This window comes from Danio rerio, chromosome 16 (genome assembly GCF_052040795.2).
Source record: "Danio rerio strain M-AB ecotype USA chromosome 16, GRCz13ab, whole genome shotgun sequence".
Lineage (NCBI taxonomy): Eukaryota > Metazoa > Chordata > Actinopteri > Cypriniformes > Danionidae > Danio > Danio rerio.
The window spans coordinates 25,789,950-25,934,128 of record NC_141036.1 but is presented as its reverse complement, the minus strand read 5'-3'; the positions used below and the strand labels follow the sequence as shown (position 1 = coordinate 25,934,128).

The window sequence follows — 144,179 nt, the reverse complement described above, 5'->3', positions numbered from 1 at the left end:
GACTGTTGAAAAGTGTAAAACTGAAATTAAAAGCACATGTTGTGATATACCCATATCAAAAATCATTTATCATTCATATGGCATGAATGTGGACTTTCAGGAAGTCTTACATGGCTGCGACATTTGTGAAGTGAATAAAATGAAAGTAAAAGAATGTTTTTGTAAAAAGAGCTGCTTGTCAGTCCTGTTTTTGTGTTTAGTCAGTGGAGGTGAACTGAAGTTACACACCTGACTCGCCCACTTGCACGTCAATTTTAATGTTTTGATTTATACATCAATGTTGATTTATGCATTAATGTTGCAAAAAGCCACCTTTGCTAAATGTGCCACTGGCATCAAAACTGAAAAAAAGCAGCTAATTTCTCTGTTATTTTCAAAATGTTCCATGATGTTCTTCAGGAACAAGGAAGAAAAAAACAGCAAATCAGTAACTCGCACGTCCAAAACGTTTCTTGTTTATCCCTCCCATCTCATTGTATTTGTTGTGAAAATAGGCGGTGATCTGTAAATCACACATGCAAAGATTTTCTCCTCTCCTCGATCAGAGCAGCTGTCAGTTTCTCTTCAGACTTCAAACAGGTAAGAACAGCTACACACATCCACTTTTTTCCAATCCACTTTAATCATGATGTTATTGCATATTTGATTTATATCATTTTTTATTAATCTAATATATAAGTTTGCAAATATGGAATGATGGTGTATTTATTACGGTTTAATAAAGTGTACGGTATGGCATAGGGCTGTGAGATATTTTTATTTTTAAATTTCAAAATTGTTTTGCTGCAATATACAGTTGAAGTCAAAATTATTAGCCCACCTGAATTATTCGTCCCCCTGTTTATTTTTTCCCCAATTTCTATTTAACGAAGAGCAGATTTTTTTTCAGCACATTTCAAAACATTGATTAAAAAAATAGTTTTTATAACAATTTTCTAATAACTGATTTATTTTATCTTTGCCATGATGAAAGTAAATAATATTTTACTAGATATATTTCAAGACACTTCTATACAGCTTAAAGTGCCATTTAAAGGCTTAACTAATTTAATTAGGTTAACTAGGCAGGTTAGGGTAATTAGGCAAGTTATTGTATAACGATAGTTTAATCTGTACAGAGTCGGAATAAAAAATAGCCTGAAGGGGCTAATAATTTTGACCTTAAAATAGTTCAGAAAAAATTAAAAACGGCTTTTATTCTAGCCGAAATAAAAATAATAATAAAATAATACTTTCTCCAAAAGAAAAAATATTATCAGACATACTCTGAAAATGTCTGTGCTCTGTTAAACATCATTTGGGAAATATTTAAAAAATAAATAAAAAAATCAAAGGGGGGCTAATAATTCTGACTAACTGTATATTGCAATATGAATTTAATTTCACCAGATGATTTGAATAGGTCTATTTGGAAAGAATTCATCAATTTAGATCGACTCGAGATGATCAAGTCTTTTTCTACGAAGTTCATCTGCCTTACAATAAATTACAATGTAAATATGACATAGCAAAAATAAAAGTAAAAATAAACAGTGCCTTGTGGTTTTCTGGGGAGTGTAACAGTATCCAAGAACAGAAATCGAGCAATCAATCAAATGTAAAAAATCATGGCCATTATTATATTGTATTCTTTAAAAAATAATATTTAATAATCTTTTAATCTTTAATAAATATTCTAATCCAGCGATATTGCAGATACACACATTGCGATATTGATGCTTAAACGGTATATTGTTCAGCCCAAATATGGCACTTTTTTTATATTTGCTATAATTCAGTGGCTGCAGTGCTGCTTTAAAAGATGTCATTCCAGACTACTTTAAGATTTAATGTGACTTTATTTCATCTTATACATTTGGCACAATTATTATAAAACACAAGGCATATGCAAGGCAAAATTCTAAGCCTTAATTTATAATTATTTTTATATTTGCCAATTGCTTTTTAATAGAGACAGAGCATTTTTCTATAGAACAACTAGTTTTAATTTAACTTATGACAGCACATAATATTTTAATCATTATTTGGTTGACTATACGCTAAGTTAGGCAAGTAACTGGATAAGAGTTGTTTGTGCTGTAGTCAAAAAAAAAGAAATCTAACAATAATCATAATACTGACCTTAAAATACTTTACTTTTTTACTATATACATAGTATATAGTCGAGCCCCGCTTGGGTCAGGTGGCATTTCTGTGTGGAGTTTGCATGTTCTCCCCATGTTTGCCTGGGTTTCCTCCAGGTGCTCCGGTTTCCCCCACAGTCCAAAGACATGTGCTACAGGTCAAATAAATAAACTTAGAGTGTGTGGGTGTTTCCCAGTGTTGGGTTGTGGCTGGAAAGGCATCCGCTGCGTAAAACATGCTGGATAATTTGTTGGTTTATTCCTCTGTAGCAACCCCTGATTAATAAAAGAACTAAGCTGAAAAGAAAATGAATGAATAAATATTATATATTACTGGTCAAAAGTTCGGGGTTAGAAGGATTTTTAAATGTTGCTCACCAAAGCTGCATTTATTAATCAAATATACAGTACAAATAGTAAAACTGTGATATTTATAATTGTAAATATTAATAACAAATTGTAATATTAATAATAATTATGATTACTACTATCATTAATATTTTTATTATTATTAATATAATAGTAATAAAAGCAAATGACTGGAGTAATATTTAAATTTGAAACTACACACCATAAGCAGTTATTTAGCAATTAAAATAAAAATGTAGCAGTTATTTTAACAAATATCTAACAATTTAACTTTTTTTTTTTTTTTTACATCTTATAAATGCCGTCTTGATAACACAATAATTTTCTTAAAAAAAAAAAAAAAAACTGACCCCAAACCTCTGACCAGTAGTGTTTATATTCCAGCCAAACTAAAAGAAAAAGCACTTTATCTGGTAGAAAAAAAAAAATATATATATATATATATATATATATATATATACTAGAAAATACAGTGAAAATTGTCTTTGCTGTGTTAAAGATCAATAATAAATATTGGATAAAGAATTACTGTTTCACATGACTGCTAATAATTTTGCATTCATGCAGGGGCGGACTTAACCAATTACAGATATGGCATTAAGATTCACAAATATGGCTAATTAACTTCACATTGGTGCAATTGAATGTATTTAATTTTACATCAAAAAGATAAAGGTTCCACTGAAAATACATGGTTTAACAAGCAGTTTATTTCAAACTAAAGATCTACAGAGAAAAATCTACAGAGAAAAAAAAAACAGCTATAGAGAAAGAGTGTTTTGAATTTCAATGCTAGGGCTCCATAATTGGTTAAACTGCTTCTGCCTTCAAGTGTATATGAACAACTTAATATCAACATACTGATATATGATACAGTTTTGATATATGATGAAAAATGTAGCCCCTCATATTAAATTTGTCAGTTTGCAACATGCATAATATTGAGAAAGAGAATCGGTCTTCATTCACTTTATTGCATCTCTTTCCAAATGCATTACAAACATAGTCTTTTCCACACAAAAATGCAAGCAAGCAAGAAAAAAACATTAGCAGAAAGAGCTTTTAAATTGTTGACTGCTTTTTACAGTAACATTGTGCACTGGATGTGTAATGTCATTGCAACTGGCCTTTGCTTTGAACAAAAGCTTGTAGAACTGGCCCGACTGCTTAATCCACATCAGTGAACATTGAAAAGAAATCACACCTCCACATTCTTTGCTAAATGATTGTATTACATTGATGGGAAGAAATATTGAGGAAGTAAACAAGTGTAAGTTGACATGTACTAGCAAAGTTTCTTACAGTCAATTAAATGTCTATTGAAGGAGAAGTATCAACAGATATTAAGAAGATACTGATACTCACATGGACCATCAAAATAAAGTGTTACCATACATTTTTATTAAGTTTATCTCTGTACTAGTAAACTGATTATTTTTTATGAAGTGCTTTTCTTGATAAATATTCCAAAACTATTCTTCTATGTAAATAGGGGACATCTGACGTTGTGTTTTTTATTTTTTTATTACAGAGGTAATATCAAATATTCCACATAGAACAAGGCTTATTTCTTTCATTTACTTCCTTAGTATTTGTGTTATTTGTGAAGAGTTTTCTCAGGCCTATAGCCAGGGAGATTCGGGTGGTTTGGAAGACTCACCCCTCACTAACAATGGTTCAGAATTTGTCTCAAACATGAGCTCATTTGTCCTATTTTGACTGCTATGCCATCATGGTGAAAATAACCCATCAAAAAAGCCTTAAGACCAAGCAGAATCCTCTGTTGGCTGTTGTGACTTCAGCTAATCAGTTCTGGCTAATGCTAAAATATTTTTCATGAGTCCAACGAAAAGCTGTGCAAGAAAACTACTGTATTGTTGAGAAAATATTTCAAAAGTAACTTTTATTCTGTATATATTTTTATATATTATTCTATTTATTTATATATATATATGTGTGTTTATTTACGTGTACATTTATATAATTTGCATTTTTTTTATTTTGTTTTATATTGTTTTCAACCATGCTATACTATACACACCTAACCAAGTCAATGTTGAAGAATTCTGTAATTACCCTTGTCGATTACCATGTTTACTAAAAACACAATGAAGTTTAATGCAAAAAAATACAGTATTTAAATCTCATAACTATATAGAAAATGAGGCGTATAAATGTAAAAAGGTCCACTTTTTGAGAAAAAAGAACCACCCCTTTCACCAGGCTAGCTACGGGCCTGATTCTCAATTATATCACAGAGCACTGTACTTTAATACGAGGACATTTAAAACAAACGTCTAATGACAACCACTGCTTTTAGATTTCTTTTTGAGTAAGTTCCTTTTGTTTGTTGTTTTTCTCCAGCTATTCGTCTAGCAGTTTCGTTTTTGTAAAATCTCTGCAACAATGGCGCAGTTTGTCCAGCTGGCGGCAGTGTTGAGTTTGTGTCTCCTAGCAGCGGTGGTGAACGCTCAGGGTGAGTGATCAATCACAGCTCACAGGTCACAGTTTTTTTTTGTTTTTTTTTTTTTGTGTCTTTTTCCTATTTGCTTTAATTTGATTCCCTTTCTTTACATAATAGATAATGGGCCTGTTCAGAATACTTATGGAGAGCAGGTCTGCACTCACTACACTGATTCTGGCAACATACTTCTGGACGGAACAAGGTTCTTTGACTTGATGAGGTTTGAGTTCGGAGGAGATATCCAGGTGTGATATATTCATTAAACAAATTCAAAAATCAGCAAAGAACTACTAGCCCCCCTTTAAATTTTTGTTTCTTTTATATATATATATATATATATATATATATATATATATATATATATATATATATATATATATATATATATATATATATATATATATATATATATATATATATATATATAAAAGAAAAAATATATATATATATATTTTTTTTTTCTCAAATGATCATAAGCAAGGAAATTTTGATAGTATGTCTGTTAATATTTTTTCTTTTGGACAAAGTCTTAATTGTTTTATTTTAGCTAGAATAAAAGCAGTTTAAAAAAAAGATTTTAAGGTCAAAATTATTAGCACCTTAAAGCTATATTTTTATTTCATAGTCAGAACAAACCATTATTATACAATGATTTGTCAAATTTCCCTAACCATTACCCTAACCTGCCTAGTTAACACAATTAAGTCTTTAAATTTAACTTTAAGCTGTATAGAAGTGTCTTGAAGAATATCTAGTAAATATTATTTACTGTCATCATGGCTAAGATAAAAATAAACTAGTTATTAGAAATGAGTTAATACCAACACATTTTTAAACATAATAGTTTGTTTACAAATGTGTTGAAAAAATGTGCTCTCTTTAAAACTTTGGGAAAAAAATAAACAGGGGCGCTAATAATTCTGACTTCAACTGCATGTGTAATAAATAATTAGCTTTTCTTGCACTTAAAAAAAATATCCCATGATTTGCTTCTTTTTTTACATAAGTGATTGCAAACAATTAAACGATAAAATGAGAATTGATATCAAATCACAATAAAATTTATGTCAATAACAATGATAAGCTCTGGACTTATTTACTCTATATTATAAGAACCAATTACACAGCAGAAATGTGCAACAATGGGAATCTAGAAGTGTGTTGATATTAGAAATACAATGAATTTCCGGCCGAGATATATTTATTAAAATAATATTTTAGTCACCAAGCTTATTTAGAAATTGAAAGATAATAAAATTAAATTCTAGCAAACTATTGCACAAATAAATTACAACCTACAAGATTTCAACTAAATTTTTATAATTTTTGCTTCTCTTGATTTTCCTCTTTTTTTTTTAATTTGTATTTAATATTTTTCTAGAATATATAAATTTGAGTGTTCTAGTTTTTAGACCATTATCGTGAGCTATTTTGTTAGATAAGCTCCAGATATGGCTTCAGTACTGACTAATCTGATGTATATGCACAAATATAATATTGTCTAGCTTCCTATTAAAAATATGAATTTAAAAGAGAGTTTTTGTGAGGGGTGGACTTATATATGCTGACCGCTGTATATTCAGAAGTTTATTGATGTTAATTTTCTGTTATATGTGTTCACATGTATAAATTACTCATGTAGCATTCTAGTGGGTTGTACATTCTATTGTTTTCATTAATGTTGGGGCACTGCATCTGGTAGACTGGTGCACTGAGCGAGTACTGTCACTCATGTCCATTAATTATATTGGCTCAAGCAATACATTACTACAACTAGGCATGAGAAATACAGACTTAAGACTTTAGGGCCTTGAAATAAACAAACAAACAAACAAACAAACAAATAAATAAATAAATAAATAAATAAATAAATAAATGAATGGAGGAATGGAGGAATGGATGGATGGTTGGATAGACAGATAAATAAAAAAATAAAAAAATATATAATTAAATAAAAATTATTAAAAGAAGTGTGTCATTATATTAATGATTAGTTCTACATTAGTTCTAACTCTCTCTCTTTCTACATTAGACTCTGACCCCAATGGTGACCCAGCAATGGATGCAAGATGCCGATACTGATCATGACAATCGCCTCAACTTTGTGGAGTGCTCCCTTGTCGTCCAGAGAGTGCATGAATCTGTCCACAGGCCTCCTCAGATATAAAGAAGTCATACCGACTGGCTAAAGTAGCTTGCACATGAAAAAACTCACACACACTTATATTGAATGCAAGCCCAGTGGCTTAACCTCATATAATCTCTTATACATATCCTATACATATATCACACTGTGATCTATAACTCAGAATAAAATTAAAGCAATGATCTGTATGAGAAATTACTGTCAAATAAACGATTTAAAATAACTTGATGTGGAATTATTATTTAATTTCTTACAACAAAGGTTTCGAAGTGATGCCATGTTTCAAAGAACATTTTTTTCACAGTTGAAAAAACCTTTTAATAATCTAAAGAACATTTTCAGCATGAAGAGTCACCTTTGCAGTTTTAACCTGCAATATAAACAGCTTCTCTACAGATTTGCACAGATCTTGCACTTACTTTTAGTACTACATTTCCTGCACTATTTCTATACTGTACTATACATTCTTTCATACTAACCTCCCTCATGTAAAATACAATAGTAATTTACAGAATACTATAGTATTTTGAACCATACCAAAGAGAATCACCAAGAGGCGACACTCTGTTGCTACTTGGGAAACAGCCACTAGATGCCGCAAGTGTCATGCGGTGGCCATTTTGGAATGAATATTCCAATGTGTTGTTTTCATGTGGTTCTAATGACTCATGAAATCAAGATGGAGGGCAGGAAGTAAAACAAAATACTGAATGGGAGACATTAATGAAAGTCCGTATTCATAGGATTTATACCATATTTCAAAGGAATATACAAATAAAAAATAACCACATATGCTGGACATGTGCTGTCTTATATCATGAAGAGGGACGATTTTTCTGCTGAAATAAAATATATTTGCCTGTCATCGAGGTAGATACTGTATAGTTATGTTGCATGAAAAAATGTAAATACCGTGTTTGGATGCATACTATAGCTAATTACTTGAATTAAACTGGTGTATATTTATTGTTGCTGTGGTACAATACAATGCTTCAGTTTTCTACACTATAATCACAATGCATCACAGTTTACACTAATGTTAAAGTATTTATTACAGTTGATCAGTTTACTAGTTACTAGTATTCTGTTGCATTCATTAACAAAGAGTTGTACACACAATTTTATGGGTATTGTAATACATAATCTAAACTATATGATAACAATAATATTAATTCCTCACATCTATATAGCGCTTTTCTGGGCACTCAAAGCGCACATTGAGGGGAATCTCCTCATCCTCCACCAGTATGCAGCATCCACTTGGATTAGGCGACAGCAGCCATACTGCACCAGACTGCAAACCAGCTGATTGGTGGAGAGGAGACAGAGTGATGAAGACAGTGATGATATGGGGATGGTCAGGAGGCCATGATGGACAGAGGCCATTGGGCAGATTTGGCCAGGATGCCAGGGTTAAACCCCTACTTGTTTTCCAAGGATATCCTGGGATTTTTAACGAGCACAGAGATTTGGGACCTCGGTTTAATGTCTCATCCGAAAGATAGAATGGTTCACTTGTATCGCTTGTTGCAAAAATGTTTTCAATTATTTTAGTAAATTCATGAATGAAAATATACAATTACAATCAGGAGATCAATATAGGAGAGATACAAGAGAGGGAAAATACAAGTGACATTAACAGCAGGTAATGTCACCTGTAAATAAACAGGGGAAAAATAAACAGGGGGGCTAATAATTCTGACTTCAACTGTAATAACAAAAATCGGACACATTTTTTGTTGTTGCACATACAAAAGGATTTAAGCAGTCAACTTCAATCAGAAAATGTGGAAAACAAAAATTCCTAACAAAATAAAAAAGATAAAGTCTTCAGATTCATGTGCAAAATCTATGTAATAATAAATAATTTATTTTAAACTTAAAGATAGGAGGAGTGTTTAAATAATAATGCAAGTCAAACCAAAACTTCACACATTCACACATACAAAATAAAAGTTTTACAGTTTCATCATCCTTACCACAAACTGGAGAACGACTCGGAATATCAACATATTTGTAAATAAATGAGATTTTTATTGCAGTATTTTAAAATGCCTTTATTTTTATTAGGAAGAAAGTATTTATAAGGCAACAACCAAGCTTTTCTCCAGTCTACATTATTAACTAATGCAACCCAACAGAATCTGCCTCACAGAACAATACGATGACTTTGCTGAGGAATTAAATGGATCTGTTCATTCATTCATTTCCTTTTCGATTTATTCCCTTTATTAATCAGGGGTCGCCACAGTGGAATGAACCGCCAACTTATCCAGAATGTTTTACTCAGCGGATGCCCTTCCAGCTGCAACCCATTACTGGGAAACATGCATACATTCTCATTTACACACACACACTCGTACACTACGGCCAGTTTAGTTGATCAATTCCCCTAAAGCGCATGTGATTGGACTGTGACCCAGCCGGGACTTGAATCAGTGACCTTCTTGCTGTGAGGTGATTGTGCTACCCACTGTGCCACCGTGATGCATAAATGATTATGTTTATTATTTTAATGTATTGTATATGACTATTGCCCAGATGCATTACACCAGTGGGGATATCTCTACGAACAGTATTATAATCTCTGAAGTGAGTAGGAAAGTCACGAACAGTCATAAAGCGTTCATAACACAGTAAGTTCCCCAAATCATCAAGTACAGAAAATAATCACTTGTAACAACAACTGCTGGCTGCTGGGATTGACGTCATTTTTGGAAGGCGCGTGCTGCTGGCTCTGACGTCACTCTCGGAACACGCGCGGGTTCTTTTAAACCGTCATTTCTCTGTCGGATTATCAAACTTACATTCCACTTTACTGCTGTTTACACTGTTTCCCAGCGCACGATGGCGAAGACGATTGCGAGAACTGTGAGGTCCATCGCGGCCCAGATAAACGAGTGCTGCTCCTACATCCACAGCAAATACCAGCAGCTGCAGGCCTTCCGCCGACAAGTCAAACGAAGGACCAGACCCAAGCACTGGGACTGGATAGAAGACTTCGAGCTCAAGCACGAGCTGCGCTTCCCCACCCGCGGTCCCCGGAGCCTGCTGAAGCTGCGGAACCTGCAGCACTTCCTGCGGGAAACCGAGCAGAACTGGTGGGACTTTCGGCCTCCGCGGGTGCCCGGGAGACTGCACCGCGTGTTGCGGATAAACCTCCGGGACCGGCCGATCAAAGCCCTGCTGAGCACCGAGCTTTTCCCTCCGAAGCCCGTAGACCGCACCGAGAGACACTACTGCCGGAAACTGCTGCTGATGGAGCGGCCGCTGGAGATCAGCTTACCGGCAGACATACTGGAGGAGATCCGTGCGCTGGAGCATCTGGAGGAGGAGCAGGGGCTACCGCCACACCTGCACTGCTTATCCGGTCAGGAGGACTATTATTCCGCGGATGAAGAGTGAACTTTAATAAAGCACACTGTAAAAAGTTCTTCAAGGGTGTTGTCCATAGGAATTAATTTTAAAAAGTATATTTCTTGCAATAAATTGATTACCTTTCCATTTTGAATTAATTTGTTTTACATAAGTAAAAATTGCGATTGTTTTTGTAACTTATTATTACCCATCAAAAAATTGTGTTTTACTGACCTTCAAAATAAATTGCTTCTACAAAACTCTATTTAAGTGTTTTTATCCAAAGTAAAACTTCACGACCCGCCCACATGACGCAGCACGCATGCAGAGCAACGACACCGTTGTTCATACCTGTACCGGACCAGTTTCGACGTTCTGTGGAGTTTTTGAGGGCTTTATACAACGTGCAACCAATGACTGTAAAAAATATGGACGACGCGACAGCCCCTTTTCCCATTGAACGCCTTGAGGGCAAAACACCTGCTTGACGGGCACAAACTGTCGCAAAAGACTGCTGAAATTGGAGCCGTGACATGCGCAGAAGGACTGTCTGATGGAGCCAGAGGAGGAGCCGCGAAAATGAGCGGAGTCGAGCTTCCAACCAAATGCTTTATGTAAAATCAACCACGCCCCCCGAACTTCTCAGCATGCGTTTGCTGTCATATCAACAAAAATGAATGTAATAACGTTAACAAATATGAGGGTTTTATATATTCAATCGCGCCAGCTCCGTACCGCAGCGCATAACCTACTCGCCGCGTCGCGGGTTGATTCCGGCTCGCATGCGGCAGCGCCGGCTCGCTCGGCCGCCGCATCTGGCTCGATTGACTCGGGCTGGAATCGGACAGTGAGTCCAGGCATCCGGAGTAGGTCCAGCAGATCAGTCAGTCTGAGCTCTGAGGGGTAAGTCTCCGGCAGGCGAAAATCTAGCCGGAACTACTGGCCCGAGTGTATTTTGCTATCGGGGTGGTTAGGCGTGTATCAGCAAACTAATAAAGCCCGAAAAAAGCCCTGATCTTAGCGAATAAACAGTGTTCCACCAGGATCATGTGTCAGAAACTATAGTTTACTGCTGAACTCATTTTGTCATGGTGAAATAACACAGAAATCGAATAATAACACTTCAGTCTTCTGCCGAAGCTCAGACGCGCTGCTTTGAGAAACTGTCAATCACAGCTGTCAATCACGATGACACACCCAGCATTTAATTACTGCTAAAAACAAACTTTTTACAAAAATGAAGATCTGCACCTATTTCAGCACAATAACCAGTGCCTTAATCGACCAGAACCATCTTTCGGGACATTTTATTGCAAGTGTAATAAATTTTGTTATTTGGGCTCAAGTCTCCTTCATTAACACGGAGGAGGCGGGCTTTATGACTTGTACTGCAGCCAGCCTCCAGGGGGCGATCTAACGGCCGAGACCTTCACTCAAACGCAGGCTTGCGGCACACTTGCGTGCAACACATGTAAGTAACTATTTACATTGCATAAAGTTAGGTTTTAGCCGACTGAACACGCATTTATTGCACTGTAAAATGTAAACAAGTCGCCTTTCATGACAGTAACGGTTGTTTGTCAGTTTTGCAAGCGCCATGCGGCCGAAAGTACGGAATTTAACATTAATCTTAAAACTACTATCGCAAACGTAGGATCGAAATATGTTAGATATATTGCCAGATTATGTTTCTACTTTGTTTTGTGTACTTTTACAAAAAACATTGTCATTTTGTTTGTCTAGTATAGCTTTGGTGAATGTGAATTATTCTGTCTCAAATCATTCGTCTTAAATGTTATGCCTCTTTCCGAATTAGCTAGCAGAACACCACTAGCATGGGCTATCTTACTCGTACATGTGTCAGTTATAAGTTAAGGCTAAGTTTGTAGTCACAAATGTATTTCCTGCTTGATTGAAAAAGATGAGGACATTATATTTTTACCACCTATCTCTGCAATGTATCATAAAAATTGTTAAAGGTTTAACTTTATCTTTTGATAATTTGTTTGAAATATTTTAATTTGCCTTAAATCATTTGTTCAATTTAAAAGATTAATTGTTTATTTGCATTGCAATATTATCAATGATCCTGATGTTTACCTAAGCTCTTCTTTTAATTTGTGTCGCTTTTTTAGAGAGATGTCACAAGCATAAATGACATGATGGCTAGGACATATAGCTGGGGGAGAATGGAAGTGGTTGTCCAGAGCTTAGATGTGCAAAAATTAAAGAAAGATGGCCTGCCCAGGTAAATGATTTATCAATGACATGCTGCTTGGCAAATAATGGTGAACAAAGATGTTTATGTGATGCTAGACACACTTTTTGCTGAACACATACTGAAAATTTTACCTCACATGTTTTATGGAGGATTTCATTACATAGGAATAAAAGGTTGCCAATTCTTTACACATTTGGTTCCAAATAACAGACAATTGATGTATTACAGATAAATGAAGAATTCCAATGGTGTACTGGTGTTCCACAAGAATCGGTTTTTATGTCCCAGCTGGACAAATACACTCCAAAACTTCTTGACCTGTTTAGTGCGAAGGGTGCAGCGACTGATGAAAACATCAATTGGAGTTATTGGAACTGATACAGGTAAGGCAAACATGGTAACAATGTGGCTGATGCATGTTTATGCAACAAGTACTTTATTTACTCATCTTGCCTAATAGGTAAATAGTGCAAAACAAAGTCATTCATTTTAAGGGTAAATATAAAAAAGGCGTGTGTGTGTGTCTCTGAGTCTGTGTATATGTATGTGCGTATGTGTGTATATATATATATATATATATATATATATATATATATATATATATATATATATATATATATATATATATATATATATATATATATATATATATATGTGTTATTTGTGTATATATGTATATGTGCGTGTCTGTGTGTGTGTATATATGTATGTATGTATGTATATGTATATATATATATATATATATATATATATATATAGATAGATAGATAGATAGATAGATAGATAGATAGATAGATAGATAGATAGATAGATAGATAGATAGATAGATAGATAGATAGATAGATAGATAGAGTTGAACTCTGTTGAATAGGTTGTACAGAACCACACTGATAATGACATTTTACGTTTGTAGTTATATTGCCTGCAATATTCAGTTTTTTCATTATTCACTTACCAACTATAGGATTCAAGTACCTCTGAGGTGAGGAAGAGAGATGTGGCTCTGAGATGCCTCATTGAATACACGGGAGAGAGTGGGCAAAAGCTGATCTCTGACTACTATGTAAGTATTGTTTAAAAAGCATAGTTTGACTTTTTTGGGAAAGGCACACATTCCTCAGATATCAATCTTATGTCTGACTGAATTATAGTACAAAGATGGAGCTCTGTCAAACATTCGAAACACGCCTACAAACACCTAAATGAATATGCAGGAACCAGGGTCCCAAGTTAACCTTTTGGACTTTTAGTTGCTTGTAGACTTGATTTAAAAAATAATGTCATTTTTAACTGCAGTTTCACAAAAGTAAAATCCTTGTTTTACATTATGCAAAAATCATAATCATCTGACAATATAACTGTCAGAATGGCTTTTTCAGTTTTGCCACTTATTGTTCTGTTTATTCTCATACAGGGAAAAACAGAGAGCAGTGTCTATGAAGACTTGAAAATGCGCAATATGCAGATATATGTCTGCCGTGTTCCAGATGTGGTGGGCATCATCATTGAGGGCATCCCTGTGCTTACTCGTCTTGGAAACCACGCCATGGCTATGAACTTGCAGTATCCACTACAACTTAGCAAAACATTTCAGGTGTTTCAAAGACATTTTGTGGGACTTGACACACTGCGTCCAAAGTCTTCCTCCTGATTCATGACACAAAAACTTCTGAGTTAGTTAATTAGTTGCCGCTCAGAGGTTCTGTTTCTTTGCTTCATCACTTTTGTTCAATGGACAGTTTGACTTGGAACAATGTGGTAGTCACGCACCGACTTCTTCAGTTTCTGGATAAGTCTGCAGCAAATATGGGCATTTGATTTGCTTTTGTATATATGGGGCAAAGTTTGTTTTGTTATGTCAAATGCTGAGATCAGATGCACTTTATTTTTTTATTTCAATGTTGTAGTACATCTGAAAATGTACTGTACTGTGCACTTAAGCTAGTCTGTTTATGTATATTGCTCAGGTCAAGATTCACTGTATTTTATTGTTAGTGTACAGATTGCATTTAAAGGTCTTCTATGCTGCGCTTAAAGATGAGGTTAGAAGTTTCTGTAATTTGTAATGTTAATGTTTACAACATTAACAATAAAATTGATTATAGAAACTTTTGATTATAAATTTATAATAAGTGCACCCAGTTGTTTATGTATGGCAAATGTTAGAGTAATAAACATTTGACAAATACCTCTCTTTCCTTATTAAAGTTGAATTAAAAAATAATTTGTATAAACTAAGAGTAATAGAGAAAATGATTTAATTAAAATCAAATAAATTCATTTTTTTATTTTAAATGTTACTTATTTTAATTAAGTATTATTTGATCAATATACTGATCTTTAACACTTTGGTTAAACTAAAAAATTTTGCTTTATATTGTAGACTCTACTTAATTTTTTTGCAAACGGTAAAATAATAATATTGATTTTTACCAAATCAAAATAACAAGTTCACTAAACTTACAAAAAGTAATTGGAAAATGTTGCCTTAATTTTTTTAAGTTTTATTTAAGTAACACTTTTTACAGTGCATTATACACTTTACTATGTGGTTCAAAAACAAGTTTATTATAAATTACTATATTTGTTCCCCCACACAGATATTTTACAGACATCACAAAATAACAGATGAAAGCATACAAAAGCGTGGACGCATAGTCTACAGTATTATTTATTTATTTTTGTAATGGGGAAAAACACACAATGATAACCGTCTAGTTTTGTCACAAGGGTTAAACTTAATTTTTGTTCAGTCGATGAACTTGCCATCAACAAACATTCACCACTGCTGCACATCTCGATGTTCACGATACAGTTGTTTATTCCACTAAAATGGCAGTCAAGACATGGATTATTGCAAAACAAAATAGATATTTCATAACAGCGGTTACATGGCAGGGTACGTTATTAACTCCTGGATTTTATATAAGTGTGTTGGTGTTTGTATCTGATTTTTATATAACACATCAACATATTTAAACACATGGCTAAACTTGTATATAATCGTTATTAGTGCTGTCAAATTATTGTCGCATTTAAAAAAGTTTGTACACATGGATGTATTGAAAAAATGTTGATCACATGCTGCCTTTTCTTCCATTTTCTTTAGCCAGATTCTTGAACTTCCCAGGTTTATGGACAAAAGCTTTTGGAGTTCTATAAAAGCTGTTCAGCATTTGTTATTTTGGCACATTTAAACAATTCTAAACAACATAAAACAAACATTTTGATGTTCTGATAGTGATTCCTATGTAGAGGAATCACTTCCTGCCTTCCACCTGAATATCATGCATCATCAATGACGTCATGTGATTATGAAAACAACCTATTGGACAACAGCACAGATAACTAACTTCAGACTAATGAGACTAAATGAATTAAAATATTTAGGTAAATATGAGTTAAATACTATGCTATAATGCCCTCAGCATAAATTAGTGCACACCCTTTGAAATATAACATTTTAAACTATATATATATATATATATATATATATATATATATATATATATATATATATATATATATATATATATACATATATATATATATATATATATATATATATATATATATATATATATATATATATATATATATATATATATACATATATATATATATATATATATATATATATATATATATATACATACATATATATATATATATATATACATACATATATATATATATATATATATATATATATATATATATATATATATATATATATATATATATATATATATATATATATATATGAAAACAAAGATAATTTCAAAATGTTGACAAGACTAAGTTTGATATATCTGATATCTAAAATATCTTTTTAACTTATAACATGAAAGTAAGGTTAACAAATTAACTTAGATTACTATTTTTTTGTTTTATTTAAATTAGTGAGATGTCATAATGAGTATACCCTACAAGAAAAAAACTATCTCTAGTAGTTTGTATGGCCTCCAAGATTTTTAATGACAGCAGTAAGACTTTTAGTCATGAAATGAACAAGCTGGCCATATTTTGTAACATCTATCTTTTCCATTTAACATACAGCCAATACTACAGCAAAAAATGTATGGTCAGTCATGTCAGTGTATGTTATCAATGTCCCACTATGAAAGTCATGTTAATTTAATTTAATATGTAAATATTTATTTGTATTATGCCAGTGCATAAATTATTAAATTAAAGTAAGTTAAAGTAATTTCACCTAAAAGTGACGGTTTCAAGAATAAAAGTATGGTAGGTTATATTAAACAAATCTGTAAGAAAAACTATTAAAAGTGCTGATGACCACCAGTCTTGTGATTGTAAGTGTTGTATTGTCATCCCTCAGGCTGTATTTCAGATTCAATGCAAGTAAATAAATAAAAAACAAAATAGCTGCTTGCCATCGTGACAGCAATAAGATCCAATAAACAGCCGATCGCTTTCACTCCAAGATGGCGGAATCGCTGTGCTGTTGCTGGGTGCTGCTGTTCCAATGCAGCGTTATTAAGTGTCACCTCTTGATAATTCTAAGCTCTTTGACCATACTAAAGTAAATGTTTGAATTAATCTGTTGTGGTAATTTTATAGTTGCTATGGTAGCACAATATGAACTATAGCAATATAAAGTTACCCTGCCATTTTCAACAACATAATATTGTAGTGATATCACTGTAAACTAAATAATTTTGACTAAGTATGTCTTTAAAAGCTAAAAAAGGGTACTGACGACAACTTTGGCATCTGAATAAACATAAACAACTAACATTCATCAAATCCGTGGCAAATCCATGTTTCATTATAAATTCGAAAAGCTCTCAGGTAAAAAATGTTTCTTACCAACATAATTTTGTCACGAGCTGTTCTCTCATTATGGGGAAATGGAAACAAAACCTTTGTTGTGTAACATTTAAAAGCGCAACACTGATGACCAAACAATTCTTCTCCTACTTGTTTGAATTATGGTTGGCAACACAACGTGACGTCTCTCTGAACACTGTAACAGCTAAGGAGTCTTCAAAGCTATATCATGCATGTTAATAGAGTTGCATCTCGTTCACAATAGAGCGCACTGATTGGTTCGAACCAAGTCTTTCTCATCAATTGATTTTTTGTGAATTTTTGTGAATTTACACAAGGATCTTATGGCTGTGACAGAGCTTCAAAAAATTTTTTCAAACCGGAAGAACGAATTTGCTCAAAACAACGCAAAAACAACATTTTTTTGTGTGTTAAATAAATGTTTCCTATTAGTGTTTTTAGCAATGTGGGACGCATATATGACTGTCAACATCTCAAAAAAATGCGTTTTGGTGTTTTGTGACCCTTTATAAGGACCTGTTGTGTAGGGCATTTTATACAACAATTCACCCCAGTTTGTCCAGTATAGTTTATCAGTTCATCACAGTCAATAAAAAGTGTTGATGATACCACAATACATAGCTACAGTATAATACAAAATATTGTAGTATGGTTCAACAACACTTTTGTAGGCCTATTTACTATAAATTCATATTGTCTTTTTCATGTGCACTATTTTGATTTGGAAAACAAAATTCAAAGCGGAAACCAAAGTAATAACAATAAAGAGTGATTTTGTAATGAAATGGACATCAAAGGTTCTTCGTGAAAGCATTGATGCAAATAAAAACCTTTACTTTTAGGAGTGCAGGTTTAGAGACATGTTTCGGCTACTGTATCTGTACAACTCTGTTAAAATATTACAGTATCTTCTCATTTAATACCTCTCACATCATACCAGACTAGGTTTAAAGCACAGGTACATCTTAAACTTGAATATACATTTCTGACCTGTGTGTGAAATTCCATCTGTTGATTGATATGGGCTTAAAGTAGAATTTAATCACTCACTGGTCAGATACAAACGACATCATAGAACTTTCTTCCTCCTTCATCGAGGCTTTTCAGCTTACGTAGGCTATTTTGATCTTAGCATTTATTTATCTTCCTGTCTTTAGACATTCTCTCTTCTTCAGCTCTGCTGTCACAAATATCTCACCCTACAAAGCGCATTAAACAGAATACGATGGCGACACCTGCTGGTCAGAACACTGTCAGTGCTACCAAATATCATGTCAAAACTTTTACAGATTTTACAAACCCATTGCATATGTTTACTTGAGAGTACACATATATGTCAATATTCAATAATTCAGTTTATCGTGATAATGAACATGCACAGTAATGATATTATGGACTTTTGGAGCTGTGTATCGATGGATTTGCTCTTCAGTGTTTAAACTTTCAGCTGTGACATTTAAACCACACTGAACTGAACTAAACTGAACTTCAACTCTGACAGTTTCAGTTTACTAAAACTTCTATGTTTAGCTGCTTTGGTATAATATACATTGTAAAAGCGCTATAGAAATAAACATAAATTATTTATTTAATACATTTTTTTCAGTGGTTTTTATCACAGATCCAAATGCTTGAAGACTTTCAAGCATTTGAAGTGAAGATCAAGCAGATCAAGAAGTGATTTTCAAACACTATTTAAAGGCCGTTTATTCCCCAACTGTACATTAAGAATACACAGGTTAACATGAGTTAATTCAACTAAAGTCAATCAAATTACAAAACATTTAGTAATCTTAGGTAATGTTAATGTTCATTAACAGCAACATTAATCACTTATTAAATTAGGTTAATATTTGTATTTGTATTTTTTTTATTAGCTTTAATTAAAATATAAATTATATAATATGGCTTTTACTAATATTTAATAATAAGACTTCACTGTAGAGTGTTACCTATCACCAATAACAATCCATGAGCCTATAATTGTCCTATAACCTATAATGTTTGTATGCTTTATTTCTATTCTATTTGTCAGGTGCCATTAAAGTACACTACCTGACAAAAATCTTGTCGTCAATGCCGGTTGCAAAAGATTAAATAATTACTTGATTTCTACACTCTCAGAAATAAAGGTCCACGAGCTGTCACTGGCATGATACCTTTGCAAAAGTTACAAATTTGTACAAGGTCCATATAAATACCTCAAGTGTGCATATTAGTACCTAAAAATTACAAAAGTGTTCCTCTTAAATTTTTTAATGCTCAGTTGGCGTTTCTGTGTGGAGTTTGCATGTTCTCCCTGCATTCGCGTGGGTTTCCTCCGGGTGCTCCGGTTTCCCCCGTAGTCCAAAGATATGTGGTACAGTTGAATTGGGTAGGCTAAATTGTCCGTAGCGTATGAGTGTGTGTCTGTGAATGTATGTGTGGATCTCCCCCAGAAATGGGTTGTGGCTGGAAGGGCATCCGCTGCGTAAAAATGTGCTGGATAAGTTGGCGGTTCATTCCGCTGTGATGACCCCGGATTAATAAAGAGACTAAACCGACAAGAAAATGAATGAATGATATATACTTTTAAGGTACCAATATGGAACCTTCAAGTACAATTGTGTACCTTTTGAAAAGGTACCACCCCAGTGACAGCTCATCTACCTTTATTTCTGAGAGTGTAGTTGATCATTTGGAAAAGTGGCAGAAAGTAGATTTTTTTCCCTAATGAATCATCAGTTGAACTGCATCCCAATCATCACAAATACTGCAGAAGACCTATTGGAACCCGCATGGACCCAAGATTTTCACAGAAATCAGTCAAGTTTGGTAAAGGAAAAATCATGGTTTGGGGTTAGATTCAGTATGGGGGCGTGTGTGAGAGATCTGCAGAGTGGATGGCAACATCAACAGCTTGAGGTATCAAGACATTTGTGCTGCCCATTACATTACAAACCACAGGAGAGGGCAAATTCTTCAGCAGAATAGCGCTCCTTCTCATACTTCAACCTCTACATCAAAGTTCCTCAAAGCAAAGAAGGTCAAGGTGCTCCAGGATTGGCCTGCCCAGTCACCAGACATGAAAATTATTGAGAATGTCTGGGGTAAAATGGAAGAGAAAGCATTGAAGATGAATCCAAAGAATCTTGATGAGGTCCTAAGGAACGCTTTTTTGCCATTCCAGATGACTTTATTAATAAGTTATTTGAGTCATTGCAGAGATGTATGGATGCAGTCCTCCAAGCTCATAGGAGTCATACGCAATATTATTTGTTTTTCCACTGCACCATGACTTTATATTGTACATTATTTCTGTTAAGTGCCAGACTTTTGTCTAAGCAAAGTCAAACTTTACTGTCCTAATTAAAAAATTAAAACTCAAGCCATGATCATATTTTATTTTGGTAAAATAAGTGTAATCTAGAGGCCTTTGCCTTTCATATAAACCACTTCTGATACCAAATGATCAAGTAGAAGTCAAATTATTATTTGTCGTTCCGAAAACTTGAATAGGCGACAAGACTTTTGTCAGGTAGTGTATAAAGTGAAATGCAAAGTTAAAGTATAAACAGAAGTAAACAAATGATTTTACCTAACATCAAATAATAATCTAAGCAAAACAGACTAACAGCAAATATAAAAGCAGATATTTTCATGACATAACACAGTCACCAATGACTAAATAGCTGAGAAATATCCACAAGATAGATGTAAACATTACCAAAATAGATTTCTGACAGGACCATAACCATTTGAACTGAAAAACGGCTGTGGATGCAATATATATGGGATCACAAATGTGCAGAAATTACTGTATGTTATCACATCTTTTTTTGTTCTGTTGATATGTGACCCAGATATTTGTAAAGGTAGCTTATTGCACATGGAACTATATTTTGAAACTATTTTGTGCTGTGTTTCTATGGTGTCCCAGTGTTGCTGTCATTACAGTCAACTGTTTTGTTATGCTTTATCTATCAATAAAGCAATACATTGAGCATTTTTGGGTTATTATATCAGTTAAAGTAACCTTTTTACCAGCAGGTCAATACCATGATTATAGCGTATACTCTGATAAAAACTTAATTATAATTAATATATAGTATTAGTATATGCAAATATATAGAAAATACATATACGCAGCTAGGGAAGGGCAGGATGAACAGATGTTACTGAAATGAAAGGGAATGCTAACCGGTATTAGGTATTACAAATCAAAAAACAGCTGTAGCATTGGGAGAAACACCTCAAAAGTCATGCTCAATGATCAGGAGCTGAGTGGTTTTTAAAGGGAAAGTCAAGGGAAAGTCAAAGGGAAAGTGGTGGAGTGTAGTACAGAAAAAAAAACTTTAACATCGAGAGAAGCTTCAATTAAAAGATTCTTTAGATTTTAAAAATGTTCTTCGCACCAAGAAATGTTTCTTAAAGACCTGCTCAATAAAAAAAAGAAGAGTTAAAAAAAAAAAAAAAAAAAAGGTTCTTGTATGACATCACTGCAAATAACAAAACAAATTAACAAACAGAAAACCTTTACATTTTATATGTACAGTGTATATTGTAAATTTGGTCATCGGGGTTGATGGAAGATGGTAGATTTTTGAAAGGTTCGCTCCACTGGAACTAGGAACATTTATAGTTATAGGAACTTAAATTACCTTCTACTTCAATGAAGGGTCTAATTTAGCACAACAGGAACTACAATGATGTACGTATACAATGACTCAATGAATGTATTACCATATGAAATAGACAGTATATTAATTGATTCAAGGCGCTACACAAAAAAAACAATAAATGTTATATTGTTGTAACCCAGCATTAGATCAAATATAGACAATTCGAACTGTTAGGCTAAAAATAAATTTATTTTTAAAAAAATGATTAAAAAAAGTATTAATTAATTAACCAAACTGACTAATTGATTAAAATTATAACAACCCAGCATTTTTTAAAGCATGAAGAAGGCTAAGATTAGCAGCATTTACCTGTTGCATTTGTTAGCTGCACTGTGTTTTTCCTCTGCCTCTATGACATGTAGCACTACAAGCTGCACTACAGACTTAGTCTTCCTTTTTGCCGTTTTCATTGTAAAATCTATTTTTATGATCTGTATCTATTCTCACAATACACACAGCACACTGTGAAAACACAGGTTTGATCACGTTGTTCACTATCCTTCAGGTTGTTGATTTTGTTGAATGCAGCATCTAATGTTGTCGCTGTCTGCTGCTTTACATCACCTTAGAATTTTTTGTTGCAGGGCGATGGAAAGCAGTAAAATTCCCTGGGGTGGAAAATAGTTCTTGGGAAATTACACCTGGTGGCTAGTTCCTGTAGTGGTGCGAAAGCCCATGCGGTCATTCCAAACCAAAACATTTAAAGCTGGCCACTTTAAATGGTCTTTTCAGAATGAAATATTTTGAAAGGTGCAACTTGTTTTCTACCATGATTCGTTGTTTTTTTTTATTTATTTTTTTTTAGTAAAATGACACAGAAGTACATTTCAAGGAATAGATTTTTTTAGCTCCATAATCCCTTCAAAGCTCTCGCTCTGGAGGGAAAACTCTTCGAAAGGATTAGGGTTCATGGAGTACAGCTAGTGCATACAAAGCTCATGCAAGTGCTTGGAATTGTTTTTTACTACTTAGGTTACATTCATTCATTCATTCATATTCTTTTTGGCTTAGTCTCTTTATTAATCCGGGGTCCCCACAGTGGAATGAACCGCCAATTTATCCAGCACATGTTTTACGCAGCGGATGCCACATACACTATGGACAGTTTAGACTACCCAATTCACCTGTACTGCATGTCTTTGGACTGTGAGGGGGAAACCAGAGCACCTAGAATGTGCCACCGCATCATCAAAAACTGCTTTTATTGTAGCCAAAGTAAAACAAATAAGGCTTTCTTCAGAAGAAAAATATTATTGGAAATACTGTGAAAATTCATCGCTGTTAAAAATAATTTGGGAAATATTTGGAAAAGAAAAATGACAGGAGGGCGAATAATTTTGACTTCAACTGTATATTGAATGTCACCAGTCTGCATAATGTTACTGGTAATTGCCTGCCTAAAGCAACTGCAGATGAAACGGAGAAGGACAGAAGAGGGTAAAGACAGTTGGACAGGAGAAAAAAAAGGTCACCATTATAGTATGTGACCTCTGGCCTAACCTGTTTAACTAGCAGAAGCTGAACCCACTGAAATGGGTGACGGAGGTCAGCAGGTGCCGGGGGGGGGGTGTTGCCTGTCACTGCCTGCGTCTCCTGCTTTCTGTCTCACGTTTATTACCACCTTCTCCACATTTAAAGAATGGAGTCTGTCTATTAAAAACATGTCGCTACAACTTGCGGTGCTTTTGGCATCTTTGTTAACATCTACAGAGCTGGCGTTAAGACAGAAGCAGGCGAATGCAAACAAGCACCAGGAGACAGAGATAATTAAAGAGGTTTGGGGAGGGGGGAGAGACCTGGATGAGATGAAAGTAAACAGAACAAACGTGATACAGAAGAAAAGAGAAGGGCTGAAGGAAAAAAGGGGAGAGCAGCACATTCCTCCTACCCTGTCTCTGCTTCTCTTGTTCGGGCTCTTCAAAACAACAGCTGGAGCTCTCACAGGTGTGTTTTACTTGCTGAAAGCTGAAACATATGAGCTGACAGCGTGCACGCACACACACTCCAGTGTGCTGATGCAGCAAACACACACTACTGTTTTTCAGAGTTCAGCAAACAGAAGTTTAAAGTGCTTCTTCGGCACATTTATCTCACTATTCGGTCTGAAGTACAACGACGACAAGAAGAGTTTTCAAAAGACAGACCATGAAATTGTGTGTTTTTACAGAATATCAAACTAAATCAGTGGCTTCTACAAACACACAAGACTGGAACTGGATGTTCACTTTTCTTTAGAGGTGGTTAGAGTATCCAAAATCTATACTTAAGTAAAAGTACAAGTACTTGCAGAAATTTTTACTCAAGTATAGACTAAAAGTAAAAGTAACAATCTTACAGCAAGTCATCTCACAGCAAGGAGATCGCTGGTTTGAGCCTCGGCTGGGTCAGTTGGTGTTTCTGCGTGGAGTTTGCATGTTTTCCCCGAGTTTGTGTGGGTTTCCTCCGGGTGCTTCGGTTTCCTCCACAAGTCCAAAGACAAGTGGTACAGGTAAATTGGGTAAGCTAAAATTGTCCATAGTGTATGTTTGAGAATGAGAGTGTATGAGTGTTATGAGTCCCAGTGATGGGTTGCAGCTGGAAGGGCATCCGCTGTGTAAAATGGCTAAGTTGGCAATTCATTCTACTGTGGCGACCCCGGATTGATAAAGTGACTGAGCCAACAAGAAAATGAATGAATGAATGAATATTATATTATATTATATTATATTATATTATATTATATTATATTATATTATATTATATATGGATATATTATATATGTGGGGAAGAGCATATGAAGAAAACCCACATGAACCCATGGGAAAACATGCAAACTCCACACAGAAATGCCAACTGACCCAGCCGAGGCTCAAACCAGCAACCTTTTTGCTGTGAGGTGACAGTGCTAACCACTGAGCCACCCATGATAAATAATGTCACTGAGAATGTACACATGCTAGTTAGTAACAGCATCAAGGTGCTTATTGTTGTTGTGTATGTATGTGTGTTTCTGTTTGTGTTTGTATACCAGAGACAGTCTCTGTTGCAGGAAACAGTGGTATCCTGTTTTGCAGCAGACTCCCATTGTTGCGCTGATTAAACACACACACACACGCACACACAAGCATACATACTACAACTACTGCTGATGAGAACACAGCAAAGTGTCCGAGATCAATCAGAGTCGATTCAAAATAAACACATTTACCCGGATGCCTTCACACAAGAGCTCCCATCTTACTCAACAAAGCTTGAATCACTGGACATCAAACACACACACACACACACACACACACACACACACACACACACAGACACAGTTTGGAGCAGCGTGAGTGTAGATTGTGTTGTCTAGTCTCTCTGTCTCCAAATGGTCATCCATCACTCCTGACTGTCCAGTCCCTGTCTTGAGTTTATTGTCTGTTCTCCAGAGACACTTTACACTGTAATTACACTAAATTGTTTCCTAGTTTCAGCATGATGAGCTTGTCACCAAGTGGGCACATTTCATTTGTACGGGGTATTAATGACTCTGGGCAAACCATTGTAAAAAATCTTCATCTTGCAACAGAGAAATACATAATTTTGGTGAGTTCATGCATGAAAGTTGCTTTCTGTTTCCATCTCAACTAAATTTATTTTTAGTTTAAGTCAGCATAAAACTGAATAGTAACCAGCTTATCTTGTGAGGTATATCTATGTCCATCATCATGTAAAAGGGTTGTCTTTCCTTTTCTTTTTTTTTTTTGAGTTTTTTTTTTTTTTTTGAGTTTTACAAAAACTATGGTTGGTGAAAAAAAAAAATATATACATATATATATATATATATATATATATATATATATATATATATATATATATATATATATATATATATATATATATAAAATTATTATTTAATCACATTTTATTTTAAGACAAGAATTTGAATGAATAAATAAGTAAATGTTTCCTTTGATTATTAATAATAATGTATGAAATGATGACACACCACTTTCTATAGTTTGATATTTATAACCCCAACATTCAGTCAAGGATAACAAGGATTGCCCCAAATAACAAAAAATCACAATGTCAGTGGTGGGTGTTCCCACCATTTGCCACAATGACAGCTTGACAGCGACATCTCATGCTACTCACTAGTCTTTATGGTATTGTTCTGAGGTAATGTGTTCCACTCTTCCACAAGTGCTACACGCAGTTCTGCCAGGTCATGTGGGGGTGGGGTACGATCATCCAGTCACTGATTCAACCGGTCCCAGACGTGCTATGGGGTTCAGGTTAGGGGACATTGATGGCCTTACCATTATGAGGCACTGCAACTTCCTGAAGTTGAGCTGTGACAATTCTGCCATGATGTGGTGGGGCATTATCATCCATGAACAGAAAGTTGGGGGTGTGCTGGCAGAATTGTGGGATGATGATTGGTTCTATGATGTCTCTGAGGTAAGAACGTGCAGTGACTGAGCCATCTACAATAACCAGGCCCACATGGACTCTGCGCGTGCAGAATTCAGCAGATTTTTAGCTCATCAGTGAGTCTATTTATTCACTTGTGTAAATTTATATTATTCAGTTTTTAAATTATTTTCAAGATAATTATCGACTGATGTACATATTAATATGATTTATTTACAATACAGTTTATAAAGTAATGTTTTCTGTCTTTTAGTAGATATATTATGAGAGACTTGTTTTGTTTACAGAATAAAGTGGATCTAATTGGATTTGCATTGTAAACATTAAATAAAGTTAAAAGGGTATTATTGTTTATTTTATATGTTAAGGTTTTAGTTATGATACTCCCAAAATTATTGAGCATAAATCTGCAGATTTAAAACTAAATTCTCCATATAAATTGCAAAAAAATGTCTGCAGATTCTGTCTGGCCCTAACAATAACCAAATCTGTTTTGTGTTGACTGGTGATGCCTGCCCAGACTATTGCATCTCCTCGACCAAAGCAAACCCTCGGGGACCATGTTGACTTCAGCGTATCACTCACCTCGTCTTTTCCAGCAATGCTGATGGCCATCATTTCCGTGCAAGGTGACCCAACACCAGTGAACAGGACGGTAGACCACTGCTCCATCGCCCAGGTCACTTGGTTTTCAAATGTTTTCGGTGTCTTGGTGTCAGTGGAATCACCTGCACCTGAAGTCATCTGGCATTCAAGCGGTGGAGTGAGTTGCGAATAGTTTGTCTGGAAACCCTATAGTACCCTTTACATCTTGTAAATGTGCCTGCAACTGTGTGGCAGTTGCATAACGATGTCTGAGTGCATAGGTCTTTAGGTACTGGTCATCAATGGGGTCAGTCACTCGTGGGGCTCCACTCCTGGGTCTGTCATGAACTTTGCCAGTAGTTCTCCATCCCAAAAAATGTCTGAAGTGAAACAAACACTGTATGCATGACATCCACCGAGTCTCTCACAATACCTTTAACTTATTGTGAGTAGTGTGTGTGTGTGTTTAAATATTTTAGACACCATTTTAAAAAGAAAATTAGTAGCCCCTTTAAGCAAATTTTTTTCGATAGTCTACAGAACAAACCATCGTTATTCAATAACTTGCCTAATTACCCTAACCTGCCTAATTAACCTAGTTAAGTCTTTAAATGTCGTTTTAAGCTGTATAGAAGTGTCTTGAAAAATATCTAGTGAACTATTGACTATTGTGTCTAGTCATCATGGCAAAGATAAAATAAATCAGTTATTAGAAATGAGTTATTAAAACTATTATGTTTAGAAATGTGTTGAAAACAATCTTTTTTAGGGAAATTAGGGAAAAAATAAACATGGAGGCTAATAATTCTGATTTCAACTATATATATATATATATATATATATATATATATATATATATATATATATATATATATATATATATATATATATATATATTCTTAAAGGTTACCCAAGATTTGGATTGTTATGAATATTTAGAGTTCTAAATGGCATCTAAAATTTTTTCCAAAAATTGAGATTTTTCTGCCTCCAATATATATATTAACTTATTTCACTTTAAAGTTAATGCAAAGAACTTATTTGTCACTATATTAGTAAAATTATTAAGGCTACACACAGGTGTCTAATTTTAGAAGAAAAGATTAAACGGCATTTACAGGTATTTGCATCTAAACTCTTTATATTACAAAAATAATGGAGGAGGGGACATTAAGATTAGGAGTATACCTGACATCAGGGGCGCTGCTGGCTTCCATGGGGGGGTCGTGGGCTCCTGACAATATTTCAAGGGGGCCCCAATGCGTGGGCCCTTAGAATAAAGATTTTTATTATGTTTGTAATAAAATAATATATATTCAGGTTTAAAATGCTTTTTTGCTGTTGAAAAATGTACTATAAAAAGCTGCTTCATGTCAAGCTACCAATTGGCCCGCCATTAATCTGTGATAACAACCTCCGGGATGTACTTTATCCCTTACATAAAACATATGCAATGTAATTAATTTTGGCTATAATGATTGCATAGTTAAAAATCAGTCATCGTGACAGCAATGAAGAGCAAAGACATGCAGAACATAATTTAAAACACTGGATCAATTGCCACTTAATTCATGTTATTGACAGGTTGTCATCTTCTCCTGTGAATATGTTCGATGCAACAAATGTAGTCACATTGCAAGAATGACGGGACATTATAATGATAATGGGGGAGGGACATTAAAATTACAAGCATACATGAGGTAATAAATAATAATATGTCTGTTTTAAAAAATAATGGTGTAATTTAAACAATATGAAAACAGCAATTAAAATGTCAAATCTCATTGTTTGATGGGGATTTTAGGAAGACGTTATGATTTTTATACTGTACAAATTGTATATTCCATACAAAAAAAAGAGTATTACTATGCCTCAACATAAAGAAAACCTGAAAAACACATGCAAGCACACACCCACACCCACCTTATATGAGGTTAAAGGGCTGAGGAGTGGTTACATTAATGACCCCAAAGTTACACCTGTTTCTGTCTCCATTTAAAACACTACATTCTTCTCAATCTTGCACTTTAACACACAAATATTACAGAGCACTAATAAGAAGAAAACAAAAATGACCCTTAAATCAACAGTTAAGTGATGTGTTAAGGCTTAACAATGCCCAATATCGGTACAAAAAAAATCCTTTAAAGGCTTGATGCTTTCCAACGTTTGTTAAAAAACTACAGTAATAATTTTTCTATTTCAATACATTTTAAAATATAATTTATTATAAATTATAAAGGAAACTTCAAGCATCAAGTGCATTTTATTTAGCTAGAAATAATGATTATAATAAATATGTTTACACTGGTGAAGCAAACCTACACCTGAGCTGCCAGTTTAGGAAAAGAAAATTTCCATACGAGTGATTATTTGCTGCTCTACTTATATACAAAAAAAAAAAAAAAAAGATTCAAATATGATTCCTTGGATTTACTACATTTTAAGTGGAGTGGTTGTAAACAATTTATTTGTTTGATTAAAGTCAACACATTTTAATTGTTTGCAAATATTTTTTTCAGTGTAGTTCTCCATTTTCTCAATTTTTGCTCCATGATTTACAGAAGAAAAAATATAATTCAGTGTAGAAAAAGGTTTTTTTTTTTTTTTTTTTTTTTAGAAAAACAGTATTATATTTCAACACATTTCTAAACATAATCATTTTAATAACTCATTATTAATAACTGATTTTTTTTATCTTTGCCATGATGACAGTAAATAATATTTGACTAGGTGTTTTTCAAGACACTTCTATACAGCTTAAGGTGTCATTTTTAAGCTTAACTAGGTTAAGTAGGCAGGATAGGTTACTTACGCAAGTTATTGTATAACGATGGTTTGTTATAAACTATTGAAAAATTTGTAGCTAAAGGGCCTAATAATTTTGTCCTTCAAATGGCTTTTAAAAAAAACTGATAACTACTTTTATTCTAGCTGAAATAAAAAATATAAGACTTTCTCCAGAAGAAAAAATATTTTCAGACATACTGTGAAAAATGTTCTGTTAAACATCATTTGGAAAATGTATAAAAATGATAATAAATTAAAAGGGGGACTAATAACTCTTCAACATTTAGAGCAGAAATCACAATACTGTGAAACAGTGATATATTTATCCAAGGCTATCATATTAGAGTCTTATTCTGGTCCATGCCTAGTCAGACTAACTGTGTTGCATCTTTTTTTGTTCATATAAAAATATCTGTTAAGTTGAATGACAAATAAACATGTTGTCACCCAATATTGACATTTCACTTTTAGATTTAAATGAAATGTTTTAAGTAACTTCTTATATAAAAGTTACTTGAAACATTAACATTTACTTGCATGTATGCTTAAAAGACAATATGAAATTTCTGACTCTATTTAATGTCCAACATACTATATAAAATAATACTTTATATTTATAATATAAAATTAAAATTTCCTTCTGCCTTTGTTACTTTATCATTTTTGTGCACAATCCACCAGCTAAGAAGCTCTGATCTGAGAACCCTTTTGTTGATCAGTGTCATTTCAGATTAAAGCATTTAGACAAACATGACTAAACAACATCCACAAAGTGCTTTTGTCTTCATCCACGACTCGGCAGCCATAATCACCATTGTTTCTCTCACTAATTTTCTTGTTCGCTCAGAAAGCCTCTCTGATAAACAATCACCGCCTACAATCCCTTTTCCTCTTTCATGTCTTTCTCTGAAAAGCAGACAGGAAAAGCATGTAAAGACTCCATAGGCAATGAGAAAAAGCAAACACACGGTTCCCACTCACACGCGTTAACGAAAACTAAACACAAACAAGCAAACGGTAAACAAACACACACACACATAATGTTTGACAGAGTTCTGCAAAACCAAACACCTAATAGCGGGAGATAAAGGTGTTGTTACTTCCCACAGAAATTAAAACGTCTGACAGTATGCGTTACGCCTCGGCTTTTCAGCGCATTTGAGTTTTCATTGCTCACAATCAGCGCTGATCCTCTTTGAGACCAGAACAAAATCCTCTCACATTCCCCTGCTAAGCCCTCATAACTTCTTCCCTCAGTCTCGGCCAGACATCGAAGTGTATATCTTACATAAAATTTTTATTTCAGCCTTCTTTTCCAGGAAAGAAGATAATCCGTTTAAATCCCCTCAGATGTAATATACACTGTTGCATAGAAAATACACTTGTATATATATATAATAAACACATTTAGACCTAATATAAAAATCACAATTTTACAACACAGAAGCCATAAACATTTCTTAATAAATCAAAGTAGATTTACAATAAAGTTTATACATTAAAACCATTTTTTTAATCCACAACACCCAGTCTTGAAGACTTAAAGTGAATAAAGTACCTAATATTGTAAAGCCCAAAAAGCGATTTGCAATTTTACAGATTAAAGCGGCTTAGCTTCACAACAAGAACAGCTAATGACTGCTTATGATTTTTATCTTGACATCTCCGGTTATGATGTGCATTTCTCCTCCCCATATCCCGCCAGCCAGCTCGACTATAGTGAATAAAGATTTCTGATTTTGTTTAGATCAGGGGTTCCCAAACTTGATCCTGTAGGAACGGTGTTCTGCATATTTTAGTTCCAATCCCAATTAAACACACCTAACCCAGCCAATCAAGCTCTTTCTAGATATACTAAAACTTCCAGGCTAGTGTTGAAGGAAGTTGGAGCTAAACTATGCAGGACATCGGCCCTTCAGGACCGAGTTTAGACACTCCTGATTTGGACTATGACATTCTATGAGAAAAGTAAAGTTTATGAAGTTCTTTTTCATTTAAGATGTTTTCCAAGTACACTACCTGACTAAAGTCTTGTCGTCAATCCCAGCTGTAAGAGCAACAAATAATAACTTGACTTCTAGTCGATCATTTAGAAAAGATTTTCAGATGAATCATCTCAATCATAACAAATACTACAGAAGACCTACTGGAACCCGCATGGACCCAAGATTCTCAGAGAAATCAGTCAAATTTAGTAAAGGAAAAATCATGGTTTCAGGTTACATTCAGTATGGGGGTGTGCGAGAGATCTGCAGAGTGCATGGCAATATCAACAGCCTGAGGTATCTAGACATTTGTGCTATTAAATTGCAAACCACAGAAAAGGGACATTCTTTTAGCAGGATAGCGCTGCATCTTATACTTCAGCCTCCACATCAAAGTTCCTAAAAGCAAAGAAGGTCAATGTGCTCCAGGGTTTTCCAGCCCAGTCACCAGAAATGAACAATATTAAGCATGTGTAGGGAAAGATGATGGAAGACTCCTCTGGGAGTCCTGGAAGAATGCTTTCTTTGCCATTCCAGATGACTTTAGATGCATTGATACAGTTGTCCAAGCTAATGGGTCATACACGATATTACATAATTTCTACTGCACCATGACTTTATATTCTGTACTGTACATTATTTTTGTTACGTGACAATACTTTTGTGTCAGCAAAGTCAGACCTTACTGTCTAGAAGCCATTGCCTTTCATATTAGTCAGGGGGCCAAAACTGATATTGTAACTCACAGGTTTCAAACTCAGTTCCAAAAGGGCCGCAGCTCTGCACAGTTTAGTTCCAACCCTAATTAAACATTCCTGATCAAACTAATTGAGTCCTTCAGGCTTGTTTGAAACCTACAGGTAAGTGTGTTGGAGCAGGGTTGGAACTAAACTGTGCAGGGCTTCGGCCCTCCAGGAATTGAGTTTGACACCCCTGTAGTAACTTATGTGGACACCTCAGGGTACAAGTTGACAACCTATACAGTGTTATTATTTGACCCCTTTAAATGTATTCTAGACAGGTTGTTAGAAAGTTATTTTTGTCCAGTTCATGACTATTCTTAAACGTGGTAAAATCAGATTTGTATAATTTTGAAATGATTTGCAATAAATTCCACTAATGTATATTTATGTATATTTAATAATAATTATATAATGTAGATTTAAAAAATTAAAAAATCAGTATACCAAAGGAGTAATGCCCCACAAGGGGCGCTGCTTTTTGCTAGAAAGCTTTAGCATAAGCCCTGAAAAAATTTATAAAGTGAAGGTGTTTTCATAGCAGATGTTTTCACAGAATTTCAAAGAATAGAATCACTTTTTTCTATTTATCTACAAACAAAAAAGTCAGATACTACTGTTCCATCTTGGAGAGGCTTCGACCACCTTATGTCACAATCAGATCACCCAAAAGCAGTAGCTGGAATGATGCCTACCATAAATTCTCCAGCATATGACTATGACACACTTTGGACAGTTTTATAGAATTGTGACAAAATGACTACAAAACTAGGCCAAATCTATACAGTTATAGCCACTTCTGATACCAAACGATAAACTAGAAGTCAAGTTATTATTTGTTGTTCCTAAAACTTGGATAGGTTACAAGACTTTTTCAGGCAGCGTATGATTTCTGAAAGTTACAATAATCATAAAAAGACCATTTTGTTCCAACGATTGTAAACAGATGTGTGCGAAATATCACAAAGATGTTAGTAACGGTATAGTTCACCCATAAAAATGAAAACCAAACCAAACTGCTACAAGGAAAATCACAGCATTAGAAAGACTATATGAAGAAATGGAAAATTACATTACTAAATAAAAGGAACGAACTACACAATTTATCTTTTAAAGCAACTGTAACTGATAGTAGACCTCATAAACTACACTATATACTTTAAAGAAAATTCCACCAATCAGAGTTGCAAAGAGCACCAAGATATATTCAGCCCAGCCACTACCATGAAGCATCGCAAATGGCATTCTTACGTGCATATTTATAACAATAAACTTGACAGTTCTAAACATTTCTTTAAAATTTGCATCATTTGCAACGCTTCGCAGTCTTGAACATTTCTTTTCTTGTCCAATTTTCTTAATACAAATAAAAGCTCATAGCTGACTGATATGGTTTAAACTTTGGGCAGTCCCTAAAGCTTTGTTTGCACAAATTTATCTGTCAAATTAATGAATTTAAGATTTTATACTTCATTACAGAGCTGCAAAATGAGCCGTTAGAACTGGATAGATCCTGAACCTGACCTAGTGGAGTACAGTGATTGCATCTAAACCTTGGCTAATATCGGTGTATCTGTAAGTGATTGAAACCATATCTGTTCATAGAGACATAACAACAAAATCTCACAAAAATTAATAACTTGTTGATTTAGTACCTAATTTGTATAATCTCAATTAGCAAAATACATTTTAGCACGATTTGCTCATCCCCACATGGTTTTAAGGGTACACCCCCTTTTAAAATTATGTTTTCGCATTTAAAATAATATATAGATATATTTTTTTGACAATTTACGTAAAATAGTTACGTTTCCTGGTGTCATTGAGATGAACATAACTGAGATTAGATGTCTAGGTCTGTTCTGATCACACAGGATACTAACAAAATACGATTACAACAAGTAGTCCCATAAATAACCAAACTATGCACGAACCCACAATAATGGCTAAAGCACATCATGAAAACCATATTCTGATGATGCCTTATCAAACACGCACGCACGCACGCGCACACACACGCACACACACACATTTTATCAAATGTAGTTTTGGATATAGTAATTACCATTGGAATTACCACACAGTTTTACTACAAAGCTTATGGGTAAAATGTGGTTAGTGTAAGCAAAAGCATGGTTAATTTGTGGTTACCATGGTTTAAATATAAAAACCTGTTTGTTTGTTTGATCTATAGTAAAACCATGGTAAAGTTCCATAAGGATATGAAAGTCATGTGTTTTACTCATGTAAAGCATCATTTGGGAGTTTATCGCTGATTAAATAGCTGCCAAACTGAGATATTCAGAGACAATTAAGGATGATATTGTAATAAATTAGCCAACAGTATGATTAATGAGGGATCTGAAACAGTACATTCAAGAACGTTACACTTTCCTAAAGGCCACTTAAAGTATTTACCCAATTATAAAAAAAAAAGAAAAAGAAAAGGTAGACATCTCTGTAATAACAAAACGTCATTTCAAAAGAAAAGACTGTAACAGGAAACAGGTTTGAGCTCTCGGTTTGGGGTGTGTCATATTTGCAGACTTTGACACTTATTAACTCAGAAATACCTGACAAACAAACTGAGAGCATCTCCATCATAACAAGGTTTAAAAAAATGAACAATTGTCTGTCACCACTGAAATTCACCAGAAATTAGTACACAACTATTGTTTACTCATCCGCATGTGGCTCCAAACCCGTATGACTAACAGGAAACAGACAAAAGGAAACTCAGAGGATTTTCCCCATCCAGTAACAAAGAATTGGTAGAGTAGATTGAAAAAAAAAAAGTTTTGTAAGGCGTAAGATCAAAAAATCTTCAGAACAAAATCAACAGGGCGATTAAAAATATCACTCTTAAAGAACAGGTTTCAGTTTCAGATAAAGAGTTATTAATGGCCCCTTCAATATGACCGTGCTTTTGTGTCTTTTTTTTAAACACAGAAAAACCTCAGTTCTCTGTAACTGAAGGAAGAAAAAAAAACAATAAAAAAAGACTTCATAATTTTTCGTGAATAGACAGAAAAGCATAAAGGTTTGGAATGAGCATAGATGAATTCCAAATTTTGAAATGAATGTTCTTATCATTAGCATTATTTATCCAAACCTGACTTCGTTTTCCTATTCAACACAAAATAATATATTTTATAGAATGCTTGTAGCCAGACTTCCATGGTACAGGTAGAAGAACCAACTCATTCAGAATTGGGAAAAACATGAGGATGAGTAAATGGTGACAGAATAAGATTTTTGTGCTACCCCCTTGACTAAAGTAACTGTGAAAATTGAGCATTTAAAGTGCCAGTTTCACTAGAGGTTTGAGCTCAGATAGCATTTCAAGAAAACCAAAAGCTCTTGTGGCTTGGGTAAAGGAAAGTGGAGAAGGCACTTATTCAGATTCAATCCAAATCCTCTTCAGATCTGGATGAGTTTATAGGATGGGATTTGGGGAATGACTGCTCCGAACCACCAGAAGAGGAAGAAGCGAATGAGGCTCGTAAAGATGCCAGGGGTGTTGGGCACCTGAGAACCAAAACATCAAGAAAAAAAAAAAAAAAACATGAAACTTCCATAATAATCTCAAACTACACTCTGAGAACAGTCTCTTCATCATCTTACCATGATATAATAGTCCCCCAGCTGAAGGCCATACAGAGTCCATGATGTAGAGGTAAAAAATGTAGCAACGGTCAAGGAAAAAGACAAGCGCTCTACAGACTTGGTCCGCATGATGTCCAACTGATGAAAATAAAGAAAGCAGAAATATTTTTGAGAGAAGAAATGTGATTTTGATAATTTTTTTTTTTTTTTTTTTTTTAGATCCAAACACGGCTCAAACCTGCACCATCTAATTCAGCATCCAACGAGTTAACCCTCGTTATTTACACTTAAATTGCATTTTTTTAATTTGATGTTTGACGTAATCTCAACTGAAACATGGCATATAGAGTAGCTCCTCCCTCTTTTCAAAACAGCCAATAGCTTTTCATTTTTATCACAGCTCTGCCAGTGAGAGTGGTCGAGCTCAAGTGCATAGAATTAAAAGCAAATGAGAAGCGTCTTGAAGAAGGCGGAGCATGTCAGATACTAGAGAGCATTTGATTGGTCAAGATTTGCTGAGAAACCGAAGTATGAGATGACAAGAAAAAAAAAAAACATTGAATCATTTAGGCAGAAGTGACAGAGCAAGATTTGGATGTTCATATCAGCTTAATATCTTTTAAATGTGAATCTTGTAGCACAATACCTAACAAACTACTAACATATTGGAACTAACATCTAAAAAAAAAACTTTATTTTAACTTCACAGGACCTTTAAGCCCTGATTCTACTATAACAAGTAGGTATTGACATTTGCAGAGAGTGATGGAGGGGAAAAACAGGAAGAAACAAAAGGAGGTATGAGAATGGCAGGAAATACACCACAGGGCGCAGGACAGATAGACGGAGCTGGACTGATAAATATGGAAGAAGGAGAGATGGAAAACAGGAAGATGGAGATAGCGAGAGGGCACAGAAACGAAGGATGAAGCGAGTGGTAAACAAAAGATGGAATGTTGGAATGTCACTATAAGATTTTACGTCAGGATTTTTACTTTGGAAAGGATCAGAGGATATATACTCGTTCATTTATTCATTTTTTTCACTACAGCAATTACAATCAACTACATGCAACTAAGACTAAACCTAACCCAAATTGTAGCCCTAACCATATAGAAAGAACATGTAATTAATTAATATTACTCAGTAGTTAAAAATGGTAACACTGTAACAAGCACCCTTTAAAAAAAGTGAAACCAAATACATTTTGATTAGCGTTTATATGATTTTTAATTTTACTGTAGGCATTTTTATATTCATCCCTATTATTTTATAATATTTTATGTTATTTCATTACACGTTTTATCAATGATATTTTGTCTATTGCACAGCATTCTATACAGCAAATGTGTTCTTTTAAAAGTGCCATCTACATAAGCACTTTTAAATAGCACATCAGTGCTTACAGTTAAACAGGCAAATGTTCTATTGTGTGAGATTCAGAGTCATTAGCTATGTTTCTATCTAAACCTTCAAATTTAACTTAATAAACTTTAACATCACATAAATATTAGCACTTTTACCATCCCATGTTTTTTATGAAACAAAATCACCTCTTCCTCAGAAACTGGTGTAATGACCTACAATTATAATACACTCACACAGTTTAAAAGTGTCCTTGTTACAGTGTAACCATTCATGAAACTACAGAGAAAAATGTATTAATTAGATGAACTTACTGTTTGGTAAGGTTACATGTAATTATGCATAAATATTTGCAATAACTATAGTATGTACAGCTTACAATATGCAATATGGATACCTTAAAGTAAAGTTTTTACAAATTAAATGCGAAAGAAAATGTTCATGCATTTATTTTCAATATGACAGGTTAAGGAAGGAGAATAAGGTGTGAAGAAATTCTAAATCTTAAAGTCCCCATGAACTGGAAGCTGCGACCGTAATTTTTATTTATTTGTTTCGTATTGTGACGCAGTTCCTAGAGAAATGGCAATATTTAATAATACAATAGTGGGCATGGCTTGTTTTTCTGGACTCATGAGATCGTCATCTTTCAAAGCATACCACGTCATCCGGGATGACGTCATCAGGATCGGAAGAAAATTCAGCGGAAGTTTATCTAAGTGCATAAAAATAAGCTAAAAGCCTCTCCACTTAACGCAAGTCTTGCTCATTCACCATGTTTGTAGTTTGTTTGACAGAAGAAACTCTTAAAAGGTTTGAAACACCTTGAAGGGGAGTAAAATAAAGAGTAAATTTTAGGGTGAACTATCCCTTTAAGCAGTGCTGTGTCCCGATTTACATTATTTCCATCCAAAATAGTATTTAAAAATAGTCATAGAATTAGTATGTCCCCAAACATAGCATGTTGAAATGATTGTTCTAAAATTACCCAAGTCGTATACTATTTGAGGTGGAAATTTGTAGTGCAGATCCATGCATGCTTTAAAGCAGTGGTCTCAAAGTCTATTCCTGAAGGGACACAGCTCTGCAGATTTTAGCTCCAACCACCTCCAAATCACACCTGCTTAAGTTGGATCAGCTGTGTTTGATTAGGGTGAGCAAAACTGTGCAGAGCTGCGGCCATCCAGGATTTGAGTTGAGAATTGAGACCCATGTTCTAAAGGCTAATATTACCCATACTGCACTGCACAATGGACCCAAATTCAATGAAAACTACAAACACGATTAAAAAGTGTCAACAAACTACAAATATGGTGGATGAGCAAGACTTGCGTTAAGTGGAGAGGCTTTGGTTAAGATATTTCAATGCACCTTAACTATAATCTAACCTTTTGGGATATATTTATTTCACGTATTTTATGTTGGATTTCACCTGTGAACCTTTATAAACTTCCGAATGCACATTTATGCAAAAACCTGAAAAGATTTCTCCAGCTTGAAAGACTTATGGATGACAGATTAACCTGCTGCTGCTTCTTCAATATGGTAGGAAATTAAATATGAATGTAACATGGATGATGTGACAAGATTGACAAGGCATATAACTAAGAAACATAACAGTCTGTAAATGTGGAAGTAGCATGTCTCAAAGCTAACATACTCAAAAACATGTACTTTTTCTTCACAAAACAAGCACATATGTTTAGGATGTGGTTCTAGTAGGCAAATTGGAATGCAGCACATAATTAATGTTGGTTGTGTGTGTGTGTGTGTGTGTATAGGAGTGAACTCACGAGGTCAGCGAGTGGAGAGAGGTACATGCTGATGGTGAACACACTGCACGTCAGGCCCAGCTGAGAGAGTTGAGCTTCACCAGGAGAAATCACCAGCGAGAAGTAAACCCAGGCCACACACAACACACTCACCATCAGTAGGGTCTGAGTATATACTCGCCTCTGAAACACACACACATAGACACACACAGGGCATTGTTATGGATCAGCAGCTGCTTTGTCTATGCTTTAGTAACATGATCAGATTTATTTTACACATCTGGGCTGAATACATTATTTCTTGAATCTGAGCCTTCCCATTTGTTATGTATACAGTGGGGTCATGTAAAAGAGTCAAACCTAGGACTCAAATTCAACTTTAAACTAGAGAATAAAACTAGATATTCTAAGAAATTATTAAGAGTATTTTATAAACAAATATGTCAAACTGTTAAAGGGGTGGTCCAGCATGTATTTTTAAGGCTTGGTTGTGTTTATGGGGTGCAAAGCAATGTGTGATCATGCTTTATTTGTAGAAAACCACGTTAGTTTTTCATATATCCTACTTTGGTTATATACAGCTACTCAGCTAACATGAAAAAGACATATTTCTTAGTTCCTCTGAAGACCTATCTTCAAGTAGCTCTGATTGGTTAGCTAACAATGTTCTGTGATTCGCAGATCATCTCCACATCACCAAGTCTCTGTTATAACATTACAGCGCCTCTGGCCACATCCATTCACTGTGCAGGATGTATGCGTGTAACCTGAAGGGTTTATGACATCATTAACCTACATTGCCTTTGTAGTCCCTAAACTTCGTCTGCTGTAGGCTTTGCTAAGCTAACTTTGTAAAAGCCAATGTCTCCCTTTACATTGAACTTTGAGCGTATTACATTCAGGGATGTTGTTTATGTTCAAACAGCTACATTACACATCGACTAAAGTTTATAATATTATATTATAGTGGACCACCCCTTTAAGTGAATAAAGCTTTTTTTCTAATTAAAATAGCCTCTTGACTTTAAATGTTTAAATAAATTTAAATTGCACTTTTTACTTGGATTGGTACTTTGATTATATATGCTGTGTTTACATAATATATGTTGTACTTAATTAAATGTAATAATTTCCTCATAAAATTTCATGTTCATAATGTAACTGAAAAACGGAACTGAAAAATATTTTCTTTTTCATAAACGACACTTATCTCTCATGCTGCGTCCGAAATCACATACTTCCATATAATATAGTAATTTAAAAACAGTTTACGATTCGAGTAGTATGTCCTAATTCGAAAAACAGTATGCTTGAAGTACCCAGATGACCTACTACTTCCGGCGAGATACTTAAGTTTGTATCTGATGGACACTACGCTATCCCATGATGCCACACAAGAGAACTCATGAATGGGATTGAAGTGATGCAACTGACACACGTAGGTCAGGTGATAATGACAAATTGCGGATGTAGTACCTCCAAGTTCTATTCATACTACTCACATTCATATTACATAGAACTAAATTAATATCATCTATATAGAATCAATTCATTCATTTGCTTAGTCCTTTTATTAATCTGTAATTGCGGAATGAACCACCAACTTATCCAGCTTATGTTTTACTTCCAGCGCAAACCCATCACTGAGAAACACACACACACACACACACACACACACACACACACACACACACACACACACACACACACACACACACACACACACACACACACACACACACACACACACACACACACACACACACACACACACACACACACACACACACACACACACACACACACACACACACACACACACACACACACACACTAAGGACAATTTAGCTTACCCAATTCACCTAAACCACTTCTTTGGACTTGTGGAGGAAACTGAAGCACCCGGAGGAAACCCACAGGAACACGGGGAGAACATACAAACTCCACACAGAAAATGCCCACTGACCCGCCGAGGTTTGAACCAGCGACCTTCTTGCTGTGAGGCAATCAAGCTACCCACTGCGCCACCATAAGGCCCCTATATAAAATTACATTTACTTTTAATTTAAATGTGTTAATAAAATTGAATTAAACTTTTCACTCGAACTGTGAGTTATGCCAACAATAAAACTTGACATTAATACCATTTTATTAACTTTTCTCTTAGATCAGAAATCCGATAATATAACCTTTTAAATTACATTTCTAAATTACCTTTTCAATAAATCATTTTATTAAATGCTTATGCTATATTAACTTTGAAATACAATATTAACTGTTAAGCTGACCATTTAATTTGTAACAAAAAAAAATAACATTCAAACTGTTCTTGATTACCACTAATTTGTAGGGATGTGACAAGATATTGTATGATGAGATCTCAGGAGATTAAATCATCACAAGATTTCTCATCGCGTTGAAAACTTGTCTCGTGAGTTGTGACGTTATGATGGAACATGAGGGTGAATTTAGCACTAAATATTGGAGGCAGGATTTAATTTTAATTGCAAATTAAGTGCTTTGCACACACCTGGCAACACAAGCTGGGCTCGGGAGTTGTGCGTGTAAATTGGGTCAGTGTGACGTTAATGCTTTTGTTTTTGTTTTTTACTGGAATTTACTGGCTACCGCGTCAAACAGAGGCTACAACTGCAGCCACACACAATAACTATGCTTCATATCCAAACAATTGAATAGCACTTCAGAAATGCTTAAAGTCATAATTATCATAAACACAAATAGAGTATAAAGAAGTGTTCCTATTTAAGTCCCATTATTGAAGAGCTAAGTGCAGAGTAAAGATCGTAATCAAACTATTACCTTCGTGTAGGTCTTTTAGCCACATATTGCAACAGGACAAGACACTAGTGATAGATCGTTCTTGAACGATTCGTTCATTTTGAACGAATCTTCAACATGACTCTGGAACTACAAGTCCTCTCAGGGAGTTCAAATGCACGTGCGCACATTTTTGCAGGTGGTATCGTTCATTTTAAGTCTTTTAAATCGTTCATGGTGGAAAAACAGAAGAAAATCATTTACGTTTAGAGCCGGAAAAAAGAATTGATCCATTCATCCTTTGAGTCCTCTATCGGGTTTGAGCTATTAGTTCATTACAGGCCAATCATATGCGTTTAGAGCCGGAAAAAGTATTGATCCGTTCACCTCTTGAGTCCTCTATCGAGTCTGAGTCATTCATCACGTGAAAGACAAAAGCCAATCGTATGCATTTAAAGCCGGAAAGAGATTTGATCCGTTCAACTCTCGAGCCCTCGGGTTTGAGTCATTCTGTCACGTGATAAACGAATGACTCAAGAAAAAACCAGAAGACTCGAAAGGTGAACTAATTATCATGACTCCTATCGGCTCAGACTGTACATTGGTTAAGATTATATGTGACTGTCAGTTCAACGTGAACGAACCACAGACTTGAAGACATGAAGAGGTGGGCTGAGCAGAGACAAAAATACCTACATAGACAAAAGAGCAGGTAAAGATTGAATTATTATTTTCTTCTTCTTATAGTATTCTATATATGACTTATTTGTCGTGTGATCAACCTTTTGGGCTAGTTGTAGATGTGTTTGGAAGCAATTCGTAACATTTTAATAATATTTTGGCAAATTGAACCAAATGAACGAAATGACTTGAAAAAAAGATTTGTTCATCTCGGTGAACGAGACTAAAAGATCCGAGTCAATAAAATGATCCGAACTTCCTATAACTATAACTATAACAAACAAACAAACAAACACAGTCCTGCTGCAATATGTGGCTAAAAGACCTACATGAAGGTAATAGTTTGATTACGATCTTTACTCTGCACTTAGCTCTTCAATAATGGGACTAAAATAGGAATACTTCTTTATACTCTATTTGCGTTTATGATAATTATGACTTTAAGCATTTCCTACTAATTTGTAATAATTAATATGTTCTACGAAAAAAAATGCTGTTGTGTTGTGCATTATCAATAATAGTTTAAGACATAGACAAACCTTTTCTTTGGTATAATGACAGTAGGTGGCAATGTACACGGTTTGTAAAAAGGCTCCAATGATGTTCACAAAAATCACTGTTCCATCTCCCTTTAGTAATCCATAGTACAGCCAGCCAAGATTACTGAACACAGATACATAAAGATCATTCAGAACTTAGTTTTCATGCATTGAAATTAATGTTCATGCCAACCTGAAGTAAGTTACATGTACGCATGAGACGACAACTGTTTTCAAGGTATACCACGATTTTGAAATGTCAAGGCTTTAAAAACGCTAGGATTTCCTGCTAAACCAAAAGACTTTGTTTCATGTTGTTTTTTTTTCTTTTTCTTAAAATAAAATAATGGAGATTTAAGTGTTAAAAAACTGTTGTTTTTTAACAAGACATTTTAAAGCAATATATTTTAGAGCAGTAATCACAATACCGTGATACTGTATTATTTTTTATCCAAGGTTATCATAGCGTCAGAATCTTATACTGGCCCATACCTACATGTACATAAACAAGATTATCAAACATGAGCTGCAGATGTCAAATACCAAAGACATACTTTAAGCACGTGGTAAGAAAAGGCAGAAACTGAACGTTATCTGCACTCTGTGTGGCCTTCATTTTCTTCAAGTCGGTCCTGCAAACACAGAGAAGGCAATGAGAAGAATATCTAATACATTTAATACTTATGGATATGAAAATAAAATGAAGAATACAAAGAAAGTTGGTGAGTTTTATAATTAAACTTTTGATATTGTTATGCTGACACTGCAAAAAAAAAAAAAAATGTTAAAACCCATTCAAAATCATTTCTTCATCAATTTTCTTTTCAGCTTAGTCCTTGTTTAATCTGGGGCTACCACAGGGGAATGAACCACCAACTTATCCAGCATATGTTTTAGGCAGCAGATGCCCTTACAGCTGCAACCCATCCATACACTCTCTGTCACACACATACACTATGGAAAATTTTGCTAACCCAATTCACCTATACCACTTCTTTGGACTTGTGGGGGAAACAGGAGCACCAGGAGGAAATCAACGCAAACACAGGAAGAAAATGCTAACTCTACACAGAAATGCCAACTGACCCAGCCGAGGCTCGCACCAGCTATGAGGCGAACGTGCTACCCACTGCGCCACCGTGCAGCCCCACTCAAGTTATCAAAATAAAATAACTTCAAATGATTTTATTTAAAATTAAACCTGATAATATATCAGAAAGTTCGGTCCTGGAGGGCCGGTGACCTACTGAATTTATCTCCAACCTGTTTCAACATACCTGCCAAGAAGTTTCTATTATATCTAATAATTAGCTGGTTCAGATGTGTTTGATCAGGGTTGGAGCAAAACTCTACAAGCTTTGACACCTCATGTTCCATATCAATTAATTATGCTCATCATAATACATTAAATTGTTTAATTAGGTTTTACTTTTTTTTGATTATCATTTCATTTCTAATACTGAATCAACTTTTAAAATAAATATTTTAGAACTGCAAAGCCAAATTAAATGACATTTTCTTCTCAGATTGGTATTCTGACACTTTAACTTGTCAAACTACGTTATGGATAAACATAATCATAATTCATGATATACACTGCAAATTTATTAAAAGAATGGAATTCCTTCGCTTCAGCTTCCTCACACAAATGCTTAAATTACATGCATAAGCAATTTAGAGATGTTCAAATGTATGGCTCCAGGCAAAATAGTATAATTAGCCAACTGCAAATATTGTTAATAATGTCACAAAAATTTATATCCAACATATGACAATGTTCGCTCTAATATCAATATATTGGCAAAAACTTTTATTACCGTGGTATATATAGCTGTAAGCAGGGTTTAAGGCATAATTTTAAAACAAAATCATATGTGTCACTTGAGAAACAACAGAGTTACAGAGAACTTTATTTATTCGAGTAGTTTAATTATTTTATGCACTTTCTAAATATAACGTAAACTGTTAAAGAAAAGCGTGATGTGTCCAAGAATCTAACATTATTAAAACTATATGCGTTTAGTTCAGACAAATGACACTCAATAAATATATATCATCATAAAAATGTATAACAAACGTAAATTAAGTGACTTACAATCCCGTCGTGAACATCCCGACGGTGAATATGATGCACGCACATGATAGCAGCTGCAGAAAATCCATAGACTGAATAAGAGTAAAGCGAGCTGGGCTTTTACACAAACACTTGTGCAAGTGAAAAGGATTCTATTTAATTAATAAAACCTTTAGAATTCAACACTCATGCAACGCTGACGTCCGCCTCAGCGATTTCCGTGTTTGTAATCAGTGTGAATGTATTCCTTCGCTCTGATTGGTTGCCGTGGAACTATGCTCGGTGACGTTATTTTGTAGTCCGGTTGTGAGGTGAGGGTGGGCGTGTTCGATGATTGACAGGACAGGTATGTTTATCTTAATGACATTTTTTAGTCTGTAAAGACAACAGTTTGAGGTATGTGGCCGTAAGAATATGCTTTCTGAAATGTTCAAAACTCAAAATAAATTAATTTAAAAACCGTGTGTTATGAACAGAATGCATCAAGTTTAATTAATCTGTATGGTTTATGGTAAGCTGTTATGACTTCTATCCATTCTCAGGATAATTCATATCGTTTATTCTCAGGATATTCATATCAACAATTCAATTATTGATATCATAAAATGGATTCATTCCCCTGTGGCAACCCCTGAATAAATCAGGGACCTAAGCAAAAGATTGATTGATATCAACAATTCAATCATTAATAGCATTTTATATTTCCACTAACGATGTTAATCTATTTTTTTTATTAATGATGCCATCTATCTTTTGAACAAATCAAGTATCTTGATTATTGATATCAACAATTCCTTGATATTAAGGAGCCTGCGCTGTATCCTGAGGCAAGCCATTTTAACTTTTTTTACTCAAAATGAAATAATCCTCATATCAAAAATTTTTGTACAAATTACTGTATTAAGTTATTGATATCAGGAATTGCATTTTCACTATAACAATGTTAATTCATGTTATCAATAATTCAGTTTCACTAAAATTCACTTAAACTTTCATTACTAATGACAGAAATAGAATTTTAACTATCTAGTTCTAATACTTAATATCAGTGTTTTCACTAGTTTAATGTCACCAAAGGCTGACATGTTAATTTAATTGGTGATATAAAACACAGTTATTATGTGTTCCTGTTATATCCAGATATACTTTAGTTTTGATATCAGTATTGAAAATGTCTACTTGAAAATGTAAATAACTGATATCAAGAGTTGAATTAAAACTACTTTAAATGTAAATTCTTCTGTAAATGTGTTTAAAAATTCTGATATCTGAAAATGCATTTCTGAAATTAATTTAATTTATGAGATCACCTTTCATGTAACAATCACATTTATTACATCTCATCTCATTTTTATCGGCTTATCCAGGCCGGGTCGCAAAATTAACAATAAGTTTCCTGATGTTAAATTGATAATTATTACTTTTATTTATTAGATTTCTATTGCTTAATAGTATATGAATTCTTGATATCAAGAATTAAATAGTTGATATCAGCAATCAGTATTTGTGATATCAAGAATTGTATTTCAAATAGCAGATTTTGACATCAATGTTCATATAAAAAATGTGATCCTGTTATTAACAATTAATTTTCTTAGCAATTCAGTTGTTGAAATTACCCATTAAATTGTTGATATCAGAAATAACATTGTTGATATAAACAATCAACATTTTTGATTTCAACAAGTAAATAGATGTTTTCAACAATTTAATTGTTGATGTCAAGAAATCATATCCTGAGATTACAAATCAAAACAGCCTGTCATAATGGCTTGTGCGCTTCAGGGCCGTTCGCACATGTGATGTGCATAAGTAATCCTTTTATATGTCTGTCGTGGTCCAAACACAGTGAATTATGTTTGATCAAACAAAAGAATAGTGAAATATGAAAACAATGATCGATCTCTGTGGCCTGTATAGCACCTCTCATCAGTTGGAATACAATAACTTTTGCATAGATTATGGTAGAGACATTTTTCTTTCTTCCTATGATTACAGACATGTGCATGAACCACCAAACTTGTTACAGCAAGCTAGACCACACAGAACCTAAAATGTACACTTTCAAATTTGAGTTTATAAAAAAAATACAAAAAGTGCCTCTTTTTTTAGGTGTTTATTATAACACAGACAACATATACAGTTATGTCAAACACTTTCAATAGTGTTTTATGAAAATTCAAAGGGTTTTCTTTAAAATGGTACCAAATTTTTGCATTTACACCTCTGCATGAGGATTTGGGAAGCTTTTAAATTTGGGTAGGCAAAATCCAGGCGGAAATCCCAAAATAACAGTTTTACTGGTTAATAAATATCCAGTTTATTCATAAATTTGAATACATTATTCAGTCTTTAATGTGTTCATCTGTACTAGCAAATTAGCCATTTTAATACTATTCATCATTTGTGTAAAAAATTAATTGATAATTTCACCATTTTTATTTGTCAAAGTGGAGTATGCTTAAAAAGAACATCTCAATTTCATATAAATATATGAATGAATAATGTAAATCATTTAAAGAAATATTTTTAATGTTTAGACTATACATGTTGACAAGACATGATTCAGTCAAAGAACTGTGAGAATATTATACTAGGAATAAAATGTCATGAGATCAACTTAAGCAGGGACAAAGATATAATGGTAACACTTTACAATAAGGTTCATTAGTTAATGCATTTACTAACATGAACTAATCATGAACAACACATGTACAGCATTTATTAATCATAATTGAACATTTACTAATGCATTATTAACATTCAAGTCCATGCTTGTTAACATTAGTTAATGCACCATGAGTTAATATGAACTAACAATGAACTACTGTATTTTCATTAACTAACGTTAACTAAGATGAACGAATACAGTTGTAAATGTATGGTTTATTGTTTGTTTATGTTAGTAAATGCATTAATTAACATTAACTAATAAACCTTATTGTAAAGTGTGACCGATATAATATATTAATTCAGTTTCACAGATATATATATATATATATATATATATATATATATATATATATATATATATATATATATATATATATATATATATATATATATATATATATATATATATAATTTTATTTTTTTTTGCCACAAGACGGATTTACAACATTGTACTAGCTTTAGTTAACAATTGTACACATTAGCATGCTACATGCTATAATGCTAAAAAGAGACTTTTTAGAGACTAAAAAGTTTTAAACAGTCTTAAAAATTCCAGCATAACTCAATAACAAACACTATCAAATAATATCAAGGCTTGCTAATTCATATTGCTCAAAGCCTCATAAAATAACACTTCATTTTACATTTTTAACTCTTCTCGATAAACCTCAAGTAAACATGCTGGCAGAACAATTTTCTTTTCGTAGATTATTTTGACATTATTTCTGTTAAAAAAAAATTGGCCACACAGAAACACTGAAATAACAAGTCCATGTGAACATCTTAAGATTTTGTCATTTATTACATATTGGTGCAAACATGAAGCATCATTCTTCAAAACATAAAATGATGTATTTCCCACCAACGTGTCTGGTTAAATACAGAAGACGTATCATGTGTTGAGGGTTCGCAAATGTCAAAGAGAAAACTCAGAGAGCCAAAGAAAATGCGCAAGTTACATCCTGGCACCCAAGTGCCACTTTACTCTCCCCCTGCTCCTGTTCTCTTCTCTCATTCATCTCACCCCCATCTGAATGTTTGGTTAAAAGCTGTGAAGTCCTGGCCAGGAAAAAGAGATGAAAAGGGAATGAAAGAGGACAGGAAGAAGGTTTAACCCATGACAGTGTTAACAGTGTTTTGACAGTGCTGAACTTTACTCTGAGGCCTCACCATATTTTGCAGAAAATCCATCTGTTCTGCTTCAAAACAAAAAAACAAAAAGCTTATATCTCCAAAACTACAATCACATTGTTAGGCGTGCTTTAGTTTATAGTTTATTTAAAGTGCTGTTTCAAGTGTGCCGCAAGCCTACGTTTGAGTGAAGGTTTCGGACGTTAGATCGCCCCCTGGGGGCTGGCTGCAGTACAAGTCATAAAGCCCGCCTCCTCCGTGTTAATGAAGGAGACTTGAGCCCAAATAAAAAAAAATATTACACTTGCAATAAAATGTCCCGAAAGATGGTTCTGGTCGATTAAGGCACTGGTTATTGTGCTGAAATAGGTGCAGATCTTCATTTTTGTAAACAGTTTGTTTTTAGCAGTAATTTAATGCTGGGCGTGTCATCGTGATTGACAGCTGTGATTGACAGTTTCTCAAAGCGCGGCGTCTGAGCTTCGGCAGGAGACTGAAGTAGACTGAAATGTTATTATTCGATTTCTGTGTTATTTTACCATGACAAAATGAGTTCAGCAGTAAACTATAGTTTCTGACATACATGATCCTGGTGGAACACTGTTTATTCGCTAAGTTCAGGGCTTTTTTCGGGCTTTATTAGTTTGCTGATACACGCCTAGCCACCCAGATAGCAAAACACAGTTCCGGCTAGATTCTCGCCTGCCGAAGACTTATCTCTTAGAGCTCAGACTGACTAATGTTACCTCTGCTGGACCTACTCCGGATGCCTGGACTCACTGCCCGATTCCAGTCCGAGTCAATCGAGCCAGATGCAGTGGCCGAGCAAGCCGGCGCTGCCGCATGCGAGCCGGAATCAGCCCGTGACGCCGCGAGTAAGTTATGCGCTGCGGCCTGGAGCTGGCGCGATTGAATATATAAAACCCTCATATTTGTTAACGTTATTACATCCATTTGTGTTGATATGACAGCAAACGCATGCTGAGAAGTTCGGGGGGCGTAGTTGATTTTGCATAAAGCGTTTGATTGGAAGCTCGACTCTGCTCATTTTCGCGGCTCCTCCTCTGGCTCCATCAGACAATCCTTCTGCGCATGTCTGGCTCCAATTTCAGCAGTCTTTTGCGACAGTTTGTGCCCGTCAAGCAGGCGTTTTGCCCTCAAGGCGTTCAATGGGAAAAAGGGCTGTCGCGTCGTCCATATTTTTTACAGTCATTGTGCTGTTTACATTAATACAGTTTTGTTTTAGTTTTTTCGATTACCCCTGGTGTCCACACTACTCCATAATATTTGACCCACAAAAATGAAGTATTTTGAAAATTAATTCATTCATTACTTTTCCTTCTGCATAGTCTCTAGTTTTATTGGTTGCCACAGGGATGAACCGCCAACTATTCCAGCTGTGTTTTAAGCAGCTGATGCTCCTCCAGCTGTAACCCAGTATTGGGAAACACCTATACACTTTCATTCACACACACTAATAAACTAGTCAATTTAGTTTATTCAATTTAGCTATGTACACTGCCTGACAAAAATCTTGTTGTTGATCCCAGTTGTAAAAGCAACAAATAATAGCTTGACTTTTGTGTGATCATTTGGAAAAGTGGCAGAAGGTAGATTTTTCTGGTGAATCATCTTTCGAACTGCATCCTAATCATCACAAATATACTGCAAAAGACCTACTGGAACCCAACATGGACCCAAGATTCTCACAGAAATCAGTCAAGTTTGGTGAAGGAAAAATCATGGTTTTCTCTCTGCAATGTGAATACCCAGTGAGTGTGAATGGTCATGTGTAATGGTCATGTATCACTTGCCCAATGCGTGTGAATAGTATATGTGAATATGTGAATAGTGTATTATGTCTTTTAATTTGTAAAGTGCAGGTAGAGATTTTTATTTTGAATCGTAGTAAAAATACCAGCATGGACTATTCTAAAACATAATTTTAAAATGAAAACGCACTGGTGTAATCATAGCCTAAAACAAGCCATTTCACTCAACCATTCAACCTAGCACATGCACGCACTTTAATTCTCCTAACAAACTAAAAACACAAGGAATCAAGTGTGTATATATGGAAAAAAAAAGATACAAATTGAACTGCAGGCTTGCTTGCTTGTTTTGCTTAAGTGTATGATCTAATTTTTTATTTTACTTCCAGTTTGGATTTTCTGTAATTTTGCATTTGTCATTTTTTAGCTTTCAGTACATCATCTGTATAACTCAACTCTCTCTTGACAAATGGCAGTTTGTGAAAGCACGTTTGAAGGGATAGTTCACCCAAAACTGAAAATGTACTCACCCATTACTTGTTCCAAACCGGTTTGACTTTCTATTTTCTAAGAAGATATTTTGAAGAATGTTGAAAACCTGTAACCATTGACTTCCATAGTATTTATTTTCCTACTACGGAGATACGTTTTCAGCTTTCTTCAAATTATCTTTTTTTTTTCAACAGAGTAAAGAAACACAAAGATTTGGAACCACACGAGGGAAAATAAATAGTTAGTAAATTAAAATTGGTGCTTGTAATACCTCTTTAATATTTTTACATATGTGTATACCCTCACCAGTCACTTTTTTTAGGTATACATGTATAACTGCTTGTTAATGCAAATTTCTAATCAGCCAATCACATGGCAGCAACTCAATGCAAATAGTCATGTAGACATGGTCAAGACGATTTGCTGCAGTTCAAACCGAGAATCAGAATGGGGAAGAAAGGTTTAAATGACTTTAAACGTGGCATGGTTGTTGGTGCCAAACAGGCTGGTCTGATTATTTCAGAAACTGCTGATCTACTGGGATTTTCACACACAACCACCTCTAGGGTTTACAGAGAATGGTCCGAAAAAGAGAAAATATCAAGTGAGCGGCAGTTCTGTGGGCACCAATGCCTTGTTGATGTCAGAGATCAGAGGAGAATGGCCAGACAGGTTCGAGCTGATAGAAAGGCAACAGTAACTCCAATAACCACTCTTTACAACTAAGACATGCATGAACACATCCAAACTTGCGGAGGATGAGCTACAGCAGCAGAAGATCACACCGGGTGCCACTCCAGTCAGCTAAGGACAGGGATCTGAAGCTATATTTCACACAGGCTCACCAAAATTGGGCAATAGAAAATTGGAAAAACATTGCATGGTCTGATGAGTCTCGATTTCTACTACTGCAGCATTCATATCTAATATTCAGAATTTGGCATCAACATCATGAAAGCATAGATCCTGCTTTGTATTAATGGTTCAGGCTGGTGGGGGTGTGGGGGATATTTTCTTGGCACATTTTGAGCTCATTAGTACCAGTTGAGCATCATGCCAATATTTCCAGTACCTTGTTGAATCACAAGTATGCCACAAAGGATTAAGGCAGTTCTGAAGGCAAAAGTGGGTCCAACCCAGTACTAGTAAAGATTACCTAATAAAGTGGGTGAGTTTATTTCTTATAAAAACTCATTATTTCACTTCAGAAGGTATTTATTTAACCCATAATGGGACTGATGGATTGACTCAGTTCACTATTCCCTAACTATTTCTTTAACACAAACAATTCATACTTGCAGCCCCCTTTTGAAAAAAACTCTGCATACAATTTTATTTCATAATTAACAAATGTCTTTATTTTATATAACTCTCAGTATGTACATTTTTACAGCACTATTTACAGGTTTATAAACCAATACAGTATAAAACACAACTTTTTTACAATAGAAACTTTAACTTATTGAAGAAAATTCAACCATTTGAGTAGCTTGTGCGTGTTGTGCTTTCTGTCAGAAGGCCAGCTTCACTCTCACAAACACAAACAGCACAACCCAACATTCCTGTTCAAAACCAAATGTGTCATGAATAAAAAAGCAAACAAAATTCTGATCTCATCTATACATTAGTGCCAGTACATTTTGCAGGGTGTGTTCACATTACATCACAGAAACCAACTGAAACTACAGCAACACTAGATTGAAAACACAGGGAGAAAATGGCACTGCTAGAAAACTCGTCTAGATTTACAAACACGAACATCAATTCTGTTTAAGGTGCAAGATCAGGGTTAGTTTTACCATAACTCTTGTGATCTTTGGCTCAAATCGGTACAGTAGAACAAAGGTCTCTATCAAACACAACATCTAGCCTAGTGTTCACCCGTGTTAATCACAAATCCAGTAAGAACGATGGAAAACACCACCAGTTTTTAAGGTTAGCTCTGAATCACATTGGTAAATATAATGGATTTCCAGGAAAACAATGAACAGGTACAAAGAGTCAAATAAAAAGAGCTGATGGGGTACAGAACTGTAAATACTCTTCAAAAAAACAAAAAGAGAGAGAAGGTTCTTCAAAAACACCTTTTCTCTGGTCACGTCACTCTCACAAACACAAACACGTCACTCAGCAACATGCACGCCAGCACCAAAATACTTCAGTTTGTAGAAAATTCTTCGTATAAAATCAGTTCTTAGAGCCAGTATCCAGCACCGGCTTTAAAGTCTTTAGCGTCCAAACAGACCAGTGTCCATAAAGCCTTCTTCTATGAAGCTTGGTGGAGAACCAGGCAGATGAATACAGAGAGTAATGTGACAAAACTGGATATTGGAGCCACACTAACACCCGAACTGCCAACACTCCTCTGCACCACCGGGATCATGGCAATAGGGTCGTCTAAAAGCACAAGAGAAAAATTTAGGATTCGTTTTTGTGAATTTGTAACACTTTGGATCATAAACTCCTCATCTTTTCTGGAGGAAGTTGGACAGAAAGAAGTGCTCACCTGCTGGAAGTCTGTTGGATGGGTTGTGGACTCCTCCAGCTGCCATCTTTCCCTCTATTTCTTCAACTTTTTCCACCATCTTCTTCTTGTTCTTGGAACCTGAAACATTAAATGACAGAGTTGTATAATTAGTGGAGTTTTGGTTGTTGCTGTGATCTTGTAAAGGTGGCAGACATGTCTTCCTATGAATGTGTAAAGCTGATCAGACTTACCGTGAGGTCCAACAACATCCACCTTCAGTCTCAAACACTCCTGGCCATGATGGTGGAGAGGCTTGGCTGTGGACAAAATAGAGTAAACAATCAAAATTGGAATCTGAAAGTTGGAAATCTGAACAATGACATCATTTAAATTGAATTTTCATTTATTTTAGTAAAACATTTTGTTATTAAATGACTAAAATTACATACAATAATCTCAACTTTATGAGTAATATCTAATTTTATAGCTTTTTATGTGATTTTTTTGGCATTTTGTTCTTCTGACTTGATTGATTGCACCACATGCATGTCAATTTATATTTTTAATAAGCAGTTAAGCTGTTTTGCTAAACAAATATTGAACAAGGTTTTGAGGACTCATACTAGGGTTGGGTAATGCAGACCAATTTGGCATCGTAAGATGTCTAATGTGAAACATCACGATGGACAATGCCATCATCGTTGTAGGCGGCGGTGAATTAATTATCTATAAATAATGAATTAATTTATTACAACTTAATTATTTGGAGCCAACAGTTTCAACAACCTGACCCACATGGTCTTTGTTAAATAAATAAAGATTAGTTACACAAAAATTACCACCTGTCAATCATTTTTCCGCGGGACTCTGGCATGAATAGGCAAAGTGATCTGTGTCTTTATAATGGTGTCAACAAACTTAGTTGGTAAAAAAGATGCACAACCAACAGTATCTGAGGTTTTTGCTAAAATTACTAAGTATAAGCGTGACAGATTGAAGCAGTATTCTGAGGCTGTGACACATTATCTGATAAATTCAACAGACCAAAGAGTCGTTAGATAGAGACAGGATTAATTAAATATCACGTTTAACAACTATAGTGAGACACGATACAACGGTGCATCCTTGATAAACTCTCTCTAGGGTGACTGCTAGAGCTCAGAGTCAGACGCATGGGTAGCCTACACTGCAGTGTGTGTGTGGTCACGTGATGTGTATTTTCAGTGGTATAGTGTGGAAGGAGGGCTTTTCAGAAATGCTAGATGAAACGGCAGTGTGGACGTGGATATTTTTTGCTCTAAAATGCCATTTTAAAACTAAGATGTATTAGTGTAAATGAGGTCTAAGTGTCTATTTTTCGTGAGCGGGTTGCTGCTGCGACGGGTTGCTGCTGCGATGCATCGTGATGTCTATCAGTCATTGTCTTTCAACCCAACCCTAACTCATACTACATAACAAAAGTATTTAGGAGTTTTTACTACAATATTTGCTGTTTTATGCATTGCGTTTAATAAACATGGTCATTTATTAAATATATTTTAATTATACTTCTATTATCATTTATTATAATGTTGTGCATATGTTAAATAAAAACTTTAGTTTTTATAACTTTTATTTAATGTTTGCAATGCAAATCCTATTAGATCAATTTATTTGGTAAACAAAACAAGTCTCTAATATAACATATCAACCATAAATCTACTAAAAGACAGAAACAATTACTTTACAAACTGTATTGTGAGTAAATCATCTGAACGCTTTCTTATTAGTCATATTACTGAGATTAATTTAAAAACTGAATAAATGTACATTTACACACAACTAAATAAATCGACTCGATGGGCTAAAAATCTGTGAATATCTGAAATGTTTTAAAAATTTTACTGATCACTAATTGTGGTAAACAAGGCAAATTATGGACACTTACAGATATAGTAGTAACTCTCGCCCTGGCGGAACTCCTTTCCCAGAGTGAATGGTGTAAAGCGCTGGAACTTCTCGGAGAACTTCTCGGGTGCGTGAGGAGCGAAGGGTCGTGAACACTCCCAGCGCAGCTGATCAAACGAATGTGGCTTGCAGTTCTCATAGTCCTCCAGCTCCACCATGTACAGCACATATCGTTCTGCCTCCTGGGAAGCGATCTCGCCATGCGCATAGTGAGGGCAGATGATGTCCAGATAGTCATTAATGCGTACATCGACGGTATAATCGTCCCAGAGGAAACTGTAGGAAGAGAAAAAAACAAAACAAAACATAACTGTCAGTGATGTAGTGAAACAAAGACACTCCTAAGGAATAACATGAGTCAAAAACAGACACTTGACGTCTACAAACAAACAGAAGAAACGCGCAGGCGACACAGAAACAGCCAGAGGGAGCGTTCAAGGCTCCACCCTGATGCACGTGTGTCAGGGAAACACCCTGGTAAAGCCCTCTTTTCTTCTGCTGTCACAGAGTGAGATTTTATTTTCCCTTTGTACTAAATAGAAAAATAACATTTGAACAGTTTTTTTAGCTTGTTTTGTGTACTCAATGTTTTTGTTTACTTATTTCACAGTGGTTTAGAATCTTTCACTTTTTTATATTTTTTAAATGTACAAAGCCTTCAAATATGATTGGAAGGTAGGCATGGGCTGGTGTAAGATCCTGATGGCATGATAACCTTGGAAAAAAATATCAGTTTCATGGTTTGATGGTATTGTGATTACTGCTCTAAAATATATATTTATTTTTAAATGTCTTGGTAAAAAAACAAAAAAAAATTTCCACTTTGAACACATAATATTTTATTTTGAGAAACATTTTAAATATTTTGAAGCAGTAAACATGTCAGGCTTAATAACTCAAATGAATCATTGACTTCTGCTGTATTCATTAGTTTCAAAAATAAAATTTCATAACAATTTAAAACAACATTTTTGTTTATCTTTTCTGCTGGAGATACTGCTGTCCTAAAAAAAAGTAAATTAAAAAATCTTACAGATACTCTAGGAACGGTATAGCAGAAAGTTTTGGCGGTTTTAAAACCAATTTTTACCGTTTTCGTGACCATACAGGCTTTTTCATTTGTATTTTACGTGATAAAATACTAAAGACTAAACTATAACATAATTAAGAAAATAATGCATGACTAAGACAGGTCCGAATAAAAACATTTTAAATCTATGTTTATTTATTTTGATTGTTATATTACCATTGGTGTTGAGTGGAATTAGTTACAAAGTAACCATGCTGTAAAAAGCGATTAGTTGACAAGTAAACTTGTTGTTTTATAATTATTAAGTAAACAAACTATGCACTGTAAAAAGTTATTTGATCAATTGGTCCTGACGGCATATGCTTTTAGGTCATTGTAACTTATTAAGCTAAGTTAATCATGTTCCAACTTAATTTTATAAGTTACGCGAGCTGTCAGTTTAACATAATATCAGTTCAATGGACTCATAAGGTTAATTTGATTAATCTTTTAAGGCAACTAGGATTTTTTAATGTGCATAATTATAAAAAATAAGTAAAGTCTATGGGTTTACTGACACTGGCAACTTGTTGCTTTTGAGGTAAAAAGTAAGTAACATTGAATTTTACAGTGTAATTAAATTACTTTTCTTCTATAAAAGTAAAGTTCATTTTAGGCCATTTAATTTTTGCTATCTTTGTGCAGAATTTTTATTTTCAAATCTGTGGATTTATGCGGAAGGATTCTGTGAGTATCGTAACTAAAACCTTAATATCTAAAATAAAAATATATTTTTATTCAATGTTTAAAATGTAAATCCAATTAGATCCACTTTATTTGGTAAACAAAGCAAGTCCTTCATAGCATATCGACAAACTGTATTGTAAATAAATCATATGAATAATTTCATATTAGTCAATAATGTCACTGACATTTATTTAAAAAAATGAATAAATATAAATGTACACACAAGTAAACAAACGGAATTAATGATAAGCTAAAAATCTGCGAAGATCTGCATTTGCAGATTCCGTGTGGGCCTACTATATACTTGCCTTTAATTATATAGTGCTAATAAATTTAGCGTTATATATATCAATGCAGAAAAGCAGAATAATACATATTTTGCTGAATAAACTAAAACTCATTTTTCAAGACAATTGCATCTGCTTAAGATAAAACAAATAATTGAGAAATTAATACAAAAAAAAAAACATTTCAGAAATCATCAAAATCTTAAAAAAACAGCCATGTTATATGATCTTCTTGTTCTCTTGGTATTAGAGACGGAGCCGCTCTGACTGACTGACAGCCTCTTTGAATCGGCTCTTGGTGTTTTTACAGCCTCCTCTCCGTCTGTCTCTCCTTTTATTGACGTCTCATTTGCTTTTCTCATTTTCATCTGATCTGAAGCTTCCCTGCCGATGTTGCCAGATGTACAAATGACAAATTCACAAGCCTCACAGTGTGCTGCCTTTACTTTCAAGTTGTCCATGATTTATTTTAAATGTAGCCAATTTTTTCTCTCTCCAACAGACAGCAGAGCATACCTGAATGAATGTTTTCTTAATACTTCAAACTATGTTGTTTCGTGGTCAGTGGACTGTATCTGATTGGCTAAATAGCTTATTCTGTTACGATGCGCAATTAAAAAAAATATCCTCACATTAGCATAACATTCCCTCACACTGCCGACACAACACAAGGCGGTCTCTTTCCCCCCCCCAGAATGCCCTCTGCTTGATCACTTTCCCCCTTTTGGCACATGCATTTGTTATTGTTGCCATCGGGAGCCGTGGTTAAATGAAGGACAGACACAGAGGCTCCTGACCGGCCCCCCGTTGTCCATTACAGCCCCCTTCATCTCTGTCTTTCCCACTGAGCGGTAAGCATCGGTCAACCTGACTAAACAGCCCGGCGCTTTGTTCAGGCGGAGTAACCAAACACATCAGTGACTTCATTAGCGCTGCCTAATTTGGAGATTAGAGTCAGACTAGCTCCACTTCTGATCAGCAGTGTGATCTAGAGACAGTGTGTATGCACTGCTAAGCCAGATGACTTTACACTGGGTGGGTTTTCTGTGTTTGTTCAATATCTCAGTCAACAAATGAAAGCAAGTAGAATGGAAAATGTGTGACTCCAAACATTTTTTAGTCTTACAAGTTTTTTAAATCTGTTTTTAATAAAAATTTAGAATTAAAGCTTTTTGCAAAGCGGGGTTTAGTTAATATTTTCTATCGCCTTTATCATAATTAAAAAAAAAAAAAACATAAGTCACATTTTTTTGTTGAAGGCTGAAGATGCAGTCACACTGGATTTTTCTCCCCATAGACTTTCATTCAAACACATGCGAATGCATCAGACTGGAAATGCAAGCTAGTGCGACAAGTTTCGCAGTTCGCTGCATTGCCAAGTTCAAGCTTGGTAAACTCTGACCTGTGAAATCGCATCACTTGACTGCGTGAGACGAATCAAGCATCAAAACATGACCTCTCTGGACAGAAACTTAAAATATGCTTTTTGAAATATCTTATCATCTTGTTTAATCCTGCCCTTTTTTGCAGCACCGTACGACAGAATTTCGCATGCTCAAACTCTAGTGTGACCGCAGCTATATGTGTTTTTTTGCTGTGACTGAGGGGTTGATGGCCACGTCTCGCTTCCTGATGTCCCTTTGAAGCAGTGGACATGTAGCTGTGTGAAATCTCATGACAATGTGTTTGCAGGATCAAGACAACGCCACAAATTGGGTGTCATTAACTCGTCTCACACACTCACTCTAGCTTCAGAGGAGGGGTCAGTCTGACGCTTTTGCTCAATGAGGTGTTTGCAAAAATGCCAATGCTGCTATAAACTAATATAATAAGCAGATTAACCAGTAACTGATATGGTAGCAAGAGAGAATATACAGTGCTCAGCATAATTGAGTTCACCCCATTTTGAAAATGAATATTTTGATGCATTTGTCAGTGAATATAGGCAATGTATTTTAGTGCATTTAAACAAAACAGATTTATTAAACAGTTATATTTATTAAAATAATATTTTTGTGACCCAACATATTTAGAAATTGAAAGATAATACAATTAAGTTCAGGCAAAATATTGCAAATAATTTACAACCTACAATTGTTTTTTTTTTTTTTTAGTTTCTCCCGATTTTTCCTCTTTTTAGAATTTGTATTTAATATTTTTCTAGAACATATAAATATGGCTGTATTAATTTTTGGACCATTACCGTAAGTTATAAAACTGTATAGTTTTCTATTAAAAATATGAATTTAAAAGTTAGATTTGTGAGGGGTGCAATTATATATGCTGAACACAGTATTTAGTTACTGGCTATTATTAATATCAATAATTATTAAACTTATCAATAGATAAATAAAATGTGAAACAATTTTATATTGGCTAATACTATAATTACATAAAAAATAAATTAATGAATAAATGTTGATTTTTTTTATAATCAAAAAATTAATATTTCTCCTTGAAAGATATACATTCCATACAAGTTACAAGCGAATTGGGTAGGCTAAATTGTCCATAGTGTATCAGCTGTGGCAACCTCTAATAATAAAGAGACAAAGCCAAAAAGAAAATGAATGAATGAATGAAGTAGTTAAAAGCTAATATTAATAATGTTTCAATCAAATTTGTAACTTCTTCATGCATGTCTACTTTATTCTCAGAGTGGGAGTGAGTGCTGGGCCCCACACTGTGATTCCCATGTCAGTGTAATCTCTGTGAGCTGATCAAGGTCAGTGACCGATAGCTGAAACAATCACAGATCAGCTCTGTTGTTTTTCTCCTCTCAGTGATCGGTCACTTCAAACGATGCGCTGCCGCTAGTTCCCGTGTGACTGTTTGCTGTGTGACGGGCTGAGCGTGAGATTGACGCTGGTGTACGAGGGACGCAGATTCATGTAAACATCACACATCTAGAAGAGCGTCTGTACCTGTGGCCCCTGAGGGCCCCAGCGCCCGTCTGTCTGCCTGTCAGGAGGCACACTGGAGCCAGTGTGTGGGGCTGAAGGCTCTAGGTTTAAAGCTGCACTCAGTAGTTTGTTTACAGTTTAGTATGTTGACGACTGACTGACTTTTGTGAATCTGATCAGTATGGTGGCCTGTATCAGGTCTGTTTGTGTAGAAAAAAAGCAGGATGCGGTGCAAATGTACCCAGAATTTTTTATTTTTATTTTAATTTTACTGAAAAAAAAAAAGATCAATATTTTTTTTAATAAATCAAATACATTCACACAGGTCACACTAAATTGCTCAAAAGTGAAAGCAAAAATTCTTCAAAGTTCTATTTATTACAGTTGTAAAAATATGAATTATTTCGAAAATTGCTGATGACAATGAATGTTTCTTAAGTCGTAAAGCAGCATATTGAAATAATTTCTAAATATATTCTAAAATATCACCATTCAATCACAGGAATAAATAATGATAATAATTCCTTACATTTATATAGCACTTTTCTGGACACAGAACAACTACATATTTTTTGGGGAGAATCTCCTCCTATACCACCAGTGTGCAGCATCCACCTGGATGTCACGACGGCAGCCATATTGCGCCAGACTGCACACCACACACCAGCCGTTTGGTGGAGAGGAGACGAATGAGAGAAATGAGAATGAGAGAGTGATGAAACCAATTTTGATAATGGGATGATTAGGACGCAATGATGGACAGAGGCCAGTGGGCAAATTAGGTCAGGATACTTTTTTTTTGAAGGACATCCTGGGATTTTTAACGACCAAAGAGAGTCAGGACCTCGCACATCATCCGGGACATCCGCAAGACGGCGCTCACTGAGCAGTATAGAGTCCCCATCAATATACTGAGGCATTAGGAACCACACAGACTGCAGGTTGGGTGCCCCCTACTGGTAGCACCACTTCCTACAGCAACCGAGCTGCCTAGCCTGCTTAGCTTCAGTGGGCGACCATATGAGAGTTACAGAGAGCTAGCTGCCGGCAACTAGTATGAATTACACTCTTTAAAGTATTTAAATATAAATCATCCATTTAAATAGTAAGGAAATTTTAGAATTTTGCCAAATTTTACAGTATTTTTAAGTCATATACGCAGCCTCTGTAATCCCATGAGACTCAGAACTCAAAATCACAAAATCAACTTTATATGTTTAATTTGCTCTGGGACAAGTGCTGGTCCCCTTTCACCTAATATTTTGTCTGCTCTCCCCCTCTTTCGCTCTCAGTCAAATGCTTCAAACAGTCAGGCGGGTCAGTAATGTCAAAGTTCAGGGTCAGATTTTTCAGACACACCCATACTGAGTCAGCAGGACACAGAGAGAGAGAGGGAGTCAGTTCTGTGTGCTTCGGGACAGATGTACTCACTGCCAACTGCACTATATTCACTGTCAGCAGTCCACACACACACACACACACACACACACACACACACACACACACACACACACACACACACACACGCTCAGCTGAGGCTTCGGTTACTGAAAACCTTTAAGACCTGCTGCTTGTCATGACAAGTATTATGATCCTATTTTAGCGGCTTGTTCTCACACTATCAAGTAATGAAACCTGTCTGTTCAAGCGCGTGCACGTAGCTTTCGCACTATTTGTGTCTGTCTGGCTTTTTTCGTTCTTTATTACACGTATAATATACAGAGACGTCTCAGTCTTACGCCTTCGTCCCGTTAAAGTCTGACATGTTCAAGGTGCTAAGTCCCCGCTAAGTCCTTTTAACCTCACCAGTCACTGCTCTCTCACTTTCTTCTCATTCTCGTATTGTCCTTCTCTGTGATTACATGCCAGTAATTACCACAGCCGGAGCGGAGCGAGCCGGAATGCCAGCCAGATAATCCGCTCTTCCAAACCGGGGATTATCACACTGAGCACATGGATCACAACGCTGCTATTCACCAGCACCAGTCCAAACAGGCCGTTTGCAGGGGTTGAAGTGGGGGTGGGGGTTACAGATACATGTTTCAAGCTGGAGTCGGGGTAAGGCTGAATATATATTAGCTTTATTGAAATATGGTAAATGTGTGCAATGGGATATACATATCACAATATGCTTGAGACTAAAAAGTTGCATAGAAGAAGTTTTATTTAGAACAATTTTCACTTGAAATTAATTAATTGTGGACTGAAATATTCAGATAAACTCAGATATCTACATTTTAGTGACAAGAGACTGTAACACATGTATCTAGGTTATATTTTCAGTTGGTAAATGTATTTGCTTTAATTGTACCAATTTAAATTGCACTCTTACAATATTATCAAATCCCATTTTGCACATTTTCTTCATTTTTTTCCAGCCCTGAGTGGGGGTTATGCGGTTACATGGATATGCGTGCACTTCTGTGAGACTTTGTTTGAGTTTAGGGCAGACAACCAAATTTTTACACCATCCATCACTGTCATTTTGCTCCACCCTGATTTATATACATATTATATATCTTTTTTATCCCCCTTCCCCCTCTTCCTCCATCTTCTCCACCCTCATTCTTTCTCCTCTGTGTTTAAAATCACATTATAAACCTGGGCCTCTTCATTCAGCCTAATTTTTTAGAGAAACACTCTTTTCTTCCAGACTGACCTCTAACCCTTCGCCCTTCCCCCAAGCCAGATCTTCCTCACTCTGTCCCTTACAAATGCCTGATTTCCCCCTCCTCCTCTTCTCTTTCACTTTTAAACAGATGCTAATTGCCTGTTGATATGCTAGCTTGTTGTTTGGTAGCACGCTGTGAGCTTTATTCAAAGTCAGCACCTTTTTGGGTACCTGTGAAGTAAACTGAAAACAACATAATCACTAACAGAAAGGTAAGTATCCTGTAGGTGGCGACAGTGAGCTTCTAAAGACAAACACTTGACCCGAGGTAATAAAACAACACAAGGCAATGAGCTTCTTGTTCATTTGTTTACATTTGTGAGCTCATACAGGTCACACACTTTACTACGCCGAGAGTTACACAATGTAGCACACTGCAGACAGAAAAACAGGAAAGCTCCAACTCAACAAGGCAGTGGGAATCAAAACAGTAATCAAGGACTGAAAGAGACGGCTTCTGTGGGAAAAAAGTAGACGGAAAGAAGGAGCAGGGAGGGTTTGAGAACGTATAAAGAGAAATATTGAGGAAGTCTGGAGTAGAGATAAGCAGATGAGAGGAAGAGCTGAGAAAAAAGTTTAAAAACAGAAAAGGTTTCGTTTTTTAGCACTGATGGTTCTGTGAGGAATCCATGAAACCTGATTTTTTTTTTGTGTGATGGAAATGGGTTTTTAGATTATTAAACTATGTGGAAAAACACTATTTTATTTTCACTAAAATGTACTAAGGGCCACCAAAAACAAAGTTCTTGTATGGCATCGCTGTGAAAACCCTGTTTGGGTCTTCCTTATTTTTAAGAGTGAAGACACAAGATCATTAATAAACGGCTAAACTGACTAGATTATTTGCTTTCAATTATTAATCTGCATTACTTAACAATCTGAAACCCTAAAAATGGAACTCTAATCTGCAGGGAAAAAAACACCACAGCAGAAATGATGCGGAAAAAGCTGTGGTTTCGTAATCAATCAAACCTCTAGATTATAGAAGATTCTATAGTACTTTGTGGAATTATGGATTACATTTCCCATACACATCCACTTCTGTGAAAATCGGGATTATACAGCACTGGATTACACCGGAGTCTATGAATATAGACAGATTTTTTTTCTGTGTGAATGGGTCATCCGACTAGATTACACACATCTACGTATAATCTCTCTGTTTCACAGATTACAGACTTGAGTGTGTCGCCTGCTGTGTTTGCGTGCGTTTTTGAGCCAGAGACAAAAAAGGAGAGGAGGGGGTAAAGATGATAGATTTACACCCTGTCTGGATATGTATGCTGATCTGTCTCCTTTATTCCTTCTCAAGACAACAGCTCAGCACTAAATGCATTGATATATGCTAACAGATCAAACGAAGTGAGTCTGGAGAGGAAGGGATGGACAGAGAGGAAACTGGGCGGACAATGAGTGGACAGCTGAAAGGTCAAGTATAGCAACATGTTTGCTGGAAGGAATCCCAGTCTACTAAATATACCCCAATCGCACTGGCAGCCAGCAAAACTTTTGCTGGGAGAATGCATATGACAACATGTATGCAAAAATAAACTCATGATTTGGGGCAAAATGAATCCTTCGATGATGCTAACATAATGGGACTGTATATTTCCCCTTCAGTGCACTTCGCGTGCAAGCGTAGGCATGTGATGAGCACAAAAACAGACCTTCGAAAACAACATCCATATGTCAATCTGGACCTGAAAATCCAGTCTCCCGCAGGCACAGACTCACGCACAGACCCGTCAAACCAGAGTGCCGACTTGCCAAAGGCCACGCGCAGAAGATTAAATCATTACCGCTCACTCACACCTACTCACTTACAAAAACACAGCAGTGTGTGTTTGTGTTTGTTTGTATGTAAACGCTTCTTCACCACAGGCAGAATCAGACGATCACGCCAATTAATATTTAACACTTATCTGCCATTGATTAGTCGACCCTGACTAATCCAGTTACATACCAACTGATTCACAGAGTGAAACATCAGTTTTAACAGGCTGATTGAACAATCAGTGGCTTTGATGGAAAGAATAGCAAAAGAAGAAACCTATAAATCCCTTTAATGGAAACTGTTTCTTAGAAACACAAGATTAATAACAGAGGTTTATCTTGGAAAAAAGACACCACAATAACATAGATCCCACCACACCTGCCAGATTATGACCAGCTCAACAAGAGATTATTTTTACAATTCTGGTTTTGATGTGTGGGCGTTTGTTTCTAACGTTTTCAATGCTAATAGACTTGACACTGTGAGTGTCTTTGTGTGTGTGGAAGAATCAGAGCTTTAAAAGCGAGCTTTGCACAGATTTTTTAATGTGGAGGGCTTAGTGTTTGTTATTACAAATTTCCTTGTTGTGGTTATGCAACCTTTTCCATGGATGTGGACCACGTCGGGATTAGGGGCCGGACCAAACACCAGACTGCTGCCCATAATCCCCTCCACCTCTTTTTCCTCAATCCTCATCTCTAACTTAAATAACCAATCCTTCATCTTTTTTTACCCAAATCCATGAAGCTCCATCACTTTCTCCTCTGACTCATTTACATCGGGTCCTAAAAAAAGTTTGGTGTCTATTATGTGATTTCTTAAAACTATAAAACAGTTTTCTTCATGCACAGCTGCTGCTTCTCTTTCTGTCTGCTTACCAATAGTAAGCCAGGCCCTTGTGAGATCGTGTCTGGTTAAGGCTGGTACTCTCAAGTTGCGCAACATTGACACTGATAGATTACTCACTGAAAGCCAACTGAATCACAACAGACGGTGTGAATCACCTGTGACATCATGAAAAAACTTCCAATCGGGTCATGGCTCTGAGCACGGATTCAGTTCGGTTATCTCCAGTTCACTTTTATCACTACAAGTTTACAATTGTGTACGTGCGGAACAAGACAATGAAAATGAAAAGGGGAAAGATGTTATCAAAGATTCTGTTGTACGTTCTTAAAAATAAAGTTTCCAAAAAACTTTTAGTCAGTGATGGGATAGAAGAATAATCACTTTTGGTTGTCCAAAAAACTTTTCAATGTAAGATTCTTAAAAGAAGCATTTTATCTTAGCGTAAAGAACATAAAAAAACAACTAAATAAACTTTAGTTGAATTTAAAACTTCTACTGTTGTTAAATGTTCTTAGTGGAACCACAGTTTATTATTCCCAATAAAGATCTTTTATTTTTTAAGAATGTCCAATGACATCCACAAATGTCTTCTAAATCCCACTCTCCTAATACATTGCTCCAATTGCTGCCATTCATATTGATCTCAAATATGCCTGATAACCTGTCCTTCCTCACTACAAAGTGAGACAACAATCGCAATCATTTGATGAAGTACTCATCCAAATGCTTTAAGGTTTACACAACCCCTCATCAGTAAACAGTAACATCCACAACTTCACATTACACTACAACTAAGAAAACACTTCCAAAAGAAAACAAAGTGAATACTAACCTAATATTTTGACATACTGACAGTTTATTTATTCCTGCACTTATATTGACAAATAGGCTCCTATTTTAAAATATAAAACAACATCAACCAAAATTCATTATGATAAAAATAAAGAAATATATTAAGACCTGGCTTATTAATTGTTTTCCTTTATATCAACAGGTTGTAGTAAGGATGAGAAATATCAGCATGTCAATAAGTGCCCTCACAAATATAGTAAAACCAACATGTGTGTGTATATTTAGGCTGATCTGTCTGTCCATCTGTCTGGTTTCTTTCCATGTACTTCTCTGGCCAGCTGCTGTCTCCTATACAGTAATTATCATGTCATTCACTAGCATGCTAAAGGTTAGACTAGAGGCAGAGAGATAACGAAGAAGTAAGTGATAGCTAAACTAAAAACGTAAACAACTTGAACTTACACAACTTGCAAGCCTGGTCTAATGACTGGAAAATGTATACGTTAATGAAATTACGCATTCTCAATATAAACATGCTCTTATCTGCAGGATACTATACGCAAATAACGGAAAACTGCAAACATTTCACACACCAACAGATATCGCACTGTGAAAGTATTTTTGCAGTGCATACACACTTCATTCATAAACTGTTACACTACGTACTGTATATGATTTACACACGCACACAGCTTGCATTAAGTGTATTACTCATGCTGAGATTTCGCATAAAAACGTTAACCAGTTACATCACATAAAAGGCAAAACGAAGAACTAAATACAACATAAATGTTTTATAGGTGAAATAGTGGTAAAGTCTTACTTTGCATTGGTGCTGTTCCAGTAAACACTGTGTCGCTCGGCGGACGCGTACCAGGCGCTGACGCTCACCGCGACGCACAGCAGCCACAGAAAATCCATTGAGTCCCGGATAGAAATAAAGCTCTTCACAGGAATACACACGAATGCAAAATACTCTTTTGCAAGTTGAAAACGCAAATGCACTACTGTAGTGCACGAATCTCAGAAACACTAAATCGAATTGCTCAAGTAACAGGTTTTGTTTGGGTCTCTCAGAAACAGACGCGGTTAAATGCCTGGAGAAATGTGCGCTCATTCCTTTTTATCAATCAGCTACAAAGCCACGCCCCTTAAGCAGACGGCAACAGTAAAAAGACACGCCTCCACGCACAGGCTGGAGTGATTGAAGTCAACAGATAGGACAAATAAATCAGTGCCATTATTTTTATACTGTTACCTTCTCTATTGATATTTATTAATAATTCATTCATTCATTTATTCTTTTTCAGCTTAGTCCCTATATTAATCAGGACCTCCACAGCGGAATGAACTATCAATGAAACATATTTCTAAAGCACACTGTAAAAAATGCAGGGTTCCACACAATTCCTTCAAGTTATCCCAAAACAAATCGATTAAGTTAAACTAACACTTTTAACAAATTCATGTGGGTTGAACTTAAAAAAATGTAAGTTGTCCCAATGAAATCTCAAAAATTATGTTGTTTAAACTTATTATAAATTAGTTTGAACGAGCAAAAAAAAAAAAAAGAAAAAAAAGAGTGCATTTATTATTCTTAGGTTGTGTTAATTATATAATTTATTAATGTTTAATTACAAATGAACTGTATCTGTCAACATCATTGCACCATAACCTAACATGAATATTCTTAGTAAGTTTAACAAATGTGTATGTATTGTAAAGTCGTATCTGTTTTATACTGTTATTAACATTTTAAATCACTGTTAGGTGCTTAGAGGTAATCATTTTACAGCTTCAACTTATTTTCTAATTGTCATTTATTATGTTTTTATATTATGATTGATATGATCTTCTATAAGTACAAATAAACAATGCTTTTGTAATGTAATTGGTAGCAAACAATTTATAGGGCTAAATTTAAACAATCAAATAAAGTTCGGCAATTAAGCATTACTAAATTTAATTTGTTTGTTTAAATTCAGCCCATGTAAATTGTTTGCAACCACTTACCATAAAAAATGTAGTAAATCCAATGAATCATTTTTTTTTATCAGTAAACATTTAACAGCTTACATTTAATAAGTATTAAGTAGATTCATAAAGCATTTATAAAACATTAAAATAACTGTAAAATTGTATTATTTGAAACAAATTATTAAAATGTAAAACAGTTTTTACAATTTAACTAATTTGAATAATAATAAAAATTATTTTAGTAATAATTATTTAGATTTTTTAAAGCTTGTCCCAAATACAGTCCTGAACTTTCATTCATTCATTCATTCATTCATTCATTCATTCATTCATTCATTCATTTATACATTTATATATTTGTCATTTGGTTCAAATAAAACCTGTATATTTTATATAACATATAAGTATCCTGCTGCTTACTGACTTAAAACCAGTTCTGCATTAATCACTTTTGACAGCACGTTGAGTAATTTACCGTGGGCAGTCTTTTTCATTCAGTTATGAAATATTACATTTGGAAATTGGGCATTGTGTAGAATGACGAGCAGGCTTTTCCTGGGTATCAATCAAAATCTGTAATCCCTTAAATCCCCTTTTACAACTGATAACAGCATTATGACATCAGCTCTAGTCTCATCAGGGCTTTTCCTCCTCATCCCATCTCCACAGCCGCTCTTTAACCCGGGCCCGGACCGTCATCCAAGGGTCGAGCAGAGAGCAATTACAATCACTTAAGTCCAACTGTTTTGACTGGAGGGTAGAAAGGTGAGCGAGTGTGTCTACCTGAGGACTAATTTCGGGCAGGGCAGGACAGGCTGGTGCATGTTGATGTTGTTGAAGTCTTGAGTTGGGAGTGATTAGTCAAAGCTGAGTGTGTCTGTGTACTGTAAGAGTGAGGGTGCTTTTCCGTCTACTTTGAGTGAAGTGCGTCACCTTCGCAGGTGAGCAGGGAAATTATAGATGTTTTTTTTTTCTGTCTGCTCTACTCTGTCTCAAACTGGGGATGAAAAACACACATCAAGTACTTGAGTAAAAGTACAAAGAAAATATCACTGAAGTCAAAGAATAAATTCCTTCATTTAGATTTTACATGAGTCAAAAAACAAATATTTGATGTACATAGGTATTAAAAGTAAAATACAGTGACTGAGAGAGCTCAAATGTTCTGCAAGTTAAGAAAAAACATGCATTTACAAAAACAATGACTGAAAAGTTAACTGAATTCCTCCATGCTGTCACAACACAAATCGATTGTGTGGAAGCCATGATTTTTATAGTGCAGAATTGTGCTGGGAAAGGTGTTCGGGGGACCCTAAAAAGTGACAAACCTGGCTGCTTCCTGTTTAGAATCAGCGGTGTTGTCGAAGACTTGAAAAGTGAGTGCTTTTTTATTTTTTTATTTTATTGTCCTGTTTTTTCATGGTAACTTGATATTTGGGTATTTTAGCCCTAATAGCCAACAATACCACTAATTCTTAAAAGGCAGCAGCCTGCTTCTGCATTTTTTAGGGTACGTCAAACACATTTCCGTTGTGGTCTGCACTATTTGCTGTGTTGATAAAACATTTTTCTCAATTAGTATGTGTTTGGTTTGTTTGTTTCTATGTGTTTGCTTTATACATTTATTTAGCAAGAACATGGTTTTTATTACTAAAACTCTTTTAAACATAAAATCTATGTAAATAACTCTTCTAAACCTATCAAAAAGGCTTAACATAGGCCAAAATGTGTAATAATTTTATAAACTGTGTTAATAAATGTTAACGTAAATAAAAAAAATCTTTGGAACGGTATAACAGAAAATTTTGGTGGTTTTAAAACCTAGACTTTTCCAAACCACGGTATACCTTGAAAATGGTTATTGTCCCATGCCTACTTTGCTAATACAGTAGCAGGCAGAATGCCTCAGCACAAAATTGGTGTTATTTTAGTATTCGGTTCAGTTTATAAATAAAACCTTGCCATTTAGATGATAACACACAAATATGCACGTCCACATGCAGGCACTTCATAGAAGGTTTAAACAGCTCGACTTCACAAAAAACTGACAGTTGTGACCTAAATATGTTTTTCATTTACAATAATAAATGTTGAAATAAGGCATTAGGACACTCAAGCTGAGAGAAGCTGGGCCATTTTTGACTCATTTTTCATTAAGTCTTGCTCTGACTGGATCTGAGTCGTTTAGACTCTTTCTGGTTGTATCATCTGAATTAATGAGTTGTTGACACAAAAGTAGATGAAATCAGATCTGTCTGTAGTAATAGTGTCATTTGTGAACCAATTAAATCAACAAGAGTCAACTTATTCACGAACCAGACAGCATATTGTTTCTCCAGTTCATAGACAGATCATTTCTCAAATGTTTTTGTTTTTTACTTTTATTTCAGTTATATATATATATATATATATATATATATATATATATATATATATATATATATATATATATATATATATATATATATATATATATATATATTCAGTTATATATAAATTTAACTGAAATAAAAGTAAAAAACAAAAACATTTGAGAAATGATCTGTCTATGAACTGGAGAAATAATATGCTGTCTGGTTCGTGAATAAGTAAACAATTTATACAATATATACAATTTTAAAATGTAGAGAAGTAAAGTAGAACAAACTTAGTTTTGTGATGTAGTGAAATAAAAATCATTCTCAAATAATACTTAGACATGCTTTATTTTATGATGCGCCTGTTACACACGTCCCATGTAGTTTCTATGTACTTACTTCATGGAAGTAATAATAAATTATTGGGTGTTAGGTGAAATTACTTGCTTGCAAAAGTAATATAATAAAATAAATATATTACAATTCTGAGTATTTTTTTAAGTAAAAGTCCCACTTTATATTAAGTGGCCTTAACTAATATGTATTTATATTTACCTTCCCTAACCTCAATTTTGTTTGTTTATAATGTTCATTAATACATTATAAACTATAGGGCTGTACTATTGAAAAAATCTGACATTGCGATATTTAGTTTTGCTGCAATATATATTGTGATATGAATACAATTTCGCCAGATACTTGATTAGCTCTATCTGTGAAAAAAGAAAAATCATTCATTTAGATCGGTTGTGTCGATTTTGTAAGGTGTGAATCATCTATATAAAAATAGAATTGCAAGAATAATTACAATAGCAAAGAAAAAGTCAAATAAACAGTTTATAGTTTTCCAGAGAGTCAAGCAGTCTATAGATACAGAAATGTAATAATGTAATATAAAAACATTGTGGAGTCGTCATTGTATTAATAAATCACTTTTTTTTTCTTCATTAAAGTTACAAATGTTTTATGTCATTGTGCTCGGAAGCTTTACACTCTCTTGAAATGTCTTCAAAACACATGAAAAGAGTCACTCTGTTATGGATATATGTTGCAATGACTTCACAAATCTCATGTAGTCTCAATTGTTGATGGACTATAATCCCAATTTAACATCGCAGATCATGCAATTGCGGCACACATTGCAATACAGGGAATTTTTAATTTTTGTAAAGCGGGGAGAACATGCAAACTCCACACAGAAATGCCAACTGATCCAGCTGAGGCTTGAACCAGCGACCTTCTTGCTGGTGATTGTGCTACCCACTGCACCACTGTGATGCGATGGTAAATAATTAATAACAGAATATTTATTTTTATGTTAACTAACACTTTAAAGACAGTACTGAAGTAAAAATATTGAGTTACTATCCAGCACTGGTCTGAACACTTAAATAAGGCTTATGCGCTGGATTGGCGTAGGAGGCAGAGCTGGGAGCAAATGTTCAGGAACAGATCTGCCCACAGCAGGCTTCCCTTGGCATCCACACTGAGCCCATCACAGTCTATGGCTGAAGCTGAAATTCCTCTCAGTCTCTTTTTTTTTTTTCTTCATTCTTGTTCACACTCTCATTTTTGTTCTCTCACTATCCCCCTACACAGTGGCCGGTGCTGTCTATAAAGTGTGGCTAGATCTGTGTGGGAGTGTTCAGCAATTGTTAGGCCATACTGTCCACTTGTGTGTAACCGTTTGTGAGTGTGAGAATAGGCAGTGGTCCAGTGTTCTGAATAATGGCTGAACAAAGGACACATTTGCATAATAGACTGCAGCTTTAAGCAGTCAAGGTGAAAACACATTTGTCCTATTTTCAATTGAATTTTTTGTTTCATTTATTGCCATTTTTGTTCCAATAGTGATGTTAGTGCTTTAATTTAAAATACTATCCCTGTGAAAACAAACAAGTACTGAGGATTTTATTTTACAAAAATACGATACTTTTATTAAAAAAAAGAAGTTTGCTGGTACAAGTCCTAGCCGGGCCTAATGGCATTTCTGTGTGGAGCTTGCATGTTCTCCTTATGCTCTAGTGGGTTTAATCCAGGTGCTCTGGCTGCGTAAAACATATGGTGGAATAGTTGGCGGTTTATTCGCTGTGGCAATCTCTAAAATAGAGACTAAGACTAAAACCTCATTCACCCTATAAGAGACTTGCAGTGGCAAAGCAACAAGCGACAGTTCATTACAACGGAGAGTGAGCGACTTCCGTTGACCTCCGTCTACACAGGGGACAGCGACCGTTGGCAACCAGGTGGGCGTGTTGAGTGATGAAACAAAGTTGAGTATCCTTCAACTTTATGTAAATAACAACATAGGCTCATTCTGACAATGTAGCCCTATATACATTTCTGAAAACCGTGAATTATGTAGCCAGAGGTAAGAATGACTGTATTTCATTTTTAAAAGGAACACTAGGGGTGGTATGATGCCGATCTTTTTCGCGCTCACCAGCTGACCGCTTACCTTCGTATGGACAGCTTTTCCACTGTAACCAGTTTGTCTCGTTAGCTCACCATGTACATCGGCGAACTTGAGACACAGAGAGGAGTTGACTACGACGATGGGATTCAAGTCTGGTGAAGAACGGTTCCAGAAAGCAGGTAAGACAAAAAAAGAATCCAAACATAAAATAAACAAGTAAATAACAAGGTGAGACTGTAGTAAAATCTGAAAACCTGGTAAAAATCAGACGAGCACTTTTCTTTTTCTGGATTACTTTTAAAAATTGTTGGTTGGGTTTAAGGAAGTGGGTGGGTGGGTCAATCAATAAAATTGGTTGGGTTTAGGGAAGGAGGAGGGTGAGTCAGTCGATCAGTCAGTCAAGAGCAGGAGGATTTACCCATGAACAAAAGGCGCGAATGGCACACGTGAGAGAACTTTGAGATCTCAAAAAGCGAAAACAAAAACTGCAAAAAAATTGTAGCTCCTGGGATGTGTTTCACGGTCTCCAGAAATGTGTATTAAGGTACCTTTTCAGAATGAGCCTGGTTTGGCAAATGAAGAGTGACTTTCATGAGTGACATCCAATAGGAGCACCAGTAGAGCTTACATGATCCTCTCTCAGCTAGCTCAGAGGCTGGTTGTTGAATGTGCTGTATGTACAGTACCTACACAGACCTGCATTTGCAGCAGGTCGCCACCAAGAGAGACAGGCAGCTACAAAATTGTTTTTTTCTTAGTGTGGTTTGTTGTTAAAACTATACACTGTTCACTTGTGTACAAGTGTGTTTCTGTGCTTGTTTATGTGGTTTATGAAGGCACAAATTTGTATAATGACATGGGTATGGTTTAGGTACAGTGCATCTGGAAAGTAATCATAGAGCTTTACTTATATTAATTTTTTTTTATGTTACAGCCTTATTCCAACATGGATTAAATTAAATTATTTACTTAAAATTCTACATACCACAGCCCATAATGACAATGTGAAAATGTTTTTGAAATTGTTGCAAGTTAATATAAAAAGCTGAAAAATCACATGTACATAAGTATTCACAGCCTTTGCAGTAAAGCTTTAAATTGAACTTCATTCTGTTTCCACTGATCATTCAGTAAGTTATAATAAAAAGACTTTTTTTAAATTTAAATTTAAATTTTTAAAAAACTATAATTTCAGTCCTTCTATATCAAAATGTCATTTTTATATAAATTTTACCAGCAGTTTTTTTACAATTTAAAGATTTTAAATTAATTTAAAATGTTATGTGAATTTTGTAGAATTGTTACTACATATTTTTTGCTATATGTATACTTGTGTGTGTGCGTGTGTGTGTGTGTGTGTGTGAGAGAGAGAGAGAGAGAGTGTGGTAACTTGAATGAACAGTCCTCTATCTTTCTGGCCAGTGGCAGAACAATGTCCACATCTGCATAACAAACTGCAGCTTTACAAAGTGATCAAGGTGTAAACGACTTCGTCATGCAGCCCGGAAGCTAAGCATCCACTACAACACAAATTCTCTAATGTCATGTTAAAGTGAGCATAAAACAGTGCTCCTCAATTGTTTCGACAACATTCAGCCAACCACACATCCATTTCAATGGCCCTTAGCGTCATTTAACTTTGCGCTAACCTTTTACAGGATATCCCAACAAAGCTTTCACAATGAAAAATGAGAAGAAGGATAATTTAACAACAGCGCATTATGAAGTGCTGTTTAGAGTTAATTTAGCGTTTAAGCTGTCAAGCCGCTAATGCTCATCCTCGAGGGTACAGCAGATCTTCAACGGCGCAACAAAGAAAATTATTCACTGCTTTGATTAGCTTCTAACTTCAGATGGGAATGATGAAAGATCTCATGAAAAATGTATTTATTTCTCATCGTGAAACAAGCCCATAGCTGTTACGCGTCTCTGAGGAACACTTACTTTGTTTGCTAGCTGCCTGACATGCAAAATTAGCCGTGCAGTTATGCAACAAAAGCAACGACAACAACAATAACATTGACAAACTTTGGTCAACCTTTATACAGCTCAAGCTGTGCTTCCCCTCGGGTGCTTGGAGAAACCATTTATATACTCAATGTTTTGGTTTCTAGGCCTCACCTGAGTGAATTATTACTGAGATATAATTACTTTTTAGCTAACAGCGTGTAAAACTGAAAAGGAAACTGTTAGATTGGGGCGAGTTAATGAATCTGTAGAAACAATTGGCTGGGTGTAATATGGAAAAGATTGGTTTATGTGGTTAAATTATAAAAGGTGACAGCCTAGATAAAGCTCTGAAGAGGCCGTTGAGGGTTTGGTTGGAAAGGGAGTGGATTTCTGTTTCGTTGCGCCAAGATACACCCTAAGGCTTCTGGAGAACACGCTATTGCGAAACACAGCGGTGGAAAGATGGGTTGAGTGAGAGAAAGAGAAAAAGCAAAATAGACCTCCTTTGAAAATTGCATAATATAAATGAACAAAAGTGACGGATGACCTGGAGAACAGAGTAGGTGTTCATGTAGGAGAAAATCAACAGTTAGAGGATTAAATATTCATAGTGCAAAAATAGAGAAGGGCTAAAAGCCTGTCATTCAAGCCATTTCATCAAGCAGTTCTACTCATGTTACTTAAAGTGAGAAACTTTTTACAGTCATCTCATGAAAAACTAAATAAAAGTCCATTTAAATTATGTAAATGGAGTATTGTTTAAAAGTTTGTCTGTAATATATATTTCTTTTACCCACCGAGACTCATAATATTTTACAAAAAAATAAAGCTGTAATACTGTAAAATATTATTAGAATTCAAAATAATTATGTTTTATTTTAATGTCTATTTTATTTTGTAATAAATTACTTATTCTGGCAATGAATGATAAATGATTTATTCTGGAATAAACTTTTGTTTTCCAAAAGTAATTGATATCTTCAGTGTCACATGATTTTCCAAGAATTATTTATATATAATGTGATTCTCCAAATAAATAAATAAATACATACATAGACACACATACTAACTCATTATTACATAGTCATTGTGCTAGTGTTTTAGTGCATAATTGTGGAATACTGTGTGGAAATTTATGAAACCAGTTAACGCAAAATGAACATTACCTCTTCATTTATGCATACTCAAGTGGTTCTAAACAGTTAGGAGCTTCATTCTTCTGTTAAACAGAAAACAAAATATTCTGAAGAATGTTGGGAAAAAGCTGCCATTGACATCAATAGTAGGAACAGTGGTGGAATGAGTTCTGAAAAATCATAAATCATCGTAAAAGTGCCATTACTTGCATAAAAATGTAGTGCAGTTAGAGTAAAAGTATCTGTTGTAAAAATTACTCCAAGTATGAGTAAAAATTAGACCTTTCAAAAGTACTCAAGAGTATTGAGTAGTGAGTATTTATGCTGTAAAAAAGACATTGGACATAGACCTCTAACTGATGTTTGGTTCTGACGTCAACTCCATTTCATTTCCAAATAAAATGTAACGTCCCCACGATGTTGAGGTATAAAAGTCAATCTGACGTCATGTTGACTTGTTGTGACTGCTGAATGTTTAAGACCATTTCGATCTTCATACTGTAAACATCTCTAGTCAATGCTTGTAAAGATTTTGGACATCTTCTTGGACACTTTTAATGCTTCCAAACAGTTTGCTGCAATTATAAAATCCTCATGTCTTGAGGTTGTTCATTATGAAGCAGTTTACCTTCTAAGTGTGAAAACTACTTTAATTGTAAATTACAATTCCTGAGAAAAACTACTTGATTACAAGAATTTTAGTATTTGTAATTTGTTACTTTACACCACTTAGTGGGAACAAAAAGTACTATGGAAGTCACTGGATGTTTTTCCCCCAACATTCTTAGAATATTTTCCTTTGTGTTCAACAGAATAAAGAAAGTCAGTCAGGATTGGAACAAGCAGAGGTTGAGTAAATGATGATAGAATTTTTGTTTCATTTTATTTCAGGTGAACTATCCCTAGAATATAGATACATGCATACTCAAATAATAAATACAAAAACATTGAAATGAACTGCATGAATTTGAAATCTTACTTTTTTTCTGAAGCTTTTGACTGAAAATGACTTTTTTTTGTCATTTTTTTAGTTAATGTTAATTAACCTATTTGTAAATATAGTTATTTACAATTAAATAAAATTAAATTAGTTTGAAGCGTCTTTGAAGTTCCAGTATATTTCCTCATGTTATCTTGAGATGTTTAATATTCACTAGATGTATAAGTATGCTTCTTATTCATGCACATGGACCCATGCAGTGAAAAAGGAAAACAGTTTTAAAATAAATCTGTCCAGTTGTATTGAACCCATAGCCTATTTCTCTGACCTGCATCTGAGGTCATCAATTAGAAGCACCACAATCTGACCTCACGCCACACAGACACACTTCTGTCGCCCTATATTTAACTCCCTGGTTGGTCACAGTCTCGTTTCGGCACACTCCGACAAGCTGTTCTGTTTCTGCCAGCACAATGGGATGATGCCTCATTAGCATACAGGTGGTCCTCACTGAGGGCCAGACTGTGGTTGAAGACACACTCCTCCACAATGGAGCTCCTGTTGCTCCACAGGGGGCAAATGAAGGACCAGGAGTGTGATCAAAAGCTGATGCCCGCACACACGCACACACTCCTGTTTTAACTCTTAAACACGGGCCAATTATTAACTCAGCTATTCTCTGAACAGACGCTCAGCCATTTTTCTGCCTCTTCCTAATCATTTCTCCCTGTTTCGTGTCCATGTGTTCTTTATTCGGTCCATGAAACCCTTTTTTAGTGTTTATTGTTTCATTCCTTTCATGATCTATTGATGTCTCCTGGGTTGTTTGAGTCGTTGATCATTTTCTATATTATTTTCAGCTATACATCACTTCTAACTATGCTTGAACTTTTCTCCTCTTCTTTAAAAAAAAAAAAAAGACTGTTCTTGATTTAAAAAGTCAAGAGATTGACTTTTAACCCTTACATTTAACCCTTGTCATTATGCGAGTATGTGTATGTGTAATCACTATGCATTAAAGTATTTGTTATTGTCATGTATTCACAATCGCTCTCTGCATGTCATGTTTTAAATAAACTTTCAACTTTTTTTGGTAATATAATTTTAAACATCCCATAGAGTTAAATAGTAGTTTACTCTAGGGTTAAAAGGCACCTATTCAAGATTTAAGATAAGGCTTTTGTGTCTCCAGAATGTGTCTGTAAAGTTTCAACGAAAAACACCCATTAGATTATTTATTATAGCTTTTTAAACATGCAGATTTTTTAACTCTGAGCACACTGTAGCTGTTTTTGTTGCCTGTGCCTTTAATGCTAGTTCTCCCCGCCCACCGTTTCAACATGCCTGTGCTCTGAATAGGGCTCAGGCGCAGTTTAGTTGGCTGCCCTGGCCTGGTTCACGGTTCATTTGGGCTTTGACGCGGTACGCTTGTAGTGTAAGTGCAAAGAGCGCCTGAGCCCAAAACTAAAGAAGCGGCATCACTTTTAGGGGACTGTTTGATATGGATTTATTAATCATTCTTAATTTTCAATAAACACAAACTGTCTTGTTAATTAAAGACGCAAACGCCTCGCTGCATGTCAGCTGCAGCTTCAGAAAAACCTCCCAATACCTGCAGCACGAGGACTTTTATGATAATTTATGTCTGTCAGAAGTGCTGGATCTGTTCGGCAAAGTGTTTGACTGTTTGTCACTGCATCCCAAACCACTAACAATAATACAAATAATAATTTTGTTACCACGGCTGGGGTGGAGTGACAGGAGACAACAGGAGGTAAGATCCAATATGCAGTTTATTCAATTGTCAGGCAAGCAGTGGTCATCAGGTGCAAACGGGTATATGAAGGCAGTCCAGAATCGTAGTCGATATAAACAGGCAGAAGGTCGAAAGGCAGGCGGCTAAACAGGATAACTGGGATACAAGGCTAGGGTCTAAACGCAGAGAAACAAGACAGGGAAATGCGTTGTAATGTTACACAGGGAAAACAAGACTCGGCCAACTGGTAGCGTGAGAGAGTGGCTTAAGAATAGAATCAAATCAGTCTGTGAACAAGGTTCAGCTGGTGCTTGCAATCAGGATATATGAGTGAGCAGGCGTGCGTGTTTGGGAGCAGTGCATGTATGAAAATGTAGTCCTGGGAAATGCGGAAATGTAGTTTAGAGTTCGTGTGAGAACCAGCGATCCTCTGAGAAGCGATCGCTGGTTGTGTGACAAATTTGTACAATAACTAAAGCAATCTCCACTGTGCTCGCACACACACTGCGGACACAAACAGCGTGCGCATTTAACTTTGCACTGTTTTTGCACTGCAAATGTGACAGGATACACGTAAATATGCACTGCTGTATGGATATCCGTTATGTTAACGTACAAAATAAACCTGATTTAAAGTCCACAAACCGGGATTGAAGAGTCTTCGTTTATAATTGTACTGACATGTGGATGTGGTGATAAAGACGGTAAAATTGCTCTAATTCATTACAAACATGCACTGTTTCAAACTTGTAAAACTCATTCATAATCACATCTGATGATGATTGATGATCTCAGAAAGCTGAACAGATATTTTATTCCCAGTTGTTTTGCGCACATCCTGTTTTGTTGATATGATTAAACGCAGGGCTTGACATTAACTTTTTTTTTAATCACCAGCCTCTGTGGCTAGTACATTACTAGACGCCATTTTCACTAGCCTCACTTTTGTTGTTGGGAAAATATATTTTATTTGCATAAATTTGACTTTGACATGCTTAATTTACTTGATTTAGATGTTGTGTTATGTCCACATGCCTCTTCATTAATTTCACTTTTTATGTTTTGTATATGAGCTTGTTCAATGAGCATAAGCAAATGAATTATGGTTTTATACTGTGTATTACAATTAGGTTTTATTTCACATGACTTTTCAGAGCTCAAAATTAAGGATTTACTAAATTTATTTCTGACCACACTTAGCCACAAATTTTAAATTCATCAAAACAAGCAAAATATTGCTGTATACTATACTTTTTATTTAACAAAACATTGTCATGTATCAACGTATGTATATTGTCATGTATCTAAAATATGCACAGCAATCTGTCCTGGCTAAAGGTCCCAGATCACCAGTTAACTACACAAAAATGGGAAATTAAAATCCTCCTTAAGCAAAGTTATTGTAAAAAATTATAAATAAACCTTATTACAAAAATAACTGTAAGCAAAAAAAAAAAGCAGGTGACAAACATACTGTGACAATGAACGATCATGCACACGCGGTTAATATTAGGCCTATTAATAATCTTATCAAATAATGGTTAAAGCGAAAGCAACCGTTGCTGCTTACAAAAAGACAAATCTGGAGCTCTTGAAAGCAGCAGGACTGCGGGTGCATGAGCAAAACTTTTGGTCTAGTCTATTTGAAAGAGAACCAATCACACCAGTTGTGTTCACCAGTCGCGCGCATCATATCAGCTGTTGGCACGAGTGATCATTCTCTCATTCGGTATTCACCATAGAGTTTAGGTATTCATCTGCTTTCTTTTGCTCACGTAAATGCAATAATTTTTGGCAGTCATGCTGCTTCTTAATTTTAAGATTGCATTTGCATGCATGTTTGGCCATCTTTATTGTCGAATCCTACTTTTAATAAAATTTTAATTTAAAAATACTTTTCAACCAGACAAAGTGGCTAGTGGGAGCGGCTGTCTAACCCGTCACCGCTGAAATCTACCCGCATTTGGTGGGTGTTAATGTAAAGCCCTGATTATACGCATTAATACAGTACGTAGACATGTTAATATGCTGCTGTCAATCGATTTAGTGAGAGGGGAAACCCATTTTACATCACATTATGGTGGGCCGAAAATGAGAGGGTTTTGCAACCTATTTTTAACATCAGGCAGTTCTAAAAAAGAGACTTATTGTCTTTATATCAACCCAATATGACTGGATACACTATAGCTACACACAGTTCTGCCCAAACAGCTTACAAAAGACAATTTTTTTCTTTAAATAGTTTTACCATTTTTGAATAAATTATTTTTCTTCAGCTTAGTCCATTTTTTATGAGGGGTTGCCACAGCAGAATTAACTTTGAATCCATTCATCAAATATCCAGGAACACTTAGCATTAGCTTAGCATAGGTCAATTGATCATAGATTATTAGCATCTCGCTCAAAAATTTCAAAAAGATTAATTAATTAAGATGAATAATTTTCCTATTTAAAGCTTGTTTCTTGAAAATTATCAAAACTCTCTATTCCTCCTTTTTTTTGACTGAGGCGTTGATGGTTTAATTAAATTCATGAGTTTGATTTATTAGGAACTAGGAACACCATCCAAACTGTGAAGTATGGGGGAGGCAGCATCATGTTGTGGGGCTGTTTTGCTGTTTTGGACTGGTCCACTTCACAGCATAGATGGAATCATAAAAAAAAGAACATTATAGAAATACTGAAGCAACATCTCAAGACATCAGCCAGAAAATTAAAACTTAAATGGGTCTTCCAAACAGACCATGACCCTAAAAATACTGCCAAATTAGTTAAAATGTGCTTTAAGGACAACAGAGGTAATTGTTTTGGAGTGGCCATCACAAAGCGCTGACCTCAATCATATAGAAAATTTGTGGGCAGAGTTGAAAAAGCTTGTGGAAGCAAACAAATCTGACTCAGTTACACCAATTCTGTCAGGAGGAATAGGCCAAAATTCTTTCAAACTATTGTGAGAAGCTTGTGGACCAAAATTATAGTTTAAAAAGCAAAGCTAAAAAAAATAACAAGGAAATGTATGTTTGACTGTCTAGATTGACTGTGCCTCTTATTATTCTGGCATTTAGCAAATGTAAATCATATAGGTAATCCTAACGGACCTAAAATAGTAAAAGTTTAGTATGATTTACTATCAGACATTTAAAAAAAAATTATTATGTTCCTTTTTTCAGAGTGTGTGTAAATTTCTGTTTTCAACTGCATCTAAAATGCACATACAAATTGGTTGATGGAAACATAGCCACTGACACTATTTTAAACTGTAAATATGAGTAATTTCATTTTTTAAGAGAAGGAACATGCAAGGCTTTAAACTTAACATGAAATATTTAACAGAAAATATAAAATATATTAGCTTTTCTAATTTACACAATAACAATAATATAATTTTAAAACACATGCACTTTGAAATCTGTTTTAAAAGATTTGCTATCAGGCGCTTAAAAAGGGAAAAAAAATGCATGAACATTTACATATTTATATGCATTCATGACTGTATTATGTCATCTTTGCTTGAAATTACAAAAAACGAATTACCGTTGGTGTGAGGCGTTTCTAATGCAGAATCTATGCGATGAGACTGTAAATTTGATGTTATTCCCTCTGGCTCCCGTCATCAGTCTCATACTTTTTGTTTCCTTTTTCTGAAAGTCTTGACACCATCGGGGCGTTTTTCTTTTATTATTGCAGCAAATAGAATTATTATTTTTAGTCATATCAAAGATGCATACACAACACAACCGTACCCATAAACCCAACCCTCAAAGGAAACAATCTGCATTTTCAAGTTTTTAAAATACATAATTCCACATCATGTTATTTATGAAAATTTTTTATACAGTTCATAAATCACAGAAAAGTCTTCACAAGGTCAAACGTTACTGTAGTATTGTATAGACTTTTGGTCCCCACAACTTGAAAAATTCAAGGACACACACGCACACACACATATATAAATCATGTCATGGGTTATGGGTCATAAAATTGCAATTTTTTAAAGTGCAAAATGATTTCTTTGGTTTTTCTATATTTCTGGCGTACTCGTCTATTTAAGCATGTTTCTCTTGCTCGCTCTCAGTTGCTTAAAGCCTTTCTAAATTTAGAGACGGTCAGAAGGCTTAGCGTTATGATTATGAATTTTCTTGTTTTTGTTATGCAAGCTCAAGCTTTATCATGAATGTGGACCATGTCAGGATTAAAGGCAGCAGATGAAAGATTGGTCTGTGTGCCAGACGGCTGCCACAGTTTCGCTTTATTCCTCTCTCTCTTTCTTTTTCTCAGCACCTCCTCCTCCTCCACACAAACATGCTCGCATACACAATCACACCAATAATTATCATTCATATCTCCCTGTTGTTTTAGTCTTGCTTCTTCAGGTGTTGTCTGTCGAGTCTCTTTCTATCATCGCTCTTTTCTTACTGAACAGTTATTTTGCTTCTTTTTTATTGGCTCTGTTTACACCTGTTACTAAGATGTGTTTTGGTCGACTGCATCACAAAAAGACGAGTGAGACACATTCCCATTTGCACCTTCTGATTTAAACTGTCTGCCTTCCCACTTTTGATTACTTTCCTGATTTCTTTGAGGAAGGGTCTGTGGGTGAGTGTTTATGTCACACAATTTACATATGAACACGAATGAAGAAAAGCAAGAACAATACAGGGAGCAGCAGCTTTTGCTTCTGCTGCAAAACTACACCAAACAAGTGTGGGTTTGTTGTGCAATAAAACTATTAATTAAATTAATTTCCTTAGGTTTAGTGCCTTATTTTTTAGCAGAATGAACTGCCAACTATTCCGGCATATGTTTTACGCAGCAAATGCCCTGTCTTTGGAATTTGGGGGAAACCGGAGGACCCGGAGGAAACCCACGCAAACACGGGGAGAACATGCAAGATCCACACAGAAATGCCAAGTGCGCCAGACCGGACTTGAACCAGCGACCTTCATCTCCTTACATTTAGTTCACCTTTGAACCGAACTTATGCATTGAGATTACGAAGTTGAAATCCCATCAGGTTAGTGCAATTCAACAACACGTCTGTAATGTGTAAGAATGAGGTCAGTAGGCGGAGAAGAGACTGTCTTTTGGAACTGTTTGAACTCATTCACCCACATGAGTGTTAACACTGATCAAAACTTCTGCAACTGGTCAGGGTGGATTTGACAATCTCTAAAAAAATCTTTTAGATAGCATTAACACCTGTATTTATTTGTTGCCCACTTGTAATCGGATAAACAAAAATACACAGGCTCATTGGGAATATGGTAGGTGCCCAGCGTTACATTTTTGATGACCGAAAAAATATGTGGTGGGGAACATTTAGGGCTCTATTTTAACAATCTAGGCACAAATTCAAAAGTGCATGGCGCAAAAGCATTGGATGTGTCTGAATATACTTTTGCTATTTTAAAGATGGAAAAATACGCTCAGCGCCTTGGTGCATGGTCTAACAGGGTTGAGCTTATTCTCTTAATGAGTTATGGGTGTGTTTTGAGCATAACATGCATTAAACCATTCAGAGTCTCATCTTTCATTCCCTTTAAAAGTCAGTTGCATCACGCCATGGCACATTTGCTATTTACATGGCGGACTTGTAAGTGGAAAAACTAAATGCTTCACTAGAGATAAAACATATGTTCTATTCATATGCCCCATTTAGTGACACATACGTCTCTGAAACCCGACAGGTGGACAAATATGGTTTCATTAAAACAAATATAAATATGCATATAATAAATAATACCACTGATATTAATAACATGATACAAATGCAAATTGTCCTGAATAAACTGAAAAAGCCTTTTGAGATGAGGCATGAAGGCAGTGGTATTATATTTATGTAAAAAAATCTTAAGACTTGTTGTGCTGGGTGTATGATTGGGCTCATAGTGCTTGAAATGATTGTTGTCAGGACAGTATGCTTTTTCAGGCATGACTGATTTGCTCGGAGCTCACCTCGAATGGTGTTAGACCAAGAAGGCGAAGTAAAGCAGACCGAGGTTTAAGACGTGCGAAGGTTAATTCCAGAAACCACACTGTAAATTAAAGTTGACTCAACTCAAAATTGAAAGGCAACTTGCTGCAGCGCATTTTCATTTGACTCAACATTCAACCCAAGTACTGCACTTGACTTGCTTGAGCTGAGTCAACTCAAAAAAAAGCTCTACAGCAAGTTGCCTTACATTTTTAAGTTGAGTCAACTTTGTTTTTACAGTGGAGGAAAAAAAACATTGAGGCACCCCTACCCCTTAACGTGAATGTGCAAATAAGCAAGAGTTATGGGGTAGATTTAGGATTGGGCCTCATCGCCAGTCTTTACATCTTCTCCAAAACAGGTCCAAACAACAAGAACTTGCACAAATTCAGTAGCCAATATGACAAACCAATGAATACATTTAAATAAGAAACACAGATTTTACACATGCTGACTGAAATTTTTCAAAATGAAATGAATAAGGAATAATAATCCCACACATAATAATAAAAAAAGTACAGAAGTTGTAACTGAGTTAACAAAGTTGAGAAACTGGGGGAGTAGAGAAACAGAAATCACTAGCTGTGCTGACATCATTGTTACTGGTAGAGAATCAATACTTGAGGAACACGCTATTCCATTCCAATGTGCTACTCCTGCATTGTTGTTCTGTGTAAACACGCTGTTGCAATCTTCTGTCTGGTGGTTTATAAAACATGTCTGACAGCTGCATCTCATATTTGAAGATACAAAGAGATGTTTTGTGTGTTGGGGCCTAAGGCTACATTTATTTGATATTACCATACAAAACATAAAACAACAATTCAGTGAAATATCATTCTAAATCCCCTTTTATTGAAATGTATTTTAAAATCAAATCTATTTTTATGACTTAAAGCTGAATTATTTTAGTAGGCAATTATTAAACAATAATTAAGAAACACTTTGACAGGACATCTTGTCTTAATGGGGGAAATTGTTATGCTGGGTATCTATATTAATATGGACAGATTAATGTGTTAGGAACAAATGAGGGCTGATTTATAGAGCGCTGGATTCAAAGACCCCCCAAAAATCAAAAGGAAAACAAAAAAAGATGCAGCAGCCTATTCTTTTCGTGGAAATTCTTTTACAGCAACAGGTTGTATTTGGGGGTATTTCCAACCAGATATAGACCAGAGCATCACTGAGCTACGTAATGGTCTGTAGTTTAGTCAGGGGATATGGGGTGGACCGAAACAATGGCCCAGAAGTGTACTATTGAATTTAGATCCAATTAGACTCGGGGCCACTTAATTGTTTAAATTCCTTCATCTTCCAGTAACTGCCTGCATAGTCTTGCCATGATAAACCAGTTATTGTCATGCACCTGGAGGAACCTGGGACCCACTGCACCAGTGTTAAAATATCTAATGGCAGTCAGGGTGCCATTGTATAGCCTGTAGAAGTCTGCGTATGGCTCTCTCATATCTGCGCAAGTGCTCAGGGAGAACCTGTTCTCATATGTGAAATATGTAGCGAGTCAGTGGCAAGCCTGCCAATTCTAATGTTTGATGGCAAATGCTATTCAAGCTCCTATAGGTGACTGGGTCTGTCTGTCACTTTCACCCTCATGAAGTCTGTTTCTGACTGTTTTTGCAGAGGCATTGAGAGTAGTGGTCTGCTAAAAGTCATTTTGCAGTGGTCACCCTGTTCTTCCTTGCACAAAGGAACTGATATTGGTCCTGCTGATGGGTTAAAGACCGTCTACAGCCCTGTCCAGCTCTCCTAGAATGTCTCCTGGAGTCTTCTCCATTCTCTTGAAACTGCTCTGGGAGACACAATAAACACTTTGTCAATGGAACGTATTAATATTCCATTCTGGGGGAACGTCGGTAGTCTCCAGAAATATCCTGAATTGACACTGAACTTAGCCAAATACAAAACAGCCAGACAATTAAAAATATGAGTGGATCCCACTTATTAGAACATTCTTGTTTGGAAGTTGTCTCATCTCCTGCATCTTTTATTATTTTCAATAACACCAAAGCTGCTAAAATGGATTGACAACCCCATCTGCTACTTTATTGACCAGATCAATTTACCAGGAGTTTAACTAACTTGATGCTATGCACTTAAAAAGTGCTCTGCTGATGTATTTGAGCACAGTGATTTGTAGCTCGAAAAATACCATGTATTTGTCGGTTTATCAGTATCCCTATTTAGAATCCCAAGTTCTCAACTCATAGACCTTTTCCAATTCCATCCCCACTCTCTCTCTCTCACACTTCACTTTCGGTCTATTTACTATTGTCTTATCTCAAAAAAGTAAAAAAAATAGTAATAGTAATAAAAAAATATATATAGCTTAAAAAGTAAAAGCGTATTATTACCAAGATTTTAGCATTTAACAAATGTTGTTTAATATTTTTGTGATACAAGAATTGTTGTTGCCCTGAATTCTTTAATGAATACAAAATCTGTAAGGACAGCATTTATTTGAAGCAGGAGTATTTTGGAGCATTTTAATTATCCTCACTTCAGGCTTGTAAAAAAACAAGGGCTTGTAGCACAAAAAGTTTTACAAATTTAAGACATTTGGCACAATTAAACTAAGCTATCATGACTGTGACGATTCAAGTAAAAAAAAAAAAAAAAAAAGCCAGTTCTGTGTAGGAGCTAGATCAGTCTCAAAAATAATACATTTGCAAAATATAATTCATACATCCACCACACAATTCACATTAAAAAAATCCAATTCATTAATTCAAAATGTGATTCATAAATACAAAAATCCAATTGGTAAATTCAAAACGCAATTCATAAATACACCAATCCAGTTTGTTAATTCAAAACACGATTTGTAAACATACAAATTCAATTTGGATATTCAAAACATGATTCACAAATGCACAAATCTGATTTGTAAATTCAAAACGTGATCAATAAATACACAAATCCAATTCGTAAATTCAAAATGCAACTCATAAATACACAAATCTAATTCGTAAATTTAAAACACAAATTAAATTTTTAAATTCAAATTTTGTAAATTCAAATTTTAATTAATTTAATTTTTGAATTCAATTTGTAAATTCAAATTTTAAATTTACAAATTCAATTTGTAAATTCAAAACATGATTCGTAAATACACAAATCCAATTCATATATTCTAAACACGATTCATAAATACACAAATTTAATTTGTAAAGACAAAACTCGATTCACAAATACACAGATTCAATTAGTCAATTCAAATCGCGATAGATAAATACACAAATCAAATTATTAAATTCAAAACATGACTCATAAATACACAAATCCAATTCATTTGGTGAAAAAAATATATATATGATTTTTACTTTTGAATTCACAAATTGTGTAGTTGAGTTTATGATTTGTGTTTTGAATTTACAAATTGGATTTTGTAAATGTGAATTGTGCAGTGCATGTCTGAATTTTGTTTTGTAAATGTTATAATTTAGAGACTGATCTGGCTCCATAGTTGTGAGCATTTTATATATCTGCATAGATTTTTTTCTATTTGATTTGTAAACTGAAAGCCTGTTAACAATAGTATTCTATGTTCAAACAAATACAATCAAACTGCACAATTGTTTTATTGCGTCCTTTCTAAAAAATGTTTACACTTTTGTAATGTGCTTTAACATTTCAAAGCTTCAGTCTGCTAAACAAGTTGGCGAATAGAAAAGTCAGATGGCCAGACACACAATGCTCCAAGAACTTGCAGTCTTCTGTCCTCGGGTCTCTTTGTCTTCAGAATTCTATTCATCAGCAATGAAACACACATTCAAGTATCCCAGATGGGCTGATTTTATTGTGGAGGCGAGACACAACGGGTGACAATTTACACACACTCATGATCACACAACACTGTATGTGTATATTTAGCTTTCTGTGATGTTCGAACACAAGAACAGAAGATATAACAGGAACAAAAAGCCAGACAGAGGGATGCTGGATCATCCTCTGAACATCACCATGACTAAGACAAACACAAGCGAATTCACACTGACACACTTTTTTTAACCATGAATGTTTGTGATTATGTATATGGAGTAAAATAGAAGCAGCATTGTCCTACGGTTTAGATGCCAGATTTCTATAAAGCACATGCTGAACAGTCAGAAATGATTGTTTTCTTTGGTTTATTATTTTAGACAGATGCTTCCTCAGCTTTGTTTATTTAGGTATTACAAACCTGCCTCAAAATTTACATTTTTGACGATTAAAAAATGATTAAGATACATTTCATGTAAATATGAGATCAAAATTTGAAAGTAATTGATTTCTCAGAAATAATGTAATCTTTATTACACAAAGTTTGACAGAATTTTAGTTGTGGCTGTCCTTTGCTAGTAGTGAGCACTGATTTAAAAAAAAAAAAAATTACCAAGGCACTTCAACAAAACCCCTGATTTTTGTGGAAAACAAAGTGAACACAATCAGACATAAACAATGATTGGTTTCTTGATTTCTGAAAGTCACAGCAATGAAAATTGACTATGAAGTGTCCAGAACAACGCTTTGAATGACTTCAGTACATCTGAACATTTCATGTCCTGCATGAAAATTACTGGCTAATAAAGGTTGGTCTATCATCGTGATTCCTTCAGCTGATAAGAGGTTTGGTCATTATCAGATAAATTATTTTAAATTATCTAGAGCAGGGGGTCATCAACCCTGTTCCTGGAGAGCTACCTTACTGCAGATTTCAGTTGCAACCCTGGTCAAACACATCTGTCTGTAATTAACAAGTGCTGCTTTAAGCTGTGATCACAGTGCACTTTTCTCCTCATAGACTTCCATTCATATGCACGCAAATGCATCAGACCGGAAACGTAAGGTTGTGCGGCAAGTTTTGCAGTTTGCTGTTTGGAAAGTTAAAGCTTGGTGAACTCTTGGTGACCTGCGAAAAGGCATCACATGTTTGCGTAAGACCAATTGAGGATCAAAACATGACCTCTCTGGACAGAAATTTAAAACATGAACCAATCGCTTGTGTTTTTTATTGTCTAATCATCTTGTTTAATCCCACCCCTTTTCGCAGCACCGTACAACTTTGACAGTGTGACAGCGGCATCAGGCACTAATTAATTAGTTCAGGTGTGTTTAATCAGGGTTGGAGCTGAATTCTGCTGGAAGGTAGCTCTTCATGAACAGGGTTGGTGGCCCCTGATCTAGACAGTGTATTATTGAGCTATTTTAAATTTGACTCAAGCATTGTGCATGCAAGCTAGTTGATGTTGCAATTCACTGCTCTTGCAGTTTGTACAGCACATCAAAAAACACCCTTTCTTGGTGAAAGCCTTCGAAATCAATGGTTTTCATAGTGCATTGCTTTCCACATCCAGTTGGAGAACAGACTTCAGACTGTGTAGTGCAGGGGCAGAGGCAAGCCTTGTTTCTCCTGAGAGGATTATTATTATTATCGACAACAGCCTCTGGTGGATTTACGTGAGAACAGCAGGTGCAAATGGCACCCGCGGGAGAAATTTAAGATCTGAAAAAGAGCACACAGTGGCTTCTGGTGGATTTGCAAAAACAAAAACTAGTAGAAAAAAAAGTAGCTCCAAGGACGTATTTTGTGTTCTCCAGAAATGTATATAGGGGTACGTAATCAGAATGAATCTGTGCTGGGAATGATACTGTTCAGGGGTGCCTAATCCTATTCCTGGAGATCTATCTTGCTGCAGAGTTGAGCTGCAACCTTGATCAAACACACTTCTCTTTAATTATCAAGTGCTCCTTTAGAACCTACTCGGTTGGTTTAGTTGTATTTGATTAGGGTAGGGCTGAGTCTGCAGGAAGGTAGATCTCCTGGAACAGGATTGGGCAACCTTGGTGTAGTGAATATGGCTGAAAGGAGAGTGAAATCAGTGCACTGAACACTGCAGAGTAGCATATCCTTTTATCCAGGTCATATTTATGGTCATTTTACTTTTTGACTAAACACCATTTGCTGCCAATTCCTCACCTGAGAATTATAAGGTTCTATCTGACTTTTTTTTTTTTTTTGTCAAAATTGAGTTATTGACATATCCTCATTAAATGACAACTTATTTACATTATGGGATGTTTTTTAAGTTGTTTACATTAAGACTTTTTATTTTTAAAAAAATAAATGCTACACACATCCTGTTTGATACGGAATGCAAAAACTTTGAAGCTCAATATCTAAAAATCATTCAGAATGCAGATAGAACCTTATAATTCCAAGGTGATCAATTTTATTTGATACCAATATTTCTGTGCATTATGTCTCACATTTTTAGAAGCAAAGACTAATTTTGTGTGAATGATCAATAACACCAGTTACTATAGGAAAAAGCTGAAAGCATTCTCTTATTTTAATCGGTGTTTTAAAATTTTATTCAAGTTTTACTTATGCTGTGCTTTAGGATCTATGTAACTCATTAAACATTTGCTGATATCATAAACATGCCTTTCTACTTCTGTTAGGATAACATCAAAGCAGTGACCTCAAATTTGACAAAATTGTAGGTTGTTTTTTTAATGTTAAAGAGCCCATATTATGGGTTTTTGAAAATTCCCCTCCATGTAGTGTGTAACACAGCTCTAAGTGAAGTGAAGTATTCAGCTAAGGCTTAAATCTGTAAGAATACAGTGTTTAAAACGGTTGATTCATCTATAAAAGAGTCGACTCATAGTGCTTCAAACGAGTCGCCTTGATACCAATTCATTAGGTGTTTCGCCATGACGTACAAACGAAACAAAGTTTTTCACGTGCACGCGCAAACCCGGGAGATTTCAAACCTGAGGCCCCGCCCTCTGACGCAGAAACCCAGACACACACACAAACACACACAAACACACGCACACACACACACACACACACACACACACACACACACACACACACACAAACACACGCACACATTTGTTACTTTTAACCAAGTGTACTGTATCAGGTTAACTGGCTATATTCTCTTATCGCGTGCAAAGTCACGTTAAAAACGCGACGCGTGCTGCTTTGTTTATAGAGCTCCGAGGTAGAGTTGTGCATTCCCGCGGCTGTCCCCGCGCCAGATTTCTGCGGCGCGGGAATAAATTTCCGAATAAATCGCGGGAGCGGTCGGTAACGGGTTTAATTTGGGACGGGAGCGGGCTGTCTAGCAATATCACGGATATTGCTATGCGAATGAGAAAGAGAGAGTGTGCTTGTGTGTGTTAGTGCGCACGCGCGCGTATGAGAGAGAGAGAGAGAGAGAGCGAGCGAGAGAGAGCGAGCTTTGTGTGCTTGGTGCTGTGTGTGTTTATACAGACATCTTGGCTGTCTGGACTGTATAGCTGGGTGACTTTTGGTTGTGTTCTCCTCCGCTCTAGCGAGATCGAGCGCGGCGGGCAGAAAACGGAGCGGGTTCTCAGGCTAAAACCTGGCGGGTGCGGGCGGAAGCGGGATCGTTGTCGTCCGGAGGTGTGTGTGTGTTTTTGTGTGTGTGTGGCAGCTAAAATCCGAGCGTGTATGAACTGTGATTACTTTTTAAATTGCTGATTAGCTGTTGGCCATTTCACTCTCTGACTGAAGGCAGTCGACCAATCGCAACAGACTGTCATTGGTCCAATCAGCGCAGATTAGCTTCGCACTAAGGAGGGGTTTGGGAACAAATGAATCACTGGACGATTCATACGGCAGTCGCTGGAATAATTAGGTAAAAATAAATGCAGATTGTAAGACCATGAAAGTGTTTTTTGACCTTGCATGCATATGAGACTGTTGTTGGAGATCCTTACAACCAAGATATGACCCTATTTCATGTATAATATGGGCTCTTTAATCTCCAGTGTAGTTTTTTGGCATTAGCAACACCAATGGCAAATTTCTCAGAACTATTTACAGAAATACTATTAAAACCACTCTAAAAATCAGACAGACGCACACATCTATGTGCACTTCCAGCTTTATCTGCAGTTTCAGATGCTAAGCTGAACTGTTAGTGAGGTGTTAAATGATTTAAATTCATGAGGTCATGACCTGGTGAAGCTTTACACTTGCTGTAATGGCTTACATGCATGTGTGACTGATATGTTCATGAACATGTGTATCACAAAAATACACACAATCTATAACAGTTGTAACATGAGAGTAAATTCTGTAAATACATGCTCAAGAATGTTTGCCGTATGCAGCACATTCACAAAGCAATCCATCTTAATCCATATAATTTAAAAGACTTATAGGTCTATTTAGCATTGACAAAAGGTTAAAACATGATTAATAATTTGAAATGAAATATGGATTTCACGTTGCTTTAAATGAAAGAAAACGAAATAATAGTCCTTTGTGCAATTATTAGGTTCGGGAATTTGTGTGGGTGTCAAATAGCGCAAATTTATGCAGTGCTCTTTACTCATCTCACTAAATCTCACTACAGTTTCTGCATTTGTCAAAGCCCACTCAGAGAGTAAACATTAAAAAATTGCAATAATTCAATAATAGTACAACCTTTCTCACATCATCTTTTTTTCATTAAATTTGACCCGTATTGGGGGAGTTTGTGCTGCTGCCTGCAGTTCTCCATTGCTGTTTGAACTTTAAAAAAATTATATTGGTGTTGTTTTATAAGAAGATTATTATGATTATTTTATTCCAGCATTCAAAAACCAAATGCATTCATGCATGCCCTTGGAGCATTCTATTACATAACAAAACATGGCAAGCAAGAATCTGAAATTAAAAAAGTAAGATTCACTATTTTGAAAGCTTATTATTGTCTTGCAATATCTATGTAACAGTTTAGAAAGCATACTTGCAAACATCTTGCAAACTTCAAAGCAAAGACAACAGGTAAGCAACACAGGGCTATTAAAGCATGAATTGAGAAATTACAATTCCCTTGATCTTTTGACACATATAAGAGGTCATAGCAAATTAAAAACATTCTGTAAATTTTAAATCTTTAAGAGTTTATTGTTACTCTAAAAACAGCTTTTAATGTTGACAGTCTTATTGTTATTGTTGGCAAAATCACCAATCCTGGGATGTTGTACCCATTGATGTAATAGATAAGCCCCGCCTCCACAGATGATCAACACCCATGCTACGTCCCAATTCACATGCTATCCATCCTAAATAGTATTTGAAAATATAATTAGTATGTCCCAAATTGTAGTGTGTTAAAAAGAGTATGCCAAAGGTACCCATATGTTTTACTATTTCCAGAAAAAATTTGAAGTGTAGAACTCTCCATACTCTTAATTGCTGATATTGCCCACAATGCATTGCACTAAGATGTGAATTTCATTAGAACTACTAGGTGAAAAGTTCAAATAAATTATAAACATGGTGGACCAGCCGTTAAGGCTTCGGTAAAGATATTTTTATGACTGTTACATCTAGCCCACTGGAAAAATATTTAAATCACATTTAATTCACGCGTTATATTTCATCTGCAACAACATCGTGACCTTATATAAAGATGTGTTTGGACATTAACATCTGAACGCATAATTATCCAGACATGAGGAAATTTCTCTGCATGAAAGATTCGTGAATGGCAGATTGTCTTGCTGCTGCTTCACCAATAAGGCAGGAAATTAAATCTAAAATAAATGTGGATGATGTGTGGATGATTGACAGGGCTCAAAACTAAGCAACATGACAATCTGTTAATGAGGAAGTAGTATTTACCAAAGCTTGAATACTCTTCTATTATCCACTCAAAAGAATATACTTTTCCTTCACAAAGAACAACATACTTTTAGGGTGTAGTATAAGTATGGGAATACTATTGAATCTACAAACAATCACACCTATTCAAACAGAGCATTCCACTGATGGGGAGACTATTACTTTTAAATTATGATGTGTTTTTCTTTAATATTCTTAATAACAGTGGACCTCAGATAGCAGTACAAAATAAAAAAGAGCTAGTTATTGCCTTTAATACACAGCTATCAAAGGCAACAAGAACCACCTGGGCTAAAATCGAGGGAAAAAAACAAACAAACAATAAAAAACAAATAATCAATCAAACAAACAGACAAACAAAAAGACAAAAACACACAGACAACCAGAATAAGCAACATAACATGTGCATAAATCCCAATTAAATTCTTAGACACAAAACACAAGAAAGTTCTGCACTACAAAAATTGAAAATGGTAATGTCATATTCTTACACATACACGGCTTCTTACATATTAATTAGTCATCAAACATTAATCCCAATTAATCCAGCCTGATCTCACGAGAAAACATAAGTATTTTACATTTTGTCAGTTTAGAGTTCAGTCTTCCGAAAATGTACGATTTTAAAAAGAAGGTGTGGCACCCAACCCCGCCCCTAAACCCAACTGTCATTGGGTGATGAGCAAATCGTACTAAATTGTATGAATTAGATCGTACGAATTCATAGGAATCACCTACTAAATCAAGTTATGAATTGCCGTGACACTTCGTTGAATAAATCGCATCCAAAATAAACGTTTGTTTTAACTTAATATGTGTGTGTGTACTGTGTATATTTATTACATTTATATAAATACAAACATCAGTGCATGTATTACAGAACATTTTTATTTATATTTAGATATAAAATATGTAAGCTTATGATACAGATAAAGATACATTTAAATTTCTATGTAGCAATTGTTTTGTATAATTTGGTTTTTATGCGTGTATCACATATACATAAACATATAACAAACATATATTATGTTGTAATTAATCTTTGCCCAGCACTAATAATCTTAATTCAATACATTTTTAAAAAAATAATTCAACAGCCTTTGTCATTTAGTTTAGTTATTCTATGGGTTAGTATCTCTAAAGACATTGGTCAGATGCAATTAATGTCTTTATTTATTTATTTTTTTTTGGAAGCCGCAAATGCTCAAATTTTTTCAGGCAGTGAAATTCCAGAATTCATCCAGTATAGTGATATGCAGGGCTTGACATCAACTTTTTTGATCACCAGCCACTGTGGCTAGTAGATTTCCGACATTACTAGCCAGTCGCCATTTTCACTAGCCATGCTTTTCTTGTTGGGAAAATATATTTTATATGCATAAATTTGATATTGACATGCTAAAATGACTTGATTTAAATCTTGTTTTATGTCCACATGCCTTCTCATTCATTTCACTTCTTGTGTGTATTGTGTATTAGCTTGCCCAGTGTGCATGTGCAAATGGGTTGTCGCAATGCAATCAGTTTTTATTTCACAACTTTTAAGGGCTCTAAATTAAAGGACCATGAAACCCCCTAGTTTCAGCAGGGTGTTTTCACACCTCTACTTTGGAAAAAGTCAGAAAAGTGGGCGTGTCCAGCTCTGTTTAGGGGGGAGTGTCGGAGGAAGAAAAGAGGCTTGGTATGGGAGTGTCTATTTGGGCGCGCTGAATTTCAGAGTCAAAACACACACCCACAGCGGACAATGTGACTGTGTTTACATGGACATCTGTAGTCGAATTATTTGCCAAATTATAAAATGGTGGACTTTAACTGCAGTTTGGCTCTTTCATTCAGGGAATTCATTCATGTCCCTCCCGACAAACGTGATATTTGATTCGAGGCGCTGCTCTAAGCGTGTATTTTTCATGCAATGTTTGATACCGCACGGCGAATGAGAGAAAAAAACACTCCGCATTTCCCAGAAACTTAGATACACACGGCAGGTAGCGTCAGAAAGCCGCGTGTGTTATTCCGGTCACAAAATCCAACACGAGGTTATAGTTTGGTTGTAACTGTTAGTGCTAACTGTTGCACTCGGTGCAATAGTTTGTTTGATACGAATAAAATACGAACTTAATAAACAAAGAGCACTGGTCGCTCACTTACCAAATCTGTAGAGACAGGACAATCACCAGCAACTAGAGCCGCGTCTTTATTTAGACAAGCGAATCTGGATCTCAGCGTTTGCAGATGAGAACAGCTCTCAGGTAAACAATGTTCCTCCTTAGACATGTAAGTTATTGTTGTCGCGCGTCGCGTACACTGTTAATCCACGCGTAAGTCTGCGCTCTCACAGAGAGAAAATGAAAACGAAACTTAACTACAGCAAACTATAAAAGCAACACTTCAGCTTGTTTTGCCAACACAACGTGGCGTCTTTGCCGTCTACACTCTGACAGTAATGAATATTAATGAAGTTGCACAATAGAGCACGCTGATTGGTTTGAACCAAGCCTTACTCATGCATTAATGCAACACTCTGTACGACGTAATAAGACTCACTCTGGCACAGACGCCCAGTCTGCACGCTGGAATACAACGCTATTATGTCATGACCATGACGCAGCTTCAAAAATTCGTTTCAAACCGGAAGTACGAATTTGCTTGAAATAACGCAAAAACAACCAATTTACACTTTTTAGTGAAATATAGGTGTCCTAATAGTGTTTTTAGCAGTGTGGGACACATATACGACTGTCAACAGCTCAAAAAATGTGTTTTTGTGTTTCGTGAACTTTTTAGAATTTACCAAATTTATCTCTAACCACACCAAATAAGTACTTCTTAGCCACAATTTTTTTAATGTGTCGAAATAAGGAAAATATAGCATTGTAGGTGCACTTTTTATTAAAAAAAAAAATAAAACTTTTCTTTAAAAAAAAAAAATATTTAAAACAAGAATTATCGTCATCGATCTAAAATATGCACAATCTGTCTTAGCTAAAAGTCCCAGATCACTAGTTAAATACACATAAATGGGGAGTAATCTCCCATTAAAGCAATGTTATCGTATAAAAATTTAATTAAACAATATTAACATAAATAACTAAATAACGAAAGAAAACATGTCAAACATACTGTGTTTGATAATGAAAGGATGTTCACGTGCACACGGTTAATAAAGGCCTGTAAATAATCTGTTAAAATAATAATTAAAATGAAAGCGGTGACTGCTACTGCTTACAAAAGAATATGTGTTTTTTTAAATCTTGAGCTCTTGAAAGCAGCAGGACTGTCTGTTGGTGCACGATCATCGATCTTTGTCCAGTATATTTCAAAGTGAACCGATCGCACTAGTTGTGCTTCTTTTAGGCATGGTTGCTTTGCGCAAGTAAATGGGAACGCGTGCACTTTTTAACAATCGTGCGCATCACATCACCTATCCGCGCGAGTGATCATTCTCTCGTTCTTTTTTTGCTGTTTTGCTCACGCGAACACAGTTATTTTTGTCAGTCATGCTGCTTCTCAATTCTAAGATCACATTTGCATGAATATTGGGCTTATTGTCGAACCCTGCTTTTAAGAAAACTACACTTTGTAGCAGATTTCCAACCAGTCAAAGTGACAATAGTGGCGGTGTCTGTCTAACCCGACAGAGCTGAAATCTACCCGCATTTGGCGGGTGTTTATGTAAAGTCCTGGTAATATGGAACTTTAAATAAGGTTAAAACCTGCCTGGAACTACACTACCTGACAAAAGTCTTGTCGTCAATCCCAGTTGTAAGAGCAAAAAAGAGGCAGAAGGAAATTTCTTTTTCTATCATCTTTAAAAATCAAATATTGAATAGAAACCTGACCATTTTGTTTGGCGTACACTGCACTTTTCTGCACTTATGATTGCCTAAACGGTATTTAAAAAGAAAAAAATTCTGTTGTGTTGCATCTGGCACAGACATACAAATTGGTTTTCACTGTTTGCTTAGGACAGTGTTAGATTGTACGTCAGCCAATCAGCCCTTTAGTATGAATTATTCATGAATGACTCAAAATATATTAGTGCATATATTGGCAAATGTTCCAAATGGCTACATTACATTACTTAGGACTATTAACTTTAAACTATCAAATAGAAAAATCCATTAAAAGATGCAAAACCCACATTTGTGACCCAATTTAATTGTATGCGTTAACAGACCTAATAATTTTTCCATTACATGCAGTAATGCAAAAATCAGACAAGGTAAGAGTCCCCCTGTGTGTGTGTGTTTCTGCATGTGTGGGGGAGAGGTATAATTGTGTGTTGCTTACTAGGCTGTGACCACAGCAGCCTCAATGGTCTAGTCATGGTTTATCGTGTTCTTGCTCTCTCTCTCTCTCTCTCTCTCTCTCTGTCCCTCCCCCTCTTCACCTTTTCACCCTTATCTCTCTGTCCTCTGGCCTTTTTTTTAATTTCAGACTATTTTGGTGTCTCATTGTGTACGGTAATTGTTAGATACCATTGTTGCAACACAGCATTTTCTGTTTTTGTAACTGACAGCTCTTTTTAACTGCTTTAGTATGATTTATCTCTCTGTTGCCTTGGCTGTAAATTTACACAAGATTCTACATCAAAAACTGACAGGGTTTTAAAAACAGTGTTCAATTTGTTAATATCAATGCGATGAGTACTAGTGATTAAGTTGAATGCTCGGATATGCTGTGCGTTTGTGTCGTGTTGTTTGTTTGAGACAGTCTGTGTTATTGGCAGCAGGAAAGGTGCAAAACTTGTTGCATAAGTGACACATAATTAACAAGAACTCGGTGTCTAACACTTACTTTGGCCATGAAGGGCTCTCCCTCTGGCCGTACACAAATGCACACACACACATGCACCTGGTGCTGGATATTTGGGACGATCTGTTCTGTATTATGAATCTTCCCACAGGACATAAACCAGAAACACAGATGAATGATATTGTGTGCTCAAGAGTGGGTGTGCATGTGTGACTATTTATTTGCTATATATGTAAGTACAGAAGGATGTGGTGTTGAGTGCAAGAGTGTAATTAGTGTAAGAGCAGACTCTGTAACTGGTTGCGATGTCATGGGTGAAAGCAAGAGCACCTGCAGTTGAAACTGTGGCCTAATAATGGCATTTCATGAAATGTTCAAGTGCGTATGTGTTTGTGCTCTGGAGAGTGTCAAAGGTTTCTATTTACAATGTGTTACAGGAAAACAAAGCAAAATGGGAGAGATTTAGATCCTATTTTAACATCAGGAAATAAAAAAAAACAGATTTTGTCTTTATATCATTCAAATATGACTGTGGACACACTATAGCTACATGCAGTTCTGTACAAACAGCTTACAAAAGATGATTTTCAGCATAGGTCTCCTTCAGGTCACAATGTAATTGAAATGCCAGAGTTCCACACACAACTTTCTTGGGATAGGGTTAATAAAATGAATTGTACTGTCACAGCATGAGCTTTTTAATTTGAACTTACAATGCATTTCTTAAAAGTTTCCAAGGTGCCACATCTAATTTATCATGTAACAAGCTAATCATTTATACTTATAATGTTTTTAGTTTCTTTTGTCCCTTTTCTTCAAATATCAACTTCCTAATAACATTTTTAAATATGATATTCTGATTTTTAAATATTAATTCATTCATTTTCTTTTCGGCTTAGTCACTTTATTAATCTGGGGTCGCCACAGTGGAATGAACCGCCAACTTATCCATCATATGTTTTATGCCGCGGATGCCCTTCCAGTTGCAAACCATCACTGGGAAACACATACATTTTAACCTGGTATGTTACACTGACAACAGAGGTGAGGATCCACATGCAGGTTTATTAGAAGTGTCAGGCAAGCAGTGGTCAGTACAGGGGCAAACAGATGTATGAGGGCAATCCAGAGTCGAAGTCAAATTACAAAGCAGATGGTCAGAGACAGGCAGCAAACAGAATAAAACAAATAGCAAAGCAAAGGATCAAACACACGGCTAAGGCAGACAAAGGAAAACGCGTTGTAGTGTCACTTAAAACAGATAAGACTCAGCAATGGAAGTGAGTGTGTGTGTCTTTGACAATCCTCAGGTGGTGCGAGAGTAATGAGTCTGAATGAGGAAGCATGTGTGTGTGTGAGCGGAGTACATGTATGAAAAGTAGTCCAGAAATGGCGGATTTGTAGTCCATCAGTATTGTGAGTGAGATCCAGCGATCTATAAGTTTACGATCGCTAGTGTTCGTGACATACACACTCATTCACACACACTACGGTCCATTCACCTGTACTGCATGTCTTTGGACTGTGGGGGAAACCGGAGTACCCGGAGGAAACCCACGCAAATGCAGGGAGAACATGCAAACTCCACACAAAAACGCCAACTAACCCAGCCGAGGCTCGAACCAGCGACCTTCTTGCTCTGAGGTGACAGCACTACCTACTGCGCCACTGCCTCGCCTATTCTCAAATAAGTGCATGTAAAAGAACATGTATTTTTGTCAAAGGAAATTATATAACACACACACACTCACAGTCATTTAATTTCCAACATGTGCTATAACCATTACACCCTGTGAATTAATGCTTGATGTTGTATCTGAAGCTTCATGTTGATGTGAATGATATAGTGATGATCAGTGTTGGAGAAAGATATTGAAAGTAATGCATTGCAGTATTAAGTTACTCCTCAAAAAAGTACCTAGTTGTGTTACTTAGTTACTTTTTAAAGTAAGTAATGCGTCATGTTACTTTTGAGTTACTTTTTATTACCTGGCTGAGGCTTGATCTCTTTCAGAACTTGTTTTTTCTTTCTTTTTTTTTAATAGAGGAGTTCTGCAATTAACATATAACTACACCTACATTTACCTATTAAAACACATAATTATTTTTTTGGATAATGTTGTCTGAGAACTTCCTGACCTCATAGCTATATATGCTGTATATACAAATTACTAAAAGCTTAAAGCAATATGTTTGCTACTTTTGTACTATTTGTCTTAAGTACAATCAACGTCCATTGAGACAATCCCCTTTTTCTTTTTTTCAAAAGGTGTTCAAAACAATGAACACATTCTCTTATTGACTGCATGTTTCATTGTGACTACTTTATTATAATGTAGCAATTTATTTTTAATAGATGATTAATTAAGCTAAAAAGTAACTCAGGTTACATTGTCACACAACTCAAATAGTATGACTTATTTTTAATGAAGGCGACGCAGTGGCGCAGTAGGTAGTGTTGTCGCCTCACAGCAAGAAGGTCGCTGGTTGGAGCCTCGGCTGGGTCAGTTGGCGTTTTTGTGTGGAGTTTGCATGTTCTCCCTGCGTTCGCGTGGGTTTCCTCCGGGTACTCCTGTTTCCCCCACAGTCCAAAGACATGCAGTACAGGTGAATTAAATACAGGCTAAATTGTCCGTAGTGTATGAGTGTGTATGGATGATTCCCAGAGATGGGTTGCAGCTGGAAGTGCATTCACTGCATGAAACATGTGCTGGATAAGTTGGAATTCCAACTTATCAAGGTAAATTGAATTAAATTCTGCTGTGGTGACCCCGGATTAATAAAGGGACTAAGCCAAAAAGAAAATGAATGAATGATTTTTAATGCATTACTTCACTTGTTACTATAAAAAGTAATACCCAACACGGTGAATGACTGACAATCACGTCCCACCATTCACACCATATTCACTAACCATCTCGGTCACCTTCTTCCAGGTTTAGTCATTAATATTCAATCAAATGAAAGCCTTCCACCATTGTTAGTTATTGCTATTGTTCCACATTTTTCCACGTTTTTTTTTTTTTTTTTTTTTCAATTGTAGGTCAATTTAACCTTGGATCTGTGAGTTAATACACCTGATATAAAAACAGCATTGACTGCTGCAAGCCTGCAACTAAAAAAGTCATTTTCATTGAGTACACATGCTTAGATATAGGTAATGATGGGCATAAGGATTGCAGTATTGACAGCTGCAACCAAATACTCTTAGCATTTTGATTTTGCAGGCTTATTTAAAGCAGTATGTCAGCATAATGTTCAGAACACTAGGTGCACATGAAGATCTCATACAGATCATGTTTTACTGGGGATTATTACTCTAATCTGATGCGTACTGAAGACTGTTATACATCAAATAACAGAACATCACGTACTAGCAAACGTGTTGTACAAAGCATTTCTTTTAAAATCTGTGCCGTGCACCACACATTCTGAAGCTGAATTGTTCTAAAGTTTCTATTAAAGTTTATTTACTTTGCCAAGGTTGAGTCGGTGTCTTGGGTGAAAGTTCAGGTTTTTCACAAACATTTATTTTTTTTTATAAATGATTTATTTTCCTGTTTTAATAAAATAATTTGAAGGTGAATAACAATGTCTAAAAATGATCTTTTTTGGGACCATAAATAATTTAATTTGTTTTATTTGTAAAATTAGATGTTTACATTTTTAACATTTAAGCTAAAAACAAAATTGCATGTGAATTTATGACCTGGTTTCAGAAAATAAATCTTGAAATACATGATTTTTCCTCTCTGAATGTCATTTTAAAGCATACAAACATGTTGAAAATTTTGGTTTGAAAAAAAAATGCATATCACTTAATTAACATCACCAGGATGTGCAATATTGTCAAGGATGCATCATAAATGTCCCCTAGGGTGCATCGATATTTTTTTTATCAGACTACAGCAGACACTTATTTTATTTTTCATAATCTTGTGGCTGAACTGGTCAGTTTTTATGGAAGCATATGTGTGTGTGTGTGTGTGTGTGTGGGCATGTGTTCGTGGCTTGGCGTGATTGAGTAGATTAGGATCTCCATTACAGAACACACGGTGTGACGTTTGCCTGAGGGGTATTGCTGTTGATTTAACCCAATTAAAGGATTAGCTTGTCTACGCACTAGCCACCAATAACACTCACACCGGAAACCAGGGAGCAATTATGGGTTTAGAATACAGAGTGTATCCACTGACCACAGCAGAGCCTCTCTGACGGGCCACAGCGTTGGCTTTATGATATGTGCAAGCCTGTTGTTGTGATCTGGATCTAGACTTTCAGACCAGTTTATTTTGCTAACTGAATTACAGCAAAACCTATAGGTAAATTTATTTGAATTTATTGGTCACAGTTTATTTTGATGGTCCATTTGTTGAATTTAACTTACATTGCATCTACATGCTAACTAATTCTCATTGGATTATAAGTAGGCTGTTAGGGTTGGGGTTAGGGTTAGAGTTAGTTGACATGTACTTGCAAAGTTGCTTATAGTCAGTTAAATGTCTGTTGAATGTATCGACAGATATAAAGTAGACAGTCTATTAATACTCAAATGGAAAATAATTTATTTTCTCCCAGTTATAAATAACCTTATTAAAATGGTTATATTTACATGGACTCATTTAGTGTCAGTTGGACTTAAATCAAGTAATATGATGCTAATGTAGGATTTACATAAAAGTAAGTTGAAGGAAATAAATTGATGTTGGCATTTATGCCACAAGTTTCAGGTTGGGTAGTTTGCATAGTTAAGATATACAACAGTGGGGAAATTTCTAGACACGTTTAGGTGGGCTGTAGCCTCCTATCTGTATTATCAACCGCCTACAATGATGATTTTTAAACTTACTCCCTTTCCTATAAGTTATTCCCTGCTTTATCAAGGGTTGCCACAGCCAAATGAACCCCCAATTACTCTGTCATATGTTTTACTGGCGGCTTCTTTTCCTGCTGCAGCTAAGTGCTGAGTACAACTCTCATTGCTGGGAAAACCCACACACTCTCACATTCAAACTTCACAGGGCTTCTGTCAGATCCCCTGCTGCTTCAGAAAGGAGTCCTACAAAGTAGCATATTGGGGCCTATACTTTTTACAATTTATGTTAATGATATTGTTTCTGCTGCAGGTGATTCCTACATAAATCTACACACTGATGATACCATCATTTATATATCTAGTTTTTCTCTGACTACAGCACTTTCTTTACTGCAAGCCAGTTTTTTAGCATCCAACTCGCTTTTACCAATCTTCATTTAGTTATTACAAATAAAACAAAATGTATGTTTTTTTAAATAGAAATTTAATAGAACTTAATTTAAATTTAATAGAAATGTTGAGTTTCCTCCTAAAATGTCCTCATTGATTGATTATGTTGACAGCTACAAATATCTTGGTATCTGGTTAGATGGTAAACTGTTGTTTGAAACTCACATATATGAACTGCTCAAAAAGGTTAAAGTCTGTATTGGTTTTCTTTACAGAAACAAATCTTCCTTTACACACTCTTCAAAGCAGCATTTGGCCAAGTTAACACTGTTACCAATTTTGGATTACGGATATTTAATTTAAAGATCAGCTTCAAAAACTCTCCTTCACAAACTGGATGTTATTTACCATGAAGCAATTTGTTTTGTTACTGGTGCACCATTTCATACTTATTACTGTCAACAGTATTCTTTACTGAATTGGTCTTCTCAATTACATCGACAAATTCAGTGGTTTCTGTTCATTTACAAAACACTTCTTGGGAAAACTCCACTATATTTATAGTCACTTTAGGAAACATGTCGAAATCTGCACTCTAGTAGTTTTATCAACTTTGCACACCCAAAGTTTGCACTTCATTTGGTTGCTACTCTTCAGTTTTCTGCTGCTGATGCTTGTAATCATCGGCAGCTCATAGCTCAACAATTTCATTCCACTATCATCCTTCAACCCAGTTAATAGTAAACAATAATTGATTTTAGCTATTCCTTGGTTCTATATGTTATTATCTGCATTTGTAAAATTGGTATTGTATTGTGTCCCTGCTGCTTCGTATCTGCTTTCTATGTTGCCTCTTGGACAGGTTGTCATTGTAAATGAGAACTGGTTCTCAATTGACTTACCTGGTTAAATAAAGGTTATTATATTACATAGACAGGCATCTTGGCCCCGCCAGGACTCGAACCAGCGACCTTTTCGCTGTGAAGCTACCATGCTAACCACTTGGTAACCATGTTAAACATGCACTCTCACAGTAAGAAGGTCGCTGGTTCGAGCCACGGCTGGCTCAGTTAGCATTTCTGTGTGGAGTTTACATGTTCTCTCTGTGTTTGCAGTGGTTTCCTCTAGGTGCTCCAGTTTCCCCTACAGTCCAAAGACATACGGTACAGGTGAATTGGGTAAGCTAAATTGTCCATAGTGTATGTGTGTGAATGAGAGTGTATGGGTGTTTCACTGTGATGGGTTGCAGCTGGAAGGACATCCGCTGCATAAAACATATGCTGGATAAGTTGGTGGTTCATTCCGCTGTGGTGACAACTGATTAATAATAGGACTAATCCGAAAAGAAAATGAATGAATGAATGAATTAATTAATGAAATACAGAAAGTATGTCACTAAGAAAATCTGTAAACAGTTTTTTATGATACTTTTCTGCTAATTGGCAACTATGTGGTAATTCAGCTGCAATTGTAGTGAGCAGCACAATTTGCGAGGTGTTTTGCCTGCAGTAAACTCAAACACTGATCTGATGTTGAAGACAGTGATGAACAATCTTGTTTTACATTTTTTTTGGTGCACAAAAGTGTTCTTGGAGCTTTTTCTGATTACAGTTGAACCACTCGAGTCACATGGACTGTTTTAAATGTATTTTCTTTTATGGACTTTGAACATCTCATAATCATTGCTGCCTATGAAGGAAGAGAGAGCTTTTAGATTTAATCTAAAAAAAATAATTTGTGTTTCAAAGATGAACAAAGGTATCAAGATTGGAACGACAAAAGGGTGGGTAATTCATAACGGAAATTTCATTTGATTTTTTTTTTTTCCCTACTAGGTGCTGCACAGCTTAGAAATGCCCTACAAACAATGTAGGTTATTCTGTGCATCATACATCATTTGTACAGTTTTACATCATCATACATGAGCACATCCTTCCACTTCAAGCTTTTGAATCCAATCAAATGTTTACATGTCCTCTCGAGTGGATTAGAAAAAGTTAGAAATAGAAATCTCATTGCGACTGAGTTCAGAATCAATAAAGGTGTTTACATAAGGGCTTTTTATTCTGGTCGAGTCGTCAATCTATATGCAGATTATTAATGTAATTATAGCCAATATGAATCAAGACACTGTTATGGATGATGAATTGAAACTTTATAAGTTCTGCAGTGTAAGGCAAATTGCATTCATCTGTTGCATGTCCATAACTGAGAACTCAGATCTATGAAAGCTTCACCCTTAAAAAATTTTTACTTTTTGCATAGCAATTATGGATTTTTTTAAATATCTTTTAAGGTAAAAACTCACAAGTATGACCTAATATTTGTCAAAACTTTTTTTTTTTTTTTTACATGCTTTGCAAGTTACAAGTTTGTAAGTTTATGGGGATGCTTTATAAAGTTTCAAGTGACTATTAATTATGAGATTAAATTGACTGTAGCATCCACAGGATCATTCTGATGTCTTGTGAGTTCACATTCCCTTATTTTTAAGCAAACTAGAGTAAGAAATATTGAGTAATAGCATTTAGCAGATGCTTTTGTCTAAGTGACCCACACACACCTAGAGCAGTCTTTAGGTGTTCAGTGCCTTGCTCAACGGCATACTCACACTGGGCACAGTTGCCTTGAACAGTGCCAAAACACGATTGTCCCCTCTCCTTCTCCTCTGACGGCCTGCCCTCACACTGCATTTTACCTTCCAAGCCAGAGCACACTTATATGTTATCAATAGCTATGTTTCCATCCAAAAATGCGAATGAACTTTATGCGCAAAACTGGGTCACACTTCCTGATTAACTGGCTCCAAATATCAACAGTAAAAACTGAATTTGCTGCAGTTGAAGAAGCCGCGTCAATCTTTTCTTTATCTAATGAATCACTAGCACCTCAGAAGGCAATCCTGACATGCAGTGAACGCGTGATGGTGTTTGAAGGTCTCAGACGCGGAGTACAGACGCTCTTGATTCTGGAGGTTATTAATAATATAATAACACTAATTCTGAAATGGTAAGACGTTTTAGAATGACAAAAACAACATTTCAGATGGTTTACAGAGTGCTCAGCCTGCTGGTTTTTCCAGTTGCACAAATTTTTTAGAATCACATGATCTCTTATAACAAAATCACATGAGCTTTTTTAAATGCGCATGCTGGAGTTTGTGCGGTAAAAGTGTTTCCATTGTAGTTTATGCGCATCTTTTCTTATCATATAAAAAGTTTATGCTACTTAGTTATGTGCACAAGTTTTTTATGCACAAATTTCAAAATTTATGCACATCATGATGACGTTACCATCAACTGATTTTGTATGCGCACATGCAAAATGTGCATAAAAATAGGTGGATGGAAACGTAGCTAATGACGTGACTGTTCAGTTTAACAGGAAGAAAAATCGCTCTCGCTCAGCACAGTGAACACTGCTTTAGTTATATTGTTTTGTATTATTTTTAGTCATTTTGAGATGCAGTCTCTGAGACACACAGTCAAATATTTTGTGGAACAGACCCACCACTGATGACACATAAAATATAATAAACGTCATTGTGCTACACATTTTAGGAGGCTTGCTGAAGGTGCAGCTGTCGTGCAGTAAGAAGTTTGCATGTTTAATAAACTCTGACAGTTTGTGTCCATTGAAAATTAAGAATGATTAATAACTCTATATAATAACAGTCCTTTAAAAGTGACGTCACCTCTTCAGTTTCAGGCTCAGGCGTGCTTTGCACTAACACTACAAGAATCAACTGCTCAACTGAACCGCACTCTGGCACACCTCTTCAAACCGGGCCAGGGCAGGCCAATTGAAACGTGCCTGAGCCCGAATCAGAGAACTCACACTTGTCAAACAAACCCAGGTTGGTTTGAATAGCATAGTGTGAGTACACCCTCAGTTATGATATTAAGAGTGGAAGAGATTATTGGTTATTCACTTGCCCCACCTACAATTCTTGCTGGTTCTGGGCCTTGAACCTGTGACCTTTGGATCAAAAGCATTAGAAACTTTGAAGGAACCTACCTGTAACCACTGACTTGCATAGCTTTTGTGTATCCTATAGAAGTCAATGCTTTCTCTCAAAATTTCTCACAATTTCTCTCAAAATTTCAACATAATGAAGAAACTCATAAAGGTTTGGAACTAATTGAGGTTGAGTAAATAATGAGTAAAATGTGTAGAGATACTTTAGTAAGCAGCTAAAATAAATCAGTTGAACTTAAGTTTAATATGGGCTTTTTCTTATTTGCTGTTTTTCTAATAAGATCTGGCAACACAAATAGGTCAAGACATACCTTGTTCCCTGCAATTTCTTGCACTGCACACAGAAAAAAAAAAAAAACACAAAAACCTGACATGCAATATGTTAAAGTACGTCATCATTTTCATTATTAATTATACAGTTTCTGTAGACTTGTGTAAATGTTGTTTTCAATACCTATTTTGTGAGGAAATTGTAAGGGAAATAATTATGTTTGCAATTACCTTTTTTTAACCCCATGGCGAAAATATTTTTTTGCTCGGGACTGATTAGGAAGATAGACATGTGCTTACTTGATTTGCATAATTCCTTGAGTGAATCGGATGGCAAATTAATGCAGACAGCATGTACAAATAAACATCAGTTTCACTGGGCACAGTTTGTTCTTAGTAAATCCCCCCTAAGTCTTCACCAGCGGAATATGTACTGAGCAAATGTAACAAACATCTGGATGCACTTACTCCACAAAGTTGTACTCTATTTAATTTTTTTGCTTGCAAGAGAAGCAAAAGTAAATATAGTTTGATCTATATGGCAAGGACGAGATTAAAATATTGTCATAAACCAACTACCCAGTTTGCCTGCAGTGTGTGTCTTCAGTTTACCAAAACAAAATCTCATATTTATGTCATTTGGTGCAGTTTTTGGTTTATTTGATTGTTTATTCAGCATTTAGGATTAAAATGTATTGGAATATTTTCAAATATTTCCTCTTTATATATTTACATTTTATTAACATTTAATAACATTTTATTCTTCACTGTTAAAAGATTTTGCTGTGCCAATTTTTCAAAATAAATACCAAGTACTAAAATTCTGTTTTAAATGATTTTAGATGCAGCATGTCCCTTACTAAAATGAGTAAATTTAAAAGATTATTCAGATTTTTTTGTCACACAATGCAAAATAAATTAATCTTAAGTTTATTTCATTTTCTAGGTTGTAGTTTGTGTGCTGCAGGAGATGTACTATGACATGTTTTTGCTCTTATTTGCCTCCTTTTTTCTTCCCTTCCAGTGTTTCCTCTATTCTGGGATGTTCCTAATTACAGTTCTGCGATGTGTGGCTGGACTTTGTGGCAGTACCAGGCCTCTCGCTCTCTCTCTCACTGACTCATGTGCTCCTTCAACCTTTCATTATGTCACTCCTCTGTATTTCTGATTTACATCCATTCACATCCTATTACTCCTCCGCTACCGAAGCTGATTTCTTTCCATGCTCACTCTCTCTTTCTATTGAGTTTGTTCAGCTTGGCCACCCCTTCCACCCACATAAACCTGACATTAACTGGCATTCACTGCTCCTAATTACCCTGCACATGCATTACAGTAGTCAGTTTGTTAATGAGTACCAGTGGCTCCTGCATAACTCCCAATCTGCACTGAAATGAGTAGAGACTCATTTAAATTGAGATTTTTTTAAGCAAAATGCTAAAATTCACTATAAAAAGCCACTTACTGTAGGAACAACCTAGCTATACCCCAGCGATCATCCAACACGTGTCTTGGCAGTGGGCTAAAAACCAAACAACTTAGCAACCATGCACCATGCATTCTTTAACAAATCACCTATAACACACAATGGCACAAAGGTATACACTCCAAACACCATAGCAAACACATGCAGTTGAGTTCTGGCAAAAAAAAAAAAAAAGCTTTTATTTTCTCCATATGGATATTGGTTTTGTATGCACAAAATAAAAATAAACATAAAAAACTTGGTTGTTATGATAACTCTGATGGCCGAGAAAGCTCAAATGTTAAAAAGTTAAGAAAACACATCATGCATATAGAAAAAAAACACATGCAAATCTAGAAACATGCTGCAAATAGTGCAGACCACATTGCAAATATGTTGTAGGACCCTAATACTGTAAGTAATGAAATTCCTCTCTTTTTGGGGTGACTGGCACATTTTACAACCCCCACACATTTCTGTTCAACTTTTAATGAACTTTCAGCATCTTTCTGTATTTGCATTTGCTGTGAGAATTTTTTGCCTAAATGATTAAGAGGTTTTCTCAATTGACAGTGTTTTTTATTAGCATGTGCTTTTTTTAATTTTCACCACATATTTGCTCCTTCAGCCACTGTATAACTCTTTGGGTTCTTTTTTTAATGATCCTTGCGCAAAGTATAAAGCACATGGCGCGAAAGCATTAAGGCTGTGCCTAAATCCATTTTTTGTTATTTTAAGGATGGAAAAATATAGTCTGCGCCCTGGCACATGGTCTAACAGAGTTGTGCTTATTCTCTTGATGAGTTATGGGTGTGTTTTGAGCATAACATGCATTAAACAAATCAGAGTCTCATCTCCCATTCCCTTTAAGAGTCGGTTGTGTCGCAGAATGGCATATTTACTTATTTACATGGCAACTTTGCAAGTGGAAAAAAGAAATGCTTCATTAGCGAGAAAACAGTTTAACAGACCATCTGAAGCAATGATTTTACTCTTTACTCTGACTTTTTTGGATAAGGAAACAGTGTTGTTCGCACTCCACTGAAGACATCAATTAGCCTACGTATTTAATTTAGTTTTTTTAAGAGCAAAGATTTGCTTCAAAACTATATTTAAATTCTGTTCTAATTTCCAGCTAACAAAAAAAATTAAAAACTATTATGAAGTGTGAAAAAAAAAAACTGAGTCCACATGTCTTAACACATGTCTTATTTTTATGCATCATATATTGATCTATAAGTTTCCAAAACCAGTTAGGTGGACAAATCTAAACTTGTTTTTATTAAAATAAATCTAAATATGCATATAATAAATGCTGGTAATAATAACAAGTATTGCATAATCAGTAATTAGTATTGCATTTGTATAATAAACATTATACAAATGCAAATTGTCATGAATTGACTAAAAAAGACAGAGGCATGAAGAATGCATGGAGGCACTGGTTTTTATATTTATAAAAATAATATTTTTTATAACATTTTAACCCTTTAATTCTTTTTCATTTGTAAAGATATTTGTGTATTGTTGCACATGCTGTGTGTGTTAAGCAACGTGTAAGTGTTTGAACCGACAAAGGTGCATAACTAACTCGCTTTAGACCTGGATTTGAATGGCCAATGGCGCGGTCTATTTCAGTTCTTCAAAATAGCAATGCGCCAACAATGTGCCTTAACACAAAGTCCACAAAGTGGTGCAAATAAATTTGTTGAACAACATGGTGCAAAATGTGAAAATTAGGTTTGCGCTGGTCTGAATATAGCAACAAATCGCAGCAAACATATCTTGTGCCTTATTGCGCCGGTTGAATGATAGGGCCCTGTATATTTGCACATTGATAATTAATATTTAGGCTGAAAAAGATAAATCTTGATATGAAGCCTGACTGCCAAAGCAAGCCAAACAAGTACAGTGGATGGCAGATTATATTTTAATTTTTTTACTTTTTATACATTTACTAGGAACTTCTTAGCACCAGCAAATAAAGAACCTTCAGCATATCACCTTCTCATTCCATTTATAGAAGAAAAATGTTATTTAGGTTATTAAAACTCTTTACACTAAGAATAAATAGTTCTTTTAAGAACCCTTGATCCAAAATGTTTATTTTTCAATGCACTGCTATAAAAAGCCCCTTTAGAACATCTACATGTATGCAATTTTTCAATACAATTTCTTTCATTCATTTTCTTTTCGGCTTAGTCCCTTTATTAATCCGGGGTCCGCATATGTTTTACACAGCGGATACCCTTCCAGCTACAACCCATCTCTGGGGAACACGCATACACTCTTATACACACACATACACTAAGGACAATTTTAGCTTACCCAATTCACCTGTACCACGTCTTTGGACTTGTGGGGGAAACCGGAGCACCCGGAGAAACCCACGTTAACAAGGGGGAGAACATGCAAACTTCACACAGAAATGCTAACTGACCCAGCAAAGGCTCGAACCAGCGACCTTCTTGCCGTGATGCAAAAGCACTACCTTCTGGACCACCGCATCGCCACAAATTCATTATACTTGTATTTTAAACACACATAAACTTTTGAATCACTTCAAGTAGTCGACACTATCCAAGACTCGTATCTTAGGTTCAGTTCAGGTCTTTTGGCTCAAACTAAAGATATGAAAAACTAATATGATAAGAAGAGAAAAAAATATGTTCTATGGACACAGACCAGGGCTATTTACTCCAGTATATCTGCAGATTACAGTGTGAATGAGCCCTGAATAAGTAATCAGAGATCGCTGTAGCTTAACATGTCTGGAGCAACTTAACTAGGTCACGCTCAGCAATGATTTAACCGACTGCACAACTGGATCACACGCACTGGATAACACTTCTGTAGAAACTTAATCAAGATCACGTGACCCCAACTCCGGTTGGCCACACACACACACATATTGATTTCAACTCAGACAAATCTGTGACCTCACACACAAACACAGACACCAAACATACGCTTCTTTGACCAGCCAGACTGCCTTTATCTGTGACCACACATGCATCCAAACATACCCTCTTTTGACCGGCCTGACACTCATTCATGCCTTAAAGCTAAAGACGCCTATGACCCCATCATGAGCTTATCATTCAGAAATGCTTCGATCCTGGTGTGTAATCCCCTGTCTGGCCTGCCAAATGTCCAGCACACCCTATTCTGGCCTGAATATAAAAATTACAGATCACCAACACTGGCCCTGATTTATCTGTCCTGCCCAGTAATGAATCAGTGTCAGTCCAACCCAGATCTCCACCCAATCCCTGCAGAATCATAACTCAAGTCTTAAAGCGTCTTCGACACACAAACACACAGATTAGTCACAAAAACAGACTGCATGAATCAATCAGATTGTGTGTTTAATGCATATTTATTCAGAACTAGGTCTATAAAATAAATACCACAATTGTAAAGTTTCTATAATGTTTGAGACATGTGCTTTCTTCAGCTGGATGGAACATTAAAATACTAAAGTTTACTATAATAAATGGTAAAACTGTGGCAATACTGCATATTTTGTTCAATTCACACACTCAGATGCATGTCAATGGAGACCTGAAATATGTGTAAATATACACTCACAGGCCACTTTATTACCTTATTTATTACCTTATCCCCTTACTAGTATCGGGTTGGACCCCCTTTTGCCTTCGGAACTGCTGTAATTCTTTGTGGTATAGATTCAACAAGGTACTGGAAATAATCCAGATTTTGGGTATACAGATATTGACATGATAGCGTCACACAGTTGCTGCAGATTTGCACATTCATGATGCAAATCTCCCATACCAACACATCCCAAAAGCGCTTTATTGGATTGAGATCTGGTGTAGGCCACTTTAGTACAGTAAACTCATTGTCATGTTTAAGAAACCAGTCTGAGATGATTTGCGCTTTATGAGATGGTGCGTTCTCCAGCTGCAAGTAGCCATCAGAAGACGGCTACACTGTGGTCATAAAGGACATGGTCAGCAACAACACTCAGGTAAGGCTGTGGTGTTGACACGATGCTCAATTGGTACTAATGAGCCCAAAGTGTGCCAAGAAAATATCCCTCACACCATTACACCACCACCACCTTCAACCTGAACCGTTGATACAAAGCAGGATGGATCCATGGTTTCATGTTGTTGATGCCAAATTCTGACTTCAATCTTCATCCAATTTTGGTAATTTTGTGCAAATTTAAGCCTCAGTTTTCTTGTTCTTAGCTGACTGAAGTGGCACCCGGTGTGGTCTTCTGCTACTGTAGCCCATTCGCCTCAAGGTTGGACATGTTGTGTGATGCTCTTCTACATACCTCGGTTGTAACGAGTATTTGAGATACTGCCTTTCTATCATTTCAAACCAGTCTGGCCATTCTCCTCTGACCTCTGGCATCAACAAGGCATTTGAATACACAGAAATGCCGCTCACTGGATATTTTCTCTTTTTTCAGACCATTCTCTGTAAACCCAAGAGATAGTTGTGCATGAAAATCCCAGTAGATCAACAGTTTCTGAAATACTCAGACCAGCCAGTTTGGTGATCTCTGACATGAATACTTGAGTCAACTTAAGATTTGTTTGATCAACAGAAGGTCGGCCAAGATGGACATTGTTAAAAATTTTGAATTTTGACAATTGAAGTGCAACAAGGGGACCACTGCAATGAGTTATTTTTTGCTACTTATTGCTTATTAACATCAAGAACTTTCTATTCATACACTTTTTTTTTCAATATCACTCTAATACGTATCATTTTAAACTTTTAAAAATGTCAACAAAAGTCAATTTGTTTACCATTTCAAAGACGTCAGAGCAGAAATCAAGGCTTCATAATGCCATTCATAACTTTTAATAAATGAAAGCATCTGTATCATCTGCATCATAAGCTACAGGCAACTATTACCAGATATTTTGTATTGCTGAGAGTAAATTAACAAGATATGAAGCACAACAGCTGCTATTGCTTTATTCTGAGTTTTATGACAGTGTGAACAATTCCTGATTGTATACTTTACTACCTACTTTATACCTTTAGGCAGTTTGCACTGAGCTTGTTTTTCCTGTTAATATTGAACACAATGGGTCATATGGAGGAAAATTTGTTATATGATTTTGATAGTCCCATTAAATCTAGTGATAAAATCTAGCTCTTGTATTATTGAAAAACAAAAACAAAATAGCTTAATTAAAATACTACAAAACTACAAAAAAAAAAAAAGCTCTTAAGCTATTTAATCGAACATTACATTTTTCTCCAGCATATTTATTCAATACATTTGTACTGCATATTCCAGCAAATCAATCAATCAATCTGAGTTGGTACAAACCTCTCAGAAAATTAATTATAAATTATTAAAACAATATTAAAATAATTTTGCATTACAACTGCATTTCTTTTTTTTCTAAATGCTAATTCTTTTAAGTACTGTACATTCTAAAAAAAAAAAACTGTTATAAAAATGGGGTTTTACAGAAATACCATAGAAGAACCACTCAGGGTTTATCAAATAAGCTTTGAGTGAAGAGATTTTAATTTAACAATTTTTTTTTTTAGTCTGAGGACAATTTGAGTAACCTTAAGAAAAATTTCCAGTATAAAATTACTCATTTATGGTATGAAAAGCTTTCATGTATGACAACATACAGTGGTCAGCATATATAAGTACACCCCTCACAAATCTATATTGTTAATTCATATTTTTAATAGGAAGCTATACAATATTATATTTGTGCATATACATTAGATTAGTCAGTGCTGAAGTCATATCTGTAGCTTATCTAACAAAAATAACTTACGATAATGGTCTAAAAACTAGACACTCAAATTTATATGTTCTAGAAAAATATTACAAACAATTTTTAAAAAAAGAACAAAATCAAGAAAGCAAAAAAAAAATTATAAATTTAGCTTAAATTATGTGGGTTACAGTTTTTTTTTTATTCATTTATTTTATTCATTAATTTTCTTGTCGGCTTTGTTCCTTTATTAATCCGGGGTCGCCACAGCGGAATGAACCGCTAACTTATCCAGGAAGTTTTTACGCAGCGGGTGCCCTTCCAGCCGCAACCTATCTGTGGGAAATATAGTTTTTTATATATTTTATTTAGTTGTCTATCTTTCAATTTCTAAATATGTTTGCTAACTAAAATATTATTTATCAAATATATCTGTTTAATAAATCTGTTACATTTAAATTCACCAAAAAACATTGCTTATATTCTCTGAGAAATGGAGAAAAATATTCATTTTTAAAATGGGGTGTACTCAATTATGCTGAGCACAGTATCTTAAACTAACCCTCAATTTCAATAAAGAACTTTGATTTTTAAGAGTAGTGCAAATGTTATCACTCTTCAACTTTTAATTTTGACTCCCACTGCATGCATGAATGTGTGATGCTTAACAACACATGATTTGATGATTTGCAGCAGGGCTTCCAAAGATCATTTGTGCATGGAGTTCCTCATTTAAAGATTCACATTAAAAGCTCTAGTACCCTCATTTTCCCATTCATTATTTCACTGCATGCAGAGAATGCTCAGCAGGAGAGAGAATGAAAGAGAGAGCGAGCAGGTCGAGGTTCAGGCCACGGGGGTGTTGGGTATTAATTAAGTCCAGCTCGTTACTGGCTCCTGGCAGTCTGGTTTGCTGCGACAAATCCAGACCAGCTGGGTCACGTTATAGAGAAGCAACCCTCGCTTTATTACAAGTCAACAGGAGCACAAATGCAAAAATCAAAAGGTATTCATTCATTTGTGTGCATGTGCCTTTGGAGCTGTTTACACCTGGTCACTTCATGTGTTTCTCTGATGTGATCGGATAGCTATCTGATTTGTGAAAATGATATACCTTTTACATTTGACCACATAAAAACAATCTTCAAAGGTTAACCGGGTGGGCTTTACAATTACTGTCATTATAGGCTACATGAAACATCTATTTTTGTCATATGGATGCAGAACTCTAAAGGGATCCCTAACCACTGGGGTCTGAATGCAGTGTCTAGTCTGGCTTCAGAACAGTAGTCCATGCTTGACTATAGGGTTTTGGTTTTATGCTGATTGGATAATAGAATGATTGCCAATAATGAATTAGCCTCAACAAATCTGAAAATTTCCCGAAATTTTGTTTATAAATCATAACTTGTTTTCTATGTGGGTGTGAACAAAGTATGAACGCCAGTACCACAATAGACATATGTTTGCATACTCAAATAAAAGCAATTGAAGAGCATCTTGAAGGGGGCGGGGCATGTCTGATACTAGAGAGCATTTGATTGGTCAGAAGATTTGATGGTAAACTGAAGCATGAGGTGATGTAAAAAAAAAATCGATCCATATGGCAGCAGTGACAAACTACAAGATTTGTTTATACCATGTTTATAGAGAGGGATCTAGACCTGGTGCTGTGCAATCTGAGCTGCATCCAATGCTTTTTAAAGAGCTCACCTAACCCTACTCCACATAGTGACAAATAAGCTCCATTGAGTGAAATGTGTCTGACATTCCATCACTAAGAGATGCAGTCTTAGCTTGCAGCATAAAGGCTGCATTCAGATATCTTTGGGTTTATTTCTTCCAACCATGAAATTCGTCCCTGTTTTGTCCCACACTAGCTTATAGCTATCCTTGAAACTAATACCAACATTTAAAAAACTTCATTTTAATTTCATGGAATATTTAAGAATCATCTACAGCAGGTGTCAGTCCAGAAAATTGAGTGGGAAATTATGGTGTACTTTTAAAGATATCTTCAGCTATTTCAATGGTCACAATAATAATAAACTGCTATAGCGCTACATATTTGGTTGTTAAAAACTAGTTATTTTTTTAAATTAGCTGAAACTAGCTAACAAGGATGATTAGTCTAGACAATATGAAATCTCAAAATGCTAAAATTGTCAATAAAAGTGACTTTGCTCATCATTTCAACATTAATAATTATATCCCATCCAGTTCCCTATTTACAAAGAAAAATGCAGATGTTGTGTGTGTCCCAAGCAAATGTCTACGTGCATTGAGGTGAATCTAACGTGTGTGTTTGCGAGCACGCTCTCACAAGGCATGCGATAAGGCTGGTTGACTCAGAGAAAAGGTCCAGTGTGATTCCTTATCTCAATTCAATGATGTATTCCATGTGTTTATGGCCCAAGGTGTACTTCAATATTTACACAGGAAGGACTTTTACCCCACTGTAAAACACTTGAGAGCACCTGCAGAGAGCCAAGAGCCAAAACGTAACCATAAACAGCCATGTTGCATCAGACCAAGTTGCCCTCGATCTTGACTTAAGATCACGTATCAAACAAAGTTTCTTACACATGTGAGATGGCATGGCCGGGAGGATAAGAATTTTATTTTTTATTTTTTTTATGAGAAACCACAGGGGGGCTCTATTTGAGTCATTCTTGCTCGGTTGGTGCTCCTTATGCATTGAGTCTTTCATTTATTAATCCAGAGATCAGCCAAAAGCACTTTAGGCATTAAAGACAACCGCTTCTGTATTAGCAGGTTAGCAAGCTAGGCCTCTAAAAATTCAGTTCAAGTTATACAAGTGCACACAAAATGTTACACTTAAAAAAACTATAAACTCCAGGAAGGGCGTTACGATATCTCATAAATCCATGCTCATTCGTGCAGAGTTCCTCTTTTCCTCAGCAGGCTGCTGTTTATTGTTCTTTTTTTCAGTAAACAGTTTGCTAGCATGAATTTTTACCACAGGATAAAAGTCATTAGCATTTGTGTGACTGTTAACGTTCACAATGTTCTCATTTATCACACATAACTTTTTGTTTAGCAGCAGCTTTCGAATGAGATTGATGATTTCCAGAGAAATGATTCTTATTTGATTCTCCGTGACATTGGAAGATGAATTAGTTTCTGGGAATGTATGCAAATAGCTGTTTGTGGGCTAGTAAGTTACTTCGCTGCATGCAAGGAAATGACTTCTGTGAATGATTTGCCAGCCGGTGGGACTTCTGAGGGTTATGAATACATTTTGATGAAGAATTAGAGTGAAAGTCTGAAATGATCTACAGAAGGAGGTTGCTGATGATGTGACAGCTGAACTGCTTCATAGCATCTCGTTGATGGCAATTCATTAAACAAATTCAAAAAGGCTACATATGCACACAGCTCATTCTATACAGCAAGGATTCAGTGCGAATGCATGTTTATAGATATAAATACAGTGTTTGGTTTCTCACATGTCTCTGTTTGTGTATGTGTTTACATGGCCGGTGATGTCACAGGATTTGTATTGTGGGTTTTGGTCGTGGTCTTGTGTGATTTAAAACAATAGGACTCTCAAATTAAAACCAGACAGCAAATATATTAACGTCAGCATATGTCATTGAGTGTCAATTTAAAAATAGCAGTGGAAAAACTGAGAGGAAATACAGGGAGATGACAAGGGATGCATAAACCAGAGAGAAAATGAAAAAGAAGACTTGGATTGAGAAAAGATGCTGATTCTGAAGTAAACTGAATGATTATCTTTTTTTTTTTTTGTAATGTTTATATTAGGGCTGCACGATATATTGTTTCAGCATTAATATCACACTGTGCATATTTGCAACAGACACATCACAAGATATGCAATGTTGAGTAATAATTCTAGCTGTATTTAATTACCGTATTTATACATATTTAATTCCCAGTACTCGGTTGTAGCTGAAAGGGCATCTACTGTGGAAAACATATGCTGAAATAACTGGGGGTTCATTTCGCTGTGGCCAGTCCTGATAGATAAGGGATTAGGCCAAATGAAAATTAATGAATGAATACAGAATTTATGCAAAGTTTTTCTTACTAAGGAAAAAAAAAAAAAAAAAAAAAAACTAAATGGCTTAAAATGAAATGAAAATACAAAATAGGTTCTCTTAAATAATTTATATAAACGCTATATTTTTGTCCAGAATATTTGTACAGTATATTTGTACTCCCTATTCCAGCAAATATTTAGATTTCAAAGTGAAAACAAGATTTTTTACTTACGTCACTGGCAGATCATTTTACTTGTTAAAAAAAAAAAAAAAAAAAACTTTTTTCTTTTGAAGTTGAAAACAATAAAATGCTTTTACTTATTTATTTTTTTCCCTAGAAATGAGACAAAGAAAAGCATTTTTGCATTGCGATTATTAAATTTCTGTATCTGAATACTGTTAAGACTCCCCAGAAAACTGCCAAATAGTGCTACTCAAATTACCTGAAATAAACTGTATTAATATCTGAATATTTACTGTAATATGTTTTTAAAAAACTTATAAACAGCTTTATTCTAGCCAAAATAAAACAAATAAGACTTTCTCCAGAAGAAAAAAAAATATTATAAAACATACTGTAAACATTTCCTTGCTCTGTTAAACATAATTTGGGAAATATTTAAAAAAGAAAAATCAAAGGGGGCCTAATAATTATGACTTTAACTGCATATATACACACACACACACACACACACACACACACACACACACATATATACACATACATACATACACATTTTTTTAGATGTATAAATTTTTTAATTGCTTGTAAAAAATACAATTACTTGTAAAATTTGTAATTTTTTTTTTTTACTTTTTTGTAACTTCTGGAAAGGACTTGAACACACCAATAAACTTGAGAAGCAATGTAATGAACTAAGAACATAAACATAAGACTCAGCAATAACTATACACTCTTATCAAGTTTGCATACCATCAACAGGAATCTAAGGAAAACACTGAGGTAAAAATATCATAGTGTAATGACATCACATAATATTCAGTGATGCAGGCAGGTCACGTACGTTCCTGTAACTGTATAAAGGTTGTCACAACCTCTGTTTACCCAGTGACTAAATGCTGAAATACTGTCCATTAACAGCTGCTAAAGGGAAAAGCCCTGCATGCATACATTGCAATGCTAGTAATGTGTTTTGAGCACAGGGAGTGTCAAATCTTAGTTGCTTAAGCAACAAGTTCACTGATTTCTACATGTCTTTTGTTTAGTCTGAGCAATTCATCAGGATGGACCTTTAAAATTGCTTGAGTGTTTGAATTGTTTTTTATGAGTTCCACATACAGTTCCATCGCCAATGCACATAAATATAAGGTAAACACACATACAGTACTTGGCACACATTCCTATGGACAGTGTGAATAATACATACCCAAACTGGTGCAAAAACAAAACAAAACAATTAAATTCAGCGTGCTCAAGGCCAATGTTGAACCACTCAACAATTACTGGCTACACGTCACTTTCAACCTGCTGGACAGATTTTGGCTGTGCACAAAATCTCTAAAACTGCTTTTGGAGGAAGCATTCTAAGGCATCAAGGCATGTTCATTCATTCTTTTTCCCTTGGCTTAGTCCCTCATTTATATGGGGTTCCCACAGCAGAATGGACAGCCAACTATTCTAGCATATGTTATACAAAGCGGAAGCCCTTCTGTCTGCAATCCAGTACTGAGAAACACCCAAACACCTTCCCATTCATACACAGACTCAAACACTACCGTCAATTTAGTTAATCCAGTTTACTTACAGTATGTCTTTGAACTGTGGGGGAAACTGGAGCTAACATGGGGAGAACATGCAAACTTTACACAGATATGCAAGCTGGCCTAGCCAGGATTTGAAACAACAACCTTCTAGTGGTGAGGTGACAGTGCTAACCACTGAGCCACCGTGCCACCCATCAAGGCATGTTTGAATCCAAATTCTGCTTCACGTTCTGTCTCATCTGATCAAATTTTGAGTGCAGAATAGATCTATCCTTTGCTTCCTTTAACATCTCACAATCCAGTACATATCATTTCTGACAGTTGAGATAAAAAATAAGAATAATCATGTCCCACAGATATCATTTTGCATGTAAATATACATTTCTGACTTTTAATTGAATATCTTGAGAAAAGTTAGTATATGAGCAATTCCAGCATTATGGATGTGACATTTGCAGTAAAATCTCAAAACATAAATTCACAGGGAAAGTATATGTTAACATTATATTGAAACATCTGTTAATATTTTACAGAACAACTAACCACAGAGTTAAGGGACCAGAAAATTTTTTATCTGTAAACATGGTTTGTACTTTAAATGAGGAAAATAAACATGCATTATGGATGTGACCAAAAAAGGATGCGAGTTTGCAGTGTACAACATACTTTGTAGTAATTCTGTGAATTAAACTGCACAACCCAAAAGAAATAATGCTAATCAGAAGGATAAACTACTGTATGTCTCTCTATAGAACAAAGATTATTAGTTTTATTTTATTTAAGATTTTTGGATTTATGAGGAAAAAGCTCTGTTATGGTTGTGACGTCTCTTGCTTATGGATGTGACTTATGTGAAATTGCCACTTGTGTGACTTTGATAAATCAAATATAATTGTTTGAAAACACTGACAGAGACATTTTTGAGGATTTCAAAAGTACCGTTAAATACAGGACTACACAAACACACACACACAGAGACACACACACACACACAGAGACACACACACACACACACACAGAGACACACACACACACACACACACACACGCACACACACACACACACACAAAAACATAGTAATGGTTTTTCATATTTTGGTGGATTCATATTTTTTTTCATGCATGGCAAGGTTGACAATTGCATGGAATCGCTCATAAGCAAATTTTTCCATAAATAATTTGGATATTAAATACACTTAATATTAGTATAAAATGTGTTATAATTGAGTATGGCAATTAGTTATATAATGAATGAACTGAACAATCTAGCTAAGTGAAGTTGATTTATAAGTGAAGTTTATTCATAAACTAATTTTAAGAGGACCACGTGCTTATGATTGCTTGTGGCTGGTCCCGCATTATCCAATTTAAGATTCATTAATCAGACGATTCCTAAGCCACTATAAATACCCTGGGCCCTATCATACACTCGGCGCAATGTAGCGCAAGGCGTGACGCAATTGTTATTTGCTATTTTCAGCTTGGCGCAAGAGTCGTTTTGACATTTTGCGCCAAGCTGTTTAAATAGCAAATGCATTTGCGCTCATATGTGCGCCCATAGGCGTTCTGGTCTAAAAAAGCAGGTGTGTTTTAGCGCGTTGCTATTTTGAGAAACTGTAATAGTCTTTTCATTAGACCAGAACAAACCTGGTCTGAAGTCCGGCGCAGAGTGTGCCTCGCTTACACACTGCTTAATACACACAAGATGAAAAAGAATTAAAATATTAAGGATGTATGTAGGATATAATAAGGATATAAATAGGATATAAATATAAAGAATTAAATATTACAAAACATATTATTTTCTAGCCTATATGAATTTAAAAACCACTGCCTTGAATCCTTCTTTATCTCGGGAGGCTTTTTCAGTTCATTCGCCTCAATTTGCTTTTGTATAATGGTATTATTATTTGCAGTATTATTTATTATATCCATATTTATATTTGTTTTATTAAAAACAAGCTTAGATTTGCCCACCTGTCAGGTTTTAGACCATATGGGGCATAGCAAGGGCAAAGCAGTGGCGCAGTAGGTAGTACTGCCGCCTTACAGCAAGAAGGTCGCTGGGTCACTGGTTCGAGCCTTGGCTCAGTTGACATTTCTGTGTGAAGTTTGCATGTTCTGCCTGTGTTTGAGTGGGTTTACTTCCGGGTGCTCCGGTTTCCCCACAGTCCAATAACATGCGGTACAGGTGAATTGGGTAGGCTAAATTGTCTGAAGTGTATGAGTGTATGTTTGAATGGGTGTGTGGATGTTTCCCAGAGATGGGTTGCGGCTGGAAGGGTATCCGCTGCGTAAAAACTTGCTGGATAAGTTGGCGGTTCATTCCGCTATGGCTTATTTAAAATCGGATTATTAAAGGGACTAAGCAGACAAGAAAATAAATGAATGGGGCATAGCAGGTGTATTTGGAAATAACTCAGTATTTTGACCACACTTCGTTGTTATTGTTCATTTATTCGTTTGCTGGAAATTAGAACTGAATTTAGAAAGAGTTTTGAAACAAATCTTTGCGCTTAACAAACTAAATGAATTATTTATGGGCTAATTGATGTCTGTGCGTAAAGGTTTTCCTATCCACGAGAGCAAAAGCGAAAGTGAACTTACTTTACCTCTTGTAAATAGCAAATGCGCTATGGCGTGACACCGCTGGCTCTTAAAGGGAATGTGAGATGAGACTCTGATTGGTTTATTCTCAAAATACACCTATAACTCATTGAGAAAATAAACGCAACCCTTTTAGACCATGCGCCATGGCGCAAAGCAGATTTTCCCGTCCTTATATTAGAAAATATGGATTATGACACACCCTGAATGCGTTTGCGCCCAGCGCTTTCCGTTTTGAGCATGGACTGTCAAAATAGAGCCCCCTAATTTTCATATAACAGCCATCTTTTTTTTGAAGAATGAGCTCAAACTTCCCTCTTGCCTTACAAACGGGAGGGAGCCCCAGGCTCGAGGATCTTATGAGCTCATAGCTCTCTCCCAGGACAGCATGCCAAACAAGCTTTAATCAATCATTAGCTAAGTGGGAACTCTTGAAATTGGTTTCAATGATGACACTATTATACTGATAAATCTGCTTAATTTCAATCTGAATTTACCTCATTTTTATTGTCTGCATTGTTGCCATTATAAAGTTGTTAAAAACATTATCTTGTGCATAAAGTGCTGTAAAACAAAGGTGACTTGGCCTGAAATAAAATCAACCGTCATGTTTTGCACACCGTCATGCAAATTCCACAACTGACTCATAACTGATGTTGATTGCAGAGCTTCACAGATTTCTATGAAGTACATAATGTTTTATTCACAGACCTGAGTCAATGTTGATAGATAATTTTCTCTCCTTGCGAGAGGTCGAGTGTGTTTTCACTTCTTAGAAATCTTGTTAAAAGCAAATAAAACTTTAATTCAAGTATACCACATTTCACCCTGCATAGTAGTTTCTCTGTTTCCCATAGTCTTTTGAAGGATGGTGTGATGTTTGTGAACTCTTTGCGATCTGACATCACTGACATTGCAAAGTGTGTGTGTGTGTGTGTGTGTGTGTGTGTGTGTGTGTGTGTGTGTGTGTGTGTGTGTGTGTGTGTGTGTTTAACAATCAGACAATCAGCCTCTGTGACTGTGAGAACTCAAGGGCAGAAACACAGAGATGTATGGATGAATGAAAAGGGGGCCGGATGGGAGGAAAAACAGCTGTCAGAGTGAACAAGTGCGCCTGTCCCTTTGAGGAAATGTGAATGATCTGAAACTGATTAAAAAGGAAATAACTCTGACCTACTTTGAATATGCTTATATGTGTGAGGGGGGTCTGACGGCTGAGATTATGATGTATGTCCCAGTGACCGAGCATATTTACGCTCTTATCTGCTCTTTTATTTTCCCGTGACCCTGATCTGTCATTTTAATATTGGTGTCATATAGAAAATGTAATGCGAAAGGACATTGAGGGTATTTTTACAACAAAAAGGTTTTCAGCAAAAAAAAAAAAATGTTTGATGCATTCATTCACTCAGAGTTTTAGGGGCATGAAAATGCAAACTTTTGAAAGTTTTTTTTGTTTTTTTTTGTTTTTTTTGTTTTTTTTTAAGTGCTCAACGACTGCCTATGGTCTTTTCTTATGGAGCCAGATCAGTCTCAAAAAATATTATTAACAAAAAAAATTTATACATGTACAGCACACTTCACATTTGCTAAATGCAATTTGTAAATTCAAACACATTCCTTAAATTCAACACAAAATTTGTGAAATCAACAGTAAAAATGAATTGAATTTGTTCATTTATTTGTGTATTTATTAATCACGTTTTGAATTTACGAATTAGATTGGTGTTTTAATGATTTCTGTTTTCCATTTACGATTTACATTTGGGTATGTATGAATTGTATTTTGAATATATGAATTGGATTTGTGTTTATGAATCGTGTTTTAAATTTACGAATTAGATTTGTGTATTTATGAATCATGTTTTGAATTTACGAATTAGATTAGTATATTTCCGAATCATGTTTTGAATTCATAAATCGGATTTGTATTCGCAAATCGTGTTTTGAATTTCCAAATTTGATTTGTGTATTTATGAATCATGTTTTGAATTTTCGAATTGGATTTGTGTATTCATGAATCATGTTTTGAATGTACTAACTGGATTTGTGTATTAAAGAATTGTGTTTTGAATTTACGAATAGGATTTGTGTATTCATAAAACACGTTTTCAATTTACGAACTGGGGTTGTGTTTTAATGAATCGCATTTTGTATTTACGAATTGGATTTGTGTATTTATGAATCATGTTTTGAATATACAAATTGGATCTGTACATTTTTAAATCATGTTTTGTATTTATGAATTGAATTTGTGTTTTTATGAATCACTTTTTGAATTGACGAATTGGATTTGTGTATTCATGAATACCGTTTTTAATTTACGAATTGGATTTGTGCATTTATGAATCATGTTTTAAATTTACAAATTGGATTTGTGTATTTATGAATCGTGTTTTTAATTTACGAATTGGAATTGTGTATTTGTGAATCACGTTTTGAATTTATGAATTGGATATGTGTATTTATGAATCCTGTTTTGTATTTGCAAATTGGATTTGTGTATTTATGAATCATGTTTTGAATTTATGAATTAAATTTGTGCATTTTTTTATCGCGTTTTGATTTTACAAATTGGATTTTTGTATTCATAAATTACGTTTTCAATTTACGAATTGGGTTTATTTATTTATGAATCGCATTTTGTATTTACAAATTTGATTTGTGTGTTTTTTAATCAAGTTTTGAATATAAGAATTGGATTTGTGTATTTACGAATCACGTTTTGAACTTACGAACTGGATTAGTGTATTTACGAATCACATTTTGAATTTTCAAATTGGATTTTTTAAATGTGATTTGTGTTGTGGATGAATAAATTATATTTTGTAAATGTATTATTTTTTTAGACTGATCTAGCTAATATTTCTGACATTCTCACTGACATGCCACCAACTTTGTTGAAAAAAGTACACAAAAAATTATCTGCCAGTGCCACTATGTAAATATACACTAGGGCTGCAGTCTGCCATTGTTGTTTTGATTATCAGTTTTTAAAAATGGTTATTATCTCTGTGTAAAAGCAATCTTGAAATCTGACATCACATGTGCATGCATATTAAAAAGGTTCAAATGTTGTTTAATCTTGCATACGCAATACCTGCCCACCAAAACAACAACAGTGAACTACAGTATATGTGTAGTGACTTCATCAACTACTGACAGTTTTCTGGTAGTTTTCTGTGTGAAACCTTTCAATAATGCAACGTCACACAGTCGCGACTGACTTGGGAACCCTGTGATCCGAACATTGACCTTGTCCCCTTCCCCCTGTCTTTTTGTTGATCTGTCATCTCTGTCTCCTTGCTGAATAGACTGAATATGCTCTTTTAAAGCGTGGTCATATAAATACTGTGTGTGTTAGTTGGTTCGGCTGGTCAGGTCAGTCTGAAGCACAGCTCTTCAAATTCCTTTTTCTAAGTAGATCTGATAAGAAACAGTCAAGTTAAATTTCAAACGGTTGAAAATAGCGGTAAATCATGCAAAAATTCCAGGTCTTGGTTTAGAATATATTTGTTTCTCTCTCTCTCTCTCTCTCTCTCCCTCTCTCTGTATATGTGTTTGTGTGAGTGAGAGAGACAGAGAAAGACTGCAACTTTGTGTATGTTTTTGCTTTTCATTACCTCCAGTTTCATCAGTTTTTAAAGGGCAGGGGGGCTTTGTGAGACCCCATTCCAAGTCTTCTTATGAATATGTTTTTATAGCAGTAAATCCCTAATTGGCCAATCTACTGTCAACCTTCACCTGATTCCTGGTGGTATGAGGACAGTTTCAGACTGAAGATAATTAGGTGTTTCTTCAACTGTGGGCATATTTGGCCCTGTGGACAACACCATAAATGTCTAAACACACATTCCACCGTGACTAATTTGTTCACTATTGTTTTTACCTTGCTTGTCTTCATGTACACAAATACAGAAATGCAATTTTATGAAAATAGTTGTCATGTGCAAAGTATTACTTGTTCAGTCTATTGGCGATAGCTTGCACTGTCAGTAATAAATCTGTAAGTAAAAGAAAAGTACCAAGCAAGTCTTTTTTTGTGTTTAAATGAAGTCTAAACATAGACCGTTTGGCTAAAAGAAGGCCAAATTTAGGCTGTCAGTGAAAATCTCACAAAAGTCTAACAGTAGCGCAAATCTAGCCTACTCATCAATTACACAATTGATAGACTTTACATGAATAGCCATTCATTTGTGTGTTATTCTGGGATTTGATTGGGATACTGGTCACACTTTACAATAAGGCTCATTAGTTAATGTTAATTAATGCATTTACTAAGATGAACAAACAATGAACAATACATTTACTGCTGTATTTGTTCATGTTAGTTAACGTTAGTTAATGAAAATACAGTAGTTCATTGTTAGTTCATGTTAACTCATGGTGCATTAAATAATGTTATCAAGCATGGACTTGAATGTTAATAATGCATTAGTAAATGTTTAATTATGATTAATAAATGCTGTACAAGTGTTGTTTATGATTAGTTTCTGTTAGTAAATGCATTAACTAATGAACCTTAATGTAAAGTGTTACCAGGATACTTGTTGGGTATGGCAGCATGTTGGCTCGGTAGTTAGCACTCTCACCTTATAGCAACAAGGTCGCTGGTTCAAGGCCAGGCTGGGCCAGTTGGCATTACTGTGTGGAGTTTGCATGTTCTCCCAGTTTTTGCGTAGCTTTCCAGCGGGTGCTCTGGTTTTCCCCAAAATCCAAAGACATGCCCTATAAGTAAATTAGGTAAACAAAATTGGACGTAGTGTATGTGTGAATGTGAGAATGTGTTGGAGTTTCCCAGTTCTGGGTTGCGGCTAGAAGGGCATTCGCTGTGTAAAACATATGCTGGAATAGTCGGCAGTTCATTCTGTGGTGGTGATAAAAAAGGGACTAAGCCAAAGGAAAATTAATGAACGCATGAATACTTTCTGTAATACTGACAGCTCACCAGTTTCTGTACCAATATTTACAAAACCAACTCGTGACAGTCTCAAATACTAAAAATGGCAATAAATGACACTTAATTACTAGATATTTTAACATTGCATGTGCACAGTCACATCAGTGGTACTTCAGAAAATAACATTGTCAACTACTGGCCTGGAATGCCTATACAGCATTTTTGGACATTCATTGAAATCTGCAAAGACATTTGTGATGTTACAAAAATATTTCTATAAAAAATTAATGTATTTAAATAAAACACTAAAATATTTAGCTACTACTGTACTTTTAATACATAATTATAATCACCAGGCAACTCGGTGGCACAGTAGGTAGTGCTGTCACCTCACTGCAAGAAGGTCACTGGTTCGGACCTCGGCTGGGTCAGTTGGCATTTCTGTGTGGAGTTTGCATGTTTTCTCCGTGTTCGCTTGGGTTTCCTCCGGGTGCTTCACAAGTCCAAAGACATGTGGTACAGGTGAATTGGGTAAGCTGAATAGTTGAATAGTTGAATGAAATTAAAAAATGATCTAATTATAACCAATAGACTAATTGATGTGCAATGAAAGCATTACTAACCGACAAAGAAACATGCATGGACAGTGCTTATACATAATTCATTCATAGAAAGAACAACCAGAAAAGGGAAATTGATGCATTCGTGCCAAATATTAGCATCCTTGACCTATAACAATGTACAGTACCTATAACAGTCTGTATGATTGTGTGCTCTTTATCCAGTTTCTATTCTAATTTGCAGTTAATTGGAATAAATAAATAAATAAATCGAAATGCAAATCAAGTATAAATAGCAGAAATGAACAAATAGATTTACCCTATCAGCAACTATTAATCGACACTAAATATAAAAGCAGACACTAACCCGCTACACTCTGAGAAAAAAAGGTACAGGAGCTTTCACTGAGGCGATACCTTTTCAAAAGATACATTTTTGTACCTGAAGGTTCCATAATGGTACCTCAAAGAAACTTTTTAGGTACATTTGGGCACTAATATGCACCTTTGAGGTACCACCGTGGACTCTGGGTACAAATATGTATCTCTTGAAAAGGTACTTCCCCAGTGACATCTCCTATACCGTTATTTCTGAGAATGTATATCGAAAAAAATTCCACCACCCCATCCAAACTATTAGGATACTGGGTATCAGATTTGCACAATTCAGATTTTCACTCGCTCGAAAGCTTGACAAACCTCCTGCACGTAGCTACGGTTGCTAAGCCACGATTGATGTGTGGCAGTTTTCAAGTGTGGCTTAGTCGAAGGGTCAATTCTAGAGCAAATCAGAATGATTTCTGAAGAGTTGTGTGATGCCAAAGACGGAAATAATTACTGATTTACCACAAAGCTTTGAATGGGAGTATACAGTTTATATTGACGGATTAACTGATTTTCAAATTGACTAATTAATTGATTTCTAAAGCACTCTGTAAATTATTCAAAGTCTGATTTATGTTAATAAAACTTATTAAAATAATTAATCAAGTTTTAGCTCATTCATTCATTAATTTTCTTTTGGCTTTCCTTTCACCTCGAGTTTTTACTTTTATTTTATTTTTTTATTCTATGACATTCAGCCTGTTGTTTTTACCAGTTTAAGCTATGTATATTGAGATTACATGTGAAGTTATTTTGATTCAACTTTAAGCATTAACTTTTTTTAATCCAAATAGACCAGATTTGTTTTATTTCTGTTTAAAAACAAGTAGGACTATCAATTGTATTAAACACAATTAATCACCCTTTGGGTACTTCATTTCAGAGAAGCTATGTTTGGTGATTTAATTGTTCTTCTCATCTTTTGTTAATGTGTCAGAAGGTGTGAGACAGCTCATTTTGTTGCTGTTGTGCTGTCCTTGCTTGACTCAGTGCTTCAGCGCTCCAGAGTAAACAGACTCTTAATTCACGCCCACTATAGGCTGGATTTGAGCACTGACGACCGTGTTTACAAACGTGAAGGATCAAGTTCAATCAGTTGTTAAATCCAAAGATGCACCTCAATGCAGTGCATTGGAGAAAGTCATCACTGGGACAGATATTATGTCCATAAAATGCTATGCCCATGCTAGTTCATAGCGGTTCATTAGACCTTGTTTGGCCCCAATCATTCAAACCTGCATCTGGTGCACTTCTTCATCTATAGAAACTGATCACTCAGAGTCACATAAGGACAGACTGACCACTTCACTGAGCTGATTTACTGACCTTCAAAAGATTACTGGGCGAATCACAACATGGAGAGTGCACTAAATGAATTAGCAAGGAACAGCCCTGTGGAATAAGTGATTGACTGATAGTTTATAAATACAAAGACAAGATAAAGAGATGTGCCAGCTTTAAATCTGGACCTCAGTAAGTCGTTTTTGTTATAGGGCTTTATCGGTTGTGTAATGGACTTCTATTTTTTTTTCCAGTCAAGCCAGGGCATCACATTCGTCCCCAACTGACCCAAAGAAATATTGTGATTGAAAATATCAATCATCGAAGCCCCCCAAAACCTCAGCAATCAAAATCATCATTCACTGTTCCTTGCGAATGCTGACCCGATCAAGCAGCTATTCATTTCTGACCCGATCAAGCAGTTAGTCATTTCTTTGCGCAATGTTCTTTCCTTTTAGTTCAAGGAAAAGTGCAGTTTTTGAACGTGTGCGTCATTCCGAACAAAGAAAATCAGGAGTAAAGAGGGGGCGCAGTTGGATATTTATTGTGCTCTTTTGTTGGAATCCACAGTAATCTCACACATTTGAATAATAGACTGTGTAATTATTTCCAGATGGCCACAATGCGCCGTTTAAAGTGAAGAGAGAGACCTGTTGAAAAACTGTCAGGCAGGAGAAGAAATATGTTCACCATCCTGAGCGCTAATCAAAGGATGTGTTTCGCTGCTGATAGAGTCACAAATCTGTTCCTGAAGCTGCAGCAGCTGCGCAAGCCTACGAACTACGAATTATTTTACATCAAATGAATATTTCAATGCTTATTACTGAATCTTGAAACAAAACAACCAATTTTGGCCATTTTAATCCTTTGATATGTGCCATAATCAAATGTTGACTGTAAAACTGAAACTCTGAATCAATGGACAAAGCTTCGGCAGGATTCCAAGACAATGACGCATGCTATTGTTTTCTCACTAGGAGAGCTGCAATGCCTGTTGACTGGATTACTTTGAAGAGAGAAGAAACACACCTAGCAAACTATTGTTTTGGATGTCAGGGATGAGTAGGCATGACTAGAAATGAACTGCACTTGTGTTTTGAGTCTATATAAATGGAAGTCACGCCAATTGAATCTCAGACAAATGTTTGTCATTCCATTGCAAATTGTTTTATTTCTGTACTCTTTATTAGCATCGTGACAAACTGACCAGCTGTCAGAGTGTTTTGAAAGAGACCCTGTTATGTTCATAGTGAAATTCTTTTATTGTTCTATGTTTAGAAGTAAAAAAGGTGTAGTGCTAGCAAACATGCCGATGCCACCCATGCTGCTAAATGCAGCATTTAGTGTATAGGTAAAATATGTTCTGCGTGTTTTCCATTTAACAAAGAGAAAATGTCAGCACAGAGAAAACAGCTGTTGACAAAGCATCTGATAATACTAACATTTGAGCAAATCTGCGTGTTCTGGTGCTCCAGTAAAGTCTTATCACATTTTTATACAGCACTTTGTTTAAGCAAGCAGATTTATAATATTAAACAAGAAAAAGTTTATAAAAGAGTTAGCTACTTTCAATTAAAAGTGCACTTTACTTTCTATTTTTTGCTTAAACATCTTACATCATCTAGTTTTTTTTTTTGAGTATCTTTAGTCTTTTAGCTGCATTTTTCTAGAATTTAAAAAGAATACTTAACATATTCTGTAATAAATTTCATTCACCTGATTTATGGGTGTTTCCCAGTGTTGGGTTGTGGCTGGAAGGGCATCCGCTTGGTAAAACATATGCTGGATAAGTTGGCGGTTTGTTCATTGCGCTGTGGTGAAAAGAAAATGAAGAAATTAATGAAACAAGGGGTGGCACGGTGGCTCAGTGGTTAAGAATATTGCCTCACAGCAAGAAGGTTGCTGGTATGAGTCCTGGCTGGCCAAGTGGCATTTCTGTGACAAGTTAGCATGTTCTCCCCATGTTTATGTGGGTTTTCCCCACAGCAATTTTCTTTAGTCACAGCAAAAGTCTTAATATTTGGTTTGAGTTGTTTGTTCATCACAGGAAAGACATAAGCCAATCATATGCAGTTAGAGGCAAAAAAATAAAAAATTTGATTAATTCATTTTTCAAGTCTTCAGGTTTGAGTTGTTTGTCTCTTTACATGCTGTCACATGATGAATAAATTACTCAAAAACCAGAAGACTCAGAAGGTGAACTAATCATGGGTCTTTCTGGCTCAGACTGTGTGCATTGGTTAAGCTTATATGGGACTCAAACTTGAACACTTGTCAGAAGAGGTGAGCTGAGCTAGTCCCAGTAAACAATGATTGATTATTTTCTCTTCTTTTTAGTCTTTTAGTTATGATTTTTTTGTAGTGTGATCAATATTCAGACGAGTTGTAGACTAGTTGTAGATTGTTTGAAAGCAACTCGCAACAGTTAAATGATATAAATGAACAAAAAGACTTGAAAAAAAGTGAATTGAAGTTGGCATTTACAAACAGTAACACATGTAAAAAAAAAAAAAAAAACACAATTTATATATATAAAAAAATTGCTTATATATTTTTTTTCATTTTCTTGTTTAATACTGGGAGGTTTGTCAGGATATTCCCTTCATATATAATACTAAGCCTCTTCTGAAGCTGGGATTCTGTGTAAGGGAATTTATGAGCCTCCGAAAGTTACATCCACACAGTAGAGTGCATGCCAAAAACAGTTGGGGAGAGGGCAGAGTACATAGTTTGCTTGGAGGCGGACACAAATAAAGAAATAGCTGGGTTCGTATTAAGCAGCACAAAATTCAACTAGGTCTATTATGCCACATAATTACACAGACAGATTATTTAAAAAAACACTGCATTTCTATCCACCTTGCTTGAGATGGCAAACACAACAGAAACGTAACTAAACACAAAAATTTCTTCAAAAGTAAAGATTTATTCCGATGTCACTAAGACACTTTTTGGGATCTTATTATTAAGAAAATTAACAGCAGTAATTTGAGACAGAAATCTTGTGTGTGTGTGTGTGTGTGTGTGTGTGTGCGTGCGTGCGTGCGTGTGTGTGTGTTATCATAAATAAACTTAGCCCTTTTTTTAAACAATTTAATTCATATTTCCTAAAAAATGCATGTAATTATTTCAAAATAATAACAATAATTAAATTATGTAGAGAAAATGTGTCGCTATGTCACAAATTGGACAATTTTCTTACTTCAGTGTCATGTGTTTGCTTTTGCCCTGTAAACCAATATCTCGAAATCTGAAGTCACCTTTGTGTCTGCCAAATTAAAATGACCTTAGCTTAATGAAGTAAATCATGTAGTTGGACAAAGGATGTCTGGCATGTTAAGCATACTGTATGCAATGGCACTGTAATGTTATTAAGATTGGAGGGCAGCATATTAGCCAAAGTTGATACAGATCTCTGACTGAATGGCTACTATGACTTTAAGCTCAAGATAAACCGTTTCAAGTCTTAAGCTGAAGGTTAGTGGAGTTGGTCAGACTTGTATCTTGAGAGGGTTCCTGAGAGAACTGGGTCTTGCTAGCCATAAGTCAAAGATATTTAGTCGGATAAAATGATTGAAGAATATGTAATGTAACTTGAAGGGATTTAGACATGCAGTGCTCAACTGGAAAAGCTTTTAGAAAATCCACTGCTTATGTCGACCTGCATTTTGAAGTTGTGTGCTCAGATGATCTGTGAATGTGGGTATAGGGCAGACTGAACGTAGCAATGTATATTTTGTCAAGCATAATGAAGATGCCTGGTTTGCAACCATGCATACTGTGTGACGCAAATAGGTGTTGCATGGAAAATGCTTTAGACTTGCACATAAAGGTTTGAAAACAATATTTTGACAGCAGTGCAACAAATGAACTATTGTTTTTTAAGTATGAAACATATTTAAATAATCTGAAAAATATTTTTACACTAAACAACCTTCTTAGAGTGTTTTTGCGGACTTCAAACTTAAATTTTGTGAACTCCAGTGTTATGAACACTGGTTTTGGATTTTTAGATTTTGAGACACTTTAAATCATATTTATGCCAACCTCAATTAACAAAATTACTGAAAGTAAACCTTTTAGTGTACACCCTATTTATTCATCAGCAGTGCATGTAAATAAATAAATGCATTAAAAATGAATCAGTTAAAAGAAAGAGTATACGTGCTTTCTCTACAGTAACAAAACAAATGCCGTGACAGACAGAAAGTCTAATTAGATTTCGTAATTGCTTCTGGTCACTGAAGGGTTAATGAACAAGTCAAGGGACAGTGCAATACAATTAGTTTAAGAAAGTCTTAAGAGCTCAGCTTCTTTCCATCACCCTGATGAGGGCACTGACCCAAGCCAGCTGCCCTTCTACGAAAGCATACCCAAACATGCAAGAAATGCAGCTCGGTCTGCACACATGGTCACATGGCAAGAAATAAAGGCTAAATAATGAGCAAAATATGACTATTTGTTATACTTTTTTCTATAGTTTAAAAAAAATTGAGGAATTTGCTTAATTGTTTGTAATTTAGTGTGCATTGTGCCCTGGGTTGTTTAAGGACGAGGTCTGGCATTAGTTAGGAATAATCCATGTCCCTTGGTTTGTCTAATTATTCTATTAGGTTAGGACATCTGATATCCAGAGTAACCCAACACGATGATCCAAGAGCTGAAGGACACAAATCAAAACAACTCATTTAATAGCTACTAAACAATTTGTTTTCTAATAGGGATGTCCCATTGTCTATCGACAACCAACGTTCTACAAAATATCTCCATTAGTGTTTGTGAAGGGAAGCAAAATGTATTTTTGGGTGAACTATCTCTTTATACTCATCAACTTTTTTATAGTTTAAGTGCCAGTAGTAACTTATCTATCACTTGCTCACTTCCTAATAGGGCTGGGCTGATGAACGATATTATATCAAATCGTGATATATATAAGCTCTGGAATATTTACTTTATATCGATCTAAGAGCAAGTCACACAGCATAAATGTGCAAAAATGGGAATCTACATGTGATGTACAAAATTTTTGGCCACTGAAAATGTATCAGCTTAAAATATGTTAAATGGACTCTCTAATTGTTGTGGCTTCAGTTGTTGTTGGGATACTCTTTTAAATCTGGAAGCATTAACAACTTATAACGAAATATATATCGGTATTGTTCAATACGTATTATGTTATATTGGTCATATTGTTCACTTGCTAACTTAAATGCTCTTGTGCCAAACTGTCTAAAGACAAATTTCAAGCTTACAAAAAAAGAAATAAAATCACATAAAAAAAAGATTTATCATGGTACTTGTTTTTCCTTTTTTTTTTCATGTTCTCCAAACACAGTTTTTATAAATTTAAGTGGATTGAACATAAAACAAAGTTCTGCCAAAAATATTTTTAATTGTATATAATTGTAATTGTAATAATATAATTTTGTCAACTCATTTAAAGGTGGTTCATTCTGCTGTGGGGACCCCTGATTAATAAAAGGACTAAGCCGAAAAGAAAATGAATGAATGAACGCAAAATAACAGGAAATAAATGGTTCACATTATCTATTTGTGCAACCCTTTTTCTATGACATATCAACCAATATATATACTGTATATATTTTAAGTTTCTTTGAATTTAATACCCAAATAACCAGATTTTGTGATTCACGATGAACAGGGTTTTGAAAATATAATACATTATTACATAACGCTATCCAGTTATAATAGAACAAAAGATGCATGATTGGAAATGCTATCAGCATATTTCACAGAGGACTGATTTTGTCCCATTAATGATTATGGTATTAGTTCAGTTCAGGTCTAGGAGCATATTTGTGCTTGCATAATGTGCTAAAGCTTAAGCTTCGTATACTGCTGTGCTGTCGTGTGTTTCCTTCTGACCAACAAATAGACTGACTATCAAAGATATGCAAAACATAAAATAATTTTTTTTTTTTTTTTAAAGATTAGATCACCTCAAAAATAAAAGTCTGGTCATCATTTACTCACCATCATTTAAGTGTGTTTTGAAGATCACTTTCCTTAATTTTCAAAATACAAATGAAGATATATTTCATCAAGTCTGAAAGATTTCTGTCTTTCTATTTAAAGTCTACTTTAATAAGAATCTATTCAGAAGCATACAGTCATTAACAAAATAGAGAATAAAAAATGCTTGTTTAATGAACGTTTTCTGAAGAGACAAGATTATGTGATACACAGATTTAATTTAGGCTGTTATTTACATAAAATTACTGATCAGCGAACATGAACAAAACTCAACCAGATGTGCTGGATGCACAACAACAAGCTTCGGTTCTTGTTGAATCTCAAACATGAAAAGATGATTTATTTTTATATATCAGTTAATCATTCCTGACCTTCTTTAAGGGGTTTCAAACCTTTAGGAGTTTCTGTCTTCTGTTTAACCCTATAAGAAACATTGATGAAAGCTGAAACCCTGTAACCAATAGTCCCATTTCCACTGTTGGGCCAGTGTGAGCCAGGGCTTTTATTGGGCCGGGCAATGTTAATAGCCAGGAAGCATGAGCTGTGAAGCAGAAATCATGTCGCATTTCATGAGCTACTAGCGTGGGCTAGTAGCTCATATCGCGGCACGCAAACTCTGCCCCAGAACGTCCCCCGAACCAAACGTCACACCACCCGCCCATTTCAGCAGGAATCAGGCAGATAAAGCACACCATTGTGATGTCACGAAACTATTAAAATAAAAACAACCGAAGCAAACAAATTACATGTTACTGTGCAGCATTACATTATGTCTATACGCATAGGCCTATATGTTTTGATTGATTGATTTTATTTGACCATTTAACAAAAATACAAAAAATATACAAACAAGTGATATGTAATATGTATCTCTCATACATATTACATAACTGTCAAGGATGAAATGCACAAAAAAGCCAGAGGCTTATTTGTGGTCCTCGATATTTAAAAAAAATGAACGAGCAAATCATAAACAAAATCCTCAAATTTCAACTGTAAAACAACCAACTTTTAATTTCACTTCTAAAAACACCCTCAATTTGAATCTTTTTAAAAATCGTGGGCAAAACATTCCAAGCAGCAACGCTAGTACACAAAAATGAATTTCTACCTTCTATCCCTGCTACGCGCTCTTGTAGACTGAAAATGAACCTCACTAACTAACATAATAATTAAGAAAATATTTTTGGACCATTTTCTTTAAAATCTTAAAAAACTAATCACTAATTTAAAAATGTTTACCCTTTTCTCAACTTTTAAAAAATTGCTTTGACTATAATGTTAATTATTTAAATGTGTCAGTGTAGGTAATTTCATAACAATTTTACACAACTTTTTGGGCCGTCTGCCATTTATTTAAAAATTTTTTTTAGAACTACCGCTGTACCAAAAAGCTGCAGCATAGTCCAAGTATGACAGCACTAGTTAAATTTTTAAAGTTTGGGTAGGAGCTAAGCCTGTCTTGCTAAAAACTTAATTTTAGAACAAATTTTTGAATGGACTGGACAGCCATCTTTTCACCTGTCAAATTACTGTCTAAAATGCAACCTAAATATTTTACTTCCTGTTTTAGAGTAATATTTTGATCCCCTACTTTTATCTCTGACCAGACACATTTTCTTAGTTTCGCAGCTGAACCAAATAAAATAAATTCAGTTTTACCCAAATGTAAGGACAATTTATTAAGGCAAAACCATTTAGAGACTTCCTTAATTTGTTTACTTATTTCGTTTTCAATAAATTCCCTTGTCTCTTGAGACACAAATATTGCTGCATCATCGGCATATAACAAAAGCTTATTTAAACAAGCCATTTTCAAATCATTAATATATATATATATATATATATATATATATATATATATATATATATATATATATATATATATATATATATATATATATAAAGCAACAGACCTAAAACTGCCTTGAGGAACCCCATAGGCGACGGGCACATCATCTGATAATACTCCATTTAAATCTACTATTTGACTTCTGTTTTTAAGGTAGAATTTTATCCATTTACAGGCCATATTACAGAAACCCATTGCTTTAACTTTTTAAAGCAATATCCTGCGGTCAACTGTATCAAACACTTTTTGTAGGTCGAAGAAAACCATCTCACTTAACTTCGCTTCATCCATATCTCTCTTTATATATTCAGTTAACTATTAAATTGTTGAATCAGTAGAATGATTTTTCCTAAAACCTGACTGAAACTCATACAATGTCATATTTTAAAAAAATAATCTTCAATCTGCTCATAAATAATTTTCTCCATCACTTTAGACAAAGAACTCAAAATTGATACCGGCCCAGAAAAAAAAAAAAACGTAAACTGTACTAGCTTTCTAGATATGATGTAGATATGTAGACATATTTATCTAGATATGATATAGCCAGTCACATCTGTTTCTGTAATAGTTAAATGACAGTGAGCTGATGGATCTAGCTATTTATTGTATAGCAATATTCTACTGTATTCTATTCTACTGATTTTTAAATCAATTTATTCTTATGAAAATACCCTATGGCTGGAGGAACAAATATAAACCATTTATTGTCAGTTAAAGCTGTTTTTATCTTTATTCAGATCTTAATTCCATTCAACTACATCAATAGCTGGATGCCTTCCAGGGAACCTCATCCCTTTCGACCCTAGCAACTTGTTTTTCAGAACATCTTGCTGCTTCATAATTTTAGACGGAGATAGACTTTCAATGGAGAGAGAGAAAAGCCATAAAGTGATGTCAGAAGACAGAATTTTTATTTATTAGTGAACTAAGATTAATCCCTTCTCAACCCATTTGCATTTTTACATTAATTGAATTTATCTGATAGTCTATGTAAATTTGTGATTTAGACTATCAGAATTTTGATAGTGCCTGTATGTCTATATATAACATCCATCTGTTGAGAGCTGTACAGATGAAGTCTTAAAAAATGGATTATGCATAAAGCGAGCGGGCAGGGTGTGGAGAGAGTGGGAGTTGAGATGTCTAGAGGGTTAAAACTGAGAAAGGAGGCAAATCCGAGAGTGACAACTTCTCACCAGTTGGCAAGCGAAACATTTCAGTCATTTTTTTTGCCTCGATACACATTGACTAATGAAACGCTCTTTGCCGTATATAGACTGGCCGTATGACTGACGGCTCACATGCTCGCCACATTTAGCCTGCAATAGAGGGGACAAGAATGGTGATGAGGTCGCCCCGAAATATGAAGTGGCCACAGGCGATGAATGCGATTGGACAGTTATTAATATCATTAGCGCTGGATTAGCTCTTTGGTTTTTCCCCACTTCAGTCCCTCTCCAGCCATTGCCAAGCATTACACAGCTAATCTCATCTCCCTCCAGTAATGACACATTCACAGTCTCGTGTTTACGGTCATTTTGGAAAATTGTAGAGAAAAACAAAATCATCTGGAGCAGGGTGTGAAGGCAAGGTTAATTCTCAGTGTGAAAAATGGCATGATTTGGGCTTTCGGGGAAGCGCTTACCCAGAGTAATGAGGCTACTGAAGACGCTAATGAGTGTGTGGGAATGATTCTGCTTTGAGGTGAATCAAGTAATCGCTTTTTGGAGAAGTATTTTAAGTCGCACACAGCACGTCGCCTACATGACTAATCATTCTGGATATGCTAATGGATGCTAATATATGCAAACAAAGTTACACTGGAAGATTATTTCTGATTGGGCCATATGGGGTGAGTGGGTGGGCCTTATTCACACACTTTAAATTCACATAACAGATTCCCCTCATTTCACTGAGTCAAGACGGAAACCACGGCAATCCTGGCAGCATGCAAACCGACAGTTATAGCAGCAAGCAATATGAAGTGGGTGGAAATGTTTCCTCTGAAAGTTCAGCAAAGATCAGGAAGTTTCTAGTTGAATTAAAAAAAAAAAAAAACAGAGTCATGCTTCTTGTTCTGTCCACTGTAAATCTGATTTAGAACAGACTTGAAATCTCCAACAACAAACTCCTCTTAAAAAGCAAAACAAAGCCAAAACAGAGTCATTGCTCCAAAAAAATGAAAAACATGTATTCATGTAACATGTAAAACTTGTATGATCTTTCTTCTGTAAAGCAGAGCAAAATGTAGGCATTTATTCAAGTACAATCTTCCCCATCCCAGTCCCAACAATGTACTTTTTTTCTCATATGCTGCATTAGAAATGCCCTTGCATTAGCCTTTACTGTTTTTTTTTTTTTTTTTTTTTTTTTTGTGTGTGTGACCTCAAATAATAAATAAAAAATAGGACAGCATGGAAAATGCAAACAAAAAAGAAAGCAGTGATTTTCTTACTTTTCATTGCAGACAACATGAACAAAATATTTTGTCTGGTCAACTTCATTTCATTTGTAAATATCCTTTGCTATCAGTCAGATCTGCAACACATTGCAAAAAAAAAGTTGGGACAGGAGCAGTTTAGAGTTAGTAATCAGGTAAATTGGTTAAATAATGATGTGATTTGAAACAGGTGATGTCAACAGGTGATTGTAATTATGATTTGGTAAAAAGCAGCATCAACGAAAGGTCTAAAGCTACCGTCACACTAGAGTTTGTGGGCCCTATCATACACCCGGTGCAATGCAATAGTTGTTTGCTAGTTTCAGTTTGGCGCAAGAATTGTTTTGACATTTTGTTCCATGCTGTTTAAATAGCAAATGCATTTGTGCTCATATGTGCCCCCAGAGGCATTCTGCTCTAAAAAAGAAGGTGTATTGAGGTGCATTGCTAGCGTGTTGCTATTTTGAGAAAATTAAATAGAAGGTTCAAATAGGTCAGATAAAAGCTGGTCTATTGTCCGCGTTAGTTGTGCGCCTTGCTTGCACATTGCTTAATACAGACAGGGTGTACAGCAATATGCAAATATCTTTACATATGAAAAAGAATTAAAATATTAAGGATATATATATAGGATATAATGAGGATATTATATATATATATATATATATATATATATATATATATATATATATATATATATATATATATATATATATAATGTGTATATGTGTGTGTAAAGGATTAAAATATTACAAAAAAAATTTCTAGCCTACATAAATATAAAAACCAAACTTTTTTGGCTTCTTCATCTCGGGGGGGCTTTTTAAATTTATTCATAACAATTTGATTTTGTGTTGTAATTAGCATTATTATTTATTATATGCATGTCTATTTTTGTTTTATTAAAAAAACTTAGATTTGCAGAGATGCTCTGTTTATCGGTTTTTTTTTTGCTAGTGAAATGCTCAGTTTTTCCACTTACAAAGTCCATCATGTAAATAGCAAATGCGCTATGGCGTGATGCAATTGACTCTGAAAGGGAATGGGAGATGAGAGACTGATTGGTTTATTCTCAAAACACACCACCTATAACTCTTTAAGAAAATAAGCTCAACCCTTTTAGTCCATGTGGCGCAAAGTGGATTTTTTCTGTCCTTTAAATAGGAAAAGTGGATTCCAACATGCCCTAATTGCCTTTGCCCTTTGCGCATGGATCATCAAAATAGAGCCCGTTGTGTGCGATATTCTGTCGTACAGCGCTGCGAAAAAGGGCAGGATTAAACAAGATTATTAGACATTTAAAAAAATTGAGCGATTGCTCCATGTTTTAAATTTCTGTCCAGAGAGATCAGGTTTTGATCCTCTATTGTTCTCACAAAGTCAAGTGACGCCATTTCACAGGTCAAAGTTCACCAAGTTTGAACTTTGCACCGCAGCAACCTGCGAAACTTAATGCATGACCCTGCATTTCCAGTCTGACGCATTCGCGTGCATATGAATGGAAGTCTATGGAGAGAAAAGTCAAGTGTGACCGCAGCTTAATCCTTATGAAGATGGGCAGCAGATCATGACAAAACTATTAAAATACATGCGAATACATGATAAAATTATTGAAATGTTTAAAGACAATATTCCTCAAAGAAAGATTTGCAGACATTTGGAAATTTCCCCTTTAACAGTGCATAAAAGATTCAACAAATCTGGAGGAATTTAAATAAGTAAAGGACAAGAGGGATCCAACATGTAAACAACACCGTACTGTTGCCCACATTAAGACTTGTTTGCAGGAAGAAAGAGACAAAATGACACCTGAAACACTTCATTACTTGCTGTCTATGTGAAAGGAATAGCAACATTAC

The 144,179-nt window shown here is 35.3% G+C and overlaps 3 protein-coding genes and 2 long non-coding RNA genes across 9 annotated transcripts; 2 read left to right on the top strand and 3 right to left on the bottom strand.

The window, feature by feature from the left end:
- Positions 1 to 520: 520 nt before the first annotated feature.
- On the top strand, positions 521 to 7,325 carry si:dkey-247k7.2. Its single transcript, NM_001386358.1, is given in 4 exon segments — positions 521 to 579; positions 4,857 to 4,968; positions 5,074 to 5,201; positions 6,989 to 7,325. Coding segments are annotated over 3 exon segments (333 nt in total). The 5' UTR covers positions 521 to 579; positions 4,857 to 4,898; the 3' UTR covers positions 7,124 to 7,325.
- Positions 7,326 to 12,594: 5,269 nt separating this feature from the next.
- LOC147840272 (uncharacterized) lies at positions 12,595 to 14,863 on the top strand. The gene is made up of 3 exons (XR_015511373.1): positions 12,595 to 13,063; positions 13,645 to 13,743; positions 14,095 to 14,863. It is a non-coding gene; the product is annotated as an uncharacterized LOC147840272 (long non-coding RNA).
- An 18,604-nt stretch (positions 14,864 to 33,467) lies between these two features.
- slc50a1 (solute carrier family 50 member 1) lies at positions 33,468 to 45,736 on the bottom strand. Of its 5 annotated transcripts, NM_001012497.2 has the most exon segments (6): positions 34,905 to 36,182; positions 36,279 to 36,398; positions 39,419 to 39,580; positions 43,396 to 43,519; positions 43,950 to 44,027; positions 45,491 to 45,736. In NM_001012497.2, coding segments are annotated over 6 exon segments (660 nt in total). In that variant the 5' UTR covers positions 45,559 to 45,736; the 3' UTR covers positions 34,905 to 36,074.
- A 7,131-nt stretch (positions 45,737 to 52,867) lies between these two features.
- Positions 52,868 to 68,082, bottom strand: efna1b (ephrin-A1b). The gene is given in 5 exon segments (NM_200783.3): positions 52,868 to 53,934; positions 54,044 to 54,142; positions 54,256 to 54,321; positions 55,932 to 56,227; positions 67,807 to 68,082. Coding segments are annotated over 5 exon segments (690 nt in total). The 5' UTR covers positions 67,905 to 68,082; the 3' UTR covers positions 52,868 to 53,803.
- Positions 68,083 to 85,889: 17,807 nt separating this feature from the next.
- On the bottom strand, positions 85,890 to 142,453 carry LOC141378090 (uncharacterized). The gene is made up of 3 exons (XR_015511379.1): positions 142,336 to 142,453; positions 133,748 to 133,842; positions 85,890 to 87,299 (listed from the first exon to the last, which is right to left on the bottom strand). It is a non-coding gene; the product is annotated as an uncharacterized LOC141378090 (long non-coding RNA).
- Between the last annotated feature and the right edge of the window lie 1,726 nt (positions 142,454 to 144,179).

What these genes read in the sequence shown, in the direction of transcription:
- slc50a1 (XM_087285692.1), bottom strand. Translation starts at nt 39,553, where the DNA reads ATGGTGAGTGTGTTGTGTGTGGCCTGGGTTTACTTCTCGCTGGTGATT. An exon ending in TCTCTCCACTCGCTGACCTC is followed by an intron (nt 36,399 to 39,418) that starts GTGAGTTCACTC and finishes TATTTTCATCAG; the next exon opens with TTGGACATCATGCGGACCAA. An exon ending in TGGGGGACTATTATATCATG is followed by an intron (nt 36,183 to 36,278) that starts GTAAGATGATGA and finishes TTTGGTTCTCAG; the next exon opens with GTGCCCAACACCCCTGGCAT.